Below are 144,179 nucleotides of genomic sequence, written 5' to 3' on the forward strand. Positions count from 1 at the left end.
CTTAGAGAATGTAGGCCTGCTGCACAAATCAAGCGCTGACTATAGGGGATGGCATGATACAAAAACAAACATTTCTGCGCGATTCCAAATATGTAGGCAAGAGAAATGATTGCAGTTGTATTTATTGTGTGATCCTTGGACAAACTAGTGTTTAGTAGGGATGCACTGAATCCAGGATTTGGTTTGGCATTCGGCCACGATTTAGCATTTTTCAGCAGGATTCGGCTGAATCCATGTTCCTGTCAAACAGAATCTGAATCCTTAAAATCACATGATTTTTTGTCACGTGGAAGATGAAAACTTTTTCACCGCATGCTCAAAGCGCTTCTCTCTTTGACTCAGATTCAGATTTGGTTCAGTATTCAGCCAAATCTTTCAAAAAGGGTTTGGCTGAATCCCAAAATAATGGATTTAGTGTTTCTTTAAATTCATTTTTATGAACAAGAGAGTGTTAGTAAGATAGTAGCAGGCTAGCCAGCCACGTTTTGATGTTTTTTCTTCAAAAGAGATTAAAATTGGGCTATACATTCTTATTTTTCGCAAAGGGGATTTACAATTTTTTTTTATAATTTTCCTTAGAAAGTCATGTCTTCCAGCCCTGAATGTATTAATTTGTGGAAACAAATACATTTATGTAGATATTTGGTTATTAGTGTTACAGAAATTGGTGGCATATGGGGAGGAGCATTATGGCAAAATTAGCACTTAGGTGCTTTTTTTTACACTATGTACCCCCTTTAGTAAGTGAGCTTTAGTAGGGTGGGGCAGCTCACCCCTTACTGCATGCCATGCATGTGGCACAAAAGAAGCCTGTGGGAACTGTAGCACAGCTGCTCAAGGCAGACATTATGTATAGGTTTGTACTTTACTGGTTATAACTGCACAATGAAGGTAGACTGGGGAATAGCACCACACTGTAGCCTACATCATGGAGCCTTACTAATCACCACGGTGTGTGTCCAGGAGACAAAACATCTCTCCTATTATATACAAGGTTTGCACTTGATTTGGTTTCTTGTCTGACCCTGGCTTTAGGCAGGATGAGTGGATAAGTACTAAAAATAACTGCCTCACTTGGTAACGCTGTAAAGAAGTAAAAGAGGGGAAAATGATGTGAATGTGGCTAATAAGAGAGAGCATGGGGAGTGCGTGATGTGATGAGGTCATTTTTTTTTTTTTCAAAGAGGGGTACCAATTAAGAAATAGAGTAAAGGATAGAGGAATCATATGGCATTGAACACTGATGTTGGCCCCAGGTGAACCATTGGATCATCCCAATTTGGCCAAGCATGTAGATGGCAGATTTGTGCAAAGAGACACTTGTTTGGTGCACAATTTCTCTCATAATTTTGATACAAATTCTGCTTAATTCTTTTATAAATAGAATAAAAATAAAATAGAAAAGCTGTAAATCTTCCTTTGGAATTACCTGCAGGTCTGTTTCCCTTTACATCCCATTCCATGTAAAACGTATCCACAATCTCAACTCTGGTTTAGTCAATGCCTTAACCCATCTATTCAGTCTTTCTCTCCCATTTAAAACATGCATTCATAACGCCTTTTGAAAAAAAACCCTCTCTTGATCTCTCCAACCTTGGCACCCTTCCATCTCTCTGCTTCTCTTTATATGTAAAGTACTTGAATACTCAGAGCCTATTTATCATACTGTGCAAAAAACAGCTACCAAATACACCACATATTACCAGGCTGCATAAAAATGGCAGATTTATCAGTGTGTATTTATTTTCAGTCACCATGTACCTAAATAGCTCTTTCAGGGTCTTCTACAATAAAGTATCTTATTCTCCCTTACCTGTCTCTGTTTGGCTTTCTCAAGACTCTTAATTTAGGTCTCTTCTTGCTTGCCAACTTGGATTTTATTTTGCCTATTGGATGTTTTCTTAAATTCAGCCTGTCTAAAACAGAAATGGTTCTCCCTCTCCCATCCAACACCCATAAAATCCCAGAAGTGTCTATTACAGTTAATTACTCCACTATCACCCCATCTCAGGGCCAGTGCCTTGGGGTTATTCTTAATTCTGCCCTGCCCTTCACTTCTTATATTGAATCAATAATTAATGATGTCACTTTATGTTTTCAGAATATAATCATTTATGACCCAAGATGACACCTAAATTCTTGTTACTCTCACCATATATCATGTATTTACTACTGTAACTTTCTGTTAATTGATTATTCCGTCTGTCCTTCATCATTCTAGGATCCCTTGCAGCAACAGCATTTCTCAACATTTTTTGGGTCTGTACTCTGACTTGACCTTTCCAAAAACACAAATTTTCAGTTGGTGATCTCCTTGTTGAATGACTGGTTGAATTTTTTTGTTATTATCTTTTTGAATCATCCAAACTCTGATAAGCTTTAGATGATGGACTGATTCCCTGATATCCTACTATAACGTTTCTTAAAACTTGAATTCATTGTAGCTGTATGATTGCAAACCAAATCAGGATTTCTCCACCATGCTTGATGAGTGGGATAAGATTTTGATGTGCACTGCTTTTTGTATTCCTACAATAGGATTCTACATTTCCATCTTCTAATCTATCCCCAGTACATTGTGAGACATCTAAGTGGTCTGTTGCATCCTTGAGATGTGCAGCACACCTTTAAACAAAGAAAGTTCATTCATTTTTACATGATATCCCCTTTTCTTTCTTTACCCATATAAAAAAACAACTTTTTTTCTTCAGTCAACCCTATGATTTTTACTTAATAGGATGATCACTAAATAGCCAAACATGTTTCAGGGTAATGCAAAACTGCTTTTTTGTTGAAAATTAAAGAGTAATCACTTTATAAAAAGCAGGTGGCAGATATTGAAAACTGTTGTTCATTATTAGCTTAAGAAACACAACATTAACATCATCTTTCAAAAATAGTTTTTACTCTTTGGCTTTGCTTTATAGTTGCATACCCATGGTGCGCCAAGATCCTTCTTAATTGTAATAAAGAATTCCAAGAAAAATTATTGTGGGTGTGTTTGCACTTTTAAATTGTCAGGCAGGTCTAATTGGCTTGTTACTTTCAGGTACAAACATGCCAGACTTATTGATGTACATGATTAAGGTTGCTGTAAACATCAACTTCTTTTATTTATTTACATATTTGAGTTTACAGTGGGGGATATTTCCATGTTAACCTAAGTTAAATAAACATTGAAAGCCAGTTCATTAAATAGGCGCTGTAAGATCATATAGTGAATTAAGTACCCCCTTTTGTAAAATATTAGAATATTATAAGTCACCAAGGCATTCATCAACCTTTTATACAGGTCATAGAACTCCGAGGTGACTTGTAATATCACATACATTCAACAGGAGGTGCTTCATTTATTATAATACACAAGTTTCAATGAGTCATGCGACATAAATTACATCACTAAGCACTAATTACAACTGATGGCATTGCTAAGCATAAACTTTAGGGGGTATCAATCCTATTATGGAACTTTATTGCACTTGTGGTACTTTTAGAACATTTCACTGCACTAGGCACTTTGCAGCATCGGCTGTTTTTTGTCTTTACTGCAGTAGTAACTTTACAGTATTTTTTCACTGATGTGTGCTTGCCTACTATGGATATAAATAGGTGATGGCCAATGGTAATTGGCATGGTTGCCTTGAGAAAGGCCATGTTGGGGACCGAAATGTAACAACTGGCTGTTCATGCTTTTTAAATACATTATTGATTTTTTTTGCAATAAACTTGGTGTTGCTGGTCTTTTCTCGGCTAGCAATCTAGCCTTAGAAACGTTAGTCCTATAAATGGACGCGAGTGCCGGCTCAACCAATTTCTTTGAGAAAGACTAGATTGCTAGCCAAAACGTTAGTCCATCTATAAATAAAATCATTTTTTTCCCCTCTATAAGACCTGAGTGCAGTTTCACTTGAATATATATAACAGTTCAGAAGTACCTGCACTCGAATTGTAGTTAGATGAAAAAAATCTTTCATTGTTCATCTATACATCCAACGTTATGTATGCACAAATGTTAGGCTGATGCCACAAGTGACGTTTTTCCGCTGCGTTTTTTCTCAGCCTAAAAACGCAGCACAAGCCACACAGCCTGAGACTATGGCGTTTTTCAGCCTAGTACTGGTGACGTAAGCAAATCCCCTTTCCATGGTGCTAATAGTGCGAAATAGCAAAAAAACGGCGCATATTTCTGCTAGGTCTGGCAGCTGCCTTTGCGTATACATAGGAATAGCTTCCTATGCGTATTTTGGCCAACGCTTGAAAAATCCGTGCTAAGGCGTTTTCTAGCGTATTTCCGCTTTGTGTGGTTTGCTTTGCGTCTTTTCAAGTTATTTCTATGGATGATAATATCAGGCGTTTTTCAGCCGCCGAGAGAATTAGAAAACACGCAGCCTTAAGTTTTGGTTGAAATGCACAGGGCTCCTTTGCTGAATTCTGGTGAGCTACCACTACCGGGTACAACTTGGGCAGCGACCATTAGCAGGAGCCACATTATTAAATAAGCCCAGTGTTTAGCATTGCATGTAGTTGTTTTTTTTTTTTTTCATCTTTAAGCCAAATAGCTGTTTATATGCAGCCAACACTGGTTTCTATTCAACCACTCGCCTCAGTAGATCACTAACTAGTTTAGGAAATCATATTGACAGGATGAGATTGCAAGCTGACAGCAATGAGCCCCAGCACTTTATTTTTGTCAGTTTGATCCACATTTGAGCTGCAGCTTGAGCATCAATATACACTTATTTTGCATTGTTTTAAATTTCCATGAAATACTATACCAAAGAGGAAACAGACAAAATAAATGGAACAGAAAAGGTTGAAAGAATCACTAAAACATTTCTGCTGAACTGTGTTCAGACATGCAGTGCCTTGCAAAACTATTTAGAGCCTCAAACAATTCTATCATTTTATTGAATTTCAATTAGTACAAAGACATTTTTTCCTCTGATATTTTATTTCAAATTGCTGAAACTTAAAGTTTGTTTTTATTATGACATTTTGCTGGGGAAAGAAGAAATATGTTGTTTGCATTACTGATACTCTCACTGAAATGACTATTTTGTCACTGTTTGTCTTATCGGATTATTCTTCTATTACTCCAAAATAAACCTAAACAGGGAAACTGAAGAGACTCCATGTTGGATCTTTGCAAGGTAGATAATAAGATTTCCAGTAGAAAATGCCCCTGCATAATGGACTCCTGTAAACCAAACAGCCACGTCAAAGGTTTAAGAGATAGTTTTATATACTGTCTATCTAAATATCAACCTCGCAAAGAGTAACCACAGAGTACTTTCAGTTTTCCTGTCTTGCTTAAGATCAAACAAAAACCCTTATTTTTTCCTGATTAAAAGGGAAAGAAATATGTTCAACACAATTCCTATTGCCATATGCATTACAATTACGATCTTTCCCACCCTCCACTAACGTTCAGGGGTGAATCGTCAGATATGGAGGTAGAAACGAAGATTCAGCCCTAAACGCAGACTTTGATCAAAATCTTTTGTCCTGCCTGATCAACGAGACAACCGATATCCAAGGCTTTTGCCATATCGGTCGCCTCGCCAAACCACCATACACGCACTAAATATAATATAAATTTATATATATATATCAATCCAAATGGTGTCCGCACTCCAAGGCTCAATATTCTGCGGGGTGCATAGCCAAAATTATGTCTGTATAGAAAATAATTATCTGTGGCCAGCACACCCTTCAATGTTTCATCAAAATTTTTTTTATTGTAGATATATTGTTAAAACCAACATTTCGGTCTCCTTGAGAAAGGTCCTAATAAGGACCGAAACGTTAGTTTTAACAATATATCTACAATAAAACATTTTTTTGATGAAACATTGAAGGGTGTGCTGGCCACAGCGATCTCACTGAAATCGCGCTGCCGCGTATGCTATCCCACCGGCGATTTACATTTTCGCCGGTGGGATGGCAATCCGGGGAGATTAGTCGCCCGAGACACGGGAGATTTGTCGCGGGCGACTAATCTCCCCGTGTGCCAGAGCCCTTAAGCAATTAAGCAAGTCAGAGGGGACAGAAGTTGCATTTAACAAATATAAACACTATAATAAGTGTCGTAAAACAGCAATCCAGAAGGCAAAGATAGAAAATGAGGAGCGCATTGCAGCACAGAGTAAGACTAAACCCAAAAAGTTTAAGTATATTAATATTAAAATGTTGCAGGTTGAAAGTGTGACTCCATTGAATTATGGGAACAATATGGTTATAATTGATACAAAAAAAGGAAAATGTGTTAAACAGTTCTTTTCTTCAGTGTATACAATAGAGGAGCTAGATTTCCAAGGACCACCCAATAGCTTCACTGTTGCCTCAGCTCACTCTAGTCAGTGGCTGACAGGATATGGTACATAAAGGGTTACTCAAAATTAATGTGAAAAAGCACCAAGAAAGACTGGCCAATTTGGGATTGTTTACACTGGAGAAGAGGTGCTTAGGGGGTGATATGCTAACTGTGTTTAAATATACAGTTATGTTATAATAGCAATGTGAATTAAGCTCAAAATCCTTATACAGGTATGGGATCAGTTATCCGGAAACCAGTTATCCAGAAAGTTCCAAAATACAGAATGGCCATCTCCCATAGACTACATTATAAGCAAATAATTCAAATTTTTAAAAATGATATATAAGGGCATTTCCTCTTCAGCGTAAGGCAACATGACCTCTTCAAGTTTTTTGATGTATTTAAACTGATACATGACCCTAGTATGCGATAAATAGGCCCAACGCTATAGTATGTGAGACATCCCCATGTCATGATGCTTGCACAACCATACTTCACAGCGTACTGTGGCTTCAATTCAAAGGGGGGGCGGGGGGGTTATCTAACAAATTGTCTGTGACCCAAAAAGAACAATCTTGCTTTCATTAGTCCACAAAATGTTGTGCCATTTCTCTTTAGGCCAGTCATTGTGTTCTTTGCAGGGGCTTCTTGCCGATAGCTTGGCTTCACATAGGTGTCTTCAAATTGTAGCAGCACTCACAGGTAACTATAGACCTTCTTTGATCTTCCTGGAGCTGATCCGTGGCGGAGTCTTTGCTGTTTTGGCTATCCTTCTTTCCATTCGAATGGTAGTTTTCAGTTTTCTTCCACATCTTTCAGGTTTTGGTTGCCATTTTTAAAACATCGGAGATAATTTTCTGCACTTCTTTAAATGTTTACCCCCTCTCCAATCAACTTTTTAAATAATGTATGCAGTTCTTCTTGTCTAAAACGACCCATTTTACTTTTTTCACAGAATAAATGACCTCACTAATTGAACTCTACACTGCTATTATTTTGAAGAATAATCTATTATGAACAAAAATCTGTGTTATTGGATCAATTAATGATTCAGTTACACAGAATCAGCAGCATGCACGTCATGACTGTTGAGTGTATTGGTTTTCTATTACTCTACTACACCTACTAGTAAATTATTTGCCATGTAGAAATGGCAAAAACAGTGACTGATCAGGTTAGTGATGTCGGACTGCTATTATTCTGAACTATGCGCCTGGCTAAACCAAAAATCCTTAAAATCATGTGACTTTTTTCACAAACACAGAAGTTGAAACACACGTTTTTGCTGCTTAAATTAGTGGCAACTGTAAACTTTACTGAACAACTACTGTCCACTGCTTGAAATGTGTAAACAGAGTACTCCATGAGCTATCTGGGTAAATATCACCATCTCCGCCTGCCTATGGACACATGGTGAATATTTGCTGGCTTCTTTACCCTCCCCCCGTCTCTCTTTTAGGGCTTGGGGCTTGCTCGTAAGGTTATATATTACCAGTGCCCCCTGAAATATGGAAGCAGAGTACCCCATTAGCATTGTGATGCTACAAATAAACACACATTCGCATGTATTTAAAATAGAGTTTATTATTTTTCCTTTTTAATAGAAACATGACAAAGCAAAACCAACTGAATATTTTCGCATTACTCTGTAAAAACAGAACTGTGGCTTCATTTGCAGCTGAGAGCTTGAAACCCAAAGTATCTTGCTTCCTTGTTACAAACAAGGTAGAATGTAAAGCTTTGCCGGCTACTAAATGTAAACCAAAAACATTCTTTTGTGATTATCTTTGCCATTTGTTTTCATTTTTGTTTTGCTTTGGAGGATATACACGGCAGTCTGCATTGATTCTTGGCCTTGGCAGTTTGGGTTTTTATACTATCTGCCAAAAGAAAACACTCTGAGGATCAATATATGGTCACCTTTCTTAGAGAAACTGCCTTCCCACTTACTGACAAAATGTCTGCTTTTGGAATGCCCAGCGTCTACACTGGATTATATAAGTAACAAAATACCTGCATTATCTGGGCCAATGTCTGTTTGCACCATTTTTGATCTGAATGAGAAATATAACAAATTGTACTTTGCATTTTCCTGTGTATTGCTTCTTTCCATATTGCCACAAAATCTATTTCTTTTAAAGGGAAAAGCTTATACAGTGTAATGTCTCCATTTATTTACCATTTGGCTGTACTTATGGGTTAGGAAGTTCTACTCTCTTACATGACAAATCTCTAGGCATCTGAAGATTCTAAAGGTGGCTATACACCGTAAAATCATCTCCCAATGTGTCCACCTATGGTAGGTGATTTCAGGCTAGGCCCAAACGATCGAATTACAACAGAGGCATAGGCGCTGTTTGATTGAGAACTGCATAAATGAATAGATGCGGTCCCTGATCTGACGTAAAATCAAACCAAATTCTAAGGCCAGATATTGATTAGGTAGAAGCCACGGCAGATAAGCTACTACTGAATCAGTCTGAAGGACCTGGATTGGCAGCTGCAAAAGCTAGATTATTTGCCCTTATATGAACAGGCTGCTGTTACTAAAATAAAGTCACACTTGCTAAAAAAACAGTGCAGAGAATTTCAGCAATTTAAAGTTAGGCTACAACGTTAAATCTATAACTTCCTATTAGAACTTTGAGGCTATACCATAGGGTATAAATGGAAATATTTGCATTGGGAATGCAATACATTTTTCAGTTACTTCTCCACAAAATATTTGGTTGGATTTCATACCCTAGTTTTAAATTCAAATCTAAGTAGAGACATCTATAAAACAGTCGGCTGTCACATAACATGTAAAGGATAACTTCACCTAGAATATAAGCAATATTTTAATTGGTCTTTATTCTCTTTTAAATCAGACCTTTCTGTTCTGTCTTTCTCTGCCTTGCAATTTAAAATGCTATCTGGGTTCTGAGGCCACTGGCTCTAGCAGCCAGAAAACCCATGCTGTAATATTCTGTTAATATTTTATAATCACTTTTGTACTGGGGCCCTCAGTAAAACCCATGGACTATGCAGGTCTGTATAACAGTCAATATTTAAATAAACCCTTTTTATGAAAAATATATTTTTCTTATAATACATGCAACTAGATTATTTCAGAATGAAAGATTACACTTGTGTTCCTGTGTGGTGGCTTTTTTTGTGCTTTCCACCGCGCTGAATTGCTAAATGCAGATGAAATGCTACATAATGCCTTTGGTGGTTAGCATTTCAGTACAGTCCCTTGGATACAGTTCCCATAGAGAATAATGGGGTCACTCGTGCAGCTCTGTGCGGGAACACACAAAAAAGCCACCACACGGTAAAAGTTCATGGTTAAGAGCCCTTAATTAGAACTCTTTTTCTTATTGCAAATGGCGGTTTGAATTAGAATATGTCATACTTAAAATGAATTGAATTCAGTAAGTTCTCCCAACCAGATTCAAGACCAAAGAACAAGTTAAATCATAAAAAACTACAAAAATAAAGACTAACTGAAAATTGTTAGAATAGCACTGCCCCCATTACAGTTCATTTTAAGATCATCGATTCAGTTCAGCTTAATTTAAGCAACAGTAACATCAAAAAAATTAAAAAGGAGACAAGGCACAAGTTACACAGCAGAAAAGTTCTGTAGAATACAATAGGAATCTACTCAGCTTATCTGTTATCTACTATGCAACCTGTGCCTTTTCTCCTTTTTTCAATTTGAATGGCTACCTCCATGGCTACACAGCAGCTTTGTTTATATAAACTATAGCAGAGTTTCTGAAGTAAAGACACAACATTTACCAGTGCAGGGCAATAGCACATTATATATTAATTACTTTGATACACTTGTTGTTTTGGTGTTACTGTATCTTTAAATGTTTTGGCTTAATGGAATCTTGCACAAAAGTGCTGCGATTCTGCTGAATAGAAAACCAAACTGCATTCAGTGCATCCCTACAAGAAATGAATTGCTAGACAACTAAAAGTTGTAGTGTTATGTTACGATATAAATACTAAAGATTTTGTTGCAATTTATTTTTGGTAAAACCTACTAAACAGCTGTGACATAAGTTGCAATAGAAGCTATTTGTAGCTGTTCAGTGTATACAACCCTTAGGCACTGTATGTGGACCAAGGATAGGCAAACTGCTGCTCTCTTTAGATGTTGAACTAGGCTATTAGTGTCCTACAGAGGGCTGATGGGTGCAGGGGCTTTTTAGTTTATCATCTGGGGCTGCAGATTGACTATCATCGATGTGAATCATATTGACCCATGCAAATGCACTGTACACAGAGAACTGTACAATCATTATACTTGTTTTACAATGTCACTCCAAGGGTTTCAATTTGACATGAGGTAGGGTAATCGTTTAACACTGTATTTTCCATAAAACTTTCATACAAGAGCATAGATTTCTATGTTTCTCAAATAACTTATGGAAGATAAACAGAAAGGGTATGAGAAAGTATCTCCCAGGTTTGCCATAGTTAACGCTGGTAACAGAGAGGCCAATGCTTGGACATTATCATTTCAACAACCATAATAGATAACAAATGCTCTTTAACAGATGAACAGTATTTTATGAACACAGTATCCTTTAATATAAAAACAATTGGAATCTCAGCCCTGCCCTATAATCATAGAATAGGATGCTTGTCTGCAGGACATTTTTGATGTTACTATTTATAAACTGGTCCAGCTGACATGGAACAAACACATCACAGCATTCTAGAACCACCTCTGCCTGTTTAAGGATCTTGGCAGTTGTGGCACCCACACATGTAGGGAAGCTGCACATAAGTAAATCTGGGAGGGGCCATATGTTTTCTCACCCAGCCATAAAGCTAATAATCACTGTGAGCTCCAAATCCTCTAAATCACTCCCCTGCTATTGCTCTTACAGCAGGACTAGTACTGTACCCAGTTGGTGAATGCTCCAAAAGACACATTTCTGACACCTGCAGCAGCAGCGGAGTTATTAGGATTTCATTAATCAAATTGTTAGAACACTCATGTCAATAGTCCAGGGTGTTTCAAAAATTTCAGGTTCCTTTTTCACAGTAATTTGTCTTTTTGCTGTAGCCAAAATGTAGTGTTAGACAGATAGCTAGAAATAAAGACATTTTACACAGAGAATTAGGAGAGATAAAACATATGCTATAGTTCTGCCACCTCTAGTAACCAGAATATAACTATAGACCTCTAGAGCAGAAACTTTGCAAACAAAACAAGAATCCATCTCAGCTTCCCATGCTATGTAGTGCACAGAACACACTGTTCAGCAAAATAACAGGGCAATACAAATCATATACAGTGCATTAAAGTGTTAAAATGCATATTTTAATTGGGAGCACCAATAATGACAGAGATACAGGCAGTTCCCAGTCATATTTAAAATAGAAAATAAAAAACACATTCCGTCACGGACAGACACCTTGTGCCATCAAAAAGTGGACTGGAGGCAGTTAAATCCCTCACTGTAGTGATTACAAGAGAATATTTCATTACTCCAGAACTTCTATAAAAACAAATCAGCTGGCTTGGACAAAGAGGACTTGTTTCTGCTTAATTACTTATAATGCAACCAATTTTGCTCCAACATGGCTATGCACTGCTCTAAAAGGTCAATGTTAACACTTGGGAGCACTTGCAGGAATAAAAAAAAAAAACAAGGGGAAGGATAAGAGAAGGCAATAAACTGTAATTATACTTACACGATTAGTGTTTTAAAGTTTCTAAAATGTTATACTACATAGTGTTAAAAAGTCTCAGTTCACAGCTATAGGCCTACACAGTAAGCAAACAAATGAAGGTGGTAGAGGGTGGTGGAAAGAAATGGTTTTCCCACACTGCTGATGCACCAGTGGTTACATATTTTTATAAGTAGGCTGTGCTGCTTAAATTAAAACAGAGCCTCCTTTATATTCCCATACTATGTGCTCCTTAATCCTGAGGAAGGCCATACTGCATTCATGCTTCCTTAAATTGGGTGCCATTTTCCTCCCACAGCCCTCATAGCTGGAAGACAGCATCACAGCTGGCTTGTGATAGAGTGTAGAAGAGTGTGTGGGAAATTGGTGGTATCTGAATATCCACACGGCACACCATTTGGATCTTAGCTGCGCCTGGATCCTGTTTATAGTGCCTCAGGAGATGATGGCATTAGAACGCCGAATGCCCACTAGGTTATCGGCACTGATTGACCTCCTCATGGCAGCCTTAGATAGGTCCTTGTATTTATCCTCACACAGTCTGGAGATAGCCTATGGAAAATAGTGCAAACAAAGGTTAACCATAAAAATGCAAACAAAGATTTGAAAGACAAACTTGAAATTCATGAATGGACATTAAAGGGAAAAATGCCAAGGTTTCCATTGTGACAAAATACTCTCATGCCAAAAAACTCTACACTTATAACTGAACTAATCAATGTAGAAAGTACATGAACTATGGATAAAGGTTAGTAAGTGGATCAGAGGGTTTGAAAATCTCATAAGTGGATGCAGGATACTATGGTAGATATGGTGCATTCACTTCACTGGCAGCCTTACAAGGAAAGTTCAGAAACTCTGACCAAACAACCTATGCTGTGAGGGTTCTGCAGTTCTTCAATGAGGTGCTACTATTTAGTTTGAACTGTGATTATTATGGAAACATATAGTATGCTTTTGGAGAGTTGTGCTGCTTCCATATCATGTCACTTCATGGGATCTCTTTTCATTGAAAAAATGGAATATACTTTGGTCTTTACAGTGATAGTTACGTAGAGGATAAATCAATCCTACTATAAACCACAAATATATTAATATGTCACCACAGTTGTAGTCACCATAGTTATATAAAAGCACGAAGATAGACGCATTTTTTGGACTCCTGTGTTACTTTTTTTGCTAATAAATTGGATAAAACTGACAAAAAAAAACAAACCTTTAACAGCCTGTGAATTCATGCAGTTCCAACTTCTTTTGCAAAAAGTGTTCTATTAAGGTCAGGAGGGGTCAGTGGAAGCTTTGAAATACTGTGTGTTTATCAGAGAGGAGGGAGCAAAGCTGCGCAATTTATAAAACTGCCAAGTGGGGTGCCCAGCTATAACACTGACCTGCACTGAGAATACTGTCCTGCAATTGGGACATGCATTTGGTATGTGAGTTAACCAATTTGTTACTGTAGAATTCAGTACCAGGTTTCAGCTAATGCCCAAACTTAGTGCTGGGCGGTATGACCAAAAATTTATATCACGGTATTTTTCAAAATTATATCGGTATCACGGTATTTGACGGTATTTTTTTTTCCCCATGCATGATTAGGTGACCACCCCAAACACCCGCCACCCGCACCCCCCCGCCACCCCAAACACCCCCCCATCCGCACGCACCCCCCCACCCCAAACACCCCCCCATCCGCACGCACCCCCCCCACCCCAAACACCCCCCCATCCGCACACCCCCCCCCACCCCAAACACCCCCCCATCCGCACACCCCCCCCCCACCCCAAACATCCCCCCATCCGCACACACCCCCCATCCGCACACACCCCCCCACCCCACCCCAAACACCCCCCCATCCCCTTCACATAAATATAACCCCCCACCCCACCCCCCCCAAACACAACCCCATCCCCTTCACATAAGTATAACCCACCCCCCCCACCCCCCCATCACCTTCACATAAATAACACCCCCCCATCCCCTTCACATAAAATATAATTACTGGCCAGGCACCCCCCGACAGCTCACATTGGTATCCGACTCTGAATGCGTCCTAGCGATGGCGCTTTTGTAGAGTGTGCGCGCTGACGTCGCGTGCGCACCCGGAAGTATTCACGCACACCGGTATGGAGGTATGTAGAAAATTCATATCGGTTTCAAAAAAAAAAAACGGTGATCGGTTTTTACCGGTATACCGCCCAGCACTACCCAAACTTTTTGTAAAAAGTATATCTGGGCCCTTTGTAGCTAGCCAAACTGAATAAAAAGTCATGGGGGAAACAACAGGTAGAACATGCACACTAAACTTGTGCTCTCTGATCTGAAAAAAGAACAGTGAGTTTACCTCTAGTTTCTGTGCCCTTTCCTTGCTGAGGGGTTCCAGTAGAAAACTAAGGTTGTTATCATCTGCTAGAGAGCGAAGGTCAAAATAATATTTGGCATACACACTAGCGGGAACATTGATGTTGAACTGCAGCAGCTCCAGGAAATGCCTCTCCATCTCATTCCTAAAATTATAAAAATATTTCAAGTTGACCAGATTCTTTTTATAACAGTGCTGCTGAAAATGAAGAGAAAATGTAATTCACTAGTTCACAAATACAACCCATTTATTTTAGAAACCAAGAAAATTAAAAGAACTGTAGGCTTTTTGAGGCACACATACACTTAGCCACTCACACAATAACACACAACACACACTCTTCTAAAATTAAACTGCCCCTTTTCTTTTTTTAATAATTCTTTCTTTATTGGTTTTTTTAGGAGGGATACAGAAAGGAAGAGGGACGGGGAAGGAGGGGAAAACAGAGAAATTTGCAGACTTTGTCATTCTGGTAAGTATAATAATCAGGTGTTAAACAGGTTTATGCATATTTTACAAAAGGGTTGTCAATTAACATATTCATAATGCAAATACAAACAGTACATCTTTCGGATGATCAGACCTGGTAGGGTATACCTGAGGAAAGGTATTAATGATAATGATAATTGTGGTCCTCTAGGCAGGTTAGCATAGTTGTTTTATCAAATCTCAATTGTTTTTGTACCAGGGTGCCCAGGTTTTCCTTAGGTTAGAGAAAGTGCCATGTCTCATGGCCTTAATCTCTTCGAATTTTTTGATTTCTTCCATAGTGGAGAACCATTCTGAGATGGTAGGGGGGGATTTCTGGAGCCATTTCTTAGGGATTAGGGATTTCGCTGCTTGGACCATGAAAAGCAATAATTGATTTGTAACCACTTGGTTTGTTGTAGAGTCATAGTGTAGTACTATTAAGGCAGCAAGGTTAACCTTCGGGTGGATTGGGACTGTTCTTTGTATTATTTCCATGACATTGGCCCAGAATGTTTTAATTTTTGGGCAGTCAAACCAGATATGTTTATATGTGCCATTTTGGTTAAGGCATCTCCAACATAATTTTGATACATTACTAAACATTTTGTTTAGTCTAATGGGAGTATAATACCATTGAGAAATTAATTTGTAATTTGCTTCTTGGGTTTTTGATGATATGGAGCTTTTGTGCATAGATCTATAGAAACTGCCCCTTTTCTATCCAACACATGACATAAGGTAAGGAGAGATGTAGGAAAAGCATTCATCAGCCATTCAACTTTTAGACTTTAGTATACAGCAGAAATGAGCTCCATTAACTGCTTTGGGCCAGCCAAAAGTTTGAGAACCACTGTTTTAAAGGGACATTAGTAATATAAAATGAAAATTACAAGAATTCAAACAATGTTCACTTAGTCTAATGTCACAGGAAGTGCTGTCAAAGGGAATACTGTCCTGATTTTTATGGTGTCGTTTTTAACGCTGTATTACAATGTGTACATTGTAAATAATAAATCCTACCATATAAAATGTTATTTTCAAACCAGTTGTTGTTTTTTTTGTTTCAATAAAGTGAGTAGATAGTAGTCATCTCAGTTTATTATGAGGCAGCTACTGCCTCAGCTATTCATTCTAATTTTCCTACAGTATAGAGCAGAACTTTTCCTCCTGCTGGGGTGCTGTTTTCACATCAACCACTATATGGCTAACACAGTTTTAGCAGTGCAGATGATTTCAATATGCAGCAATAGGATTTACTTACAGCAATATGTATTGCGGCAATCCAAAGCTTTTTTAAGGGGAAAGGCATATTCAGGTGATCAGTCACCTGCAGTAACACAGATTTACCATGGGCGACAATTTTCCTTTGCCCTAAGGCTAATCCCATGCTTGGGCAAAGATAAAAGCTATTGTCAGTGTTGTGGGATCACACAGAGTGTAAGGATTTACTCCTCTGAGGCCTGCCTTTTTCCTTTAGGCTGAGAGAAGCAGATCTGTTTCCTTACTCTGCTCCATGTGCCTGCACTGAAAACTACAGTATCTGCCTCAGTGCAGACAAACGCACGCTTTTGCAGTTTACAGGCAGATAGCCACTCCCCCTATTTATCACTGCTGAAGCCTTTAGGCAACTTTTTTTTTTTTTTTTTAACAAAAAGCCCGCTCAGGAAAAAAAAACTAATGTTGATAATCAGGTCCGAAATCTAGACTGAGTTAGCAGACTCACACAAGGATTCAAATATTGAAAATCTCAAACAATTATAATTAGCGCCCTAAGCCTTATTCGCTCAGGGAGGTACAAATAAATATATAGCAACCTCTCAGCATATGGATTTACACAGTCCTTTCGCATCACTTGATATTATCATGCTTGGGAAAGAATATAGTGCAATCTTGATTACTGTATTAGAAATCATTGTGCATGAATCAGTAGCCCAACTGGCAAACCATCTTTTATACACTACAATAAACCTGAACTATACTTTTTGTGCTAAGCAATACCTATTCTTTTCACTGATCAAATAAAAGGAAATCTTACCAATAGGGTATTATATCTTACAACCCAAAAAGTAATAATATCATCTGTTCTGTATTTGTATTTTCTTAAATTGCGCTATTTGGAAAAGGAAAAATAACCTTACCAAAGATTTTGTATATATGTCAAAATGGAAAAGATGTGGAAGTGGCCTCATCATAAAATAATTAGGATGCCAAAAACAGATATGTGATAGAGATCTAAAGCACTTTATTATTCTAACCAATCAACAAGATACAATCCATTTGTTGTTTGGGAGAAGCTCTATTAGTGCAGCTGTACAGACTTTCTCTCACAGTCATGAAGACTGCCCATAGTACAACAGATGAAAGGAATAATACTTGCAGTTTATTATCTCCAATGAACCCAGCAACATTTTCACAAGATTGATAACAGGAAAGGTTTTATTATTATTACTGAAGTACAGACCTACCAACAAAAGAGTGGGCACATCACCAAGGCAACAAATGGATCAGTGGAGAGCTGCAGCCATTATCTCAGTGAGAAAGGGCTCTTGAAGCAATATAGACTCAGCTCATGATAAAAAAAAAAAAAAAAAAAATGGCACAGTGTGCAAGAAGGAATTCCCCTGCCCCCTTCCACAGATATAGCAGACTTTACATTTAAACAGTTTTGACAAAGATGTGGCATGGTATCTATTCTGGATTAGTCACCAACAAATGTTGTTAAATATAACTCACTCTTTAATAAAAGGAACAAATAATAAAAGAAAAAAAAGAAAAAAGAAAAAAATTGCTTCCTGGAGTAGTCTCTTAAACCAAGTTTAATCCAAAACTAAAAATGCACTTACAAAATAGAAGTGATCAATTCGCTCAAACAATGTTGCAGTAATGCCCACAATGCAGCAAAAATGCCCAATGCGTTCCACTGACTTTCATGGGGCAGATTTAAAGCCATTTGTTGCTGTTTGTGGGTATGCAACCTTGAAATCTGCAACTAAGGAAGTCAGTCTCTGGCAAAAATCATTGGGCATTACTGCAACATTGATGAATGAATTGATCACCAATTTACACTGTAGATATAATTTTGTCTAACCTTTGAAGTGGCAGCAGCTACTGGCTTACAGCAGCTGGGAGTGAGACTGAGACAGCGTCCGCAAACGAAAATTGTTTTATGGAAAGTCTAATTTACTGTATAAACTATATACCTACAGACTTCAACATTGTTTGGGAATTACCTGGAAGCGCCCTCATTTATGTATAAAAAAAAATTATTATATATATATATATATATATATATATATATATATATATATATATATATATATATATATAATTTTTTGGTGCTGGTTGTGTTTGATTTGGTATCTATTTGGTATTTTTGCTACATTGCAGCAACTTTCGGAGTGTGGTGCTGTCGTGTGGACACTTATATATAAGTGTGTTTTATGATTTATGATTATTGCACTTTAACATTGTATTTTATGGCAAAGCACTTTTAATTATTTATGACATATGGTTATTACGCTATATATTAGGTTTTATGTGATATAAGGTTGTTTTATGACATGATCACTGATATAGGCCAAGCATTGGCTCGTTTGAATTTCTGCACACGTAACAGCATTGGCTAATTACATAATGGTTTGGAAATGGGGATTGGGCACCTTTTTCACTTGTTTGGATTACAAGGGTATTTATATGTGAGATGATACACCGTTGTTTTATCCTTGATAAAGGTCCTAATGAGGACCGAAACGTTGGTTTTTAAACAATGAGTTTTCAATAAAAAAATTTTTTTTGAATTTTAAGGGTGTGCCGGCCATGGATTATTTCATGCTAAATACCCAGATTTTGGCTGTGCACCCCACAGAATATTAAAGCCTTGGAGTGCACACACCATCAGGACTGATATATATATATATATATACATACAAATGAAAAAAGGGCTAGCACTCACAGGACTTGTCAGCAGAATAAAATAAAAATAAAAATTTTATTCTGCTGACAAGTCCTGTGAGTGCTAGCCCTTTTTTCATTTGTATATTACTATTGGATATGCATCAGCACCCAGGCAGTGACCCCTTGTTTGTTGGAGTGCTACCTCTATTGGAACTGTATATATATATATAAATATAGTAGAAAGAGTGCCGCACACACAGGGACTTGATACAAAAGAAAAAGTGGTTTTATTGAAAAAATTCCAACGTTTCGAGCACAATCTGTGCTCTTCCTCAGGGACAAACCAACGGTCTGTTGGTTTGTCCCTGAGGAAGAGCACAGATTGTGCTCGAAACGTTGGAATTTTTTCAATAAAACCACTTTTTCTTTTGTATCAAGTCCCTGTGTGTGCGGCACTCTTTCTACTATATTTTTGTTTTTTGACCTGCACCAAGGGCATTTGGACTTGTATAGGGTGTGCTCCTCCCTGTATAATAAATATATATATATATATATATATATATATATATATATATATATATATATATATATATATATAAAAAGCTTAGTTCATTATTTCTGGAACAAATACTGATCCACAGGAAGGGCATCATTAAATACTATGACCGTAAATGGAACAGGGCACCTGGCAACATTAGCAATTGTACCATGTATCATAGAAACTTGAATCCACAGATATAACAACAGCTTTTATAGCCACTGATACACTTTCTTCTTTCCTTCATCTCTAAGCCAGTTATTCTCTTGTCCTTACTTCCTAAACCCCTCTAATGCAGCAACCTAATCATACTGGGCCACATGTGGGCTTTCCACATCTATTTGTGACCCTCCACCATCATCTTCTTGCCTGCACCTAGGTTAGTGACACGCACTCTTTATACTAGCTCACACAAATGTTCATGATAACGCACTTATTTGGGGTGTTGGGCTTTTGCACACAACAGCATATATATAACTTGACAAGTACATACCAATTAACTGTACTGAGAATTTCTTGCACAAAAAAACACTTTATTGCCTGGCAAGTAATTTCTAAATTACTGGTAATATATTTTATTTTGATTATTCTTTTTTTTACATTTTCAGTTTGCATTGCTGTTTATTGCTTGTATAGCAGAATCCTGCCATTCCCATTTATAACATTTCAACTTTGAACCAAAGAACACTTGGACAAGAATCTGTAAATTTAACAGTTTAAATTGATTTTCAGGAAAAAAAAAAACAGTAAATGTATCAAAAATTTGCAATTGAGTACAGGTATGGGACCTGTTATCCAGAATGCTCAGGACCTGGGGTTTTCTGGATAAGGGATCTTTCTGTAATTTGATCTCCATTAACTTAAGTCTGCTAAACATCATTAGGCTTGTTTTGCCTCCAATAAGGATTAATTATATCTTGGTTCGGATTACAGAGAAAAATTTGAATTATTTGCTTATAATGGAGTCAATGGGCAATGGCCTTTTCGTATTTTGGAACTTTCTAAATAACGAGTTTCAAGATAAGGGATCCCATACCTGTACAAAGACATATTTACCTATTTTTTAATTTACCCAAATGTGAATTTTCCCAAAATATGGGGTTTTCTGGGGGGTCAACTTAGTGTTAGGGGCATTTTTTTTGTGCTCTGCTTTTTACTGCTCAAGTTCTTTAAAATGCATCATTGCACTGCTGTGAAAAAGTTTTTAGAAATATGAAATACATTTGATTAAAGTTACTTATGGATGTGTGCGAGTATAATTTCTCTAGGGGATGTGCACCTGCATTTTCAAAAAAATGAGGGCAGCACTAATGCTTTACTATTATATATACATATGAAGCAAGGAGCAATAGCGTTTTACTGAAATTAAGAGCCAGTTACAAGATGAGGTACAAGTCTATAGAAATGCAAATGAGCATGTGTTTTAATAATCAGCTGACCAGAACACTAATTAATGCACTCTGCTACTGCTTTTATGCTTGGTCTTCTAATACATTTTAAATGCAGAAGGAAAAATACTATAATTGCAGAATGATAACTTCTATTCATTTTGTTAGAGCAAATTGTACCTATTTTCATTTAGAGGCTGATGAATTGAAGTGTGGAAATTGTGTGGAACAGCAATTAAACGTAGGAAGGTCATGCAGAATTCTTCCTATAATCCTGCAAATGTTTCATACTGTCTGCTTGATTAAAGAAGCAAACTTCAAGTAACATTCAAGTAAGCGTTTACATATAAAATATATGACTTAAATAACCCAGTGTTGCTTATTTAGTGAAAATGCTGGCCTTCTTTAGGGTCATGTCATTCCTACATAACTGTTGATAGTACAAAGGCTTATTTTGTGACAACACTGTGTTCAATGGTGTGACTTTGGGCATCAGTTGCTGCTTTTGCACATGAAATGCAAATGATTTCTACACACACTGTTCACACAGACTGCAGCCAGATGTATGAATATGCCAGTATAAACATATAACTGATGTGTTTTAGAACAAACAAAAATTGCATTATCTTCTTTGTGGCTAGTTTGCACAAACTCATGACAGAATCTAAAGGGAAGGTTATTTAGCATGAATCAGCTTTCTGGTGCCATTGTTTTAAGGAGAGGAAAGAGCTGCAGAAGAGAATCTGTTCAATATGCCATTAGCCTAAAAGGGAATCTAAAGAGGCAATGTGAACAGTAACAACAAAACTAAAAATCTTGCAAAGCATTTCTATCTCTTGGAATCAACCAAACTACAGAGTACAACAAAAAATGGTTATCTACAGCAAAGCTTGACCTTTACACTGGTTTACACTTGTTGGCTGAGGATAATCAAATCTAGTGAGAAATCTTTAGGTCTGCTGAATATATTAGACAGATGATATTCCTATGTGTAAGTACAGTTAGAGAAACACTTACATGTCTTCAACTGTAATATCCTTCAAGATCTGGCAGTAATCAACATTCCACACAGCTTGATCATCCCAAACTTTGGAAGCTAGAAGGATGGCTCCCAGAACAATTCGTTTCCAGTTACTGGGGCAAATGTCAATTTCTGCGTAGGTTAGAAGCCTTTCCAGGTAAACCTATGGGACAGAGATGCTAGATTTAGTGAAGAACCTGCAAAACTTGTGCTAAACTCAGTTCTACACAGAAAATCTGTTTTTAACATACTGGTATTATTATTATCTACCTAATTCCCTGCCCCAGTGGAACGCACAGGTCCCTATCATGTGTCACAAAACCATGCAGGTACTGTATATGAAGAAAAGACAAATTTGAAGTATACAGTTCCCTGGCTGAAAATAAATTTAAAAAAAAGAAAAAAAGACGCAAAGCTGCATGGGTGCCATAAAATAAATAGTATAGACAAAACTGCTGACTTGCACGACAATTTAAACTGTATCTAGAAGCTGTCTAACATTTCAGTCTTCTTAGGAGGATGAGGACAAAAATGTTGGACATACCCAAGATGTGATACCATGCTTGACCTTGCACCTCTATGTTGTACAGGTATGAGACCTGTTATCCAGAATGCTTGGGACCTGGGGTTTTCCGGATAAGGTATCTTTCCTTAATTTGGATCTCCATAACCTAAGTCTGCTAAAATTTATTTAAATATTAATTAAACCCAATAGGCTTGTATTGCCCTTCCATAAGGATTAATTATATCTTAGTTGGGATCAAGTACAAGGTTCTGTTTTATAATTACTGAGAAAAAGGAAATAATTTTTAAAAATTAGAATTATTTGATTATAATGGAGTCTATGGGAGGTGGCCTTTCTGTAATTTGGAACTTTCTGGATAACAGGTTTCCAGATAAGGGATCCCTTACCTGTATTTGGAAGAAGTGCACTTATGGGCTTATTTATCAATTTTCGAGTTTGTGAGTTTGTTTTTCTAAATCCAACTCCCATTGACTTCTATTGAAACTTGCAAGCTTTTACATGGTGAGTTTTTGAACCTTAATTCAAATTCAAGTTTTTTTAAGCACAAAAAAACTCAAATCGACCATTGATAAATCACCCCCTTATTTGTTTTTTGTTTTTTACACAATAGTTTGCGAAGATATTGTCATCTAAATATGCAAGAAAGGTCAATATTTGACTGCATGTCTTATCTCTCTAACGGGTGCTACTAGTGAGCAGCTTGACTCTATGCCAGCTGTGGGTTTACCATTTGCTTAAATAGAACACATTTTTTTGTTCCCCAGACTGTGTACATAAGTTACAATCATCTCCTGTTGCACTTAGTACTAAACTGTTTAACCACTGGGCTCGGCTGGGCACGTATTACATATGTATATACACATACATACACACACACACACCATAGTAATGGCCCATATGTATGATGCCATATGAATAGTGTCGAAAGAATAAAAATGGTCATTGCTTGTGTCCTTGCTATTACAACAGATGTCAGATCAATCTTTGATAAACTGATTTGTAGAACCTTTAGTTGAAGATTCACAAGGCATTTCTTATCCAGCTGTGATCCAGAATATATGGATAAAACTAATATATGGTTTTATTTTTATTTCACCGGCATCAATCAACATATTATGAAAGGAATACATGTGGGTGAAGTCTAGGATTCAATTTTTACTGTGACAGTGGAAATAACTATAAAGATACTATATGTAAACAATTAGATTTAAGAAAAAAAAAAAAAAACTTACTAAAGTAACAATTGCACACTCAGCTGTTAGTTGTGCAGCACTGAAGAGAGTCCTCACAAATCGGTATATGTGCTTATGATCTGGATCATGCTTACAATAATCATCTGCTACCTCTTCACGCTGTAAAAAGAGAGATGTCATTTTAAACATTTTGAAAATTCCAGAAGAAAAAGCTTGCTCACAAATCCTACCAACACACACCAAGTCAGCAGCTTATTGGCTCATGTATAGTTCCACCCGACAGGCCTGCCCAGCAATACTGATTGGCCAGGTTTGATTTTGCCGTCGGATTGAAGACCACATCAATGCTCAGATGCAGTCCTTAATCCAAAGGCCTGCATACCTTCGTTGTAATCAGATCAGCCAATATTGCCCACCTCAAGGTGGGCACGTCATGATGTTGAAACAATAGAGCAATAGAGTGTAGCAATTTATTCTTAAAGAAGCAGGAAAGGTAAAAACGAAGTAAGCTTTATCAGAAAGCTCTATGTAAATACAGCCATTTTCTATATGCTTACATCATCACGTTCAGGCTTTGCCCTTACTTTCTTCCTGCTGGACCAATTCATTGGTTGCTTGTGCACTCTAACTAGTTGCATAATTGAAAGGTCATTGGTTAATTTCTCCCTTGCAATGGCATAGGCAAACAGACTTGCAGCACTTTTGTCACAGGCACAGGAAGCAGTGTCAGACTGACAGGAGACACAGGCAATAGGAATGAAGTCTGCTGCCAGTACTATGCATGACATCATATAAGGAAGAAAAAAAAAAGCGACTGCAGTATTTATAGGGGCACAGAACCCCCTCAGCAGTGGGTCTGGGTAGAAGTGAAGGATCAGCAGTGGGATGATTCTGAAGTGAATATCTCTTCAGCTGCACATTTTTTGTTAACTATGCATACGGCAAAGATTATTCTATTAATGTAAACTGTTATATTTGTGAATGTTGTACAAAGGTGAACAACCCATTTAAAGTGATACTGAAAAAACTAGTTTTTAAAATATGAATCTACATAAAAAGTTACCTGCAGGGCATTTTTCACTGATAGGGCTGCTTTTTTAAGTAACTGTTACTTGAAGTTCATAAACCTGTTTTGTCAACCTGACTGTCCCTTCGCAGCCTGTAAGTTATAGCTTCTAATTGGAACTGACTACTGCTGCACAAATATGGCAGCCCCCTCATAGAGATACATAGGGGATCAGATAGGTAATGTAAATGCATCTGACAAATACTTTTATGGCAAAATTATATATTATTTGTTTATGAAGTAAATGACCCAAAAAAGGGAGCGCTCCTCTCCCCCCAAAACAACTAGATAGCATTCTAAATGGCAAACTAGAAAGACAAAAAAGGAAAGTAGCACAAAAACACAGTTGTATTGTGATGTAAAGCTAAAACAGTCTTTTAAATAATTATTTTAGACTGCCATCTAATGGTCAAATACTAAACTGCACCGAAGGTTTGATTGTATATGATTTTTTTTTTTTAAACAATAATAGTTACTACTAATAAATGTAAAAAGCTTTTTTTATGCACTATTTTACAAAGCTGTTTATGCAAGTAATCAGAAAAAACTTTCTAACTTGCACTGTATTAATTTTAAAGCAATGTGTATTTTGGGGGTCAACTTTGAAGTACAGCCATCCTACTAAGTTAAGGGATTCTGATAGAATCCCTATAAACAATGAAGATTCCAATAAAAATGCATTATGCCTCAAGTCAGCCCATGCTTCAATTCTGATGTAATCTGATAGGTCTCCTACGGGACAGTCTTTTGTAGAGAACAGAGCAGAGAACAGGATCTGCCCAAGTTTCTTGAACAGCTGAAAAAAGCTGAAGAAAGAAGAGTTTATCTTTAAACTTAAAGAAAACATATAATGCATGTAAATTGTAAATGTATTGTTTTAAGGGATTCTAACAGATTTCCTTAACTTAATGGGATGACTATACATCCCCTTTTAAGAACTCAGTGCAGTAGAACCTGGTAAGTTTTACTAGCAATAGATAACATTAATAAAGGGTCAAATGTAATACAGGTATAGGATCTGTTATCCAGAATGCTTGGGACCGGGGATCTTTGTGGAATTTGGATCTCCATGCTTTAAGTTTACTAAAAAAAACATTTAAAACATTAAATAATCACAATAGGATTGTTTAGCCTCCAATAAGGCTTAATATATCTTTTTATATCTTAGTTTGGATCAAGTACAAGGTACTGTTTTATTATTACAGAGAAAAAGGAAATCATTTCTAAAAATTAGAATAATTTGTTTAAAATGGAGTTTATGTGAGATGGCCTTTCTGTAATTTGGAACTTTCTGGATTCAGATAACAGATCCCATACCTGTATAACACCTGAATTACATTATATTGATCCAAACCAATGTCAGAAATACTAGAAATCCCAGATCCCACTTACAGAAAGCTAACTTGCATGAATTCTATCATTTTACATGGTGAGGCAATGGTTAGACTTGCTGCCTTGCAGATCTGGGGTTCTACAGTGTAAGTTTGAAATGAGCCAGGGTACTATCTGCAAAGAATACACAAACATACTAAAAAAGACACAAATAATGTTAATGCTTGTGTATGTGGTCGGAACCTTAGTAAATGCCACCGGGGCAGGAACGTAATGACGTGCAGTCTCTGTAAAAGACTATAAAACATGTTAATGCTATATAAATAAAGGTTAAAGCTAATAATAAATTCTGGCTTATCTACAAACATATACAGGTATAGGAAACTCGATATCCAGAAAGTATATATTTAATGTTAAGGACGGCCATTCTATACTTACTGTTAACGGATGCAACTTTTCATCAAATATTTCCAAGGATCTATCAGAATCTCTGCAAAATTAAAAAAAAAAATCAGTTAACCAATTTACGAAATTGTTGCAAGGTATATGTTCATTTCAACAAACATTCAAGACTTAAAGGTACAAGGACAGAGTCTGTACCAGCCTCTTTGATTTCAGTAGTGTTTTACAAGAAACTGGGAAGTGACACAGAATGTATGACAGATAGGAACAAAACAAATGAAATTATCTTTAATTTAGTCAAGTAGGTTACCTAATTTTTGCTGGATTACTTAATTTGCATTAATTCCCCTAAATTATGAAGATAAAAAATATAAACTATACTGAAGTATATACTGTAAGAATGTGAAATGTATTTAAAATTCTGGCCACTGGAATGCAGTCAGAGAGAGATCATCTGCTTGAGTGAGATCATGAGTGAAATTTAGATCACCCCCCCACAATTATTCACTAATATTATGGCTGCGGTATGAAAAGGTAGTCGCCCGCAATAGCAGAAATCTATCCCGCATGACTGAACCGCTCCATGGGTTCTTACCCTGCCATAGACAATACTGAGAACTGTCTCTGCTAAAACACATGTAGAAACAGTTATCAGTAAATGATCAGCATTGTCTATTTCTGTAGCCACGACAAGTAGCTGGTACTAATAGCTCCAGTAGATCTATTGCGGGCAACTAACTGGCTCCGTCAGACATTAGCCTAAGGATGAAGTATAGTTATGACCCTGCCAAATAAAGTTGAAGGTATGAATAGGATTTAAAAATTATAGGGGGGGGGGGGGGGGGGGGGGGAGTACATTACATTTTTATTAGGTGGCTACAATGTAATCTAATAAAAGCAACCGGTCTCATACCTGTTTTTAATATGGTAGTATATTGCTAGGGTAACACTGCAAAGAAAAGAAAAAAAGTGAACATTGCATCATTATATATATATATATATATATATTATATATATTATATAATATTTCACATTGCTTTACAGTGTATTTTTGCATTTCCCCTAACTTTAGAAACAACATATCTTTACATATACCAGAAAAGAGCCCCAACTAATTAATATTTACAGTCTACAACAGTGGTTTTCAAACTGCGATGCTGACTCCCATAGAGGGTAGTAGTAGCTAAAGAATGCTAATTAGGGTCAGTTTTGCAGATAGTGCTTAGGTGTTTTCAGAAATACTCAAACTCAGTTAGGTTGAACAATACTCTTGATAAAAAAAATAAAAAATAAATAATATATAGAGGTATCGGACCCCTTATCCGGAAACCCGTTATCCAGAAAGCTCCAAATTACGGAATGCCCGTCTCCCATAGACTCCATTTTAATCAAATAATTCAGAATTTTAAAACTGATTTCCTTTTTCTATGTAGAAATAAAACAGTACCTTGTAATTGATTCCAACTAAGATATAATTAATCCTTATTGGATGCAAAACAATCCTATTGGGTTTAATTAATGTTTTATTGATTTTTTAGTAGACTTAAGGTATTGAGATCCAAATTACGGAAAGACCCCTTATCCGGAATACCCTTGGTCCCGAGCATTCTGGATAATGGGTCCTATACCTGTATATATATATATATATATATATATATATATATATATATATATATATATATATATATATATATATATATATATATATATATATATATATATATATATAATATATATATATATATATATATTATATATATAATATATATATTATATATATAACTATATATATATATAAATATAACTATATATATATATATAAATATAACTATATATATAAATATAACTATATATATATATAAATATAACTATATTTATATTTTTCCTCAGGTTTTTTCCCTGAGGAAGAGCACAGTTAGTGCTCGAAACGTTGGATCTCTTTGCTTAAATAAACTTACTATATTTTTGCCAAGTCCTGGTGAGTGCAGCTCTTTTTTCTTGCTATATATTATATATATATATATATTATATATATACAGCAGGTTTATAGAAAGCACTCACGGCATCAGATCCTGATGACGATCCTGTGAGGATCGAAACGCGTTGATTGAATAAACGAAAAAACTTTTTTACTTTACATTCTGATGCCGTGAGTGCTTTCTATAAACCTGCTGTCTATTTATTTGGTCAGCACCCGGCGAGTGCCTCTGGAGCGGTGAGTGCCGATTTCTGCTTGGATTATATATATACAGTGGAGGAAATAATTATTTGACCCCTCACTGATTTTGTAAGTTTGTCCAATGACAAAGAAATGAAAAGTCTCAGAGCAGTATCATTTCAATGGTAGGTTTATTTTAACAGTGGCAGATAGCACATCAAAAGGAAAATCGAAAAAATAACTTTAAATAAAAGATAGCAACTGATTTGCATTTCATTGAGTGAAATAAGTTTTTGAACCCTCTAACAAAAAAAGACATAATACTTAGGGGAAAAACCCTTGTTTGCAAGCACAGAGGTCAAACGTTTCTTGTAATTGATGACCAAGTTTGCGCACATTTTAGGAGGAATGTTGGTCCACTCCTCTTTGCAGATCATCTCTAAATCCCTAAGGTTTCGAGGCTGTCTCTGTGCAACTCTGAGCTTGAGCTCCCTCCATAGGTTTTCTATTGGATTAAGGTCCGGAGACTGACTAGTTCACTCCATGACCTTAATGTGCTTCTTCTTGAGCCACTCCTTTGTTGCCTTTGCTGTATGTTTTGGGTCATTGTCGTGCTGGAACACCCATCCACGACCCATTTTCAGTTTCCTGGCAGAGGGAAGGAGGTTGTCGTTCAGGATTTCACGATACATGGCTCCGTCCATTTTCCCGTTAATGCGAACAAGTTGTCCTGTGCCCTTAGCAGAAAAACACCCCCAAAGCAAAATGTTTCCACCCCCATGCTTGACGGTGGGGACGGTGTTTTGGGGGTCATAGGCAGCATTTTTCTTCCTCCAAACACAGCGAGTTGAGTTAATGCCAAAGAGCTCTATTTTGGTCTCATCAGACCACAGCACCTTCTCCCAGTCACTCACAGAATCATTCAGGTGTTCATTGGCAAACTTCAGACGGGCCTGCACATGTGCCTTCTTGAGCAGGGGGACCTTGCGAGCCCTGCAGGATTTTAATCCATTGCGGTGTAATGTGTTTCCAATGGTTTTCTTGGTGACTGTAGTCCCTGCTAATCTGAGGTCATTAACTAACTCCTCCCGTGTAGTTCTAGGATGCTTTTTCACCTTTCTCAGAATCATTGACACCCCACGAGGTGAGATCTTGCGTGGAGCCCCAGAGCGAGGTCGATTGATGGTCATTTTGTGCTCCTTCCATTTTCGAACAATCGCACCAACAGTTGTCACCTTCTCTCCCAGCTTCTTGCTAATGGTTTTGTAGCCCATTCCAGCCTTGTGCAGGTCTACAATTTTGTCTCTGACATCCTTGGACAGCTCTTTGGTCTTTCCCATGTTGGAGAGTTTGGAGTCTGCTTGATTGATTGATTCTGTGGACAGGTGTCTTTTATACAGGTGACTAGTTAAGACAGGTGTCCTTAATGAGGTTGACTAATTGAGTAGAAGTGTCTAACCACTCTGTGGGAGCCAGAACTCTTAATGGTTGGTAGGGGTTCAAAAACTTATTTCACTCAATGAAATGCAAATCAGTTGCTATCTTTTATTTAAAGTTATTTTTTCGATTTTCCTTTTGATGTGCTATCTGCCACTGTTAAAATAAACCTACCATTGAAATGATACTGTTCTGAGACTTTTCATTTCTTTGTCATTGGACAAACTTACAAAATCAGTGAGGGGTCAAATAATTATTTCCTCCACTGTATATATATATATATATATATATATATATATATATATATAAATTATACTTCAGTCCTGGAATTAACTTTCATAGCAAGCAGTCATGCACCATTTTGTGTACAATGTTATTAAGACAAGTTTTGTATCTCCCAAAATCTTGTTAATGCACCAAATTGGGGAATCTGATTCACATGCCTATATACAGGCAACACAATTACAATTACATTTTGGCATTTTACTGCCAATAGATTCGCAACATAAGTGCCACCTAGAATAATATATTTATTCTGCAGAAAGCATTGCTATACCTTAGCCTAAGTAAAGAGCCCTAGAAGCTTTCTCAGTTTGCTTAAAGGAACAGTAACACCAAAAAATAAAAGTGCTTTAAAGTAATAAAAATATAATGCACTGTTGCCCTGCACTGGTAAAACTGGTGTGTTTGCTACAGTAATACTACTATAATTTATATAATAAGCTGCTGTGTAGCCACGGGGGCAGCCATTCAAGCTGGAAAAAAGGAGAAAAGGCACAGGTTTGCTTAGCTATGTGCCTGTGCCTTTTCTCCTTCGAATGGCTGCCCCCATACTACACAGCATCTTATTTATATAAATTATAGTAGACTTTCTGAAGTAAACACACAACGTTTACCAGTGCAGGGCAGCAGCACATTATATTTTAGTTACTTTTATACACTTTAATTTTTTGGTGTTACTGTTCCTTTAAGACAGCAGCTGCCATTTTAAATAGCTTCCTGTTTGCAGTCTAGCCTTTATAGCACATTCTTAAGGGAGGGTGTTCTTAGCATTCTTATGGGAGGGGGTCACCGGAGAATGAAGAGAACTGGGAAGACTCTGTCCAGGGGAATTAAGGATTTTTCTGAGAGAGGAAGTCAGAAACAACAAAAAAAAAGAGACAAGAAATCCTGTGTTTCTTTTGATAGAGGACTCAGTGAGTGTTTATGGCCATATTTACAAAGACCTTTCTTATAAAGTTTACTTAGTTTTTACCTTTCCTTCTCCTTTAAAGACGGTGTGAATTGCTGAAAGAAAAGGGTATGAAAGGTTGGGGATCTCTGATGTTAGGGACTGCAGTTGCTTATCTTACACCCTGAGCTGGGTGCTATTGTTAGGAGAAAACCGCACTAGCCCGGGGTAGCCTCAAATGAGTGACCCTCGGAGAAGGAAGATTATAAGAAGGTATAAGGTAAGCGACTACAATCCCTAACATGTTGGCACCCTCCAGTTATTGTACCTTTCTTCCTTCTTTAAATGCTAAACATGAAAGATCACTAAAGATCAAAAATACTATGAGTGGCAAGTGACCATGCCAACAGTATTTTGAATAATTACTTCACTATATTTATACTTCCTTTTATCTTGTCATGAGCACTGGTGATCTTCTACTAGACTGGTCTCGGAGAAATACTTTTTACTGATTTATTGGGGCTAGCCTTAATGCCCAGACTAGCAATTTGTAGTTTCTGGCAAATGCCAGGGGGGCTGCAATAAGATCCCACAGACACTAGAAATTTAAACCCGGTGCCCAGAAAATGAAAATAGTCGATTGGCAAAATAAGTATAAACCAAGTGGGACTTAGCCCCTACGTGTTTATTGAAAGTGTAGCAATGTTTCAGGGGTGTACCTGATGAAGGGGTATGCCCTTGAAAAGCTGCACTTTCAATAAACACAGAGGGGATGAGCCCCGCTTGCATTATAATCATTGCGCCAGTCAACTCTTTGAGATCCCATAAACAGTCAATATTTATTGGGCCTGCGGGGGACTGCATGGGCCTCTGTGTACTTGAAATGCCAGGGCCTATTTTGAACCCCAGACCAGACCTGGTAGTCTGTGTATTTTGGATTTCTTTTCTTATAATGCCAGTGTCAAACAAAATCTGTCACTGTTTTGGGCTGAAATTAAGTGACTGTACAACTGTACTGAACACTCTATAGCATGTACATTGTCATAACACCTGTGGTAGAGTAACCAAAGGAATATATCAAGTTAGTTTGCCTTTACATTTTCCATAGCAGATAGGGATAGGTATTTCTAAACAGAGAACTTTTTCTCTTTTCAAAAACTGAGCAATCCTCCAAATAAATATTGGGTGACTCCCAACATAATTGGTTTGTTACTGGTAGTCCACAAGGGGCCCAGTTTAGTAAGGGCAGGAGTTCTTTTCAAGCTGAAATGGTCACCCCTTTGTATTAATTAACTGCCTTAAAGTGAAGAAGGAGATCTAGGACACAAAATAGTATAAAGAAATATGACCAATACTGCATAATAAAGAGATATATATTTTATTATAAATGCAAAAATACCACAGATGCAGAAAGCCCTGTCATCTGAACATGTCAATATTAAATATGTATAGTTTTAAGGAGATTCTTTACTTCAGCTCATATACACACAACAGCGCCCTACTACTACTACTGCCGTTTTCACTGCACCAAAATCAACATACTTAAGATCACAAGGTGCAAAATGTGCCAACATTGTTCCTTTAAATAAAAAGTGAATTATTTTTTTAAAGAAAGATGCAAGTGTATTATGCAATAGACAATGTAATCTTTTTCATTGCTTACGTGCTTGTTTAATATTAAAGAATGGAAGGCTCTTTTCTGTATACTTTTGATACACCAACTGCAAGTCTTCTGTTACTTACCATTTAATTGTGCTTCTGAGATTAGGCTGACTGACTGTGCTGTCATCTAGAAATATTGTAGAGCAGGAGCTGTATTTCTTGGTAAGCTGCCCAGGAGATACCTGAAGAACAGGGCGAGAGGGATATTTTAAGAAATAATCCAGATCCATTAAACATGATGTACATTCAGCTTATTCTCCATCCCGTTTGACCCAAGGTAATTTACTCAGCCCCCACTGGGTCCTCACCCCTGGCTGCTACCTGTCTGCCTCAGCATTGCCCTCAGCTCCAGCTAGTGACGCACTGGAACCGAGGACAACACTGAGGCAGACAGGTAGTAGCCAGGACTGCTGTGTAGTTTGAGGACTAACTATATTCCGGCCCCCCAACAGGACCCCTAATTTAACCTATGTTTTTATCAGCAGACATAACAAAATCAATGCATTGCACAGGCTATTCTAATAAAATGATATCTTTAACGTTTAACTGTAATAATGGTATTGTGACTCCTGGTGGCACCAAAGTACACATATCAGTTCAAGTCAACTGCATGTTTTTCAAAAGTAGGTATTTGTGCACTGAATGAACATGTCATAAGCACCAAGGATTTTTCCTTGGTCTTTCCTTGTCTCACAAAAAATGCTTCTTTTGTTGCAAACACAAATGCTGCATTCAAAGTGCAAAAAAGGCCACAATTGGCCATTTTTTTGCACTTTGCGCACATCTGAACAGAGCATGCAAACAGCTGCAGCTCCCTTTGATAATACAGTGTTGACTCTGTTAGCCAGAGGGCAGCATCTGAGGGGGAGGCACAAGTGCTTAGGAAGTGAGCAGTAAGGGGCTGTTGAATGACTATATAAAAAAAATAAAATTCTTAAAAATACATTTCAAAACTGGTTTTAAACATCTTTCTGTCTTTGCCTGGAGTGGGGGCATAACATAATTGTTACAATTTTCTAATAGGAGTGTTGGGAAGATTTGCCATCTACACTACAGGGTAACACACAACACTCTGACATGTGACCTGCCTGCTTTTTTTAATCTAAAGATGCATTTACCTGACCCAGATAAAATTCCAATGTACCAGAGACCAAGTGATGGCTTTGCTGGTATTTGTCGGTATTCAGCATATTAGTATTAAGAAATGATTGATTTCACATATGGCATACGCCGATTCAAAATAAATATAATAGGGACCAATCAGGATTCAACTGCTTTCAGCATTAATCATGAAATGTGTGGTTTTCGGATTGGGACACCAAGAGCCCACAGATGAAGGGCCCGCCAATCCTTAGTGACCCTTCTTGCAGGGTATACCCATGATTGAGCAGCTCACTGTCTAACCTTACCAGTAATACATGCAAATATATTAGGCACTTTTTTTTTTTTTTAATGATTTTATTCTTGACTGGAAGAAAGCACTTATACAGAGATATCAAAGCATTCAGGGTGGCAGCTTTTACAAATACAGATTTAGGATAAATGTTATGTGGGCAGCCAATACTTTAGCTCTTGCTCTCCTAGTTACTTTGTGCTATGCCTCCCTGAGACATTCATCCAGCCATTCTATATAATTAAACATCTCTTAATTCTCTTATTTTTTCTATTGCTGTTTTCTTTCCTATTTTTCACATGCACTCTTTTATGTTTTGGCTTTCCCCAGGCAATGTGTAACAAACATTTCTTTTTAAAGAAACATTTTTTTCACATACTTTGGGGTTACTGGTGGAAATAAAAACACAAAATAAGACATTAAAAACGTTTACAAACTTAATGACTTTTACTCTAGATCAGCTGCATGGGCTTCCCTTTTTCTTGCTGTTCCGATTCCTCTTTCCTTGTATACTTTATATGTCAACTTCCTTTTCCATTTCTGCCACTTTACACTATATTCTACCCCCCCCCCCCCCCCCCGACCTTTTGGGACTTAAAAAACTTGCAGAACATCTGATAGAGGATTGGCTTATCAGGTAGCAGCGCAAATGCAGAAAACTGTGCCCACAAAAGATGGGTCTGGGGCCCATTTGGATTTCCCTTGGTGTCATGGAGGGCCAGTCCAAGACTGCAGACATACCCCAAATGCCTGCCACTAATCAAGTGTGAACCTGACACTTGACATGAAACACAGTGGGCTCATGCAACTATTTTTAAACTACACTACTTCTAAATGTGCTTGGAATTGTATTGTTGTTCTTTTCTATTCTCTGCTACTTTTTGCTTCTTGCTTAATCTCCCTGTAGCCCAAACTCCTGCAGAGAGGTGTGTCTGACGTTGTGAAAACGTCTATGAATTTGACTGGCATTCTTTATGCTAATATCTTAAATCTTATACAGCAGAAGAACACCCAAAAAAAGTGGAAAGTAACATACTGAGTAGTGGTGCCATTAAAGATGGGTGTGTATATACTGGAGGGTTAAAAAAGAAAAAAAAATTACAATATATTGTAAAACTATAACACAGTACTGTTTCTCATGGACCCAGAAAGAATGGTGACAGAATTATTAAATTCATGGTAAACAAGAGTGACAAATTTATTATTACCTTGAAGTCATTAAGACTGATAAGGGACTGGGCTAGATGCACTTACATGATTTATGTGATTACTCTTCCTCTTTTCTCTCACTGTAAAATAAAACAGTAGAAATATGGTTACTGAAATGCAAATACATAGTTTCACACAAGGTTCCACTGCTCAAATGAAATACATTTATAATGATATGACCATAACTCACTTATGAGCCTTTTCCTAAGTTAAAAAGTTGATTTAAGCATAGGTTTTAAGCAAAACAAGAAAAAAAAAAAAATCAGAAATACCCTGCCATACACAATATTGAGAATTGCTTCTGCTAAAACACACGTAGAGACGATTATCAGTAAATGATCGGCAGAGTCTACTTTAGACCGTGCCGCTACTAGTAGTGTTGTGTGTAACCCTAAACCTGACTATACACGGACAGATTTCAGCTGCCAATTCGTGTCTTTCAGACCGATTCAGTAACTTGCCTGTGTATTGGCACCCTCAACAGGCCTACCCGACAGATACCTGGCCTAAAATTGGCCAGATCTTGATTGGCCAAAGATCCATCGAATCCAGGACTGCATCGGCTCATTGCTGCAGTCCTTTGGTATGATGGCGCCTATGCTCACCACTGTAATTCGAACATTTTGCCCTAAGGCCAAACGATTAAATTAGCCACATATCGGCCACCTTTAGGTGTATAGCCAAGTTAATAGCCAAGTCCTATCTTTCTCAGGTGTGCCATACCATGGCCACCTTAACCACTGGAAATTTTATTGTCAGACAGTTTTTGAACATTTTGTGCTCTTTCACTTTAGTAATTACAGTTATGAAACAAGATACAGGCTTCTAAATGTCTAAGAAACAAAATTATTTTATGCACGAAAATACAACTTATTTGAAAAGACCCATGTCTCCTCAATGTGCCAATACCAAATATATTTAGTTTTATGGAGATTTCTCACTTGTATAGGTCAAAATTTTTGAAAAATCGCTTCAAAGCTAGTCTAAAGCATCTTCTCTCCTACAGGTCATAAGGTAAAATATCTTAAATATAACACCAGGGGTCCACTGAACAGTTTGCTGCCCAATGTGCATAGGTTTGCCTAAGTATGTGGAATGTAGAGGCCCCAAAATTAAAATTCCCCAATTTTATCTATACTTTCTTTTAGTTCCAGCAAAATCAACACATTTACATCATTTTATGTGGCATAAAGCTACAAAAAATTATGTTTACCCCAGAAAGCCACATATTTTTGGAAAGTACACATCCCCCTGAAGTTAAAATGGGTACACAATGGTCTTTCTACTCCAAAGTACCAAGCCGCAAAGCTTTCCTATAGCTGGAGATTTTAATGACATTTTGAAAAATCAACTCAAAGCTTCCACTCTGCAGTATCTTATCTCCCACATATTATTAGGTACCAAGATAAAATGCCAGGGGTCCACTGAACAGTTTGATGCCCAATGTATATAAGTTTACCTAAGTATGTGGTATTTAGGGGTCTCAAGATGAACGTACCCCATATGAGCTATCATTTCAGCTCCACAAAATCAACACATTCACATCATTTTATGTGGAGTAAAGCTACAAAAAAGCATGCTCACCCCAGAAAGCCATATATTTTTGGAAAGTACACATTACTCCGAATTTAAAAATGGGTACATATCTTTCTATGCTAAAACATCAAGCCGCAAAGCTTTCATGAATTTGCAGATTTTTATAACATTTCCAAAAATCACCTCAAAACGTCAACTTTGCAACATCTTACTTTCTGCAGGACATTAGGTAACCATATAAAACACCCTATATATGAACCCCAGAGGTCTACTGATGCCCACAGTACAAAGGTTTATGAAAGCACATGGCACATGGCCCCAAAATATACACTGCTCAAAAAAATAAAGGGAACACAAAAATAAGACATCCTAGATCTGAATGAATGAAATATTCTTATAAAATACTTCGTTCTTTACATAGTTGAATGTGCTGACAACAAAATCACAAAAATTATCAATGAAAATCAAATTTATCAATCCATGGAGGTCTGGATTTGGAGTCACACTCAAAATTAAAGTGGAAAAAACACTACAGGCTCCAACTTTGATGTAATGTCCTTAAAACAAGTAAAAATGAGACTCAGTAGTGTGTGGGGGCTCCACATGCCTGTATGACCTCCCTACAACGCCTGGGCATGCTCCTGATGAGGTGGAGGATGGTCTCCTGAGGGATCTCCTTCCAGACCTGGACTAAAGCATCCACCAACTCCTGGACAGTCTGTGGTGCAACGTGGCGTTGGTGGATGGAGTGAGACATGATGTCCCAGATGTGCTCAATTGTATTCAGGTCTGGGGAACGGGCAGGCCAGTCCATAGCATCAATGCTTTGTCTTGCAGGAACTGCTGACACACTCCAGCCACATGAGGTCTAGCAACGTCTTGCATTAGGAGGAACCCAGGGCCAACCGCACCAGCATATGGTCTCACAAGGGGTCTGAGGATCTCATCTCGGTACCTGATAACAGTCAGACTACCTCTGGCGAGCACATGGAGGGCTGTGCGGCCCCCCACAGAAATGCCACCCTACACCATTACTGACCCACTGCCAAACCGGTCATGGTGGTGGATGTTGCAGGCAGCAGAACGTTCTCCGCGGCTTCTCCAGACTCTGATGCATGTGCTCAGTGTGAACCTGCTTTCATTTGTGAAGAGCACAGGGCGCCAGTGGCGAATTTGCCAATCTTGGTGTTCCCTGGCAAATGCCAAACGTCCTGCACGGTGTTGGGCTCTAAGCACATCCCCCACCTGTGGACGTTGGGCCCCCATACCACTCTCATGGAGTCTGTTTCTGACCGTTTGAGCAGACACATGCACATTTGTGGCCCGCTGGAGGTCATTTTGCAGGGCTCTGGCAGTGCTCCTCCTGTTCCTCCTTGCACAAAGCCGGAGGTAGCGGTCCTGCTGCTGCGTTGTTGCCCTCCTATAGCCTCCTACATGTCTCCTGATGTACTGGCCTGTCTCCTGGCAGCGCCTCTATGCTCTGGACACTACGCTGACAGACACAGCAAACCTTGCCACAGCTCGCACTGATGTGCCATCCTGGATGAGCTGCGTTACCTGAGCCATTTGTGTGGGTTGTAGACTCCATCACATGCTACCACTAGAGTAAAAGCACCGCCAACATTAAAAAGTCACCAAAACATCAGCCAGAAAGCATAGGAACTGAGAAATTGTCTGTGGTCACCACCTGCAGAACCACTCCTTTATTGGGGATGTCTTGCTAATTGCCTATAATTTCCAGCTGTTGTCTATTCCATTTGCACAGCAGCATGTGAAATTGATTGTCAATCAGTGTTGCTACCTAAGTGGACAGTTTGATTTCACAGAAGTGTGACTGACTTAGAGTTATATTGTGTTGTTTAAGGCTGATGCCACACGAGGTGTAGGGCTGAAATTTTCGGCAAGCGGAAAAACGCTTGCCGAAAATTCAGCCCTACGCCTGCTACTTGTGCCTGCACCCGAACGAATGGAATACGCTCGGGTGCAGGCACATGTAGCCGATACACGCATGAAAACGCGAGACTTTGAATTCTCTCGCGTTTTCGTGCGTATATCGGCTACATGTGCCTGCACCCGAGCGTATCTCATTCATTCGGGTGCAGGCACAAGTAGCAGGCGTAGGGCTGAATTTTCAGCAAGCGTTTTTCCGCTTGCCGAAAAAATCAGCCCTACGCCTGGTGTGGCATCAGTGTTCCCTTTATTTTTTTGAGCAGTGTACATTGTGCATGCTAATTTCATGGCTTACATTCCCCTAAATCATAAACACACTGCAATTTTATGTGGGGTAAAAGCTGCAAAAACGTAGCGTAACCCCTGAAAACCATACATTTTTGAAAAGTACACATTCAGAGAAATCCAAAATGGCTGAATATTTCTTTCTACCCCAAACAGCAAAGCTTTCCTTAAGTTAGCAGTTTGGACAGCATTTCTGAAAAATATTGCTTATATTTATCTCACACAAATTCTAACAAGCAAAGGCACATCACCCCAAATATATGTATTATATATATCAAAGTATGCGGTATGTACAGACCCCAAAATGAAAATAGCGCATATCGATTTCCTCGGCTGCTAACTGAGCAACTGCAAATAAGACCCCCTGTTGTATATTGTATTTCCGAAGACAGGGGGTACAGGGACCCCCAGAAAACCATATATTTTTGGAAAGCACACATTCTGATGAATTCAAAATAGGTTAAGGCATCTTTCTACACCAAAGTACCAAACAGCAAAGCTATGCAAAAAAACAGACCAGGAACACTAATGCAGGGATAAAAATGCAATAATTGTGCAAATCAATGAAATAACAAAATAAGTCATGAAATGCATGAAAATGCAAAGTCTCGTGTTTTTATGCAGATATTGGCTACATGTGCCTGCACCAGAGCATATTCAATTCATTCGGTTGCAGGCACAGCTAGGGGGAGTTTTAAGCATATGGATTGTATTCTCAGCAAGCGTTTTTCGCTTTGCCGAAAAATATGCGCCATATGTTTCGTGTGACATTAGCCTTAAGGCTAAGATACTCCGCTCAGCGCAATACATGATTAGTCACAGCAACTTCTGTAATAACCTATGGCAGAAGCGTTTCTGTGATTAGTCACTGCGATCGTCTTTTTTTTTAGCAAAACTGTAACACCACAAAACTGGACCCCAAAACCCCCAGAAATGAGTTCAAACTTTAAATAACCTGCCACATTTTGTAAAATGGGAGTGGTATTTAGGGGGTGCAGTGACAAAAATAGACACTGTAAGGGGGCAGGAAGAAGCAGGAGTAGCTGCAGACTCAATGCAATCGTGTTTGCTGCTTGGAGATCAGTCCTGAGATGATGGCATTGCAGGACCAACATGACAGCCCCTCTGTCTAGTTGCCTCAGTCTGCCATCACTCCTGACTCTCACTGCCAAGCACGTTAGCATACATTATTGGGCAGATAGTGGGTTAAGCCCTTTCCTTTTCCAGGTGTGCTATGCCATAAAAGAACAACTACAGCAATAGCAACAGAAAAGAGTGGGGTTTTGCACTGCCCATAAAAATAAACAAAAATGAAGGAACAGTGTATGTGTGTGTCAAGAAGCAGATATTTTTTATGGATATCAATAACAAAGGTTTTTCCATATTTGCTCCTCTGCATTGGCAGCTACAAAAAAATTAGCAGAATCACTGTTCTAGCAAATGTCATATAAGCAGTATAAATGTTATCAACAGCGATAACATACGGGATTCCGTTTTTGATAAAACAGTGCAAGACTGTACCTTCACAAAGAGAAAAACATTCCATGTTTAGCATACGGCAAAACCAAGAAGTGATTTAACTCCTTTTAGTACCACCAAAGTTTTGCCCTTTATTTGACTTACATGCAAGCCATTTTGAACAGCATGATTTTTTTAGAGGTATTTCCTGGGAGGAACAAGAAGTTTGAAGAAAAAAAAAAAATTATATATATTATATACGGAACCATGTTATCTAGAAAACTCTAGAAGAATTATGGGATGGCCATCTCCCACAGACTCCATTATAAGCTAATAATTCATCCATATTAGTAGCAAAACAATTCTGTTTTTTTTAATGATTAAATGTCTTTCAGCAGACCTAAGGTATAATTATCCATATTACAGAAAATGATAGATTCTATGGGGCTGATTTACTAACCCACGAATCCGACCCGAATTGGAAAAGTTCCGACTTGAAAACGAACATTTTGCGACTTTTTCGTATGTTTTGCGATTTTTTCGGATTCTGTACAAATTTTTCGTTACCAATACGATTTTTGCGTAAAAACGCGAGTTTTTCGTATCCATTACGAAAGTTGCGTAAAAAGTTGCGCATTTTTCGTAGCGTTAAAACTTACGCGAAAAGTTGCGCATTTTTCGTAGCGTTAAAACTTAACGCTACGAAAAATGCGCAACTTTTCGCGTAAGTTTTAACGCTACGCAAAATGCGCAACTTTTTACGCAACTTTCGTAATGGATAGGAAAACTCGCGTTTTTACGCAAAAATCGTATTGGATCCGAAAAATTCGTTAAGAATCCGAAAAAATCGCAAAACATACGAAAAAATCGCAAAGTACCGATCATTACGAAAAAAACGCAATCGGACTCCATTCGACCCGTTCGTGGGTAAGTAAATCAGCCCCTATATCTGTGTATAATAAATAATTAATTCTATGTCTCCATACACACACACACACACACACACATTGGATAAAAAACGTCTACACACCCATGGTAATATGTCAGGTTGCTGTGCTGTACAAAAATGAGACAAAGATAAATCATTTCAGAACTTTTTCCACCTTTAATGTGACCTATAAACTATACCACTCAATTGACAAAAGAAACTGAAATCTTTTAGGTGGAGGGAAGAAAACCAAAAAACTAAAATAATGTGGTTGCATAAGTGTGCACACCCTCTTCTAACTGGGGATGTAGCTGTGTTCAGAATTAAGCAATCACATTCAAAATCATGTTAAATAGGAGTCAGCATACACCTGCCATCATTTAAAGTGCCTTTGATTAAAGGACAAGGAAAGTCAAAATCAATTAAAAGCACACTATTCAATAATACTACTATCGCTATGTAGAAACGCTATATTTCTGGCTTGCCTAGAGAAAGATTTACTGAGATACACTTACTACATACTACAGACTCTTTTCAGTGAACAGCGCCGCCATCTTTAATAGGGATGCCCACTTCCTTTACCTCACTACTCTTTACTGCACATGCGTCCCCAGCCAGGCTGTGTCTGGCACTCCCCCCCCCCCCCCCCCCAAAGCACTTGCAGGCTGTGTCTTTGTGATCCCACGCCGCCCGGCCCCCACACCCCTCTCCTCGCTCCTGCACAGATACCAACCACCCCCACACCTGCTTGCTGCATCCCCGCTACTGCACAGACTGAAGAAACTCCCCTTCAGCACAAGCAGGCGCACTCCGGTTGCCATGGCGACACGCTGCCTGCTTGTGCTGAAGGGGAGTGCGCGCGGGGAGACAGAGTTTCTTCAGTCTGTGCGGTGGCGGGGATGCAGCAAGCAGGTGCGGGGCTGTGCTGGTTGGTATCTGTGCAGGAGCGAGGAGCGGGGGCTGAAGGGGGGCGCCTGCTTAGGGTTGTTTACGCATGCACTGCCTACAGTCCTGGTAGTAGAGTTGTTGAAGGAGCGATGCATTATGGGAATCCTGAAGGGAGGCGCCTGCATAGGGTCGTTTGCGCATGAACCGCCTACAGTCCTGGTCGTAGAGTCGTTGCAGGAGCGATGCATTATGGGAATCCTCTTTACCCAGCTCAGCGTTTTTTTTCCTGTTTGGCTTCTGATCATCTGAACTATTGCAATTTGGGGAGACTTAAGTGCACTATTGAGACAACTGAAGGTAAGCCTGCAGCTTGAGATTAACTTTTTGGTAGCCTTTCCTTCTCCTTTAACCCCAAATAAAGTTCAGCTGCTCTAGTTGGTCTTTCCTGACATCTTTTTAGTCGCATCCCACAGCAAAAGCCATGGTCCCCAGAGAGCTTCCAAAGCATCAGAGGGATCTCATTGTTAAAAGATATCAGTCAGGAGAAGGGTACAAAAGAATTTCCAAGGCATTAGATATACCATGGAACACAGTGAAGACAGTCATCATCAAGTGGAGAAAATATGGCACAACAGTGACATTACCAAGAACTGGACGTCCCTCCAAAATTGATGAAAAGACGAGAAGAAAACTGGTCAGGGAGGCTACCAAGAGGCCTACAGCAACATTAAAGAAGCTGCAGGAATATCTGGCAAGTGCTGGCTGTGTGGTACATGTGACAACAATCTCCTGTATTCTTCATATGTCTGGGCTATGGGGTAGAGTGGCAAGACGAAAGCCTTTTCGTACGAAGAAAAACATCCAAGCCAGGCTACATTTTGCAAAAACACATCTGAAGTCTCCCAAAAGCATGTGGGAAAAGGTGTTATGGTCTGATGAAACCAAGGTTGAACTTTTTGACCGTAATTCCAAAAAATATGTTTGGCGCAAAAACAATACTGCACATCACAAAAGAACACCATACCCACAGTGAAGCATGGTGGTGGCAGCATCATGCTTTGGGGCTGTTTTCCTTCAGCTGGAACTGGGGCCTTAGTTAAGATAGAGGGAATTATGAACAGTTCCAAATACCAGTCAATACTGGCACAAAACCTTCAGGCTTCTGCTAAAAAGCTTCACCGGAAGAAGATTAAAGTTTTGGAATGGCCCAGTCAGAGCCCAGACCTGAATCCGATTGAAAATCTGTGGGGTGATCTGAAGAGGGCTGTGCACAGGAGATGCCCTCGCAATCTGACAGATTTGAGGAAGAGTGGGCAAAATTTGCCATGCTCATACCCAAAAAGACTGAGTGCTGTAATCAAATCAAAAGGTGCTTCAAAAAGTATTAGTTTAAGGGTGTACATATACAGTGGTGTGAAAAACTATTTGCCCCCTTCCGGATTTCTTATTCTTTTGCATGTTTGTGACACAAAATGTTTCTGATCATCAAACACATTTAACTATTAGTTAAAGATAACACAAGTAAACACAAAATGCAGTTTTTAAATGAGGGTTTTTATTATTTAGGGAGAAAAAAAATCCAAACCTACATGGCCCTGTGTGAAAAAGTAATTGCCCCTTGAACCTAATAACTGGTTGGGCCAACCTTAGCAGCAATAACTGCAATCAAGCGTTTGCGATAACTTGCAATGAGTCTTTTACAGTGCTCTGGAGGAATTTTGGCCCACTCATCTTTGCAGAATTGTTGTAATTCAGCTTTATTTGAGGGTTTTCTAGCATGAACCGCCACAACATCTCAATAGGATTCAGGTCAGGACTTTGACTAGGCCACTCCAAAGTCTTCATTTTGTTTTTCTTCAGCCATTCAGAGGTGGATTTGCTGGTGTGTTTTGGGTCATTGTCCTGCTGCAGCACCCAAGATCGGCCATCTGTTTGTCAACTCAAACTGAAGCGGACATTCTCCTTCAGGATTTTTTGGTAGACAGTAGAATTCATGGTTCCATCTATCACAGCAAGCCTTCCAGGTCCTGAAGCAGCAAAACAACCCCAGATCATCACACTACCACCACCATATTTTACTGTTGGTATGATGTTCTTTTTCTGAAATGCTGTGTTACTTTTACGCCAGATGTAACGGGACACGCACCTTCCAAAAAGTTCAACTTTTGTCTCGTCGGTCCACAGGGTATTTTCTCAAAAGTTTTGGCAATCATTGAGATGTTTTTTAGCAAAATTGAGACGAGCCATAATGTTCTTTTTGCTTAAAAGTGGTTTGCCCAGTCTCTTTCTTATGGTGGAGTCGTGAACACTGACCTTAATTGAGGCAAGTGAGGCCTGCAGTTCTTTAGATGTTGTCCTGGGGTCTCTTGTGGACTCTCGGATGAGTTGTCTCTGCGCTCTTGGGGTAATTTTGGTCGGCCGGCCGCTCCTGGGAAGGTTCACCACTGTTCCATGTTTTTGCCATTTGTGGATAATGGCTCTCACTGTGGTTCGCTGGAGTCCTAAAGCTTTAGAAATGCCTTTATAACCTTTACCAGACTGATAGATCTCGATTACTTTTGTTCTCATTTGTTCCTGAATTTCTTTGGATCTTGGCATGATGTCTAGCTTTTGAGGTGCTTTTGGTCTACTTCTCTGTGTCAGGTAGCTCCTATTTAAGTGATTTCTTGATTGAAACAGGTGTGGCAGTAATCAGGCCTGGGGGTGACTACAGAAATTGATATTGAAATTGAAAATTGAAATTGATAAACCACAGTTAAGTTATTTTTTAACAAGGGGGGCAATCACTTTTTCACACAGGGCCATGTAGATTTGGAGTTTTTTTTCTCCCTTAATAACGTAAACCTTCATTTAAAAACTGCATTTTGTGTTCAATTATGTTATCTTTGACTAATAGTTAACGGTTTTTGATGAGCAGAAACATTTAAGTGTGACAAACATGCAAAAGAATAAGAAATCAGGAAGGGGGCAAATAGTTTTTCACACCACTGTATATGCAACCACATTATTTTATTTTTTTTGGTTTTCTTCCCTACACCTAAAAGATTTCATCTTGTGGTACGGTTTATAGGTCACATTAAAGGTGGAAAAAGTTCTGAAATGATTTATCTTTGTCTCATTTCTCATCTAAACATTTAATAAGAACTAATTATGTCTTAGTTACAAGTACAGGTATGGGATCCATTATCTGAAAACTTTCCTTTTTTTTCTGTAATAATACAACAGTACCTTACACTTGATCCCAAGTAAGATATAATTAATCCTTATTGGAGGCAAAACAATCCTACTGGGTTTAATGATTTTTTTTAAGTAGAATTAAAGTATGGAGATTTAAATTACAGATCACTTATCTGGAAAACCCCAGGTCCCAAGCATTGTGGAAAATAGGTCCCATACCTGTACCATTTTATTATTAGAGTAAAAATGTGAATTATTTGATTAATATGGAGTCTATGGGAGATGGCTTCCTGCAATTCAGAATGTTTTGGATAACAGGTTTCTGGATAACAAAACCTATTCCTAATTACTAATTTGGAAAGCACCATGATTCACAGGCATGACAATATGAAACATTGAGATTGAGCCAAAGAAAAGCCCCTAACAGGAAAGAGATCCCAGGTATTTTTATTCTAATAAATTCAATATTAAAAATAAGTCTTTCTTGTGGGCATGTCCTGGCATGCACTGGAAAGATGTGCTTTTCTGTGCTCCTGGGGTTCCCAGGTTCCCCAAAATACACGCTGACCCCTGTAATAAGGACTGAAGAGACTCCCCAGTTATTCCGCATCCCACTACAGCAGTGTTACTTTGAGTCAACTGGAAAATGGGGAAGCACTCACAAAAGCATAAGCAGTCGTGGTATTGGAGTGCTTTGCACGTACAGAGTGACAGGAATTCCAACCCGCCACAAATGGTGACTCACCCCCACCCTCACTCCCTCGCCAGGAATAGGAGCGAAGGCATCACAACCCATGCCAAGTGAACACCTTTCGGCGATACTAGAAAGCCACACTGCTACAACAACACAACTATAGAGAACTGAAGTAGATAGCTCTCTCCTGCATCATGATCTGCAAAATATAAGAACGCACTACAGAGGTGGAGGGGCTAGAATCTCCTCATTAGAGGACATGGTATCTCCTCTTCCAAACACAGCTTCAACAGGCACTTGACAAAATGGAAGCCTTGGAAAACAGACTTCGTAGAAACAGTGTGCGCATTGTGGGCCTACCTGAAAAGTCAGAAGGCCAACATGCGAGGCCTTCATAGAAAACTGTCTCAAAGAGACTCTTGGGAATGATGTATTCTGCAATGAATCGGTGGTTGAGAAAGCCTAGGATTCCCACCAAGACCATTTCTTTTGTGCATGCTGAATTAGAGAGACTACAATGCGGCCCTCAGAGCCTCTTCTGCAATATTGTGGGATGCCTCAAAAGCATATATGAGAGGGCAACTTATTAGTGTAATTAAGAAAGCTAGTATAAAAACCAAAGCCTGGGTGGTGGAGGCGGAGAAAGACCAAGAGGCCACAGCCAATCCTAATCCAATAAACTACAGTAAACTGGTAGACTCTCATCACTCCCTAGCAAGAGAACAAATAAAGCCCCAGTTGTACTCATACCAACATGTATTTGAATCTGGGGACAGAAGCAGCAGAACACTAGCCTACCTAGCCAAATTACAAGCTCCCTCAACCGCAATCCCAACTATAATAACTTCAAATAGCACCCCCTGCTCTAAATAACAGGAAATAGCAAAAGTTTTTGCAACCTATTTTAGAGCTTTGTACACCACTCATGCTAAATATACTGAGACAGATACACAGCAACACCTCATTCGCATTTCCACACTAACAGCAGCTAAGAGGGACAGTCTTCACTCTCCTATTACTAAAGAGTTGCAGCAAGCTATTAACGCCTTAGCCTTTGGTAAGGCTCCGGGACCAGACAGTATACCGGCAGACCTATATAAAAAAGTCTTTCTGATGAGTTAGTCCCCCACATATTGAATACACATACAATGGTAACTCGGAACCTTTCCTTACCACCTTCTTTTATGAAGGCCATCATTGATTGGATACTGAAACCCCAAGAAGATTTGCAGTCCTGTAATACTTATAGACCGATATCCATCCTTAACTAAGTTACTGGCAAGTAGGCTAGCCTAAGTCATGCCAGATCTCATCCACCTGGACCAAACTTCAGTTAATCGCCGGTAAAACTATTACATCAACTTAAGGACATTATTTTTAATTTGCGCATGATAATTCAGGCTCGCGGGTAGTACCATGACTGAATTCCACTAAGGCATCTGAATCTGTGAAGTTGACTTATCTGTGGCCCTTGCTTTCCAAATTTGGCTTTGGGTCCAACTTGAGTTGTGTGTTGGATCTGTATGCTGTACTTGGCTCCCACAGCAAGGGTTAGGGCAAATAGAGTATCATCGGAATCTTTACCACTTGCAAGGGGCAACAAGCAGGGGTGTCAACTTTCACTCCTGTTGTTTGCCCTAGCCATTGAGCCTCTCGCCATTGTCTGGGACCAATGAAGAAAAAAAAAAAAAAAAAAAAGTCTCCCTTTACGCAGATGACTTATTAGTCCACTTAGCAGATGCAGGCCCCTCATAATTAGGCAATACGATAACGCACTTTGGAAAACTTTGTGTATTGCAAATCAGTGGGAATAAATCTACTTTATAACGTCTGAATCCAACACCCCTTCCTGCCTTACCGCAGGAAACCCCCTTAATGGCAGCAGAGGCATTCAAACACCTTATAATTCAAATCCACTTTGATCAAGCTACTTAAGCTACTTTTCGATCACGTAATCTTGAACCTGTTCTATACCCTCTGAACAATACTCTTCCCTACCCTGTGGTCTAACCTCCCTCTAACACTCTGGGGAAAAATTAACATTTTTAAGATCTGTACATATTTCACAATTTTCCTGTCCATATTCCCAATTCGGATTCGAATTTGTGTCTTAGTAAATGTGCCCCTTAGAATTGCCTGGCGTAAACTAACCCCCTTCACTAAAGATGGGGGACTGGGTCTAAAAGATTTATATCTCTAGTAGTGCACTACATTAAATGGTGGTTCGACCCTGACACTTATAACCCGAACTGGCAGTCATTCGAAGGCCTTTAGACACCTTTCTATACGGAATAATAAACTATAAGAAATTCCCAGCTGTAATGACAACCAAGAGGAAGGCCTGAAACTTAGCTCTACCCATAGCACTCCCCAATCTTAACACCTAATGTACCTCTAAGGGCAAATTCTCATGTTCCCCACTTCTTATATTGGCCCTGCAAGCAGGTTAGGCATCTGCAGGATGTGCTTGATGGTTCCAGGCTGTGTACATGAGTTCTTTAAAGAGAAACTTGCCAAGCTCACTCATTCCTAATTCCAATATTTTCAAATCAGGCAGGTTTTCCAAGCAAAATTTGGTGGAGTCGATATACAAAATTCTCAACCACAATTCAAATCTGCCAAGATGCTAATTTAAGATAGCAATGCACAGACAGAAACAGCTTTCACTTGCAATTAAGGGTGATTCACCTCTCCACAGCAACTGTCACGGTTTACATCTGCATGTATTCAAAAGTCACATATCAAAAGGGAAAATCTGGGTAATAATGCAGAAACTCACCATCAGTCTGGGATTTGCTAAGGAATATTGTGCTTGCTTGTGGATGGTCGGATGGGTTAGGCTCATCGTGAAAATCTGCAATGAAAGGTACAAAAAAAAAAAAGAATTAACATAAAATATAATTGTAATTTGCCAAACATCCAATATGCCAGAGACCCTATTCCCTATTAAATTATTTTTTATTTCCATTAGTATGAATCTAATACAAAAATTAAAAGGGCATTTTACTGCCAACAGATTCACTACATTAGTGCCACCTAGAATACTATATTTATTCTGCAGAAAGCATTACCATATCTGAGTAAACAGCCCTAGAAACTTACTCTGTTTGTTTATGATTGCAGTTGCCATTTTAGCTTGGTCTTCATAGCTTCCTGCTTGCAGTCTAAGTCTAGCGTTATAGCTCAGATCACACATTCCAAAGGGTGGGGAGAGTGAGTTTTATGAATTCTTATGGGAAGAGGAGGGGGAGCGGGGGAGAACTGCACATATTCTGTGGAATGAAGGATTTTTCTGAGAGAGGAAGTCACATACCCTAAGAACATGTTTACAAAAAAGGAGACAAGAAATCATTTGTTTCTTTAGATAGAGGACTATCTTACTACCTTACATTACTGTAAGGGCTTATGGCTGTATTTACATAGACCTTTCTGATAGAGCTTACAAAACAGAACAGAATCAGTGCAACGGTTACAAACTTTGAAGTTGAAGAATTTAAACCACCCCAACTAATAATGTTTACACACATTAGTCTGACTAAGTTTTGGAGTTAAAAAACAGACACAAACTTTTGCTCAAGTATCAGCTTTTAGATGATACAAAAGAAAAGCAAAAAACACCAACTGAGGCAGTCTTAAAGGAGAAGAAAAGGTAAAAACTAAGTACACTTTGCCAGAAAGGTCCATGTAAATACAGCCATAAGGACTCACAGAAACGCTGCACTATCCTCTATCAAAAGAAACACAGGATTTCTTGTCTCCTTTTTTGTAAACATGTTGTTTGGATGTCTCAGAAACATCCTTAATGCCGGTGGCCAGAGTCTGGCAGCTCTCTCCTCTCTCCGGCTCCCCCCTCCCATAAGAATGCTAAGAACTCCCTCCCCCCTCGCTTAGGAATGTGTTATCTGAGCTATAAAGCCTAGACTGCAAACAGGAAGCTGCTTAATACAGCAGCTGCCATTTTAAATAAACTGAGAAAGCTTCTAGGGCTCTTTACTCAGGTATGGCAATGCTTTCTGCATAATAAATAAATTGTTCTAGGTGGCACTAATGTGGCAAAAATATTGGCAGTAAAATGCCAAAATGACTTTCCTTCTCCTTTAAACCGGGCCAACCTTGCCCATAAGCATGTTACAGTTGTACAACAGATTTATGGCTTCTGACAGACCAAATGCTGCATAACTACTTTTGTCTGTTTCCCTTTTTTTTTTACTACAATCCGGAACAGAGTATAAATGAATACGATTATCCCAAATTCCATTTTGAACTAATTCTACTTATTAGAAACTCAAAAATAATGCTTGAGAGAACTACTGCATTGAGAAAGTAGTATAGGACACAAGCATTTGCTAACATATGCCAATGTGAGCGCAAGTCAATGTTCAACAGCATTGAAAATTGGGCACAATTAACCTTTTTTTCAGATTATTGAGGGATGTGGTATTCTAAAACAATGATGCTCTAATCTAGGTAAATAAAAATTCTACCCATAACACTAACAATACATTGTTTCCAGGCATTAAAGGAGACATATTGTGTGAAAAACAAGAAAGTGCCAGTGCATTATTCTACTCTAACAATAGCAGATAATGTGTAAAGTTTTTTTTGGACCGATTTATTGAGAAATTTCTGCAAAACCCTCCCAGTCCCAACAATCTGTCTCTCTTCTGCTGGCTCCTTTCTCAGGCTATGCAGGGGTGGCACTCCCCACAATACACTATAGGATAGGAACCAATCTGCAGCTAGACTGACCTGACAGGGAACAGTGTTGTATGACTGCAGGTTAATTAACTATCCCTTAGGACAATGATCCCCAACCCATGGCTTGCGAGCAACATGTTGCTCACCAACCCCTTGGATGATGCTCCCAGTGGCCTCAAAGCAGGTACTTATTTTTGAATTCCTGACTTTTTTATGCTTGTGGTGCTCCCCAACTCTTTTTACATTTGAGTGTGGCTCAAGGGTAAAAAAGGTTGGGGACCCCTGCCTTAGGACATGCCCACCCCTCATTTGCCACATGGACAGAGATCAGAGAGGATCTATAGGAAGCTGTATATAAAGGGACTATTTTTCAGATAGTATTAATTTTTAGCTTAGTAAGTAAAACCAGCACCATATATTATTTATAATTGCCTACAATATTTTTTATGTCTCTTTCAACTTTACCTTATAATAATACCTTCATAACATGTGCCACTTACTTAAAGATAGAGCTGGTAGATTGTACTGTATGTGTATGAGAACTATCATCTGGAATATGTGGCAGCTGTGGCTCCCATTAGAGTTCTGTACTGTTAAGAGGAACATCATGTCTTATGGCTACTAAAAACCTTAAAGGAGATAGAAAACCAAGTAAGCTTCATCAGAAAGGTCTATTTATTGCTGTAAATACAGCAATAAGCACTCACAGAAATGCTGCACTGAGTCCTCTATCAAAAGAAAAAGGATTTCTTGTCTCCTTAATTCCTGTGCCAGAGTCTCTGCAGCTCTCTCCTCTCTCCTGCTCCCCCCTCCCTCAAGAATGCCAAGAACTCCCTCCCCCCACTTAAGAATGTGTGATCTGAGCCATTCAGCAGGAAGCTTCCTCATAGTCTTACAAACTGCACATGTACAGGAGTCTTGGTGCAGGAGCGTGGCATTATAGGAATTTTGTTTACAGAGCTCAGTGTTTTTTCCCCTATGAGTCTTCTGATCATCTGAACAGGAGAAATATGGGGAGACTTAAGGGCACTATTGAGAGAATTGAATGATTAACACTTTATTAAGCTTTCCTTCTCCTTTAAACATTTTTTTTATATAATGTAAGTAGTAGTGAAAAGCAAAACTGTAACAAAAAAAAAAAAACCCGGCTTTTTCACAATGCACATGCTCTGGCCCAGGATTTCGAGGATCACTAATTTGCAGCTACCCTGAGCTGGTGCGGTCTTCTCCTAACAGGAGCACCAATCTGTGCTGTCCAACTGGTGGCTGCAGCCTCCCCACCTGTCTGGCTGCTGTGACTGCTTACCTTTTTATGTGCCATACTCTGCCTGCCCTATGCTGCCTGTGAGAGGTGAACCTGGCAGGGGTTTGTTCTGGGAGTTTGTTAGCATTTGGAAATAGCCATTATATGGCCCCTAACATGTGTATTTAAGGGTATGTCTTAATATGACATAAAATTCACATATGAATGAAGGGTGATATTCTGCAGTGAACAAAAACCATTTGGGTTTTTGTTGCGCTTTCACCATTAATGTGGGTATGGCTAAATAATCTTCTGATAACATGGGTGTGGTTTGATTTGGGTGTGGTATAAAAAAGGGGAGTGGTCAAAACGGCTTTCCTTATCAGCCCTCCACCATGTAGACCAGGTAAATTTCAGCCCTTCGTACCACAGAAGTTGGACAGCACTGAGGTAAGCAATTACAATAATTGGGGGGTGCCTAACATTTTTGCACCCCCCAGTGATTTTACCTTTCCTTCTTCTTTAATGACTGATTTAGATAATCTTGCTCCCCAATTACTATTTTAATTTCAATACACAATAAAAGACTTCAATAAATTCAGTTGAGTTACTACAACTGATTTATATCTTTGGTTAAATATAGTGTTTCTGGATTGCACCTATCAATGTCCTCTCAATAAAGTGATGAGCTTCATGCTATAAAATGCCTGCTCCAACATTAGAAGGATTATATTCAGACAGCCAGGTCAGTTCAAGCTTCTGATGTGTCCGTTTCCCAATCTACACATTATATTTATTATACTCAGTGCTCCTGGTAATATGTACTAACAAGCACTGGAAACACAATAAACAATAAGAAAAAAATCCTCTGTCATCCTAACTTCATATGCATGAGAAACCATCTCCTTCTGCATAAAGAATTGCAGATTTTTCAACTTTTACTGGAGGAGAGACTTTATTTTTCATTGTTGCACCATTTAACCTTACAAGCCATTGTTGTGCAGAAATCACAGCAAATTAAAAATATAATTCATACAAAATAACAATCCCCAATCCTGGTGGCTAATCTACAAATGTTTACTAGTTTATATAGTTATAGAGATAGATATATTTTTTAAAGAAAGAATGGATAAACCAGGCATCAGTCCCCCAATAAAAGTTACCGAATTCTAAATTCAAAATATGATGCCCAAATTAAACATGCTTATAATTTAAAACTATTTAGTTATAAAACTAAATATGCAGAAACTGCCTTCCTGAGAAAGTTTGCAATTTTTTTTTATTAATTCATCCTGTGAGGAAAAAGAAGAGTGCAATACATTAAAAATTCCTAGAATATAGGTAAACAATGGCCCCATTATTGAGAATAAGGGATTTTTAAGACTGTTGAGTACCCATTACGTTTTGATAAGGTCAGCTTTTGTGCTTGTAAGTGCATGAGGAGGACACTAAGGTGTGCAGTATGGTTAACCGTGCTGTTTGCTAGATTTTTGTAGTTTGACCCTTATCTTTTATTTGATGGATTGCCCATTAAGTAAATAAACTTACGAAATGCTCCAAACAGTGATATAAAAAAAAAAAAAATCATACATTATTTAAAATAAAAGAGAGCCCTATAGGTGGCCATACATGCATCAATATTCGGTGCATCAACAAACAGTTCTTGTAAGGCCCCACATATAAGTGCATGCTGACAATCGGCCCATACACTTAAAAAATCTTCTAATTGTTCCTGCACCCAGAAGCACTTAATCCGCCCGGGTTCAGGCAATTACAGCCAATATTCACCAGCAAACACCAAGCCTGCACCTGGGCGGATTCAATGCTTCTGGGTGCAGGAACAACAAGAAGATTTTTTAAAGGGGACCTGTGACTCTAAGAAATAATTCCAATTTCTTTTCTATTGTGTTTGTTAAGCAAAATAAACTTCACATACTATATAAATGATATAAATCTTGTTTCCTTCAGTCTTGGGAATATACAATCACAGCTAGCAGGCAGCTGCCATTTTGTGGGCACTGTTATTAAGGCAAGCTTTGTATCACCCCAAAATCTTGTGTATGTGCCAGAATGGGGGACCTGATGCCCATGCCCATGCCCATGCACTGGCTACACAATTATAGTTACATAGTTACATAGGGTTGAAAAAAGACCAGTGTCCATCAAGTTCAACCCATCCAAGTAAACCCAGCACACCTAACCCACACCTACCGATCTATACACTCACATACATAAACTATAAATACAACCACTAGTACTAACTGTAGATATTAGTATCACAATAGCCTTGGATATTCTGATTGATCAAGAACTCATCCAGGCCCCTCTTAAAGGCATTAACAGAATCTGCCATTACCACATCACTAGGAAGGGCATTCCACAACCTCACTGCCCTCACTGTGAAAAACCACCTACGCTGCTTCAAATGGAAGTTCCGTTCCTCTAATCTAAAGGGGTGACCTCTGGTGCGTTGATTGTTTTTATGGGAAAAAAGAACATCCCCCAACTGCCTATAATTCCCTCTAATGTACTTGTACAGAGTAATCATGTCCCCTCGCAAGCGCCTCTTTTCCAGAGAAAACAACCCCAACCTTGACAGTCTCACCTCATAGTTTAAATCTTCCATCCCCTTTACCAGTTTAGTTGCACGTCTCTGCACTTTCTCCAGCTCATTAATATCCCTCTTAAGGACTGGAGCCCAAAACTGCACCACATACTCAAGGTGAGGCCTTACCAGGGACCTATTAAGGGGCAAAATTATGTTCTCATCCCTTGAGTCAATGCCCTTTTTTATACAAGACAGCACTTTATTTGCTTTAGTAGCCACAGAATGACACTGCCTGGAATTAGACAACTTGTTATCAACAAAAACCCCTAGATCCTTCTCCATTAAGGATACCCCCAACACACTACCATTCAGTAGATAGTTTGCGTTTATATTATTTCTACCAAAGTGCATAACTTTGCACTTATCAACATTGAACCTCATTTTCCAGTTTGCTGCCCAGTTATCTAATTTTGTCAAATCGCTCTGCAAAGCGGCAGCATCCTGCATGGAACTTACAGTTTTGCACAATTTAGTGTCATCAGCAAAAATAGAAACAGTACTCTCTATGCCCACCTCCAGGTCATTAATAAACAAGTTAAAAAGCAAAGGCCCAAGGACTGACCCCTGCGGTACTCCACTAACCACACTGGTCCAATTAGAAAATGTTCCATTTACAACCACTCTTTGTACTCTATCCTTCAGCCAGTTCTCTATCCAATTACAAATATTATGTTCTAGGCCAATATTCCTTAATTTGATCATTAACCTTCTGTGCGGTACTGTATCAAACGCTTTAGCAAAATCTAAGTAGATGACATCAACTGCCATTCCAGCATCAAGGTTCCTGCTCACCTCCTCATAAAAGGCAACTAAATTAGTCTGGCAAGATCTGTTACGCATAAAACCATGCTGGCACAATCTAATAGTATTGTGAACTGCAATGTATTCAAGTACCCTATCCCTTATTACCCCTTCCAAAAGTTTTCCTACTACTGATGTCAGACTAACAGGCCTATAGTTTTCAGGCTGAGAACGGGATCCCTTTTTAAATAACGGCACCACATTAGCAATCCGCCAGTCTCTCGGCACCATGCCAGACCTCAATGAATCCCGAAAAATTAAGTGAAGAGGTTTGGCAATCACAGCGCTCAGCTCATTTAATACCCTGAGATGAATCCCATCTGGCCCTGGACCTTTGTTTACCTTTACATGTTCAAGTCTCTTTTGAATTTTCTCCCGAGTGACCCATGCGCCAGTAGCTAAATTACTAGAACTGGGTATATTAAAAGGGAAGCCTTCATTATCTGGCTCCTCAGATGTATAGACAGATGAAAAATAAGAGTTCAAAATTTCAGCTTTTTCCCCATTCTCATCAACCAACTTACCCCCCCCGTGATAATAAAGTTCCCACCCCTTCTTGCTTCATTTTTTTTACTATTCACATAATTAAAAAATAATTTAGGATTCTTTTTACTCCTAGCTGCAATATCCCTTTCCATTTCTATTTGAGCTTGCTTGATAGCTTTTTTGCATGCTTTATTTGCTTCCTTGTACCTGATGAAAGTTTCTGCTGTCCCAGCTAACTTGAATGCCCTAAAAGCACGTTTTTTCTTACCAACCTCTACAATAACACTTTTATTCGGCCATAAAGGTTTTGCTTTGCGATGCCTCTCCTTGCTTACAAGGGGGATATACTGTTGTGTATACCTACAAAGCAATGTTTTAAAGATGTTACATTTTCCTTCTGTGTCTAACCCCATGAAAAGCCTTTCCCAGTTGACACATTGCACAGATGCCCTTATACTGGCAAAGTCTGCACGTCTAAAATTGAGCGTTTTAGTTACTCCCTTATAGCGCTGTCTCTGCAGCATTATCTCAAAGGAGACCATGTTGTGATCACTGTTCCCCAAATGCTCACCCACACAAATGTTAGAGATGAGTTCATTATTATTAGAAATCACCAGGTCCAAAATAGAGTCATTCCTAGTGGGTTCTTGAACCGCCTGAAATAAAAAGTTGTCATTTAGCATATTTACAAACCTACTAGCTTTTTCTGACTTAGCCACCCCATTACTCCAGTCAATGTCCGGATAATTAAAGTCCCCCATAATAACAACTTGACCCAGTTTTGAAGCCTCCTCCATTTGCAACAATAGCTGGGCCTCATCCCCCTCATCTATACGGGGTGGTTTATAGCATACACCAATGATCATTTTCTTTGTGACCTTCAGCCCTACTGAAATTTCTACCCAAAGAGATTCAACGTTTTCATTGGTAATGTCTTTATTACATGGCTTTAAATCTGACTTTACGTAAAGACAAACCCCTCCCCCCTTTTTAATCTCTCTGTCCCTCCTAAAAAGTGTATAGCCATTTAAATTTGCAGCCCAGTCGCATTTATCATCCCACCAGGTCTCAGTGATACCTATTAAATCATAATTTTCAATTCATGCAATAGCTTGCAGCTCCCCTAATTTACCCGACAAGCTACGCGCATTAGCCAGCATGCAGCGGAGATTATTACTTCTCCCTCTGATGTTTACATTAGCTAAGGGAGAATTAGAGCTAAGGCAAATACTAGACTGTTTTCCTTGTAACGGAAGCTCCTTATCTGATAAACTATATGCCCCCCTCACTCCTCCCCCACAACCCTTTGCTAGTCCCCCTACCCCATCTACACTAATTTTCCCATAGAATTCTAGCTCACCCCCCCCCCTTGTCTAGTTTAAACACTCCTCCAACCTCTTAACCATTCTCTCCCCTAGCACAGCAGACCCCCTTCCATTGAGGTGCAATCCGTCACGGCTGTATAGATTGTACCCCAAGGAAAAGTCAGCCCAGTGCTCTAGGAACCCAAATCCTTCCTTCCTACACCAAGACTTTAGCCACGCATTTAGCTCCCTAAGCGCTCGCTGTCTCCCTAAACTTGCACGTGGCACCGGCAAAATTTCCGAAAAAATGACATTGGAGGACCTTTGCCTAATCTTAGAGCCTAGATCCCTGAACTCACTCTTTAAAGTCCCCCACCTACCGTTCATTTTGTCGTTAGTACCGATATGTACCAAGACAGCCGGGTCATGCCCAGCCCCTCCCAATAATGTGTCAACCCGATCAACCACATGCCGAACCCTGGCACCAGGAAGACAGCAAACTGTCCGGTTGAAGCGATCCGCTTGACAGATTACCCTGTCCACTTTCCTAATGATCGAATCCCCTATAACCACCATCTGTTTAGGCCTAGCTCTGCTCTCCTCCCCACCACTACTAGAGAAACTGGTCTCCCGGCTGTTAGAGAGATCAGCCTCACCTAGAACCGCCAATCCAGAGTTCACACTCCCATCTTCACACAATCTGGCAAATCTGTTGGGATGCGCAAACCCTGGAGCAGCCTCCCTTTTCCTTTTCCCCACACTAGATTTTCTAACTGTCACCCAGCTTACTGCTCTATCATCCTTTTGCTGCTCCCCTCCCCCCCCTACTATCTGACCCCACTAGTTCTTGTTCAGTTAGCAAGAGACCCCTCTCAAGATTGTTGATTGAACGCAGTGTTGCAACGTGTTCCTCTAGTGCTCTAACGCGAGCCTCTAAAGTGGCAACGCGAGCCTCTAAAGTGGCAAATTAGATGGTGAGGAGGTAGGGGGGATTTAAGTGCTGAATGGAAAGTTTAAGTAATTGTCTGCCCTGCCTCTATGCCTAAGGTATAGAGGAGGGGCAGGCAGTATATGATTGACAGCTGGGATTTTTAAATGCACTTATAATGGGTTTGAATGTGTTAATATAAAAATGAATTTTGGTTTCATGTTTAATTTAAAAGGGACTTTTATTATACAGATTTTTATGTCTGGGTAACAGGTCCACTTTAAGTGTACAGGCAAATTGTCAGCCTGCTCTTATACGCAGATGATAATCCACCTTGTGGGCCCTACCCTTGGTGCTAAATCATCAGATTGGATAGAATTCTTTTTTTTCTACCTATATATCGGACGATTCTACTGCATTCACTTAGTGGAGTGTACAAAAGATCTTCCTGCAATCACTGGTTGTAAGGAAGATCATAACGGTAATATGTATGGCCACCATAAGGCTTGTGGGCTTACCATTGCAGCTGTTGTAGAAAATGAGTAGCAGATGAGGTCAGTAAGTCAGTGTTTATTGCGCAATCCCTTTAGAATTATCTTCCAGGTTTATCATCATTATGGGAAAATCCATTAAAGGGTGTTTAGTTACTAGATGTGCTTGCTACAGCACAGAGCAAGCTCAGCGTGTGCATTTTTTGCTCTTTTGCAGAATCATTTAAAGTTTGCTTTTCAGCTCTGAAGGACAAATGAATGCTGCTATATTGATAAAGCAGCACTACGAAAAGTCAAGTCACAAGGGTCTGTTCAGATTACCTCTTTTATAATGATGTCCTCTAAAGGATTTGAATGTGAGCCTGCTGCCTTTATGTTAAACCACTTACACAGTGTAAAATACATTCTATTTTAAAAGCCATGTACACTGTTAAGAATCAGTGCCCTAATGGTTAAGTTAACATACATTTTTTTTCAAAGGCTATAATTAGGCTCTTCAACTACCTACCAAGGCTAGTTGCTCACTATAGTGCTTTACCACTGGTACAAGAGCAAGTGTTTGATGCTTGCACTCCTTAGTGTATTATTCCATGTGAACGGGCCCTAAGTGCCAGAAAGGTACAGAAAGCAGCTCACAGGGGTATGCAAGTGAGCCCTGTTTTTAATGGCGATAAATGAAGCACACAAAAATTAAGCAAATAGTGTACCATGTCTAAAAACACCAAAACACACCCTTGTGTTTCATATCTGCAATTAACTGTTAAAATACAAATCAACCACATGTGAACTCACCATTTATAATGCTCAATGCATACGAATGTAAATTTCCCTCACTGCTTAAACAGCGACTCCAACTCATCTGAAGGTAAAGACTGATCAGAAGGTAAAGCCAAACATATTATTTGGAACTTGATACAAAAAAAATTGCATATAGTGCAGTAAATTTATTGCAAATTGATTGTCCCGCTTAACACATGCTACTTACAGAAATCCAGTAAAATTTGTGCATGGAAATGATAAACAAGCAGCATTAAGTGTTGTGTGGCATCGACAATGCTTTCTCAGAAGCAATTAAGATTTCATACTATTGGGGTGCTTACCAATAAAAGAACTTAGTTGTGACGCTGTGCAAGAGAATTACTGGATTTCTGTACGTATCCTGTATTGAGCAGGGGCATGAACTGCAATGGGCAACTTGCACTTTTCCCCTCAGTGAGTTGTGTCAAACCACTTTCAATATAAGTATCTGGGTCCAAATGCACTCTAGCACAACTAAATGGAAGTGCACAATCAGTCCTTTCTGCCTTCTGGTCCAAACTAAGCACATTTGCAGCTACTGACACATAGGGGCCCATTTACTTACTCACGAACGGGCCGAATGCGTCCGATTGCGTTTTTTTCGTAATGATCGGTATTTTGCGATTTTTTTCGGAAAATTATCGCGACTTTTTCGTTACCAATACGATTTTTGCGGAAAAACGCAAGTTTTTCGTAGCCATTCCGAAAGCTGCGATTTTTTCGTAGCGTTAAAACTTGCGCAAAAAGTTGCAATTTTTTCGTAGTGTTAAAACTTGCGCAAAACGTCGCGCCTTTTAAGTTTTAACGCTACGAAAAAATCGCAACTTTCGGAATGGCTACGAAAAACTCGCGTTTTTTCGCGCAAATCGTATTGGTAACGAAAAAGTCGCGATAATTTCCGAAAAGTCGTAAAGGCGCCGAAAAAATCGCAAAAAATACGAAAAAGTCGCAAAATGTTCGTTTTCCAATCGGAATTTTTCCAATTCGGATTCGAATTCGTGGGTTAGTAAATCAGCCCCATAGTGTTGTGTGAACTCTGGAGCTAGTTACCTCTTGGTAGCTCCAGGGTTCCCTCAGCACCCAGTGTCAATAGCTTCAAGCAGACTTATGGCTGAAGAATCGGGCACAGACATTCACACAGAAAACACTGGAAATGATGCAATGCAAAAATATTCAGCACAACTGTCTAATTTGTGATGAAGCACATGCTTGAGCATGCACAGTTGAAGCTGACTAGCCCCCAACTGTGCATGCTCAAGCAGGGTCCATATCAGCAGTAAGACCCGAAGCACTTTCAACTGAACAGAAGATGATGCCCAGGTACGCTGCTTTGCCCTTTTTGGTTGGGTTTTTCTATAGCGCCAGTTTTGGGGTCGATGCAGCCAAGTTAGGAGGGCTTAAAATAGGGGAACTAAGATGTACTCCATAATTGGTGCTGCACAAGTTTTATTTAGGGCAAAGACACACGGAGCTACTTGTCACAGCTACTAAATGCAAGAAAATACTGATCCTCTGGATCAACTAGTAGTTAGGCAGGTTATATATAGGCATTATGGTTGAACTTAATGGACGTATGTCTTTTTCCAACCCAACTTACTATCTTACTATCTAATTTCCTCTGCTAAAACACACCTAGAGACAATTATCAGTAAATGATCAACACTGTCTATTTTTGTAGCCGTGACAAGTAGCTGCTACTAGTAGCTCTTTGTGTCTTCACTCTTAAGGTGGCCACACACGTGGCGATCTGACGATGTTTTGTGCGATCCGCCACACACCGTTCAGGGCTGAAACAGCAGATAAGGAGGTAGAAACAATAGGATTTCTACCTCCTTCTGCCGATTCAGCCCTGACGGCAGATTTTGGTCAGGTGCCTTCTATGGCGCCCGATCAAAATTTTCTAACCTGGCCGATCGGCGAGTCGACCAATTTTGGCAGCTTCCTGCGATATCGGTCGACTCGCCAACATGCCATACACGCACCGAATATTGTACGAAACGAGGTTTCGTACGATATTATTGGTGCGTGTATGGCCAGCTTTAGGCTAATTTCCGACGGAGCATGGGTAACTACCCATGATAGAGGTGATAGAAACAGGACTTAAACAAAAACTATTCCCCCAAACAATGTAGGTCTCTATAAAAAATGTACATTGCATAAACAAGCTCATATGAAAAACCCTGCTCCATGTAAATAAACCATTTTCATAAAAATATACTTTAGTAGTGTGTGCTAGTGGGTACAGGTATGGGATCCCTTATACGGAAACCTGATATCCAGAAAGCTCCGAATTACGGAACGGCTGTCTCCCATAGACTCCATTTTAATAAAATAATTCAGATTTTTTAAATTGATTTCCTTTTTCTCTGTAAAAATAAAACTGTACCTTGTATTTGATCCCAACTAAGATATAATTATTCCTTACTAAATGCAAAATAATCCTAATGGGTTTATTTAATGTTTTATTGATTTTTTAGTAGACAAGGTTTGAAGATCCAAATTTTGGAAAGACCCCTTATCCAGAATACCCTTGGTCCCGAGCATTCTGGATAACGGGTCCTATACCTGTACCATAGAAAATTGCCATGTTAAGAATTAAGGGCCGCCTTCTGGGATCATAGGATTCATAGTGTACACAAACAAGCCAAGGCACACATACATGCTAGGCCACAACAGCCACTTAATGAACAGAGTTCTGCCTTTTGCATCCACACAAAGCTGCATTATTTCTGGTCATGTGATCTCTGAGGGAGCACACAGCCCATCGCTAAATGGTGGATCAAGGGAAAGAACGTAAAAGGGCAATATTTACTGATATATTTATTCCAGTTTGGTATAATTCTAAAAGGTCAGTTAACATAATATAAACTATCTGTTGGTTAAGTATTCATTCTGAGGGTATAGTTTTGCTTTAAGTTCTGCTTGGCTCACAAAAAAAAAAAAAAAAAGCTCAACAGATTTCATGGACAATTCATAAGATTCTTTGATCAACTATAAGGCATCTTGATTGCTTCTGTGTTCACATGGAAAACAAATGAAGGTCAAAACTACTAAAGTCACCTCTTGCCATAGTAAAGCAAATGATCTGCTTAAGCACATGCTGGCAGTAACCGTCATATGTATGATTACAGCTCCTAGATATGTGTAAGTTGGAATTGTTTAAATATTTGCTCTACCTTTAGGGCTCTGGCACACGGGGAGATTAGTCGCCCGCCACAAAACTCCCTGTTCGTGGGCGACTAATCTCCCCGGTTTGCCATCCAACCGGCGAAAATGTAAATTGCCGGTGGGATGGCATACGCGGCGGCGCGATTGCGGTGAAATCGTGCAAGTTGCCTCGAGAGGAAACTTGCGCTATTTCACTGAAATCGTGTTGCGGCATATGCCATCCCACCGGTGATTTACATTTTCGCCGGTGGGATGGCATTTCGGGGAGATTAGTCACCCGAGACACGGGAGATTTGTCGCGGGCGACTAATCTCCCCGTGTGCCAGAGCCCTTACTGTGTACATAATTTACATGAGAATTTTGCTTCTTTTAAATAACTACAGCAGCAATATAATTTTCATACTCTTACATATGTTCTATTTTTGACACAAAATTGTAAACCTGTCCATTTGCTGGAGAGCATTATAAACTGATAACTATACAGCACATCTTGTAATATCAGACAGATTAGCCTTTTTGTAACTTTAGCATTATCTGGGCAATGACTGTGGCGCTCTGTGCACTTGATGCTATCTGTGGACCAACATTCCAAATTATTCTCATTTTTCACAGATTCTACATTTTTTGAGCCCATATACTTTAATATACTATCCTAGTTAAGCAATAACGACTGTATTGTGTGAATAGTTTTCTTAAAATAGCTTTACTTATTGTGGTGACCTCAATCTCCCCCTCATACAGAGAACTCAATTGTTGGGAGATATTCTCTGCGGTACAAGGCACCATTGTATTTGTTTGTTAAACAGAAGAAGACACAGACCCTAACCCTAACTGTAATTAATACCACTTCAGTACTGAATTTATACATGGCATTTTTTTTAAAAGCTATGTTAAACTAATGTTAAACTACTGGTAATAGATTCAAATGTGTGCAGTACAGGATTATATACTTAAAAAATGTAGCACTAATGATTTTGTTAATAGTGGGGAATAGCAGATGTAATTAAATTGAAAATAACACAATCATGTCAATGATCCACGCTGATTTACAAGCAGACATATTTACTGCATTACATGAATACAAGGGGCTCTAACTTTTTTTTTTTTCTTTTCATTTCATCAGAATTATAATTGCTGTTAGAGCCATGCCATTTAATCAAGCAGAATGACTGTCCCACAGAGGTATGGGATAGACAGTTAACAGAGGCACCATAAATCCAGCCTTGGAACAGTGCAGTATATGGACATATAAAGAACAAGTCAACCACAAAAATAATTTTTTGCCTAATAAAAGAAAACTTAATTCTAAGTAACTTTGTAATATCCATTCATGACATATTTGTAATGGTTGTTGAGTTATTTGTATATATAGCTGCTAATAGAAGCAGTGTCTATCTGTCCTTTCTATTCTCTTCCCTGGTGGCTCTGGCATTTGAAACAATGTAACACAAGTAGCAGATTTTACAGACCTGACTTGCTGGAGGAGCCTGGCACTTGCAACATTGTTTAAAAAGTAACAATTAGGAGTTCAGCAAATGCTGATTTCTATAGCAATTACATTTACAAATAACTTAAAAAAGTAAACATAATTTTTTAATAAATTGATATTGGAAAGTTGCTTTGAATTAGGTTTTCTTTTATTAGGCAAAAAATATTTTTGGGGTTGACATGTCCTTTAAGCAGGACTACTTCAGGCCAGCTGAAAGTTGTCTGGTCCACAAATACTCTTCTGCAGAGTGGCTATTCTGAAATATTCAGCAGTATTCAAGTATTCAAGTCCACCAACACCTCCTTATGAACCGCCACCTCACATTTCTGGGTTATACACATTTAGTCCCCTTTAAGAACCACTGTCCTTGATACATGTTATACTGAAGTACAGAGTTTAGGGAGCTATCTCTAGGAGCTTGTCAGAAATTATAAGAAAGCATGCTTAAATCTGTCACAGTAGCTAAAAATATGTGGTGCACGTTATGTTTTGGGGTTCTGTACCAGCCCAAGTCCACCACAGACCTTTAGCAGTAAAGATCTGCCCCTCTGAATATGCCCTAATTGGCTTCCATCTTCTTTTTTGCTTATTTACACCACTTGCTCTGTGCTGCTGTCAGTTACCTGAGCTTAGCGACCAATTGTCAATATAATGTATTCATAGAAAATAAATTTCACAATACAAGGCCAACTATTAAATTTGAATAGATGACTAATCAGCGATTTGTCAAACAGGAAAATCTTATTTTCTGCTTGATAATTTGCAACAACCACCAAGCTTAGCTTCTCCACAGCTGACTAGAGCACACTAAGTAGGATGATGAGCTCCTGGTTCATTACACTTACTGCTTAACATTTAGGATGGTACATTAAGCTCAGTATATAAAAAACATTTCTAGCCATGCTTGTTTTTAGGCAGGCCTGAACTGGCAATATGTAGACTCTGGCAAATGCCGGGGATGCTGGTATAAGATGCCGTAGACAGTTACTATTTATTGGCCTGGTGGGGGGTTGCTTAGGCCTCTGTGTACTTGAAATGCCAAGGCCTATTTTGAATCTCAATCCAGACCTGTTTTTAGGGTTTAGTTTTCCTTTTAGGGTCAGGTTGTTATTTCATGTCAAAGACACTTAAAAAACCCTTAGGGGGACATTTATTAATGTACGAACGCTCCAAGTGTATTTTCTGCAACAATTTTGTACCTTGCAACAAAATCATTGTCGCACCGAGTACGAAAGTCTCGGATTCATTCAAGCTTCGTTATCGTGACTTTCCTTGAGCCAGGTTGGAGCTGCAGAGTGCCATTGATTCCTATGGAAGGCTTCCAAAATCATGCACAGAAGGATCAAAGTCGGAAAGGTTTTCCCGCTGTTTACAATCGTTCGGTACGAAAATTTTGTGACTTTTGGAACACCAATACGAAGTTATCATAACTATTACGATTTTTTCGTAAGCATCTTCGTGATATTTGCGATCATCAGAAATTAAATCCAATCCGAATTTTACCCATTTCGGAATTCGAACTCGTGATTTGATGAATGTGCCCCTTAGAGTTACACTATCGCCAAGTTTTATAGAAAATACAGAGGTTAAGCATATCACTGGGCTAACCATTATGGGAATGTATAAGTGCATTTTGCAGAGTGCACAGGTAGATCCCTTGACCACTTTACAGTAATTGGTACTGAAAGGGTTCTACAACAAAAGAGGAGGTTATATCCTCAACAGACAACTCTAAGGGCTCTAGCACATGAGGAGATTTGTCGCCTGCGTTTTTTCCTCCTGGCGCTTTGGCGACAAGTCGCCACAACAATACCCACAAAGAGATTTCATGCTAGTTGAGCTCCAGTCGATCTGCTACCCATGGTACACTCAACAGTTAACCCCCCCTCATGTTTACTCAAGTCGCTCAGAAAAGGGTCTGTGTGCGATTTGAAACAGCAGGCGATTTGAAGTAGCCTCGTATGTTTTGACGCTGGCGATTTCCATTGATTTAGCATTGGCGTCTTGTCACCAAATCGCTCTTTTAAAAATCGCCGGCGACAAATCTCCTCGTGTGCCAGAGCCCTAAGATCCACTCGTTTGGAAAAGCGAGTAGATCTTTTCATGATATGCCCACCTACAAGTGGGTGATATCAGACTAATTTGATCCTAGGGCCAAACAATCAAATTAGAACGGTGGGAATAGGCACCATCAGATTGGGGACCGCATCAAAGAGCCCATGCGGTCCCCAATCAGATGGAAAAAATCAAACCTGCCCAATAGAGAGTTGGCCAATTTCAGGCCAGATGTCGGTAAGGAAGGCCCATCGGTGATGCCCACACAGGGGAAGATAAGCTGCCGAATTGGCCCAAAGGACCGATATCAGCAGCTGAAATTGGCCTGTGTATGGCCACCTTTAGAAAAAAGGTTAAGTGGATCTTTTATCTAGTGACTAGAATTCTGAATAAATTTTGAATACAATATCTCATGCTTTGTGGGAAATACTGACTACATTGTATTGCGCACAATAGTATTCCTTCTACAATGTGTGAAATTATCTAAAATATTATGTTTTTGTAAATAATGTTTGTCTTTATAAATACTATTCAATACAGTCAGAGAAGTACTTGGTTATCTGAAAACAGTTTTTGATTGACTTTTTAGATTTAAATACTGTGACATTTCTCTGTACCTCGTCAGCCTTTTAATTAATAAGAGGACTCTAAACCCCAGAATATCATAACTTTCTCCCTCTATTCATTCTCATTCATTTCTAAATCATAAGCAGATCAACTGCAGCTCTTTTAGATAATTAATTGTCAAACACCACCCCCCCCCCCCATCCTTTTTGTTTCTGAGCTTGAAAGCCACCCCCAGTGATCTCAGTTGCTAATTTCCACCTTCTTCTTGCTGTGCTTCTGCGCTGGCCCTTTCTTACCCAGCCACCATTTTAAGGCACATGTATTTATATATATATATAGCCTTTAGCATATGGCATATTTGCAGCATGCAAACTGACAAAGTGACACCTCATAGCAGTTTTAAGCTTTCTTGTTTAAATATAGCATCCCTTTAATACTTATGGCCTGCTGAAAAGCGGCCTAAATTTTATCTTAAAGAAATAGTTCAGTGTAAAAATGAAAATTGGTAAAATAGACTGCGCAAAATAAAAAATGTTTTCAAATCTATAAAGGCTGAAGTGGGCAGATGTTTAACATTATGTCCAGAACGCTACTTTCTCCTTTACAGCTCCCTAAGCTGTTAGCAGTCAGTAACCAATCAGTGACTTGAGGGGGGGTCCTATGGGACATACCGGTTCAGTTAGTTTGCTTTGGAATCTGACCTGCATGCTCACAAACTAACTGAATAATTATGTCCCATGTGCCCCCAAAAGTCAATGACTAGGTAAGAGGTTAGAGAGCAGAAAGCAGGAAGTAGTGTTTTTGCTATAATGCTAGATATCTGCTCACTCCAGCCTTTATAGATTACATTTTTGCCTAACTATGTTACACATATTTTTTATTTTGCTCAGTCTATTTTTTCCAGTTTCATTTTTATGCTGAACTGTTCCTTTAAGCCTAGTATTGTCTATAACGGGAAAAAACAAGATAGCATTTCCAATTTAAGTCAATGTGAACTGCAGGAAACAATTTCAGACACTACAAAGTGCCATAGCCCTAAGGTTGTCAATGTACCTTATAACCACCACAACTACATATCAGCAGGTCAGAGATCTTTACTGTATAAACAATGTAATGCAATGTGATGCAAAATGTCAGGGCAGTTAACTTGTTGCAACTGTACTATACTTTATCTATTACCTTAATAACCCCCTGTTTATATTAATGTATTCTACTGTACAGTGCTGCGTACATAAGTAGTGCTTTATAAATAAAGATATACATACATACATACTATAGACAATTCCCAGTATTTTGCTTTTTTCTCTTGATTAAAAAAATACCTATTTTTTTTAGTATAGCCACTGACAGCATAAACAAGAAAAAAGGGAAACAAAGAACTTATTGTGTAAAAAGAATTAGTTACTGCCACTACCAGCAACAGTGGTATCTACACAAGTGCAGAATTGAACTAATTTTGGAACCAATGAAACAAGCCACAACAACCCACAGCTAAGGTGCTTATGGGCTTCTATAAATGATTGCAGACAAAACAATACACATATAGTAGTAAAGTACTTCTGTTATGAACTTGTGTCAGAATGAGTGTCTCTGGATCTTTTAAAGTGGCCAGTTGCAAAGTAGCATTTTTTGCTTCTAAATATTATTTCTAGTGTGAGCAGGGACACTACAAATTCCAGATAATGAAATAAGAAATTGATAGAACCATGGTATTAGTATGGTGAGCAGGGCATGCTGCACTACGCTCCCACTTGCAAGGAGTTTCATGTGCCACTGCACAATGTCAGCAAAGTGTGCAAAATAATTCCAGATCATTTTAGCTGCTGTAAATGGCACCATGTGGGGTGTACTCACCAACAGGGAACTCCCGGTCGCTTATGTGCTGTAAATGAGGTCCTGGGTCGGTTTCCTGCAGCTCAACTTGCGCCTGGTAGGGCTCCCCTCTCTCTGTCACTGCACGGTCCCGCCCCGCTTTCGGGCTGGCGTCCGGGGACACGCAACAGGTCACGGTGTTCCCCATGGTACCGAGCTCGGGAGCTGGGAACTAGAGATAGCCTGAGCAGCTTTCCTGTTCACAACGGAGGCATGGAGGCGCTCCAAAGCTGGGATACGGCTGTAGAGCAAAGCGAAAAGCTGCTATGATGGCCAGGATATGCCCCGCATCCTCTCCTCGTTTCCTAAGGCGGCCGGTCCTACGGGAGCTCAAGGGAGGGCTCGAACACGTGACGCAATCCACACCTCCCGAAATGACGTCCCTTACGAGCACCCACCCTCTGTGTGTTTGCGGTTATACCAATCAAGGTCTCACTGGATAACTCCCTCTTTGTCTGATTGGACTTCCCACGGCCTAATCAAAACGAGCCAGCCTGAGAGGGCGTAAAGAGTAATTCACAAGCCGCAAATTAAAACCCTAGAAGTGACGTATAGCCCGTAGCGGTACTGCGATTCCCAGCATGCTCTGGAAATCTTTGGCTTCCTGTGAAGTTTTTAGAGGAGCAGCATGCGTTCTTCTGCGGTGTAGAGTTGCCTGTACTGGTGATTAGTTCTTTAATAACCTAAGCTTCAAGAGTTACGTATTCCCTAGTTTCTGGTTTACTCAGTTTGCTGAACAACCTTTATTATTTCTGAGCTGGAAGGGCGCATTGTTTTATTTCCGGATAGGTATTTGATTTTTTTTCAAAACGAGGTAAGAGCCGCAGACATGTTGCAGGAGACGATTTTTTTTAATCAAGCTTTATTGAAAACGCATCATTATTGGCAGCAATTTTGCAGAATGGAATTCACGTTTTTTAGGGTTCACGAAGTTGTTAACATTTGGCTTACGATGTCAGTTTCCAGATTTGAGATAACTTTTAGTATGATGTAGAGATTTAATATTCTGAGATAATTTGCAATTGGTCTTCATTTTTTAATTGTAGTTTTTTAATTATTTTAGTTTTTGTTCTGCAGCTTGGAGTTTCAGCATCTATTTGGTTGCTAGGATCCAAATTACCTTAGCAACCAGGGTGTGGTTTGAATTAAAGAATGATGTATGTTTCTGCTGCCAAAGAGTTTGCATGGAAAAAAATTGAACGAGTTATTAAAAAAATAACTAAAATAAATGTGATTCTGATGTTACAGAATCCACTTGGGCACTAAAAGAACTTACACTGCATATAGTGTTTAACTCTTATTCGTTTGTCTTAAACAGGTCTAAGAGATTTCATGCGACTCAAGTGACATGGCACTGGTGCCCTACACTGACAGCGGAGTTCAAAGTCTGAAGAGATTTCATGATTCCAGTGCATCATTTAAATTTGTGAACCACAATATAGAGATAAAGCAAGACTGGAAACAGCTGGGAGTTGCAGCAGTTGTCTGGGATGCAGTATGTATTTCTCTGAATTGTGTTAAATGCTTTAGGCAGAAACTGTTAATCAAGTTATCTCAGCATAATCAAATCCATGTTGCACTGAGTTTACCCAGTTACCTGCTGTTACTTTAGTCTTATTGGTAATGTTCGTCAGCTTGGCATATCAAGTGCAGAGACTGTGAAATCCTTATAGCTAAAAATAATTTGAGACAGAGAGTGCCTCTAAATGAGGCAGTGCTGATAGAATTAAGTATGTTGGAAAGTTTTAACCCCAGTAAAAATACATGAAAAGCCTCCATTCCAGCTCCAATTGTTTTGTTACTGTTTATGTAACTAATGATGTGGTTATCTTTAAAATATTATATGTGTATTCACTCTACCTATTAGTGAGGATCACTGGTAACTGCATAGTAAAAATTGTCAATAAAAATCTATTGAAACGGAAAGGTCTCCATTCTCCTAACATGATTTCTACTAGTCAAGAATATTTTCACTTTTAAATTTCCTGCTTTACTTAAGGGACCTAATTTAGACTTTAACATTACAGTATTTTGAAGCTACATCTAAAAAGTTCTGCACTAGCAGCCAGATAATCATGTATGCGACCCAAACTGGACTTTTCATGTGATTGAAGCAATCTATGAACAGAAAGATAAGTGACAAAAAGTAACAATAACATTGTAGCCTCTAGTTTTGTGCGGGTCAAGAAAAACCCGAGATGCACCCGACCCTAAAGGTGGCCCCACACGTGGCGATCTGCGATCTTTTGTGCAACCATCGGTCGCACAAAAGATTGTCAGACCCGCCACTAACCTTCAGGGCTGAAACGGCAGATAAGGAGGTAGAAACAATAGGATTTCTACCTCCTTCTGCCGATTCAGCCCCGACGGCAGATTTTGCTCAGGCGCCTTCTATGGCGCCCGATCAAAATCTTTTGACCTGGCCGATCGGCGAGTCGACCGATATCAGCAGCCTCCTGCGATACCGGTCGACTCGCCGACTTGCCATACACGCACCGAATATCGTACGAAACAAGGTTTCGTACGATATTATCGGTGCGTGTATGGCCAGCTTAACGCGTGGGCTCCCAGCCCAAACCATACCTGACCCAGCTTCTGGCCTGCATTTATAAATGGCACATACAGTGGCTTGCAAAAGTATTCGGCCCCCTTGAACTTTTCCACATTTTGTCACATTACAGCCACAAACATGAATCAATTTTATTGGAATTCCACGTGAAAGACCAATACAAAGTGGTGTACACGTGAGAAGTGGAACGAAAATCATACATGATTCCAAACATTTTTTACAAATAAATAACTGCAAAGTGGGGTGTGCGTAATTATTCGGCCCCCTTTGGTCTGAGTGCAGTCAGTTGCCCATAGGCATTGCCTGATGAGTGCTAATGACTAAATAGAGTGCACCTGTGTGTAATCTAATGTCAGTACAAATACAGCTGCTCTGTGACGGCCTCAGAGGTTGTCTAAGAGAATATTGGGAGCAACAACACCATGAAGTCCAAAGAACACACCAGACAGGTCAGGGATAAAGTTACTGAGAAATTTAAAGCAGGCTTAGGCTACAAAAAGATTTCCAAAGCCTTGAACATCCCACGGAGCACTGTTCAAGCGATCATTCAGAAATGGAAGGCGTATGGCACAACTGTAAACCTACCAAGACAAGGCCGTCCACCTAAACTCACAGGCCGAACAAGGAGAGCGCTGATCAGAAATGCAGCCAAGAGGCCCATGGTGACTCTGGACGAGCTGCAGAGATCTACAGCTCAGGTGGGGGAATCTGTCCATAGGACAACTATTAGTCGTGCACTGCACAAAGTTGGCCTTTATGGAAGAGTGGCAAGAAGAAAGCCATTGTTAACAGAAAACCATAAGAAGTCCCGTTTGCAGTTTGCCACAAGCCATGTGGGGGACACAGCAAACATGTGGAAGAAGGTGCTCTGGTCAGATGAGACCAAAATGGAACTTTTTGGCCAAAATGCAAAACGCTATGTGTGGCGGAAAACTAACACTGCACATCACTCTGAACACACCATCCCCACTGTCAAATATGGTGGTGGCAGCTTCATGGTCTGGGGGTGCTTCTCTTCAGCAGGGACAGGGAAGCTGGTCAGAGTTGATGGGAAGATGGATGGAGCCAAATACAGGGCAATCTTGGAAGAAAACCTCTTGGAGTCTGCAGAAGACTTGAGACTGGGGCGGAGGTTCACCTTCCAGGAGGACAATGACCCTAAACATAAAGCCAGGGCAACAATCGAATGGTTTAAAACAAAACATATCCATGTGTTAGAATGGGCCAGTCAAAGTCCAGATCTAAATCCAATCGAGAATCTGTGGCAAGATCTGAAAACTGCTGTTCACAAACGCTGTCCATCTAATCTGACTGAGCTGGAGCTGTTTTGCAAAGAAGAATGGGCAAGGATTTCAGTCTCTAGATGTGCAAAGCTGGTAGAGACGTACCCTAAAAGACTGGCAGCTCTAATTGCACCAAAAGGTGGTTCTACAAAGTATTGACTCAGGGGGCTGAATAATTACGCACACCCCACTTTGCAGTTATTTATTTGTAAAAAATGTTTGGAATCATGTATGATTTTCGTTCCACTTCTCACGTGTACACCACTTTGTATTGGTCTTTCACGTGGAATTCCAATAAAATTGATTCATGTTTGTGGCTGTAATGTGACAAAATGTGTAAAAGTTCAAGGGGGCCGAATACTTTTGCAAACCACTGTATATAAAGTTATACATACATACATACATAGCCTTAAAGGGACTGTATGCACTGCTTTTCAACTTGTGTTTAATGAATAGGGCTTGTGCTGAACTTACCTTTTGCCTAGTCTAATTAGAAAATATCTATAATTTTTATTTCTGGCACTGAACAAGGATATAATCAGCTGCTCAAAGGCTGCTGCTTAGAGAAGGGAGGGGTTTGTTTGTTTGTTCAAAGTAAGGGCGCTGGCACACGGGGAGATTAGTCGCCTGCGACAAAACTCCCTGTTCGCGGGCGACTAATCTCCCCGAGTTGCCTTCCCCTGCCATCCCACCGGCGAAAATGTAAGTCGCCGGTGGGATGGCACATGCGGCGGCGCGATTTCGCGCAAATCGCCGAAGTTGCCTCGCGAGGCTTTTTCGGCGATTTGTGCGAAATCGCGCCGCCGCGTGTGCCATCCCACCGCCGGTGGGATGGCAGGTGAAGGCAATTAGGGGAGATTAGTCGCCCACGAACAGGGAGTTTTGTAGCGGGCGACTAATCTCCCCGTGTGCCAGAGCCCTAAGGGAGCTCTCAACAAATGTCTTTGTTTATAAAGGAAGAGAGGGGGGTAAAATATGAAAAAAAGGTGAAAATAGCACAACTTTCAAATTAGTGCTTTTTCATGGCAAAAATAGGAAAATATGGAGTTTTTTAGGTGCATATTGCTCAGTTATCAGCCTGCAGCACCTTTTAACATTTAAAGGCTTGCTTAGGTGTATCAAGAAGACATTTAAAAGCTCATATTCCACCATTGCTATGTGATGCAAAAGCAGCTTTTGTTTTTATTATGCACTAAACCAAACAAAGAACAAACAAACAAACAAAAGAGAAGATATACAGTATGTAAAACACACTTCAAAGTCATGTTTGGCAACAACACACTGAAATATGTGCCATATAACTTGGAGCAGGAAACTGCATTTCTGCCTGCTTGACATATACAAGGTTATTAATCAATTCAAATTGTCTATTATTGGAGTTGTAAAGACAAAGTTAGCTTATATTTAGAGCAGGTCATGAAATTTTAGGGTTGTATTTTATGCAGTGTGTACTCCAGTCAAACCATAGAGAACATATAATTTGTTTTCGATCAGTCTCATCCTGGGAGCATGAGATCCACCATTGTAGAATGATTTTTCTACAAGCACTGGCATGATTTACACCATTTAAAAATCAGTGTAAAAAAATAGCACATTTATAATAGGTATTTTTTTTTGTCCTGCCAATTGTTGCTTTTAATGACAATTTTATGCCATTATTTTAAGGGTGTAAAGGTCCCCATACACGGGCCGACTATAGCTGCCGATATCGGTCCCTTGGACCGATTCGGCAGCTAATCGGCCCGTGTATGGGGAGAGCAGAGCGGCCTGGCCGGATCTCAATCGGCCAGGTTAGAAAATCTGGTCGGATCGGGGACCGCATCGGCTCGTTGATGCGGTCCCCGATCCGACTGCCCCATTGCCGCCCACATAATCCGATCGTTTGGCCCCAGGGCCAAACGATCGGATTATTTTTATTTTTACCTAAATGCTCCCCGATATCGCCCACCCGTAGGTGGGGATATCGGGGGAAGATCCGCTCGCTTGGCGACATCGCCAAGCTAGCGGATCTGCTCGTGTATGGCCACCTTAACCCATTCAAGTGAGCGTGGTAAATTCAGGCAGGATGTAAATTCCAACTGTAAAAAGATAAGAGGATTGGCAATTTTACACAGCAGTTACAGGTGCCTGCTGCGTTTTACACCAGAATCTTTCTCCAAAGTTAATACACAGCTTGTTAAACATCATGGCAATGTTTGCTGATCGGATGGAGAATTGCGGTACAGGTATTGGACCTGTTATCCAGAATGCTCGGGACCTAGGTTTTTTCGGATAAGGGTAGTGTTTTATCATTACAGAGAAAGAGAACATTGTTTTTAAAAATTTGAATTATTTGTTTAAAATAAGAGTCTATAAGAGATGGCTTTTACATAATTCGGAGCTTGGATAACAGGTTTCCCTTACTTGTATATTTGATTGTTGTTTGTACCCCTTGTATTTGGCCTCACTTTTTATTTAGAGCACTCCTTCAGGAAAATGTTTCTTGCTTTTTCTGTTTTATTTTTTCATGTTGTCTTGGTGTCTTTATTGCAGGCTTTGGTCCTTTGCATGTATCTGGAATCTGAAGGTATCCATTTGCAAAACAGCTCTGTGATAGAGCTTGGTGCTGGCACAGGCCTTGTGGGGATTGTGGCTGCATTGTTAGGTAAGTTAAACTGGTTGAAACCCAGTTAGTTTTGAAGGCTGGACATATTTTGTGGGACTCTATAATCTATCAATATGCTTTTTCATGAATCCTAGATGTATCTATGCCACAAGCATAGGAATCCTGGACTTCACTTTAAAGTTCTTACTCTACCTTTGATCATCTATAGTGTGTCAATTTCTGTCCAAGACAATTCAGTAACATTTAAAGGGACAGTAGTGTACCCTAAATAAATTGCCAATGCACACTGCCCCATAACTATGGCACTCGGATGCCTAGCTTCTTTCCCCAGACACTATGAGCTAAAAGGGGACCAAAGCACCCAACTTAAATGCAGGCTAGCCTCTGGGTTTTGGGGCCTTCTCTTTCATAGTTGAAGAAAAGATCACTAGAGAATACAGGTATTGGACTTCTTATCAGGAAACACATTATCCAGAAAGTTCCGAATTATGGAACAGCCATCTCCTATAGACTCCATTTTAATCAAATAATTCACATTTTGAAAAATGGTTTCCTTTTTTCTCTGTAATAATAAAACAGTACCTTGTATTTGATCCCAACTAAGATATTAATCCTTATTGGAGCCAAAACAATAATATTGGATTTAATTACTGTTTAAATCATATTTTTATTAGGTAGATCCAAATTACAGAAAGACCCCTTAATCTGGAAAACCCCAGGTCCTGAGCATTCTGGATAAGTTCATGGGCAAAAGTATGTATAGTAAATAAAAGTGCAAAATTATACACAACCCATGCTATTATATTGTAAGTTCTTTGGGGCAGGACCCTTCACCTCTTGTGTTGGTTGTTGGTTTCTTTGTATGTAAAGCCATATGTTATGTTCAGTATATACACACAATTATTGTACACCATTGCAGAATATGTTGTTGCTTTATAAATAATGTTAATAATAAAAAATAAAATAAAAAAAAAAAAAAAAGAGAATTTACCATCTCTACGTGCAAGCCAAATACTGACAATAAACCGGAAGGACAAAAATTTGCATTGGTGGAATTGGTGTGTAGGGCACTGACTTTATCATTTTGTATATACATTTACATGGTTTTGTGAGGTAATGGTCCTGGCTTATCCGAAAGCCAGATTTGGTTGCAAAGTTCTGTAGGCAGTAGTGCCATAAACTTTTTCAATGTCTGTGCTCACTAATAATCTTTATCTTTAAATTTCAAGATGGATGGACCATGCCATGCCTTAAACACCTCAGGCAGATCTTTTGTAAAAGGCCAATTTGTTTCCCATTAGTTTTCATAGCATAACATTTTAGTCTTTGCTTTTTTTGGAGACAATTCAATGTTTCCTGTTTTTGTCCCTTAAATAAAAGAGTGTTTTTAATACATTTAAAGCAAATGTCCTGGTTTTTTTTTTTATATGTCATTCTATGCACTTTCTTTACCTTTTCTGCAGGTGCTCAAGTTACTATCACAGACAGAGACCTTGCAATGGAATTTCTTAGGATGAACGTGAGAGATAACATTCCTAAAGACAGTCTGCACAGAGTGTCTGTTAGAGCTCTGAACTGGGGAAAGTCTTTGGAAGAATTTTCCACCTATGATTTCATTTTGGGAGCTGATATTATTTATTTGGAAGAAACATTTCCAGACCTGTTGCAAACATTCCTTCACTTGAGCTCACAGCAATCAGTGATTCTGTTATCGAGTCGACTTCGTTATCAGCGAGACCATGACTTCCTGGAAATGATGAAGCTACACTTTACTATAGCAGATGTTTATTATGACAAAAATACTGATGTGCATATATTTAGAGCTCAGCTTAGGCAAAGAAAAGAGCTTTAAATAAACCAAAGCATAATTTATTCCACTTACAACAGAAGCTATGAGTGATGGTGTGTGTATAATATATATATATTTAAATTTTTGTATGTAGCTGTAGAAGGAACATTTTTTTAAAGGCATATGTTATAAACAAATATATAACAACCCCCACCTCCCCCCTTGGCCTCACAGATAAGTATGGTGTTACAATACAATTAATGAAATCGGGGTTAAGAAGTAGGATCACAGTTGGGATTTGCAGTATCTGTCTTTGGTTCAGATATCCCTTATTTTGTGAATTTTGGAGTAGAACCTCTGGCTCTATATATTAATGTAATCATAGGAAGTGTTCTGTCTCAGTTATGGAGCAGGATAAAGAAAAAGCAAAAAAAGAAAAGTTGTGCTCACCGTTAAAGAATTTGAAACCATTGGGAGGGGGTGCAATGATGGTGTGCACAGAAAATTCATACAATGACAAAAGGTCCTATGCACTCAACCATTATTAATATATTAAGGACATTAGGATATTTTACGCATTAAGCTACTAAAAAAATGCCCTCAACTTTAGATGACAAGCTTGAAATATTGCAAAATATGGACAATCCCTGTTTTGTTTAAATGGAAGGGAGGGCATTTTGGTGGCTTAATATATTATAATGTCCTTAATCTATTAATGGGTGAGTGCAGAGGACCTACTGTCCTTGTCAGCTATGAATGACTTGTGGTGGAAGGTTCAGCTCAGGTTCCTTGCAAAAAAAAAATCACATATCAGGATCAGTACCCTGGAATATATCTTGGCAAATTCTTGATAAATTTGTCTCAGTGGTGCCATTTTAGGTCCCAATATGAGGAAAAGGGAGAATTGTATCATAGTTACCATGGTTTTCCTTTCCTGGACATTCCATGTCACCAGGATAGCCCCTCCCCACTACTCCCATCAAAAGGACGCTCCCCAAAGCTTTAAAACACAAGCCCAACCCTAACCCCAATCCAGTGTCTAGTAATAAGCATCTAGACACTACCGAAAAAGGGTGGGAAACTGCTGACATGGAGTTGTCCAGGAAAGGAAAATCACCTTAAGTATTTTTCATTTTCCATTTTCCATGGCCACCTCCATGTCAACACTCATCGGGACATAGCAAGCTAATGTCTCCAATTGGGAGGGTAATGGTTCCACAAAGAAAGTAAATCTGGATCCCAGGATGTAACTCTATTCCAGATTCATCACAAAACAAGTGAAACCCCCACGGGGTTCCTAGAAATAAACACCTGGTATAAACATGTGAACTCTATTTCTCCCCAAGAATCTGGGCTGAAACAAAAGAATGAGCTGTGTGAATAGCCAAAGTAAGGACTAGATCTCTATAGAGGCAAATCCCACACAACAGTAATGATAAATGATACGGAGTGTGCAACCCATCTGGCACTCTCATGTGTAGGAAGAGGACTAATAACTTCACCGATAGAGAATAGTACAACACTATTTCTGACACCCACTACTCTACTTACCAGCAGGTCCCCGCTACCTAACCCCTGACACTGTATACTGTAGATAAATCTGTCTCTCCAACCCTGAAGTCTACAGAATGCATAAGGGCTTGCACATATCCTACACCCTAAGGCTAATGCCACACCATGCGTAAGGCGTATGCACCATTTGTTTCTACCTGTGCCTGCACCCGAACAAATGGAATACGCTCGGGTGCAGGCACATGTAGCCGAAATCCACATAAAAATGTGAGAGAATGCAAAGTCTCGTGTTTTTATGCGGATTTCAGCTACATGTGCCTGCACCCAAGCGTATTCAATTCATTCAGGCGCAGGCACTGGTAGGAGCGTATGGCGCGTATTTTTGCCAAATGTCTGAACACGATAAACCTCCGGTACAAAATTCAAAAATACGATTGGACCTCCGGTACAATATTCAAAAAATACGATTGGACCGATCGAACAAATGCTCGGAGCGTTTGTGGGTAAGTAAATGTGCCCCTAAAAGTATATCTCCAATAGAGCCAATTTTGTAAAGCACTCTGTCCTTAAAGTGACCTATAGCCTGCCCAAACATCAACCAGAAGGACAGTCCTCTGACCAACTGGAAGTCCAACACCACTGCAAGTGGCCTAGATTGCCTGTCAATATTATAACAAGAAAACTTGAGAACATGACCTGAATGAAGACAAAGCTTTGTCAGTCTCTAAATGGGTCTGTTCAATAAGCTACAGTAACCTTGGTCTACTGTAGGTAAATGCACCTTCCTAGAATGCTATATGCAACAAAATATAATATGGCCCCTGAGCATATACTCAATCAGCTAACTGTCCCCATATTGTATCTGACCAAGGAAACTAGACAGGCCTACACTATAGTCTAAAACAACAGCAAGTCCCTAAAATGATGCACTAGTCATGGCCATAGTTGCCTATACAGATAACTACTTCTGCATTCACACATGAAAGAAGTTCTTTAAACCAATGTGCCCACTAAATACTGGACAAAGTAAAAAATGGTGAACCCTCATTGTCCAGAGCCAGAGAATGTTTATCATAATCGACTATAGAGAACTCTATTGTTCAGGCTTCTAATATAATGTCCTGCCATTTGAAAAACCATGGCTATCTACCAGGCATTGTGAGCTGATTTTCCTCTGAACTACTACTTCTTCATAGAGAAAGGTATCTGCCTGGCAATTAAAAAAAAAAAATAATAAATACACATTCATAAAATTTAACCCAAGAAGTACAGGAATCCCCCTACAGCTAGTCTTGAAAACAAACAGGCACAAATCAGGTCCGAAAACCATAAATGTAACTGTAGAATAACATTTAGCTGACTACTGCATCTCAGTAAGGCTACTTTTTAGAATCTAGACATATTATACACATACATATATATTTTGAAGACCGTTGCATGCCAGTGGTGCAATGCCATATGTAGTGTATAATATCTGTCTGCAACTTGAGTGTTTCTCTTAGCACCTACACAATATAGCAGTGCATATAAGGCCAAATTGGCTGCTGGCCTCAGACCTGTGTATCCTAACTATACACAATTTGGCTGTTTGTATTCGTCTCTGTATTAAAAGAAGAGAAAAATGCACATATATATACAGTGTTTCTGCCACCTTCAGTGATTACCTTTATACATGTATATTGTATGTACATGCAGCACACCTGCCACATTTAACTCATATGCAACCCTAATTCTGCTTGGCTGTGCCATTAAGCTAGTTGACTACTGCCCTAATACAAATATAATGCAGCATACCTACTGCATTAACGTGTAGAATACATCTATCTAACCAGGCTGTTGCATTTAAATAAGCCACAGCTGCTGCATTAACCAAGTTAACAATACCCAAACAGCATGTTCCAATAGAGGTATATTAGCCAGCATTCAGAACCACTGAAATGTTTTAACAGTTTAGTTGGTATATTAGCCAGCATGAGAACTGCTGAAGTGCTATGACCTGCACATTCAGTTTAGCTGTTCCAGTAGGCCAGCCCAGGAACACTCTGCTAAAGAGCCAATTGCTATGATGTCTATTCCAAGCTAGCACATATCCCAATGTACACACTGGCTTAACTAGGTTATATAGACACATTGCAAGATACCAGTTCCCTAACTCTAAGGGCTCTGGCACACAGAGAGACTAGTCGTCCGTGACAAATCTCCCTTGTCGCGGGTGACTAATCTCCCCGAAATACCATCCCACCGGCGAAAAAGTAAATCGCCGGTGGGATGGCATACGCGGCGCTGTGATTTCCCCGAAATCGCAGAAGTTGCCTTGAGAGGAAACTTCCGCGATTTTGTGCCAGAGTCCTTAAGGGTGAAGACACACAGAGCTAATATTAGCAGCTACTTATCATGGCTACTGAAATAGACAGTGCTGATCATTTACTGATAATTGTCTCTACTTGTGTTTTTGCAGAGTCTATGGCAAGGTATTTGGCAGCTGTAAAAAAGTAGCTGCTACTGTGTCTTCACCATAAGGGCTCTGGCACACGGGGAGATTAGTCGCCCGCGGCATCGCCGGTGGGATGGCAGGGGTAGGCAACTCGGGGAGATTAGTCGCCCGCGAACAGGGAGTTTTGCCGCGGGCGACTAATCTCCCCGTGTGCCAGAGCCCTAAAACTAGCCTCTGGATTAGAAAAGGCAGTATGAGGCTAACAGGATGTAAATATAACACAGATGGGGTTATGTAATAAAAGGCACTAAGTTTGCCCAGGAGCAGTAACCCATAGAAACCAATTAGCAGGTAGTATTTACTAGTCACCTGTTCAAAAACAAACATCTTATTGGTTCCTAGGGGTTACTGCTCCTGGGCAAACTTAGTGCTTTATTATATATATTGGGAGGAGAACCTTACCTGATACCCCTAGAGCAGCGGTTCTCAACCTGTGGGTCGGGACCCCTTTGGGGGTCGAATAACCCTTTCACAGGGGTCGCCTAAGGCCATCGGAAAACACATATTTCCAATGGTCTTAGGAATAATTTGAATGGTTGGGGGTCACCGCAACATGAGGGACTGTATTAAAGGGTCGCGCCATTAGGGAGGTTGAGAACCACTGCCCTAGAGCATATATGTCAAACACAAGGCCCGAGGGCCAAATCCGGCCCACCTGGCTGTTTTATGTGGCCCTTGGTGAGTTTGTCTGACCATCCAGCCTGATCAATTTCCATTTTCCTCACATAGTAACTAAGACGGCAATCCATCAAATTAAACCAGTGGGCATAGGCACCAACAGACAGAGGAACAATGCTGTCCCAAACCTGTCCAATTTTAGGTCATTTAGGGAAGGGAACCTAAATGCCCCATTACCTACAGCTGAATGCTGCCATAAAGAGTATTTACCTAATTACCAACAACTGATGTCTGCATAGACAGGCATTGCACTCGCACTGCTCACAGGATAGACAAGCTTGCCAACCCACAGATTCACTTCAAGCGTTAAGAGACTCTGGACTTGCATCCTGAGTATTACGTTTATGTGCTTGCTTAAAAGACTTGTTAGAAAAGCAGCTAGCTCTGAAACCTAAACTCCTCCATTTAAAAAATGATGCCCAGTATATGGGAAACAAAGCCTGCCTCTCTCTGAGATATCTGCTAACCCAGTGCCACCAGGGCAAACCCCGGACTCCCCAGCCTGGAGTAAGTTAACCCCATGGGCTATATTGGCTGAAACCCCTGATGCGTAGCTAACTGCCACCTCCCTTTCTGATCTGTAAAAAATGATAAACGGTGTAGGGGCCACACACACCACTGCTGCCGGACACTTTGTAAGCAAGGCTGGTACGGCATACAGATGGGGGGACAAGCACTTGCCACCAAACCTGCTAACCGCAGCCTGGGAGGGTACATGAAACAAGGGCAAACAGTGATATCTGCCATAACCCCAATGTCCTACCTGATCCTGGACATGAGACATCAAGGACCCAGGCTGACAAAAAGGCTACTGTTGCAGGCACATCAATAACATTTTTGGAGCGTAAGGGTGAATTTTGATCTTTATCTACAGGCCCAGAATCTGCCCCATGTGGCAGGGAACTTAGATCTGACTTTATACCAGTTATCCTCATCAAGATATGGCAGAGGGGACTTCACATAGGCTGAATGAAATGGGGCCTTCTGGTTAATTTTAATCATTGTGTAAACCACCTTAAGGCAGTGCTGTCCAACTTCTATGGTACCGAGGACCGGAATTTTTCTGGCCTACATGGTGGAGGGCAGATAATTGAAGCCCTTTTTAAACTGCACCCACTTCTAACCACATCCATGTTATCACAAATGCGTTTCAGACCATACCCACATTAATGGTGGTAGTACAGCAAAAACCCAAATTGTTGGTGCTCACTGTAGGGCTATCACCCTTCATTCATATGTGAAAGAATTAAATTATGCCATATTAGGACACACCCTTAAATCCATATGCCTCCTCCTTCCCTGTGGATAGGACAGCAACCTCCAGCATATAATTACACACCTTAGGGACCATATAATGACTATTTTCAAATACTAGCAAATCCCTGCCAGGTTCACCTCCCACAGGCAGCATAGGGCAGGCACAGTATGGCACATAGGCAGCATAGGGCAGGAAGAATATGGCATGCACAGGCAGTATAGGGCAGGCAGAGTATGGCACATAGGCAGCATAGGGCAGGAAGAATATGGCATGCACAGGCAGTATAGGGCAGGCAGAGTATGGCACATAGGCAGCATAGGGCAGGAAGAATATGGCATGCACAGGCAGTATAGGGCAGGCAGAGTATGGCACATAGGCAGCATAGGGCAGGAAGAGTATGGCATGCACAGGCAATATAGGGCAGGCAGAGTATGGCACACACAGGCAGCCCTGTGCTGGCCATGTGTGCTACTCTGCCTTTTGAAGTGTGAACAATGTGGGTTTATAGTCTCAGCCTGAGGTGTGAACAATGCAGGGGGGGTGAACAATGCCGGGATTAAAAGGTCTGACCAGTACAGGGGATTTCATGTGTAACCAGGGTCGGACTGGGCCGCCGGGACACCAGGAAAAATCCCGGTGGGCCCCGGCCCTAGGGGGCCCCAGCGGCCCAGTCCGACCTTTGCCGGCGCTCCCCCCTACTGACTGTTCCTCCCCTGACGCGTTCAATTTATACGCGCTCGGGGAGGACGTTAGGGGGGCCCCTGGGGGGGTTAGGGGACACGGCTGGGGCACCTGCAGGGCCCCTGGGGCGGGAGCCACGGTGGGCCCTGCACCCCCCAGTCCGACCCTGTGTGTAACAATATAGGGGGTTTACAGCCTGAATCTGAGGTGTGAACCATGCAAGGGTCCAATTAATCTCAGTACTAATACCATTTAAATCTTAAACAAAAGTAAGCAGTCACAGCAGCCAGACAGGCGAGGGGTGGGGCTATGGGCCACCAGTTGGATAGCACTGCCTTACAGGATTCAGGGATACAGAGCCTAACATGCGGTTGCTCATCAAAGCAACATCAACCCCCTAAACCAAATGAAAAGCATGGTGTAGTTGCTTGCACTTGAAATCGATTTTGTTACATGCATATTTCTCCTAGAAGGCAGCAAATGAAGGAGGTGAATTTAACTGCCTAAAAATATATCTTACTGAACTTAGCAACTTTCCAATATACAGTACTCTTATTGTATTTACAAAAGTTGGATGGTTCACTCTTCAATTTATCCAACTTCAGTTTGCATGATACCTTCCCCTCTTAACATGAGTCAGAGGAGGAGCAGCCAGCAGAAAACTGGTTTTATTGAAAAGCATGCATTGCTTTTGCCTAAAATGTATTCATTCTGATATAATTGGGAAGATCTATGTTCTGTATGGTTTTACTGGAGCTGCATGACCACTACTGAATGTAATGAAAGTTGTGATTTCAACTAAAGTAAATGTAACACCCGTGTTACTGTTTATAGTAACAGTTTATAGTAAGGGGTCCTTGGGTCACAGAGAGCTGTCAATGAATCTAATGAAAAGTGCTTATAGAAACTGATTGTCACTGCTAGAATTGCTACAGCATTTTGCTTTTTCTTGCATGGTCAATTAAAGAAGGATTTGCCTCCCCTCCACTGCATACTCCATTCTGCCCCTGTAGCTTGGTGGGGGGTTGGGACAAGAAGACCTAAGCTACAGCTGTCTGTACCTAAGTGAGTTAAAAACTTGCAAAAAAAAAATCGCAAAAAAGCTGATTTGGTGCTGTTGAGATAGAAAGAAGGGCCTACAGGGTAATGCCGAAATAGAGAAGAAAATCTTCCTGAAAAAATTTGTTTAGCTGAATCCGGCATTTAGGAAAGAGCACCTTGGAATTATTTTTTTAGGGTGACAGGTCTCCTTTTAATGACTTTAGTGCCTACTTTATTGCTAAACAATGATACTACACCTTTTTTTTCTAGGGAATAGTGTGCGCCTTATTTAGAGCACAGAGTGCTCTTCTTCATCAATTTCTTGGCTCAGTACAGCACATAAACCATTATCGGATGAATCAGTTTGTACGATGAACTTATGCTTCAAATTAAAACTTATCTAGCATGTTGTTAAGCTTCTGAAAAGCTTCTTCACATTTTGGACTCCATATAACCTAGTCTTTGCAATTCTTTTTTAGTAAGATTGGTTAACAGAGCAGCGGTTTTAGAGAAGTTTGGCAGGAATTTCTGATAAATGCCAAATAATAATAGCCAACCAAACCTAGGAAAGAATATACCTCTTTCTTTGTTTTTGGTGGAAGAATTTCAGCAATAGCACTAAGTTTGGTTTTGTCAGGCTTTACCTCTCACTTTGGTAGAACATAACCGAAATATCTAGTTTCTGTAAAAGCTAGAGCACACTCTTTTGCGTTGATTGTAGGACCAGCAGAATTTATGATAGACAGTACAGTATCTAGATGCTGAAGATGACTTTTCCATTCTGGGCTAAATATCACATCATCTAAGCAGGCTGCTCAGTAGGAATCATACCCTCAGGATGCGATCCATAAGACACTGAAATGTAGCAGGCGCCCCATGGAGACCAAATGGCATGGTTACAACCTGAAAGAAACAAGACATCTTCAGCACCGCTGGCTAAGTGATAGAAACAGCAGAAAAAATAAATAAATAAATATATATATATATATATATATATATATAGTAGTATTTTCTCTTAATAATATACCCTTTGTGATTCAATATATAATTATACAAGTGATTAGTATAAAAGAGATCAAATCTTTGAAAGCAAAAAACTCCAAAATCAATGTACTTGAAATAAATCCCTTATCTGGGGTGGTTTTATAAAGGAGATGAATGAGACCCAGTGCAAAAGAAAACTATTACTTAAATTAGAAAGAGAAGTGTTCTTGTTTAACTATAACTCTCCCACTATAGTGCACAGATGTAGGTGGGTACTCACAACACCCGATTTGGTGTAGGCTTATCACATTAGAATAACAGTTGATAATCTTCCTTGATATTCTGAATCAACATAATAGTTCTTAAGGATCAGAAACAATCTTTGGCACTCCAAAGACTTTAAAACTGCAGCGTCCTGATCCCCATCTCCTAACAGTCTTCAAGCTGCTGCAAAGTGCCTCCGCCTAACGTGTTTCACCTGGAGGGCTTCCTCTTCCTTTTCTACTGATCACTTGTATAATTATATATTGGATCACAAAGTGTGTATTGTTAACAGAAAATACTACACTGTATATATATATATATTTCTGCTGTTTCTATCCCTTAGCCAAAGGTGTTGAAGATTTTCTTGTTTATTTTGAGCTAAAAGGATGTGTGGGAAGTCCATGAACTTCGGCAGGGATCGGCTTTGAACTTTTCACACAGACTTAATTTTCTTACAAACTGAAAGAGTCCCTGGCTTGTTGCAAAAGCTGTTTTCTCCCTTGACTCTGCATCTAAGGGTATTTGCCAGTAACTGTTTGACAGGTCAATGGTGAAGATAAATTCAGCTCCACCCAATTGCTCAATTAACTCATCAATGCTTGGCATTGGGTATGAGTGAAATTTAGATATTAGATTTATTTACCTGAAATCAACACAAAAACGCATAAAACCATATTTTTTTCAGAACACCAGTTACTCAGTTACTAAGGTTCAATTACATCAAGTTCTGACATTTGCACCACTTCTTGTTTTCCATTTTATTTGTATTTTTTAGGGATCCTATAGGGTTGCTGACAAATAGGTTTTGCATCACCTGTATTAATGACATGTTCGATAAGATTAGTTCTGTGTTTTTAAAAAAAAAATATCACTGTACTTGTCTAGTAAAAATTCTTTCTGTCCATCTAAATATAACTCAGAAGATATATTGATCTTACAGGCTTCAGTCTTTGATATCCTTCCTCAGCCATATCAGCTGAACATTCCTGAAAAAGCTTCCTCTTTCTACTGTCTATGGAGATTTACATGATTTTGTTCCTTCTACCAATATATATTTCATAATCTACAGGACCCACTTGTCTTAAGATCTAAACTGGACCCTGCCACCTAGCCATTAGCCAAAAACCTAGTTTTCATGAATTACAACAAGAATACCTCTAGGTTGTCTTCCATAAAGTAGTTAAAAATTTGAATACCCTGTAGCAGCTTGGGGGACCTCTCTATAGGCAAAAAGAAGGTGGGGTTACCACCTATCCCAATGTTTAGGGGCACATTTACTAAGAAATTTTGAGAAAAAGTCGATTTTTTAAAAACTTTTTAATATATTTTTGAGATTTACGAATGGGTTTTTGCCAGTACTTGATTATTCTGGTATTATTTCTCAAAAATTGTTCGAGTTTTTCTAAAACAACTCCCATAATTTGAGATTTATTAATGTTTAGTTGTCTTAATTAATGTTTAGAAGTCTTCTTGTAAAAAAAAAAAAAAAAATTATCAGGTTTGATCTGTCGAGTACCATTGAGTACTATGGAGGCTTAGAATAGTAGAGTAATAGAATAGTCAGTGTCCTTGACACATTTTCAAGGAGGAGTTAATCCCCTCATTGTTTTCTGTTTCACCCAGTTTCAATTAGAATTTAATCCTATTTAAATAATGACAACAGACTACTGTCTTTTCTCAGAGCCATTTTTAATGTCAATGTCCCAACAGACTGTAGCAAGAAAGCCTTTTTAGGCTCACTGTGTTTAGTTTCCCCTGTGCCTTTAAAAGTCTCTTTTCCCTTTTAGTCTTGCCTTGACCTTCAAACAAATGTATAAAAAAAAAAAAAAAAAGTTTTACCCAGGTTTCTGCACTAGCAATAGCTTTTTTTGCTTGTTCCCACGTAGTTACAGGGGGCTCTGTTTTCTGTCATGGCAACAATCGTAGAAGTTAGGAAAGTCTCTCCCAATAACCAATAGATAAGGAAAATTAGGAACCAGTCCTGTAATCAGTCTGTGGACAGTCTTTCTAACTTGAACTTGTATTTTGGCCAAGGCATGATTTTTCTTGTCTCCATGGACATTTTATAGTGATTTTTCCTAAAATATAAAGACTTCTCAGCAGTCCAGCTTTAAAGGAGACATATCATATAAGAATGTACCAGTGAATTATACTTCTCTAAATATAGAAGGATTGTGCTTAAAAAAAGTTGTGCGTCCGACTGATTTATTGAGAAATTTCCCCAAAATCCTACTATAGTCTGGCCCATCTGTTCCACTTCCTGCTGGCAGAATTCTCGGCATGTGCCACCGGCACTCAGTACACTGTACTGTAGGTAGGATAGGAACCAATCAGCAACTAGGCTGATCTAATAGAGAACTGCAGCCTGTCTTTGCTTGTGTGGCTGCAGGGCTGTGATTGGCTACTCCCCTTCTATTGTGCTTTTGCTAGGGACAGTTAGGACTTCATTTGAATCACTCACAGAGACCTGATAGGATCTATAGGAAACCCCAATAAAGGGGCCATTTTTACAGACACTATTAATTTTTAGAGCAAAATAATACCAGTACTATATATATTATTCATAATTGCCTGCAAATTTAGGGTATTCTTCATTAATCCAATATATCTCCTTTAAGAAGTGTCTTGGGTGTTGTGGAATTTTAGATGTCCACGGTCTTGAGGATTTACTCTGGGCTGTGGCCCTTTTGCAGAAGGGGGTTTGTATCGCACAGTATTTCTTTACTTAGCTTCCCTTCTGGCTATCAAAAAGCCCTCTGCTAGAGAAAAGGCCTTTGCACTAGTTTCAAGAAGATGCTCCTGTACCCATAACTTTACTTTTTCAGGTAGGATTTCAATAAATTGCTTCAGTGCAATCATTTTAAGGAGTTCCTTTCGCTCCAGTTTTCCTTTCTGGCTGAATCAATTTTAATAGCAGTTGATGCAGCTGGGCATATGCCTCACGAGGATCATCAGAGGTACTGTACTTGTAGACTCTGAATCTCTGAGACATATCCTATAAAAATTAAGACTGTACCAGTGAATTATACTCCTCTAAATATAGAAGGATTGTGTTTAAAAAAAGTTGTGTTTCAGGCTGATTTATTGAGAAATTCCACCAAAACTCCACTAGCCCCGCCCATCTGCTGAATTCTCTGGATGAGCTGGGGAGCCGCCGGCTCTCAGTACACTGCACTGCAGGAGAGGAACCAATCATCAGCTAGGCTGACCTGATAGGGAACTGAAGCCTGTCTGTGCTTGTGTGACTGCAGGGCTGTGATTGGCTCTCCCCCTTCTACTGTGCTTCTAGCAGGGACCGTTAGGACACGCCCACTCTTTAGTTCAAATTTTTTTTTTTAATCTTGATTTATAACTTTTTAATAAGGGGGGGTACAGAAAAAGAAAGGGAGAGGGGGGGTATCCAGTTTTTTATATCATAGAAATATAATTTCACAGTAAATTGCATCTTGATTAATACTATAAAGCTTACTCTTAAAGAAAGAGCTGTATGGTTTCCCTGTCTAGAAATATTCATTTTGTATAAAGATCCACAATAGTGTTTTTTGTCTATTTTTGGAGTCTAAGGAAGTTTATCTATGGGGACCATGTCTTCTAGTATTTTTTACTTTTCCCATGTATAATCGCTGTTATTTCTTCCATTTGTCTTGTTTCTTCAAGAAGAGAAATCCATTCCTGTTTGGTAGGTGAAGTTTTGTCCTTCCATTTTTTTGGTATGATGGCTTTTGCACCTTGCAGCATAAATAGGAGCAATTGGTTTTTACTAGTAGTTGAGGTTTGTAAATCCTAGTATGTATGAGTTTGGGTAAGAAATCGGTAGCTAAGTTTTCTTTTGTGACCTTTTCAGTTATTGTAGTAACTTCCTTCCAGTACTCTTTTAATGCATTGCAGTGGTACCAAATGTGGCTATAAGTACCTTGGTGGTGGAGGCATCTCCAGCAGCTGTCATGGGCTGTGGGGAACATTTGTTTCAGTCTGGTTGGGGTATAGTACCATCGAGTGATGTTGTGTTTTAGATGCTGTAAAAGATTTGTGGATTGAACTATAGATATTTTCCATTGTTCTGTTGGTATTTTTATGTTTAGTTCTTTCTCCCAGCTGGTTTGATGTAATTTCTTTATATCGTAGTGGGTGCTAAGGAGATGCTTGTATAGTTCCGACAATGGTCTTTTAAATTCAGTTCGGGCTGCGATTAAGTTTTCCCACCACGTATTTTGTTTGTTTGTGTCTTTTAGTTTTGTGGTTTCTATGTAGTGGTGAAGTTGATTGTAGTTCCATTGGTCCCTCGGGTGGTTGCCCCATCGTTTTTGAACTTTGGATAGTGGTATAATTCTATGATTCTTGATAAAATCCTTTATCAAGGTGGGTCTGTTTTTATATACGTTCCATCTGTCAAACATTTTCTTTTCCAGGCTTGGCGGTAAGTCTATGTTGGATACGAGGGGCTGGAGGTTGAAAGGAGAACTAGCTAAGTTGTATTTCTCGTAGATATTATACCACGTGTTCAATGTTGCGGCGATAGTGGGGTGGTTCTTGATTTCTTTCGGTAAGTTTGTTGATCGTGTCCAAAGTAGGTTTGTTAGTGGGATTTTAGTTTCAGCTTGTTCTACTTCTAACCATAATTTTGTGCTTTCTTTCAGGTTCCAGTGGAGGATTCGTGAGAGATGTATCACTTTATAATAGAGGTATGTATCTGGAAGCGAAAGGCCCCCTTTGGGCTTGGGTAACGTGAGAAGTGAGTGTGTGATTCTTGGGTTATTAGACCAGATAAAATTCGGGAAAATTGTTTTTAATTTTTTAAAGAAAGTTGTTGGTATGTCGATCGGTTGGGTTTGTAAAGCATATAGTACTTTTGGGATTGCTATCATCTTGATTGCTTGAATTTTTCCAAGCCAGCACAGACATAGTTTATTCCACTTATTTAGTAAAGCTGGGATGCTTGTCAGTAGAGGTTCTATATTGTCTTTGTATAACTTTGATAGGTCATTGGATATGAGGACTCCTAGGTATTTGATTGGCTTGTCTGTCCATTGGAATGGGAAGGATGATGATAGTTGTTGTTTCATTGATTGAGGGAGGTTTATGTTTAAAGCCTCGGATTTGCTAAAGTTTATTTTAAAGTTAGAAAAATTACTGAATGCGTTAAAGATTTTCATCAAGTTTGGTAGGGATACAGTGGATCCTGTTATATGTAACAGATCGTCTGCAAAGGCAGCTGCTTTGTGCTCTGTTTTTCCTATCGTTAGGCCAGAGATGTTTTGATTCAGTCTGATAGTATTTAAGAGGGTTTCCATCACCAGAATAAATAGTATCGGTGAAAGTGGGCAACCTTGTCTGGTGCCGTTACGGATTTTTATTTGTGGAGAAAGAATTCCATTCATTTTTACTCTAGCTGTCGGTGAATCATACAGCGCCATTATTTTTGCAATGATTGTCTCTTGGAGCCCGAATCCTGTCAGGTTGGATTTTAGGTAGTCCCAGGAGACCCGGTCAAATGCCTTTTCTGCATCGGTGGTTAAAATAAGCGATGGTATTTTTTTAGATTTTGCATGGTGTATTAAGGCTATTTACTTTTGTCGTGTTATCTTTCCCTTCTCTGTTGGGTACAAATCCACATTGTTCTGGGTGAATTAATTTGGGTATCAGTCTTCTCATTCTGTTGGCTATTATTTTGGCATATATCTTGAGGTCTACATTTATCAGCTAAATAGGTCTGTAACTGCTGTATTGTTGTGGGTCTTTGTTAGGTTTAGGGATAATGGTTATGTGGGCTTCTTGTGCCTGGTGTGGTATTTTTCAGGTTTGCCCGATTGAGTTGAGGTATTCTAATAACGGAGTAGAAAGTACGTGTTTGAAAGTTTTATAAAAGCAAGCTCCGTATCCGTCTGGACCTGGGCTTTTGTTGTTTGAGAATGAGTTTATTGTGGTCAGTAGTTCCTGGTCGGTGAAGGGAGAGTCTAACCAGTCTGCTTCTTCGCTTGTTATTTTTGTTAGGTTGGCTTTAGTAATAAATTCGTTAATTTTTTCTAGCGTTGCATGAGAGGTTGGTTGTGGTTGAAGATGATATAATTCTTGGTAAAACTCCTGGAAACTTTTGGCTATGTTGGGGGATGAGCGGTGTATTTCTTGCATTTTATCTTTGATTGCATTGACATAAGTGTTACTTTGTATCTTTTTGAATTTTTTTGCAAAGAACCTGTTGCATTTGTCCCCTAATTCGTAAGTCTGTTGTTGGCAGTTAAGGTAAGCTTTCTGCGTTTTACCGTCGAGTAGTGTTTTCACTTGAACTCACTTTTTTTTCTAGTTCAGACAGGGTAGAAGTGGCTAGAGTTTCTTTGTGTGTAGCTTCTAGTTTTTGTATTTCCTCGAGTAGAGTAGAAAGTTCTTTTTGATTTTTTTTCTTTTAAGTCTAGCTCCTAATGGAATTAAGTGTCCTCTCAATACACATTTGGCTGTTTCCCAAAGCGTACCCAGGTCAATTCCAGGTGTAGTATTTTGGGATAGTATTTGTTGAATGTGTTTTTCTACAAGAGATCTGGTTTCCTTGGTGTGAATTAGGGAGTTGTTCAATTTCCAGTTGTATTCAGGTTTAGTCAAGTTTGGTATGGTAAATTCTGTAATCACTGGAGCGTGGTCTGAAAAAAGCGGTGTACCTATCTTTGCTTTGTTGATCAGATGTAGCCATTCTTGGTTAATAAAGGTGTAGTCAATTCTATTATAGCAGTTGAAAGGTTTAGAGTGGTAGGTGTAGTCTCTTATTTTGGGATTCATGTATCTCCATGCGTCTATAACAGGGGTGGGCAAACTTTTTGGCTCACGGGCCACATTTACTTACCCCCCGGGCCAGGACGGGCAGGGCCAGGCCAGCGTTATGCCCCCTTAGTCTAATTCTGGCCCGCCAATGACACCAAGTCTCGCGTGATGAGACTTGGCATAGTCGGTGGGCCGGATTAAAAAGGCCAAGGGGCCGGACGTGGCCCGCGGGCCGTAGTTTGCCCACCCCTGGTCTATAAGGTGTAGTTTATGTAGGTGCATCTTGGCTTGTTTTAGACGTTTGTAGGAGATGTTGAATTTCTTTTTAGAAGAATCAACTAGAGGATTTAATGCTAGATTAAAGTCACCTCCTATGAGTATTATACCTTCTACGAAGGAGTCGAGGTCTTTAATGAATTTGGAGAGAAAGGTTATTTGGCTCGTGTTTGGGGAATAGACACTGGCAATAGTAATTTTCGAATTACTGAGGTTGCCTTTGATCAGGATGTATCTACCGTCTGTGTCTTTTCTGCTGCTGGGTAGGTTTTTGTGTAGGAGGATCAAAGCTCCCGTAGCCTTTTTTTCAGGGTTGCATTGTATGTGTGGTCCGGAATTTTAGGAACTTTTGACTCTTTAAAATGAGTTTCTTGTAGAAGGACTATTTTAGCGCCTGTTTTTGCGCAGTCTCTTAGTATTTAGGATTGTTTTATTGGTTTGTTTAGTCCGTTTGTGTTTAGTGAGTACACTGGTAAATTTGTCTAGTACCATGTTGGTTTAGATAGTATGTAGAAACTTGCAATACTGTATTAGTTTACAATGGGTGTTCGTGGAAACCATAAGCTCTCGAGTAGAACGGGGAAGAGAGAGGGTAGTAGGGGAAGAGGGTTTAGTGGGGGGATGGAAAGAAAAAGATGGGGGAGAGGTGAGGGTGTTAGTTTTAATGTGGTAGTGAAAATTTGCCGCACCAGTGGTTAGCCAGGCCTTATAATGCCTGGGGCAATTGGGTTCCTTGACGGCAGTTGGTATCTCTGTGGGGGGTTAGTGATTGCGGTGATAGTGTCTGGCCCTTGAGGGATTTATAAGTTTAATTTAGTATGTACATAGGTGTGACGTCCCGGGACTCTTCATTTCAAATTTGGTCAGAGAAGAGATAGGATCTATAGGGAGCTCCAACAAAGGGACCATTTTTACAGATAGGATTAATTTTAAGCACAAAGGGAAACCAGCACCGTATATTATTCATAATTGCCTACAATATTAGGGTTTTTCCCCATTTATCCAATATGTCTCCTTTAAGTTTCAATGTTTAGCTCATACTAGTGAAATATGGCATCTTTAGGCCAATGACATGTCCTGGCAATTCTTTCATACACAGTGCTATAGGATTCAATATCATCCTCAGCTGGAGATCTTTAGTGTCTTGAGGCTTAGGACTTTCCATGCTTAAAGTGGTTCTGCAAGCTGCTTGTCCTACATCTGTTTTAGCCTGAGCATTTCCTCACGGTGCTCCCGTGCCTCTTGTTGAAATATCCTTTGCTCCTCCTCGCTGTTTTTAGCTTCATCTTGCTGTATTCTTTGCTCCTCTACCTTATGCTTCTGGTCTAATTTTATTTGCTTCAGAACCATTCATTTCAGAAGTTCACCTATACCTGAAGATGCAGAAGTCTCTGGCATTATTAGCTGATCTTCCCCTATTCTGCTGAAGAAGCCTGTGCCTTTGGTTTCATGGCAGGCTTAGCAGTAGTCATCCCTGTGGCACCAGACAGAAGTTCTGCTTCACTTGTTATCTCCTCCTTTTTTCAGGGAAACCATGTGAAGGGCCTCTGAAAGAAGGATAGTTTTCCTGCTTGGACATTCTGGCTTTCCTTGCAGGTCTCTTCCACTCGCCTAGCTTTTTTCACATCTATCACCCTGGTATTGCTTTTGCAGCACTTTATCATTTCACTGCTGCATTCATATGTCACTAAGTGCTTGCATGTTCAGTAGTCAGACAGAACTTGAGTGGAAATGTGGTGCTTTATATATATATATATATATATATATATATATATATATATATATAATTTATTACACCGCTAGGTCCGCACTCCCATACAAAGTTTACTTTCACAGTTCATAAACGGGTGCTGCACATAGTTGAAGCTTGTATCCATCTCAGTGATTATGCGCACTCCTGTCTCATTCATCGGCTTTTCAAGTGAATTTCTTAGCTGGTCCGCTTCCTCTATAGAGTCTGAGCTCTCTGAAGGAGCCAGCGCTACACATTAGAACTGCTTTCAGGTAACCTATTGTTTCTCCTACTCCCAAGCCAGACTTGGATTTCTTACTATTGAGTGCTATTCTGATATCTACTGGGAGCTGCTGATCAGTTGCTGGGAGGGAGGTGATATCACTCCAACTTGCAGCTCAGCAGTAAAGTGTGGCACCCTGGGAAATGAAGAATATGGCTAGCACCATGCAAAATTTCAAAATTAAGTATTAAAAAAAAAAAAAAAAATCTGTTTGCATTTTTGCAAGTAGAAAGGTATTGAGGGAAGTTGATTTTTTTATACAGCAAATATGATTCAAAACAAATAAAATTAATCATATGATTAATTTCAGTATGTAATTAGACAAAATCTAAATTATAGTTACCACATTAGTCATATTATTGCCTCCAGCTAAACTGGACAATGCAATGGATAACTGCTAACTCCAGTCCTCTGGGAAACTGCTCCTGGAAACAATCACAACCAAACTTCTGAAAAAGATTAGAACAACCTATATTTTCAAGAGCTTTTTCCCTTTATTTTTTTCCAGTACAATTTCAAATCATTTGACGATATGGTAAAAAAATGCATATACCAGAAAACCACTGAAATACTGTATGTAAACTAGTTGTATAGCATAGAAAGCCTATTTGAATTATGTATTTAAGAAGTTAGAAGCCTAACAGCATTTAATCTCTTTGCTAACATTTGCTAAATGTGGTGAGAATTGGCTTGTGTAAAATGGATCCCATACCTGTACAATTTCTGCTGCAGTAAAGCGGTACATCATCACGCCAGAAGATTCGCTTAAGATCCAAAAGATTTATTTCCAACACCCACATATAAGTGTTAAGAAAAGAAGGTGTATACCCTTAGAAGCTACAGGTATAGGACATGTTATCCAGAATGCTCGGGACCTGGGGGTTTCCGGATAAAGGATCTTTCCCTTCCCTTAAAGGGGACCTATCACCCTAAGAAATCATTCCAAATGATCTCCTATTATGTTTATCAACCGATAGTAACTTCACATGTTTTGTGGACAATACACTAATATTAAGTCAAGTTTTGAATCATGGCAAAATCTTATGTGCCAGAATGGGTGACCTGATGCACATGCACTGGATACACAGTAATTGTCTGCCCCTCTTCTATGCCTAAGGCATGCTGGGCAGGCAGGCAATATGATTGACAGCTGAGATTTTTAAGTACTTTTATAATGGGTATGTTAAATTTGACATTTTTATTATACAGCTCAATCTTTAGATTGGGTGACATGTCCCCTTTAAGTCTACTAAAAAATCCTTTAAACATTAAATAAACCCAATAGAATAGTTTTGCCTCCAATAAGGATTCATTCATATCTTAATTAAGATTAAGTACAAGATACTGCTTTATTACTACAGGGAAAAAGGAAATATTTGTAAACAATTTTAAGAATTTGATTAAAATGTAGTCTCTGGGAGATATTCTTTCCAGAATATGGAACTTTCTGGGTGATGGGTTTCCAGATAACCAAATTACTTGTACCCAGAACTGCAGACTCTTAATAAAGGAAGTCCTGGCAATTAAACATGACAACTTTGTTAACTTAAGGGCTCTGGCACACGGGGAGATTTTTCGCGCAAATCGCTGAAAAAGCCTCGCGAGGCAACTTCGGCGATTTGCGCAAAATTGCGCCGCCGCGTGTGCCATCCCACCGGCAGCTGGGATGGCAGGTGAAGGCAACTCGGGGAGATTAGTCGCCCGCGAACAGGGAGTTTTGTCGCGGGCGACTAATCTCCCCGTGTGCCAGAGCCCTAAAACAGTGTCTGTTTTTTAAGATGTTTTGATTATCTATGTTGCGATAATCTAATCTGTTATGACAAAAGTTAAATAAACAAAACAGCCTATGACCATGCTTGACATGTCCTGCCTTTTAAATGCATTTACTGGAATACAAGCAAAATTTTAATGCTCAGGTGTCCTGTGTAACACAACCAACTCATAACATTGTTCTTAAGAAATTCTATAAATCTTTTACAAATTGCCATTGCTTTATGCCATTAAAGATAAAATAATGATTCCATATTTGAACTATATGCAGTATTCATCCATCCATACAGACACAAATTTATTACAAATGTGTAAATATACACAATTCTTTCTTGTGTGTATTCACCAGGCAGATATTTGTTTCTTTATGGTTATGGGCAAAAATAGTTTCTGGCACAAAAATACTTTAGAATATTTTTCATAAATATTGTAAAATACACATTCACTTTGAGGATTTATGAGTGCAAATTGAGATTGCCGTTTTTTACCTTGGGTCACCGATTCTTTTTATATGCCCCTATAATCATAAATTCCACATATCGTCGACTTTTCTGAAAGAACGCTCACTGCACAGTTTAAGAAAAGATTATTCATACAAAAGTTGTAGAGCTGAACAATCACGATGTGATGCAATACATCAGTATATGTCACATTTCTGATGTCAGATACCACACAAAGCTACTTACATTTGATATTCACAAGAACTCCTAATTAAATCTGTTTAACAACTCTGCAAAACAACAAGCTTTATCTACAAAGCTAAAAAAAACAAAAAACCTAAACGCAGTGTAAGTATAGTTTTCCAATATAATTAAGTTACATGGGAATTTTGCCATGAACCGGTCACAGTTTGCAGATTATGGTTCTTGCACAAGATAAAACAAGCTAGTGCAAATTGTGCCTTCATACTTCTGACACTTGTTACTTACAGTTACAGCAATATAATAAGATAATATAACCAACAAACTGCTTGGGACTTGGGGTTTTAGGAATGTTTCTATAATTTCTGTACATTGTTAAATAAAGGTTTCAGTCCTGGTGTTAGTATCACTTTATATCTGTTACGTTCTTTTAAACATTAAATAAACCCAACTGGACTGTTTCGCCACCAATATGAATTCTTGCAGCTTAGTTACCATCAAGTACAAGGTATTCTTTTATTATTACAAGTACAGGTGTGGGACCTGTTATCCAGAATGCTCGGGACTTGGGGTTTTTCAGATAAGGGATCTTTCCGTAATTTGGATTTCCATAACTTAAGTCTGCTAAAAATCATTCAAATATTAAATAAACCCAATAGGCTTGTTTTGCTTCCAATGAGGATTAATTATATCTTAGTTGGGATCAAGTATAAGGTTCTGTTTTATAATTACAGAGAAAAAGGAGATCATTTTTAAAAATTAGAATTATTTGCTTATAATGGGAGTCTATGGGAAATGGCCTTTCCGTAATTCGGAACTTTCTGGATAATGGGTTTCCGGATAAGGGATCTCACACCTGCAATAATAAAAGTCTATTTAATATGGAGTCTATGAAAGATGGGAGATGGCCTCCCCAAAATTTAGAGCTTTCTAGGTTTACAAATAAGGGATCCCATTCCCATGTCTCTATCAAAAAATAGATATTCCATAAAAAGGGTTTCATTTGTATGAAAATGTTTTACATATGGGCTGTTTTAGGAGTTCAGAGTTATAGTTTCCCTTTACAAAAAGGTTTTCTGTTAGTTTCCTAATAGCATACCAAAAATAATGGATTGGGGTTTTAAAGGGGACTTTCATTTTCTGTTAGACAGCAGACTTTCTAAGCTGCTAAACTGTGATACATTAGTGAATATATTTCTCAGCACATTCTGAGAAATCCTGAAATCCTAAAAAAAAAAAAAAATGTAACAATTGCTCAGTAACAGACCTGAATAATAGGTTTGTAACTCCAAGGTCATGCCCATTATTATCTGAAGCTCCAGCTGCTGCAGAGAAATGCATTACTAATATCTTAAACTTTAATAATCTGATTTATTGAGATATGTATAATGTATTAAGTACCCTGTCCTCAAAGGAAACAAAACAGGAGCTGCCAAATGCCCCTTTGGCATGTTTAACAGTAGCCCTAACAAAAATCACCAGCATATATGCATTTAAACCTAATGAAGTACAGTAAGGCCAATATGATTTGTGTATACTTTTATAATGTGTATAGCTTGTTCCAAAGAAACTGGAAAGTGTTTAGGCAAAGACAATCTGTTTATTGCTGTACGTTAACCCTTTAAGTGCTGGCTGCAATAAATTAGTTTTTTCTCCCAGAGTACAATGTAACCTGGAAACAATAAGGGGACTTCTGTTTAAATATTGTAGATTCTACAATCTGTGGTACATAAAGGGGTTATCTTTCTAACAATATCTTGCGACGCAAAGTCATTTTTTAACCATTCAGTCGTATACCAAACTGGGGAAAATATTATTGCTTGTACTTTTCCCTGACAAAAAATGTGATTCGTTAAGAGCATTATTTTACCTTCAGCTTTCAAAAGCAGATTAAAATAATCATGCAGTTTTTAAGAACATTTACCTAAAGAATATACAGTAATACAATAAAAAAAGACAATTAGCAATGAGTGCAAGTTATAATGTAATTTTAAAATAAGTATTACAAACACTGTTGCTTTAACTATAATTATACAACTGGAAATAAATCCAACATTATGTCCTGCATATTGCAGACATGTTTCCCCATTATCTTGCACTGCATAGTAGGTGAAATTATAATAAAACATATGCATGGGTAGCTTCACTGCTTCACTCATCATTCCTTACACATTCATTCTCTAATACACAGAAGGATGGAATAAGGTACTAAAACAGATGTTGTGTCAAGTTTCTTCATTTCTGAAAGTACTTGAATGATACCCTGGTTTCCAACTTCTGATTGATAATATACAATTGCACACAAACACATTTATCTTGCGCTCACCCCCCCCCCCCCCCCCCAAAAATAATTTGATGCACACAGTACATCATAGTTTTAAAATACAAAATGTATTTCAAATTGTACATGATCATTCTATTAAACATAAAATATTATACATGACTGACAAATCCCAAACACAAAGAAGCATCAATTAAAAAAAAAAATAATGCAGAGAGCAGGACCTGGAGGAAATGGATGCTATTGGTTTTAGAGCAGATATCAAAATGACAATTCTGATAATATTAATAATTCCACATTATATTACTTTTCTTTTTCACCATTTCATATTTGAAGAATATATGTTTCTTTTTACACAGTGGGATAATTGATAATTATGCATGTTGAAGTCACCCAAAAAAATCTCCACCATGGGCTGCTGGTGACAGAGAACCTACAGAGGTACAGTACGTTTAGAAATCATTTTGAATTCATTATAGGACAATTTCAGAGCTACCCATAGGAAACAGATTTGTAGACTTTTTGAAGGGTGCTTTTGACATGCATATATCATATATGCAGATATTCATATTAGAAAAAAAAAATGCAAACTTTAACATTTTACTTGTGTAAAAGCTATATTTATAGTACCTCAGGTGTGCTTGAAAAGGCTCTCCCAATGGAGTTCTGCAAAAATGCTGGAAATAGAAGAGCTATCTATAAAATGATCATGATTATATCCCTTGGCTAGCAATTGACAGATGATACAGAGCTCAATATTATAATCCAGGGTTAAAGAAGACTTCCGCTAGAGCAAATAGTTGTGCCTTCTTAAAGCAAAAAAGGCTTAAAAAGCATGTATCTTTCATGTTTTGATCCTACAGACCAGTTCCTTACCAAATAGCCAAATTTCAACATAAACAGTGTGTAATGCTGAAGACAAAGACTGGAGCAAAGAATGTTTGTACTCGGCCAGTTGAAAAATGTTCTTATGAATATAACAGTCCCCAAACTACAGTATGAAGATGACTCTTGAGATGTAGCACTGGCAGGGGCCCAACAAGCATTCTTTCATTACTACAGACTTTTAGCCGATGGATGATGAGGGTAACAAATAAACGCATTAAAAAATAATTTTCCTCTTCTTGACCATGTACAATGAAGGTGTCATTTACTTCCTTGGGCTTGGAGACAGGAAACATTCATGGCCTAATAGCACACATGAATTAAATCCTGAAGTTGCAAACAGGCAGTTTAGCGCATAAGAGAAAGTTGTAGAAAATAACATTTTACTGTCTGTCCTGCTGAAGTCAAACCAGTCTTTTTATTAGAAAGGTGAAAAATAAAAATCTTAATACCCTCCTAGTCAGATTTGTGGCAGTAAAGGTCTTTAAGTGCTTTCAGTTCCTCTATCAGTGTCTTGTTTTGGTTTTCAAGGACCGCTACTCTGTTCTCTAGGCATTTGACATACTCTTTTTTCTTTCTGCGGCATTCCCGTGCTGCTTCCCTGCAGGCAAAAAAAAAAAAAAAAGTGTACAACATAGGCTTCCTTTGCCATATGCCTCAAATATAACAAATATGTATTGTCTAGATCAGTGCTGTCCAACTGGCGGCCCGCGGGCCGCATGCGGCCCGCGACCCCCCTCTGTGTGGCCCCCCACCTGTCTGGCTGCTTTGATGGCTTACTCTTGTGTAAGCTTTAAATGGTATCAGTACTGTGATTAACTGCCCCCCCTGCATGGTTCTCACCTCAGATTCAGGCTGTAATCCCCCTGTATTGTTTAAAAATGTAATCTCCTGTGTTGTTCACACCTTTTAGTTTCTGCACTGTTCACCCCCTGCAGTGTTCACACCTCAGGCTCAGGCTGTAATCACCCCCATTGTTCCCCTGTTCACACCTCAGGAGCAGTAGAAACCCACAAATAATCCCTGCACACTACAAAAAGAACATATACTGAGGTGGTACTGCAATTATAAAGTTTTTTAATATATAGTTATTGTGCAGACTGTAGGAGCAGTGCCAGCATTGTGTCACTGTAGGCTGCCTGTGTGTGCCATACACACAGGCATCATAGGGCAAGCAGAGTATGGCACACAGAGGCAGGGTAGGGAAGGCAGAGTATGGCACACACAGGCAGAGTATGGCACACACAGGCAGAGTATGGCACACACAGGCCAAGTATGGCACAAACCAGCCAAGAATGGCACACACAGTGAAAGTATGGCACACGCAGGCAGGGTAGGGAAGGCAGAGTATGGAACACACAGGCAGGGTAGGGCAGGCAGAGTATGGCACACACAGGCCAAGTATGGCACAAACCAGCCAAGAATGGCAAACACAGTGAAAGTATGGCACACGCAGGCAGGGTAGGGAAGGCAGAGTATGGAACACACAGGCAGGGTAGGGCAGGCAGAGTATGGCACACACAGGCCAAGTATGGCGCAAACCAGCCAAGTATGGCACACAGGCAGGCAGAGTATGGCAGGTTTTTGCTGTACTACAACCATTAATATGGGTATGGTCATGTGATAACATGGGTGTGGTTTCAAGTGGGTGCGGTTTCAAAAAGGGGAGTGGTAAAAACTGGCTTCCATTATCGGCCCTCCACCATGCAGGTCAGAAAAATTCCGGCCCTCGGTACAACAGAAGTTGGACAGCACTGGTCTAGATGGTACAAGTTTGGTCAGCAACACTTTGAATAAAATATAAATTGATTCTACATCTTTTGCATAACTCTATTTTAACACACCTGTAAGAAAGATGTCTGTGTGTGTGTGTGTGTGTGTGTGTGTGTGTGTGTGTGTGTGTGTATGTATGTATGTATGTGTATATATATATATATATATATATATATATGTATGTATGTGTATATATTACATACATACACACACATACAGTGAAAGAAAGAGAGAGAGAGAGAGAGAGAGGGGGGAGATAATATGTTATATCTGAGCACCATATTTAATAAGGCAGTAATGAATGTAAATGCTGTCTTCCAAGTTGCATGTTATTCTATGGTATAATAAGTCCAATCTAACATTGTATAGGATTACGTTTTCTCTGCTACACTGGCTATATTTACCATAGCCATTAAAGGAACAGTAACACCAAAAAATAAAAGAGCTTTAAAGTAATAAAAATATAATGCACTGTTGCCCTGCACTGGTAAAACTGGTGTGTTTGCTACAGTAACACTAATATAATTTATATAATAAAATGCTGTGTAGCCACGGGGGCAGCCATTCAAGCTGAAAAAAAGGAGAAAAGGCACAGGTTACATAGCAGATAACAGATAAGTTCTGTAGAATACAATAGTGTTTTATCTGTTAACTGCTATGTGCCTGTGCCTTTTCTCCTTTGAATGGCTGCCTCCATGGCTACATAGCAGCTTATTTATATAAATTATAGTAGACTTTCTGAAGTAAACACACAACTTTTACCAGTGCAGGGCAGCAGCACATTATATTTTAGTTACTTTTATACACTTTCATTTTTTGGTGTTACTGTTCCTTTAAGGCCTTAGGTGACTTATGGAGAATTAATGTCTGCTAATTTACTCTGATACGAGAGTGAGTGAGTGTGTGTGTGATATATAGACAATATTAACCAAACAAGATCATCTCATGTCACTGTGTCATTCTTTTTTCCTAGGGAATGTTGTTCATACACCAAAATATACAGTTTTCACTCTAATTCCATTAGAATTACCATCCTCTCTCTTGATCCAGGGGCCCCAGATTAATAATATACAATTTCTATTAATTTTAGTTAATTTAGGAAGAGCTGTGCCCTCGATTATAAGTCTCAATAAATTCATGATTCAAGTAGGTGGAGAACATAATCAGTATTAAAAACAGTTCATTTATTTACCCTGCACATCCACTTGCAGCATATAATTGCACTCTTCCATGATTGGGCTCAGATATATTTAGCAAACATTTTTATGCCACGCTCAGTTATACTTAGGGCACAGAATGCCCTGATGACGCTGCAGAGGTGAAACGCATGTATGAAGTGAGCAGTGGGAAAGCACTGCGGTTCCGGTGGAGCGCGGAACTGCTTTGGGGGATGTCTACAATGGAAAAGGTGGTATGGGCTCAGATGGAGGAATAAACGAGCGGACGAGCGCTGGACTTAAAAAGATGGTAATATATAATGGAAGACGTGCATGATGTGCAAAGGGGCCACAGTGAGCAGGAGGCCGTGACTGTTTAGATACGGCATAATTATAAGATGTTGCAAAGTGTCTGGAATAGATGCATAATATAAGCAACAGTATATGGAATTTAATCATAATTAAGGTCAATTGTAATTAATAGCGCACAGTGAACTACAACTCACAACCACTTGTACAGCTTGCGCAGGAATATCGTTTGTTAAATATATCTGAGCCCAATCATGGAAACGTGCAATTATATGCTGCAGGTGTCTGGAATGGATGCATATATTAAATTGTATTTGCAGCGCACGGTGAACGATAACTCACATACAGCATGCGCATGAGTATTGTTTGCTAAACAACTTGAGCCCAATCGCCTTAAGTATAATGGAGCGTGGCATAAAAACATTTAAGTAATTGCATTGGACACTACATGGACTAAGAGCAGGCAATTCTTTTGCAGACAACAGACATTACTCAATTGAAATCTGAATCAGGACTTAATGATACAAGGGACCCAATCAAGTGCACTTTAAGATCTACTACCTGGGCAAATAACCGCTGACTAAATCCTGCTGCTATTAATATATGACATTTTTCTTTTTTATGAAATGTTGATTATTAATATGAATTCTATTCAATGAAATACTTTTGATTAATTTTAAGGTATATAAATAAATGTACTGTTTTTAATACTGATTATGTTCTCCACCTACTTCAATCGTGAATTCAATGAGACTTAAAATCGAGGGCGCTGATCTTCTTAAATTAACCAATTTGGTAGGTACCAATGCCCTAACCCTCCAATGCAGTTTACTTTATAACACACATGATTAACAGTTTTCTTCTGTAAAAAAAAAAAATCTGCGGGTGACTGCTTTTCCTATGGTTTCCTTGCAGATGTCTAGTACAAGCAAACACCATTTAATTAAACCAGCAAGAGCACCAGAACTAAATGTTAAAACTTCAACTTAACTTAGTTCATGCAAACTTTAAAAACTAATGGACATTCAGAAAACCTGGCTGCCAAAATGTTGTTGGAGAGAAATCTAGCAGGTTTTAAAGGAGGGTTGAGAATAAAAATTGCGTACTATGACATGACTGAATTTCCTTATTATATTTTATATTGCAATTTAAAGGGATACAATATTAATACTTTACTAGTGTAAAATTTATTTTTCTGCACTGTAGAAGTTTCTTTGCTTGCCTTCCACCTTAATGCAATCTCCTAAAAATGTTTAATTGATAGAGTGCTGTTCATGCAAAAGACAGACATGGTCACAGAGTGAAAAAAAAAATAAATCCTATGACTAGTGTGGCACATAGAAAAATTGAATACTGGCACACACCACAGAAAACGAAATGAATGGTTGGATAGGAATATAGGGGCATTTAAAGCTAAGGCTGAAAATTACAGAGCACCTTCCTTTGTCGCTTGTGACATTTAGGTTTTGAAAGAGAACTTGCTACTAACTTGCAACTAAAAGCTGAAAAAACAAAAAATTGTTTTTGCTAATAAAAAATGCTTGGTATTTTTAAAGGAAAAGTAACGTTGAAAATTTTTAACTAAAAAATCTATTCTACCCTCCCCCAATAATTGCCCTATCCTGAAAACTATTTGTTATTTATAATGCTTTAGAAGAAAATACCTGTAAAAAACTTGGCTTCCAGTCATTTCAACAAAGGCAATATGGCGACGCAGGGAAAGATCAGGGGATATGGCCATGCAGGAGAAAGTATCCGGTGAAGTTTAACTATGCGGCGATCGACTGATCGAGTCTAGCCTTCCTTCTGTATAGGAAGGAGTCAGGCTAGACTCGATCAATAAATCACCGCATAGTTAAACTTCACCCGATACTTTCTCCTGCATGGCCATATCCCCTGAAACTTTCTCTGCGTTGCCATATCGCCTTTGTTGAAATGACCGGAAGCCAAGTTTTTTTACAGGTATTTTCTTCAAAAGCATTATAAATAACAAATAGTTTTCAGGATAGGGCAATTATTGGGGGATGGTAGAATAGATTTTTTAGTTAAAATTTTTAAGCGTCACTTTTCCTTTAATGTGCTATAAAATCTATTAGGGTGGATCATAAGCACTAAATATACATACTTTTTTTTTTAGTGATAATCCCTCTTTAATCTTTGTTTCCAATATAAATAATTGTACGCACCTGTTTTTCATAAGCCTCACTTCTCGTTTTCGTGCAGCCTCTTCAGCAGGCTGGGCAGGAAGTGCAGGAGAAGAAGCCATTACCACTCCTGGTGCAATAGTGCTGGTAGGTGCTGTACGGATCTGGTATGTCTGTACATCTCCTGAGGCAGCTGAGAAGCAATGCATTACAAAATATATTGTATGTATTTAATATAGATCTATTTATGTATTTAGTACAATTTGTACAAGAATGGTACCGTATCTGCCAAATAATCTAGACTTTACATGTGTTAAAGTGGAAACAACTTGATTCAGTCTTTCTGAAGTCACATCTATCTTGATTGCAAAACAAAGGAAGTGACTTTGTGTGCCTATAAGCGCTCATATTTTCATACCAACTGTTATCCCAGTTGGGTCAATGATTGGATAAGCCCGATTCGGCTCGCCAAATAAGAGGATGCAGTAACTAACCCTGCACCAATACAACAGTTACTGCATCTAAAATAGAATAATGTTAGGAATGTAATCTTTATGAAGAGATTAACAACATAATTCTCCAAAAACAAAGTTTACAATATCAATTATAGATAACAAGGTTTTGGGGATTATTGTGTTTCTGGATTTCCATAGGTTGGATAATGGCACTACGTGGCTAACTCTTCTCTGTTCAAGGAGGCAGGACGCTATCAGCTAGAAATCTATTCCTGCCTATTTATACGAGGACAAATACAATATAGCTAGTATTAAAGCTTAAGAAAAGTAGAGCAAAATCCACAAGAAGTCACTGTGCACTGGAAAAGGGTTTTTGGCAGATTTCAGATTCTAGCCATCATTATCATGTAAATCTCCTCATATAGATCAACCACCCTCTATAGGTTTTGCGTTCAGTATCATTGCTAATAATAAAAGGTTTTGATAATGCTGGATATTGCACTCTTCTAAATTTAGGTTTCACCCTAAGTATGGCAAAACTGAAATTATTATGTGGAAATGTGCTTTGGCCAAGCCAATGTATGGCCCCTATATAAGAGGATCACCCAAACAGGGAGTTATTGAATGTAATAATGAGCAGCCATCACTTTAATTACTTTTAAAACGGTAGCTGCATCACAGCTCAAACAAAGCCCAAACTGATGACTGTAGCAGTATACACGAATATAAAAACCCAGTTTTAGGGGCTAAAAATGTCATTGATACTTAATGAGAGAGAAAAATATAATATTCAGAATCTGTGAAAAACAAAGTATCTTGATCTTTATCTTACCTTGGACAACAACTTGATTGCTAGGAACAAGTATCTGCTGTCCATCTGTGGTCTGTGCATATTGTAAAATGGTGGTTCCTGGTTGGGATGCTGTTGTATTAGCCATGGTTAATGTCTGAAGTCCTTGCACTCCATCTGTACCATTGTTAGCAAGCTGTATTGCTCCTCCTTGGGTAATAGCAACTTTAAAATTATAAAAAAAAAAAATCAAGATCAACGCAATTTCAAGAAGATATGCTCAACTGTACATTTTATATATTTAAAGGACTGTCAGTTAATAGAACTTCTCCAGCAGGATAGCAGCTTCCAGTAAATATCAGAATAGCACTCAGTAAGAAATTCAAGTCCAGCTTGGGACTCCTCTGGTTGCGTGGGAGTAGGCAAAACAATAGGTTATCTAAAAACAGTTCTAACGAGTAGCACTGGCTTTACAAAGAGCATTCCAAAAGCTCAGACTTGGGCATAATGCACCAAGATGGCTGCCTACACACCAGTATTACAACTAAAAGAATCCATTCCTTGGTTCAAGAATAAAATTTTAAATAGTAGAGTGAATTATTTGCTATGTAAACAGTGTAATTTAGAAATAAAAAGTACACAATAAAAATCATGACAGAATCCATTTGAGTAAAAAATAGCTTGGACTCTTTAATTTGCCAAAAACAAGGGCCTTAATTGCAATTTCAACCCATATTTGGGTCTTTTGTGGCTACGTGTCCTTTCTTTACTGCCTAAAAAACAAAATATATTCAGCTAATGTAATTAACATCTGATAAATCTTCAGATTTAATCAATGTACAAAAGTAAATTAGGGGGTTTGTATCCTATGACACAAATAGTACTTACTATACTGTCCACTGCTGGTTTGATAGATAGGAGTTGGAACAGTAACTGTTGTGATAGCAGGAGCCGAAGTTTCTTCTTCTGATTTTTCCTCCTCAATTCTTGGTACTCCTGGAGCATCTGAAGACAAGTCATTTAAAATTTTTCTGGAGAAACAAAGGTACAAGTACATTTTATTTAACAAATAATATCTCAGGACTAATGCAACTAAAAAAAGGGTAATAAATTATGGTCTCTCACTAGTTTTTTACAAAATAAATAGCTGCTTGTAATACAAAATGGTCAAAGACAAATATGAAATAAAAGCTTATGGAGTATCAGTTTTTTAACATGTATGTTTTTCTTAAACTTTTCAGTACGATTTTGGAAATCCAACATGTCACCCTTGTGTTGTACTATGAATAAACATGTGCAGTAAGAGAAAAAAGAGCAAACAATTAGAGAATAACACATGAATTTAAAGGACGCTGCCAGTGAGAGATTATATATCTATAATGAAAACCAAAGAAGCCTAAGAACAATAAAATACTGGCACTGCAAAGGTGAAGACACACGGAGTGATTCGTCGCTGCAATGACTAATCGGGAAGCTGCAAATAGTGCATGACTGGTCACAGCAACTCATATTAACCTATGGCAGCTAAATCGCTATGATTCGTTGCCACGTCAGAATTATTAAAACTTGCGCCAACTAATCGCCCCATGTGCCCTTGCCCTTAATATTCCAAAGAAAGGCAATGATAAAAGTGTTGTCTGACAGGGGATATAGATATTAGCAAAAAGAAAAGGAATCACCTGACCCCTGAATGATGCACTCCTTACAGTGTAAAACACTTGCACATGACTTACTAAAAAAGACACAAAGGGTAGGGAATAGACTTCAAAGATAAATTGGGGCCCCTGTTCCAAATAAAATGCAATAATAAATATATTAAGTACCCAGGTACAAAGATCATAGCATTGTCAGTGCAGAATAGTTGGCATTCAAATTTATTATTAAACGCGCAGTGTTGGAGTCATGTTCCTGCCTGACATGAATGTAAGTATGTGCAATTTGTAATTACTATGGAATAATCAGCCAAACATCCTTTAGTTATATAATGCAATCCAGCATTTTAAGTATTAGGCAGATGCTGGTCAAGCAGGACAGGGATGTGCAAATGATTCCCTGAAACAAAAACATACAATGTAAACCCTCAGCTCAAGCAACTAAATGTTAAATTAATAACCAAGTATTTGTTATATATCAACTTAGAAGTTACCTGTATGATGGTCTCCTGGACAAAATTTCTCTGCGTTTTTGAGAGTCAGTAACACTGTCTACTGATTCTTGAGAATCTTCGCTTTCAGCAATAGTGGAAATCTGTTCATGCAACAAATACTCCAGTTAAATAGTTAATAAAGATTTGTGCCTTAGAATATATACTGAATACATTTTTTGTGTGTATTCTAAATTTGCAGGTTAAAGGAAAACTATACCGCCAGAAAGAATACTTAACAAACAGATAGGTCACTTAACATAATATAACCTATTAAAGAATCTTGCCAAACTGGAATATATATATCAGTAAATATTGCTTTTTTACATCCTTTCCCTTGAGCCACCATTTAGTGAGGGTCTGTGTGCTCCCTCAGAGATCACATGACCAGAAATAATGCAGCTCTAACTGTAACAAGAAGTGTGGAAGCAAAAGGTAGAACTCTGTCCATTAATTGGCTGATGTGGCCTTGCATGTATGTGTGCACTGTAAATTCTATTATCTCAGGAGGCGGCCCTTGATTCTTAAAATCAGGGCTGTGGAGTCGGAGGCAATTTTGGGTATCTGGAACCGACTCTGACTCCTACTAAATTTAAACGGGAATAAAAAAAAAAATAAAGCAAGTTTAAATGTCCCAATTCACAAACAGTCAAAATTAATTACTTCTCTGCTATAAGAATAAAGCCCAATGCACACAGTGCATAAACGAACACGCTGAGTGACCATGAAGCATGCTTTTCATTGACTGTATGAATGTATAAAATACATTAGCATATTAAAAACAGAGGAGTCGGAGTCGTGGAGTCGGAAGTATCAGAAACTGAGGAGTCGGGAGTCAGAGAATTTATCTACCGACTCCACAGCCCTGCTTAAAATGTAAATTTTCTATTTAGGAGTACCTAATAACACATACTACTATAATTTTTATATAGACCTACATTGCTTGGGGGTATAGTTTTCCTTTAATGTAGGGTTTCACGTGACTTTTCCCTGGAATCTTTTTTAGGAAAGTCAGATACCCCAACAACATCTTTACAAAAAAAACAGACAAGACATCATGTGTTTCTATTGATAGAGGACTCAGTGCAGCATTACTGTAAGTGCTTATGGCTGTATTTTCATAGACTTTCTGATAAAGCTTACTTAGTTTTTACCTTTCCTTCTCCATTAAAGTACCTAAATTTTTATTGTTCGTACTAAATTAGGGTGGTGCATTTCAAAACTGGATACGCTATCAAACACATTCTTTAGAATTACAGTTTAATACAGCCTTTCCTTGCTTTTCTAAGGCAACACTTGAAACTCATTCATTAGACACACAAAATGATAAAATTAATATTTAGGGTTACAAGTTTATGGGTATTTTTATTTGCATTGTCCCCATAAGGGCTCTGGCACACGGGGAGATTAGTCGCCCGCGACAAATCTCCCTTGTCACAGGCAACTAATCTCCCCAAACTGCCATCCCAGCGCCGAAAATGTAAGTCGCCCGCGAACAGGGAGATTTGTCACGTGCGACTAATCTCCCCGTGTGCCAGAGCCCTAAAAAGAAGCTGAAGTGGGTGCAACATTTTGACAAACTTCACTAAAGCACACCTTTCAAGTGAGACTAGATTCATAGTTGAAAACTTGAAGAGCTAAAGTTTCCCATTTTGCACTACTGTAATGTATTGTACTGCTTTTATATAGTTTTGTCCAGAACTACCATGATGAGGTGGGGCTATAAAACAACAACTGATTCAATGCCTTACTTTGCCAGTAATCAGTTTCTGCAAAGTACTGACTGCTTTGTGGTCACTATCTTATCTGTTGATGTCATACACATGACTGAACATCTGTAAATGCATGCTTCTAACTCCTCTACATCAGAAAGCTTTAAATTTTAAATGCACAAGCAAACTTCTCAGATTGTTTCTATGCATACATTTAGTCTAAGCCCCAGGGATCAAGTAATAGGCAGTAGTGATGTCACCCAAGTACTTGAAAACCATGCGCTGATTATGAGCTGCACTAGAAACTGTGTACTATAGGGCACAATAGTAAGGGCCTATGAATTTCTATTTAAGAGCCCTACCTGTTGGAAATGTATTAAAATTAGGCTTTTCATATCCTTTGATGAAATCAAGTTTTATCATTACTCTTTGAGCATCTTTCTAGTTAGGCCTGCCCTATTCATTTTCTAGTCTCTCATTCAAACTAATGCCTGGTTACTAGGGTAAACTGCATCCTACCAAATAAGTCAACCTCATTAAAAACATTTTACTAAATCATCTTTATTATTTAAAATAAATTATTTTTAATATAAGAGTTGTGATGTGCACTCGAGTTGCACATCACAGACTTAACCTGGGATTGCTAAAACCCCTGCCTGTATTATGTGCAGAATGCCAAAGAAGGAAGTTAAGGACTGAAGCTCTACTACACTTTTCTTCCCCCTCCGGCTTAATTTTCATATAATTGATCTGACTGGCTAAATCTTGCTAGCTGAGGGCAGTGACACACAGGGACAAATCTACATTACCGCAGGCGACTAATCTCCCCACAATGCTATCCCACCGGCAAAAATGTAAATCACCGGAGGGATGGCACACGCATTGCTTTGTTTTCCCAAAATCGCATCTCAAGAAAACGAAGCAACGTGTATGCCATTCCACCAGCAATTTACATTCTTGCAGGTGGGACGGCATTGAAGGGAGATTAGTAGGGGTGACTAATCTCCCCGTGTGTCACTAACCTACTTAAGTTGAGTGAATAATTTTAACCAAACCAACATTATTGCATTTTTATATGATCCCGACAGATTCACAAAATCAACAATTAGTCTGGACCTTCACTTCAAATTCACTCAAAACAATCTGTATGGCTTTTAGTTTGAATAACATTATTAAATCAGAGCTCAGCTAAGGTTATGATATTTGTGCATGGTACAAAGTGTAAAAAGCAATCCAGAACCTGTACATATAAGAAGTTGCTCACCAAGGGTGTCCCCCTTATATCTTTGGCTTCAAGAATCTCGGTTTTGGAACCTATAATCTATAAGATCTAAGCTGCAACTATTTTAAATGAGCAATTAAAGTTAATAGGCAACACATAATAAGTGATGTTTATTTAGTGCAAAGACAATGTTCTTTATAGAATTTAAACTCACAAAAACTACTTACTTGCACTGTTTGTACTTGTGGGGACTGTATGACAGAAGGCTGTGCAGCTTGGATAACTCCATGAACTTGAACTGTCTGTCCATTGGGTAACTGAACTAATGTTACTGTAGGAGCAGATGAGGTTGCATGTGCAGCCGCCATGGATACCTATTTTATAGAGAAAAAGCAAAACAGAATTAGTGTTCTAAATATTTTAATAAAGGAACATTGTCAGCTTCCACAAAGCGGTGTTTAAGGGAAAAAAGCCATAATGGCAGGAGAATTAAGCAGATAGTGGTACCAGTAATGCATGGCAAACAAAAAAAAGCTGCATTTTATGATGAATTTGAATGTTTGAGCCTTAATTAGTTGCATGGCGTCAATAAGAAAGCAATTAACCACTCTATACCTGTGCTAATGTTGCAATCTGTGGTTGGGTCTGTATTGTCATCTGTTGGGCTTCTGCCTCTGTGACAGCGGCATCTCCACTCTGCTGTGTCTCTGCACCAGATTCCATGGTCATTTAGTTACCTGGAAATTGTAGTGAATAAAGTCTTTTACCCTTACCTGGAATTACCACAGAACTAAACATGGACCACACATACCCAGCCATGTCATTTTCCCCTAAATTTAGATATTAGAAGACACATTTACTAATATACAGAAGTACTAAAGTGTACTAGTAGTGCAGTTGTCAAACTTGTAAACTGATTATAATTACTCTGATTGGCAACTAGACTGGTGTTATTTAACACCTATTATTAAACACCTGTTATTAAATCAGCCTTTAAAGAGCACCTACAGGGTATATAAAAAGTTTTCAAACCCCTATAAAAAAAAAAAAAAAAAAAAAAAAAAAACAAGATAAATCAATCCTGTCAAAGTATTTCACCTGTATTGCAAAAATTGCCATCTATACAAGTAGCAAAAATGTATACAAAAAAACTAGTTGCATTACAATGCACACTATTTAATAATCAAGTCAGTTTGACAAATTTAGAAAAATTTTGGCCAAAAATTGCCAAACTAACAGACTCAAGTCTGAGCTCTGTAATAATATCAAAAGGTTCTTCAACCACGTATTAGTTTGGAGGGTGTGCAACCAGGTTTTTGTATGGATTATTTCTTTTCTCTTTTCACTAAACTGTTTCTGATTAGCTTGCAACTTCTTTGTATAAATTGCAATAAATGTGGAATAAGTTCCGGCAAGATTTATCTTAGTTACTTTTTTTATTAAACAAAAACCTGCCATTTTGCAGGGGTGTGTTAAGTTTTTATATCCACTGTATTGGGGGGAGGGCTAGTAGAGAACATAATTGTCAAAAAGTTATGCTGGGATGCTGGACATGTTTCGCCACAAGGAAGTGCTTAATGAAAGGGCTACTTGGATTTCTCATTATGCGCATGCTTGTGATGTCACGCACATGCGCATAGAAAACAAGTTTGGACACAACCACATTTACATGCTTTTAGTGGCTGATCTCCCCCCCAGTTGGGGCACAGAACTCACTATCAGCATTTTTTTCAACAATTTTCCTTTGATAAGTGCTCTTTAATTTCTCCGATCTATGAAAAGGTTTCTAAAGATAATTAAAGAATGACAGAACATTTACAACCATCCCTAGCCCATGCATTTATAAGCTTATTCCATGGAAACCTGCAGTGCACAGCTTTTTTCCTGGCCCAGCTCAATACAAAAGCTCAGTAATATATAAAATTAAACTGTCACAGAGTATGTAGTCATGGAGGCGCAAAATGATTAATGCAGGATTTAACAGGATTCAAACAAGACTGCAATATTCCATGATCTGAGAAAAAACAAACAAACAAAAAAACGCAACAATAAATGTATTTAAAAAACCTGAATATATGCAAGAATACTTTTTGAAAACTCAAATAGTTAAGATTTGTTTAAAAAAAAAAAAGTTTGCATGGAAAAACTTAATGGGAACTGCAATGTGAATGAATTCCAATTGTCTTGAATTCCTATTATTAAAGATTTCAAGAAACCAATTTTTTCTCCAATTCATTAAAATTATTGAAAATGAATGAAACTGTGTTTTTTGTTTGCCTGCAAATTATTTTTCTGTGACAAAACAATACTGTCACTATTTTGCCAGAGTTTTTTTCTTAAACATACCAGTGTTTATGCCGCTGATTTTCTCCAAAACCTGATCCACTCAGCTACAGGAATACCACATTTATTAAGAAAGACAATTACGCTTAACTTAGCTTATAACAGCATCAAAAACACTAGTTATATTAAGCCCAAAAGCATTCACAGACGCTCAGCATTTTGAAAATAATAAATCGCTTCCAGAAAGTATATTTAAGTTTAAAAAAATGAACAAAAACCGTTTTCTGTAGTGTTTTGGTAGTATGGAATGACCTCGTATTATCTAAAGCTCTACTGCAAAATGGATCAGGTAGAGGCTTTTATTAAAAAATCATAAAGAAGAGCGCATGGCATGCATACTACCATTAACACTGATTTTTACTTTACTTGAAACATTTAACGGGCAGGACTAAAAAAAAAAAATGTAATGAATTAAATTTATCTTAAAGGTCCTTTAATTTACTGTATAAATTCCAATTTTAATCTCAGCTAAAAATACTAACGAACAAGCTCCCTAAAATAGGAGAGAAAATATTAAAAGGCTGCAAGCCATAGAGAAGTGCCATGCTGCACTATGGAAAATAGAGCCAAACAATCACTTTTGACATTGCTGCTCTCAATTTTTGAGATTTTTATTTACCCATAAAACCAAAAATAGTAACATTAATTACCTCTTGTGACATGACAACAGTTGGCTTGTGCAGTACCTTCAATAAAGTAGATTAAAGTGCAAAGGTACCAGTATCTCCTGAGGAAGTGTGGTGAACCATGTGAAATGTGTAGAGGATCTCAGAAGTTTCCAGGATTTTAGAGACTTTTCATTCAATGCTTATATGAATCTCTGTTTGTGAGCATGCCATTTGGGTTTCTATTGGTCTCTTATTAAAACTTTAATACACTATTTTGGCACACTTTGTTTTTAGTGGGTATCCACAGAGAAGGTCCCTGAAAGAAAGATTGATGTTTGACTTGGCTATATATGCATCTGTAGATTGTAAGCTCTTTTGGGCAGGGCCCTCTTCACCTCTTGTATCGGTTATTGATTGCTTTATATGTTACTCTGTATGTCCAATGTATGTAACCCACTTATTGTACAGCGCTGCGGAATATGTTGGCGCTTTATAAATAAATGTTAATGTAATCTGGTGCGTAGATGATTCAACCAGAGTTTAATATTTAGATCACCTAAATGGGTTTGCATGGAAAAGATTTCAGCTTTCAGAAGAAAGAAAGTCATTTTTTGCATTTTACTACCACATTAGTGCCACCTAGAACACTATATTTATTCTGCAGAAAGCATTACCATACCTGAGCAAAGAGCCCTAGAAGCTTTCTCCATTTGTTTAAGACAGCAGCTGCCATTTTAAAGGAACAGTAACATCAAAATATGAAAGCATATTAAAGTAATTACAATATAATGCACTGTTACCCTGCACTGGTATAACTGGTGTGTTTGCCTCAGAAAGACTATTATAGTTTATATAAGCAAAGCTGCTGTGTAGCCATAGGGGCAGCCATTCGAATGAGAAAAGGCACAGGTTACTTAGCAGATAACAGATAAAATGCCATTGTATTCTAGAGTTTATTTGTTATCTGCTATGTAGCCTGTGCCTTTTCTCCTTTTTTCCAGCTTGAATGGCTGCCCCCATGGCTACACAGCAGCTTATTTATATAAACTATAGGAGTGTTCTGTAGCAAACACACCAGTTTTACCAGTGCAGGGCAACAGTAAATTAAATTTTAATTACTTTAAAACACTTTCATATTCTGGTGTTACTGTTCCTTTAAGTAGCTTTCTGCTACAGCTCTAGCCGTGGTAGCTCAGATCACACATTCCTAAGGAAGCGGGGAGGGAGTTCTTAGCATTCTTGTGGGAAGGGGCAACAGGAGAGGGGAGAGAGTTGAGCAGACTCTGGCCCCTGGAATGAAGGATTTTTCTAAGAGAGGAAGTCAGATACCCAAGAAAATGTTTACAAAAATGGAGACAAGAAATCCTGCGTTTCTTCTGGTAGAGGACTCAGTACAGCGTTTTTGTGAGTTCTTATGGCTGTATTTACATAGACCTTTCTGATAAAGCTTTCTTACTTTTTACCTTTCCTTCTCCTTTAAGGGAGCAAAGCAATAATATTGACACATTTACACTTTAATCTACTTTACTGATGGTACTGCACCAGTGGTTTGTTTTCTGCACTTCCCTACAGAACCACTGGCTTTACTTGGAGGATCTGGCAGAGTGGATCAATTTGGGGAGCTGCAATCAAGTTATTACACCACAATTTACTGCTGAATGAACTTTCTTTTGCCTGGCTTGTGATTGATGTCAAGAGACATAGCCGATTGGAAGTCATGGTAGCAAATGACCATGAAGAAGCAGAAACCTTGCTGCAGCTGTCCTGGTGTCTCCCTAAAACTGGCCACTTGATATAAGTGGCCTTATAAGCTCACATAATATGGCAGTTTATGCAAATTTAGTCAATGCAACCTTACTATCTGTGCACGTATAGCATGCTTGGGGGTAGTTTTATTCAGATCTGTGTCTGGCCCACTGCCCTAAACAAATGAGTCAATGTTTTTTTGTTTTACTAATGTGTTGAAAACAACATGTTAGTGCTGGGCCAAGCTGTATTAGAGCCCAGACACCCTGCTCCCACCTTTAGGTGTGCTAAGCTCCTAACCTGCCGGTTTGCTCACTGGCACCCATATTTCATTTCCTAGCAAAAGGTCCTTAAAGGAAAAGTAACACTAAAAATTTTTAAGTAAAAAATCTATTCTACGCTGCTCCAATAATTGCCCTATCCTGCAAACCATTTGTTATTTTGAATGCTTTATTAGAAAATACCTGTTAAAACTTGGCTTCCGGTCATTTGAAAAAAGGCGATACGGTGATGCAGGGGAAATATCAGGGGAAGCATCCACTTTGCGGCGATTAGCTTGTTTTGTGGGTTGTTACCCCGAAGGGTGAAGACACATGGAGCTACTACTAGCAGCTACTTGTCACGCCTGCTAAAACAGACAATGCTGATCATTTACTGATAATTGTCTTTGTGTTTTAGCAGAGGCAATTCTCAGTATTGTCTACGGTAGGATACTTTCTGGTGTTTAGTAGCTGTGACAATTAGCTGCTACTAGGTAGCTCCATATGTCTTTGCCCTAATGGCACACAAGGAGATTTGCTGCTTGTGGTTAAGGGCAGTGGCACATGGGGAGATTAGTCGCCCCTGCGACAAATCTTTGTTACAGCGGGCAACCAATCTCCCCACAATGGCATCCTACCAGCAAATATGGAAATCGCCGGTGAAATGGCATACGCGTCACTTTGGTTTGCCGAAATCGCCTCTCAAGGAAGCTTTGGGGTGACTTTGGGAAAATGAAGCGACGGGTAATCCATCCCACTGGCGATTTATATTCCTGCTGGTGGGATGGCACAGCAGGGAGATTAGTCACCTCCGGTAACAAAGATTTGTCACAAGGCGACTAATCTCCCCATGTGCCACTGCACTAAATCCCTGCTACCGCAGACAACAAATTTACCCAAAATGCTTTCCCATCTGCAATAAAGAGAATTGCCAGAGGGAAAGCACATATGGTGCTACATTTTCTGAACTCTAATGAAGTTTCCTGCGCAATGAAGGGAATATGTTAAACATTTAAACATTATTTCAAACTATCGCATTAGAAAGGTATGTCCTCTTAAGGTGGGTGATATCAGGGGGGGCAGATCCACTTGTTTGGCAACCTCGCCAAGGGATTGGATTTAATAGTGTATGGCCACCTTTGTTTTGCATATGTCTTGGGGGGTGGGAGGCATAAATTAATTACCATTTTTGTAAAATGTAAGTTTTAAAAATGAGACAACTGTAGGCAAATAAGAGCCTTTGTTTTTAGTGTACTATTTGTGAAGATTCCCCTATTCAGTTTTTTTTTTTTTATAGCTGTTACATGCTACAAATAAGAGATTCCCTAAGGCTGATGCCATCAAGGGGTTGATTTTCAGCCTTCAGAAAAAAAAAAAAAAAAAAAACATGCTGAGAATCAGCATCATCGATATGTGAATTCTCACTTTTTTCCCCCGAAGGCACACATGGTGCAGTGAAGTAGGAGGCTGATTCTTGGCAAGCTTTTTCCACGGGTTGAAAATCAGCCCTGTGTGGCATCAGTTTAATTGCTATCCAAACAGATAACCTTTCAGTAAAGGGCAGATATTTTTACAGTCTGACGACATACTATGAAAGGGTGGGCCCTTGCACCTCTGGGTCACAGTTACCTTATACACATGAGTATCACATCAGTTGGTTTGGTTTTATCCCTTTTGATGACAATGACTTTCATCTAGTACTAGTAGATAGATTTTCAAACATAACTATTTTTATCATACAGCTTCCAATTAAGCACTTCTCTTAGTACATTCATCTTTAGTGTTCAGCTCTGCAATGCCCAAAGAAGCATATGCCTCCTCCATGCATGTAGTTCAACAAGCAACCACTGCAAGATGTTCCAATAGAAGTACTGGTGTTGGGTAAACACTTAAATCTGAGCTGCTGGCACTAGTTGATAGGCCCCAAGCAGGCAGCATTGCATGCACCTTAACAAAGACAGTAATGCTTATGTTTACCCACATACAGCCAACAAACAACTAAAGATGGACATACAGAGGCCGACATCGGTCGTTTAGACTGCTTCGGCAGCTTATCTTCCCATGTCGGGCACCAGAAACGGGCCTCCCTGACAGACATCGGGCAGGTTTGATTTTTCTGTTGGATTTGGGGACCGTGTCGGCTCATTGATGCGATCCCTGATCAGACAGCACCTATACCTGCATTTTACATTAGATCGTTTAAGATTTAACCCCAAATGACAAACCTCCCTGTGTGCCATCACCCTAAGAAAGGTGGTAGGTGGGAAGATTAGTTGCCCTCGATAAATCTTCGCTACCATGGGTGACGCAACTTCGGAAAACCGAAGTGACGCTTATGCCATCCCACGGCGATTTACATTCTTGTCGGCGGGATGGCTTTTTGGGGAGATTAGTCTCCCGTGGTAGCGCAGATTTAGCGCTGACAAATCTCCCTTGTGGCGTCGACTAATCTCCCCGATGTGCCATCCCACCGGCTTGAATGTAAATCGCTGATGGGATGGCATATGTGGTGCGAGATTTCCCAAAATCGTGGAAGTTGCCTTGAGAGGAAATGTCCCTTATGAAGCACCACCCACTATGAAAAACAGAGAGACTTTAAGTCCCAGAATTCCTCACTTAATGAGTTCTGATGTTTATACAACTTTTCTGCTTATGCTTAACTGAATGAGCTCATGCCAAACAAACAATTACTAATTACTCTTTAAAATACAAAAGGGCAAACTGGCTGCCAACTTGGCCACTCCAGACTACATCTAATTGGCCTTTGAATGGGGCCTGCTCAACTGATACACTTTATCATCATGTAGGTTTAAATGTAATGGAGGGTAAGAAATAAATCATGCTGTGGAGGTACAAGAAGTTTCAACATGATTGCATTCTGTGACACATACTATGCAGGTCTCACACATATTACTTTATAGTATACCTACGAGTCACCCATCATGAAATTATCAATTTGGTCAGTTCGAAGTCAGATGCCACTGTTTTTAAAAGTACTGGATTTCACATTACATACATTTCTGAAATAATAAAGAGTAATTACATATTGGGGCTGCTAGCAAAAAATGCCTGCCACTGCTCAGGCTGCCTGCCATCTACAGGTGGCTTACAGTTGATTTAATTTAATTAGGCTGACCATAATGGTAGTTAAAATGCCACTATCGATGCTTTCAATAGATATCTATGGATCAATCTGCCTAAAAGAGACATAGGAGAGATGCTATCAATGCTCTTTTCTGAGACATAGAGCTCTGTGCAAAGCTGGCCATACATGCACCGATATCGCACGAAACCTCTTTCGTAAATATTCGGTGCGTGTATGGCGACTCGATGAGACAACCGATATCGCAAAAGGCTGCGGATATTGGTCGACTCGCCGATCGGCCAGGTTAAAAGATCTACGTTCAGGGCTGAATCGGCAGAAGGAGGTAGAATTTCTATTGTTTCTACCTCCATATCGGACGATTCAGCCCAAAATGTCAGTGGAGGGTGGGAACAATCTTTTGTGTGACCAATGGTCGCACGAAAAATCAAAAATTGCTGCCTTAAAGCATGAAATAGGGGCAATCTGACCAATGCTGTTTTCAGACATATAGTCACAATCAAAATACCCATGTGCCACAGCCCCAGATAGGGAACCTTCGTATTTCATCAAATGTGGCCTTAATTTAACACCTACCAGAGAAATCACTGACCTGAAGTATAAGTGCTTTGCATTAGGTCTGTTCTGTACCTTGAAGTTTCCCATAACACTAAAGTGAACATCCTGCCAGCTGCTGTTTTTGACTAGTGTCACTTTCACATATCTGGCTGTAGCATTTCTGCACCCATTGGAAATATATACGGACAACTTTGATATATTAATGCACTAATATAATGTAAAAAAAGTGGCTTCACTTAGACTCAAAGTAATCTCTAAGCATGACTACAAATACTGATGTAAAAGTTGGAACCCATATATAGGTAAGGAAGCCTTTTAACATATTTTGAATGCAATAAATGATGAAAGCTTTAAAATCATTACCCTACAAAGCCATTTTCCCCACACATTTTTCTGTGTTCCAAACTTTCCCAAAGTCGTAACAGTATGGATGGTGTACTGCAATAGAATGTACAAGTCACTATAATTCCTCCAGTTTTTTTAAATTCTAGCCAGGCCAAAGCAAATAATCAACCAAAAATCAATAGCCTACATCATTACGGCTGCAGACAGCAAACTGTGGGGCTGGGCCCCTTAGGGATCCAAAAGCTATAGAAACGGGCAGTCTGAAGGCTACATAGGGAGACATAGGGGAAAAATGTCAATTTGTTGTTAGACTACAGCATATTTTAGTAAGATTTTGGAATGCTTGAGAAATTGGGTTTTCCGGATCAGAGATCATTCTGTAATTTGTACCACCATACCTTAAATCTGCTAAAAACATTAACAATGAAACTCAATACGATTTTTTTTTGCTACCAATATGGATCCATGCAGCTTAGTAAGGACATGGTACAGGTATGTTTTCCGGATAAAGGCTCTCTCCATAATTTGCTATCGCCATACCTTAAGTTTGATGGAGACACTTTTGTCAGTATAGGTATGGGACCTGTTATCCAGAATGCTCAGGACCTGGGGTTTTCTGGATAAAGGGTCTTTTTGTAATTTGGATCTCCCTATATTTTTAAAATTTAGATTTGCTTAAAATGAACTATATGTCAAGTTGCTGCTATGAAAACTTTTAAGATGAAAACAAGCACTGTAAAAAGAGCATTTTGACTATAGCTACAACTTGGACATATTAAATGTTTGTATATTTAAACTTACACTTATAAAGTATAAAATTAAGGTGTGCAAGATAGAAGTTGAAATGTCTGTTTGCTTCACCTTTTGGTATAAAAAGACTTATTAAAAATACATAACAAAATGATTCACTTTGAGAACCTTGGCACAGCCCACTTATGTACAGTCTGGGACCTGTTACTAAGAATGCTCGGGACCCAGGGCTTTCTGGATAAGGGATCTTTCCGTAATTTGGATCTCCATACCTTAAGTCTACTAAATAATCATTCAAACATCATTTAGCCTCCAATAACGATTAAGTATCTTAGTTGGGATCAGGTACAAGGTACTGTTTTATTAGTACAGAGAAAAAGGAAATAAAATTTAAAAATTGGAATTTTTTTTTTTTTATAATGTCTATAATGTCTATAAAAGACGGCCTTTCTGTAATTCTGAACTTTCTGGATAATGGGTTTCCGAATAATGGATCCCATACATGTATCTGGAAAAAGTTGACTCAAAACTAAAACCTGCACAGGAGGTGTTAATACAATTGCTGAAGAACATATAAATCTCAGAGACATATACTATATGCACTGTTTTCTGTTCTATTTATGCAGATTTGCAGACCGTCCACAGCAAAATAAATACGCTTTACTTCTATACGGCAATGTGCTGTGTGAAAAGCAGCTCAACATTTCTGTGCTACTTTTGCACACTTATATATATGACATATCACAGGCCTTAAGACAGGGAAGCGTCTCATTATACAATATTTATTTCCTGCTATTTAGATTTATTTTATCTTATGGACAGACTGGGATTCACTCAGCAAAATATGCCAAAGGTATATACTAGAATTTGCCATACAAGACATTTCTCTATTATTATGTACTATAATAAAAGGCCACAGCTACAGGTTTTTAACAGCATTATTATACTAGGATGGGAGAGGTATGTGTCACCCTCATAGTGTTTCTATCAGTTTTGTTTTCCTTTTAGTAATCAAAATGAAAACCTGCAAAGCCCTTGCATAAAAAGAAAGTTTTCATCTAATGTATTATTAAAATGAAAACAACTTTGAAATATACCTCAGAGCTTAAGTGTATGATGATCTCTGCCTATTTATGAAAGTGTTCAATAACTAGAGTATAACGAAAAAAAAAAAAAAAATACGCATGCAGCTTATTTGGGGTTTCTGGAAAGGGGCTTTGAAAAGGCAGACTTACAGGAGAATGTTCAAAGTGTTGGGAAAAAAAAACAACCTATCCCGCCTAACAGGAAGTGACTGAATAAGCAAAACACAAATACAAAAAATAAAATGCAAGCATTTTTGTTTTTAACTTTATTGCATTTCAAGGGAAAAACAGCATTCTTATGGGGGGGAACCCTTTGAAATCCATCTATATGCACTGTAAAGTTTACTTGGTGTTTAAAAACATCTCTAAAGAAGTCTATAACTGTTTGCCATTAACCAAGAATATAAAACAGTATTCTAATTACTGAAATATTTAAGCCTTAAATTAAAATATCACAAATAAAGCCAAACTATGTTTGTCTGCATTCAAATTAAATCAATTAATATTTAAGCGATATCAGGTCACTTATAAATGTTAGAATTAACGAGCACACTAATATGTACCAACCCCCCTGAAGCCATGTTATAGGGTACCAGCAATGAAGTTTTAGCAAGTTTAATTGTGTGTAAATGAGTGCTTTGGGTATTCACATATTAGCCCCAAACGGACAAGCTAGAACTTGGGTCTCTAAATTGACCAATACAAATTACAGCTTTCTAGAACCTGGGGTCCTTAGCCCTCTACTTGGCAGAATGTTTGAGTACCACAAAAGTTGTGCTTTAATGCTTCCCTGCAATTACTAAGGTGATGTAGATTTCATACTTTTGAAGTCTAATCATACCTGACATACTTTAAATGCAGATCTGCATTAAGTAGACAATACTAAATAAAACAAAATGTAAAGATCTATTATAAACAAATTTTATTCTCACTGTCCAGATGTTTTCATCAAACAAAAAGTAATGAGCAAGCATGAGGGAAATAATGTGGAAGTTCAATAAGGGATTGCAGTGCAACAAAATATATGGACAAGAAAACCGTACCAGTCTTGGATGAAACATGGAAATCTCTGAAATGTTACAATCTTCATTTCTTCATGAAAAATGTGTCAAAATACATACACAGACTGCCAGAGAGACATTGGGGCCAATTCTGTTTTTAGAGCTTCAAACATTCAACACAGGATAAAAAAAACTGCAGAACAAGGGTCACATAAATATGAAGCTTTAAAAGCAGGATTAGTGGAACCTCCCTCTGGTAATCTTGGTCAAAGAGCTCACCCTCACCAGTCTACACTGACCCTTGATGCTGCTGTTACCCAACCAGTGGACAACTATTAAACCATGACTAGAAGGATGCCCGGGAGCTGGGGTAAGAATATACAGTAAAAAAATAAAAATATCTACCCATTGCTGCCAGAAGAGCAGACAGTTGGTGAACCCTGACGATCAGATATTTCAGGAACCCACTAACAATTCGAAATGAAGTCATGCTCAGCAAAAAGACCTGCCTGCTTTCCCTCTGTACCAACTAGCGAGCCACTCAAGTCCAACCTGCGGCCCTTCAGCTACTAATATGCAGCCCTCAGCTCATCCTGACAGGACCTTTAGTTCGACCCCGGCTGGAGTGCCGCAGGTAGGAGCATTGTTTATAAATAATAACCTAAGAGTCACGTTAAACTTTAAAAAGAAATTTAACTTTAAAAAGTAGTGTTAAAAAATATGGGAGGAAAAGAAGAATTCGTTCATCGCATCATGAATATTCCCCTTTGAATGAAGACTATATTGCGGGAAAACATGAACGATACTAGTCGCATGTATCTAACAAGCCACAAAAAAAAATATATATATACATACACACATATATAATATATATATATATATATATGTGTCGTGATAAGCACCGTTGACTGTCGCGACAGTGAAAGATTGCGGAGGTCTCCCCACCGGTGACCCCCTGTGGCTGTATCGCACACCCCAGCTCTTGCCGCCGCCGGCTGCCTCCTCCCGGCCGCCATTATCCTTTGTTTCGCGGCTCTTTATTTCACCCCCTCCGCACGGTCTCCATTTTTACTATGGCGGGGTAAACATTCTGTATTATCTAAGGGGGTAAAAAGGGGAACCATGACAGGCGGGAAAGCAAGCTCGAAGGAAAAGCCGGCGCGCTGTTCTTGGCAGCCCCCAGAAATCCCTCCCTACAATCAGTTGCCGCCTGGGTATTTGTGAAAGCAGCCGGCGGTGAGGCCTGCTCCATCTCTTTTCCTCCATGCCTCTCCCTCTCCTCCTCCTTCCTCTTACCGGGTTACACTGCCTCTCCTCCGTCACTGCTTTCGTTCGCGGCTGGGATCTCGCTGGGCTTTTTTTTATTCTCTTCCCCACCACGTAACACACCGCGTCAAACTACACCTCCGCCGCGTCACTGCTGCTCTTGCTCTCTCTTCTTCCTCTTGTGGTGGCGCTAGTTTTTTTTTTTCTTAAGCTCAGGCCCGGGCGCGGCGTCAGGGCGGCGGGCTCTTTTCCGACAGGACACTGAGGAAGGCCTCGACAGACTAGGCAGCCAACAGCAGAGGGCGGGGCGGAGCTAGCGCAGGGTGGAATCTGGGCAGGCGCAGAAGTTAGGCCTTAGTAAAACCTTTCTGCTGCAGTTGTACTACAGTTCCCAATACCCCTTTCCGACACTGTAAGCGGAAACCCGTGTATCTACTGATGCGACAACTTGCACAGGCTGCAGTAAAGCTACAGAGCTAACAGGCAGTTAAGGTTGGTGAGTGTGGGAATTATGAGAAACGGGCTTTGGTTACCCGCGGCGACCTTACCTGTGCTTTGGCTGCTTTGGCTGAATGAACAGTGCCGTTGTTGTGATTAAAGCTATCAGTTTAGTTTTCATGTTTTACAGGTTAGTCTGATAGTTTTATTACGATTCTAGAACAGATAACGTTACCCTGTCGCCCTTCTTCTTTTTAAATCGGAGCTGTTTCATGAAGTGCTTATGACGCTATAGTGTACTTGCCACCTTGAGTATTAGGTGGCCTGATGAAGGGGTTCGCCCCCGAAACGTTGCCTTGAATAAACACGCAGGGGTTATACCCCACTTGCACTTTACTTGTTGTGCCGGCTGAAATCATTTTTACTGGACTTTGCGGAGAGTGCGGACTCTCTGGGCCGTGCACCAAGTAGCTAACCTGTTGGAGGAGGTAAGGGTGTGCTGGTGTAACTATTTTTCCATTGCAACTTAAGGTTGCCATACGGGGCCAGATTTCAGATGCTAATTCTGTTCCTTAAGACCGACTCTGCAGCTTATTTGCCCCTGCATGGGACCCTCCGACAGAACCCCCCCAACAGATATCTGGCCAAAAATGATCCAGATGTTGATTGTACGTGCTTGATTTTTTGCAGGATCGGGGACTGCATTGGCTTATTGATGTGGTCCTTGATCTGGCTTTTCCTATCCCCTTCATTGCAATGTGATGGGGCACGATATCACCCACCCAAGGTAGGCATATCGGGTGAAAGATTTGCCCGTTTAGTGACCTTGCCATGTATGGCCAACTTTAAAGGAACAGTAACATCAAAATATGAAAGCATATTAAAGTAATTACAATATAATGCACTGTTGCCCTGCACTGGTATAACTGGTGTGTTTGCCTCAGAAAGACTATTATAGTTTATATAAGCAAAGCTGCTGTGTAGCCATGGGGGCAGCCATTCGAATGAGAAAAGGCACAGGTTACTTAGCAGATAACAGATAAAATGTGATTGTATTCTATAGAGTTTATTTGTTATCTGCTATGTAACCTGTGCCTTTTCTCCTTTTTTCCAGCTTGAATGGCTGCCCCCATGGCTACACAGCAGCTTATTTATATATAGACTATAGGAGCGTTCTGTAGCAAATACACCAGTTTTACCAGTGCAGGGCAACAGTACATTACATTTTAATTACTTTAAAACACTTTCATATTCTGGTGTTACTGTTCCTTTAAGTATTAAGAATGGATTGAGATCCAAAAATATCTTCCCACTTGTGATCCCCTTTAGTACAGAGTAATAGGCGTTAGAGTGGTGCATGATTGATTCTAAACAAAAATTTTGGTCTTAAAGCTGACTTCCAGTGCTACCTTAAAGTCCCTTGGACCGATTCGGCAGCTAATCGGCCCGTGTATGGATACTCCCAACGGGCCTGCCCTACCGATATCTGGCCTGAAATCGGGCAGATCTCGATTGGGCAGGTTAGAAAATCTAGTCGGCTCGTTGATGCGGTCCCTGGACCGACTTTTCCTATACCCTCCATTATAATCGAATTACCCTGGATTCTCCCGATTTTGCCCACCCGTAGGTGCCCACCAGGTTGCATTTATATGACCATAAACGCTGCATCATGTAAAAGCATGTGTTGCTGAGTACAACTCTGTTCTATGCCAAAAAATAATCATGAAATGGATGAGGCCCCAAACTTTCCCCCCAATTGTCTGATTGGGTGGCTCTCTTTAATTAAAGGGTTCCACTTATAAAACTGGCATAGCTTGCCAGAGGCTCTCCACTAAAATTTGAATCCATTTGGATCTCCCTGTTGGATTCCAATCCAGCACTAGACTTACTAGATGATCCACCTCACAGGAGGGACCCCCACCTGGATTCGCTTCACTTACCTTAAGGTCTCTAATGTTACAGGTGCAACAGTTACAATATGACTGATATATTTACCTGACTGTCTCTCTTACTTGCTTACTTACCTTGTGATGGAAGATACACTTCAACGTGCTTCAGTACCACCTGGAATGCCTTTGAATAATTCTGTGTGTTATGTTATTGTTTGTTTGTAACATGAAAAATAAATAACTTGAAAAAAAAATCTGTTGCTATAAATGATCTTTTTTATACTCTTCTATTGCCTAGGCTTTTATTTGTTGCTTTGTTCTGTTATTATGTATATTGTTGCAATCAGCAACACTATTTGCTTCACTAGTTTTCCTCTCTGCCTGCTTCTGACCTTGGCCTTGATTTAAACATCTTATTGCCTTACCCTTCAGTTATGGTCCAAGTTTACCTGCTTTTCTTTAATTGGCATGTTTCCAGTATGTTTTTGCCTGCAATTTAATATAAAAGGTCATGCATAATTTGAAATAAATATTGGGTTACAAAGATGACTACCACATCTTCTGCCAACATCTTCTGCCATCAACATCGCCTGGCAGGGCATTCCACAACCTCACTGCCTCATCACAAAGAACCATGTACATTGCTTCAAATGAAAGTTCTGTTCCTCTAATCTAAGGGGGGTGGCCTCTGGTGCATTGATAGTGGGGGATCATTTTACCCATAAAAACTGTTTATAATGATCCTCTGGATGTACTTGTACAGAGTAACCATGTCCCCTTGCAAGCGCCTATTTTTCAGAGCAAGACAGTCTAACCTCATAGTTTAAATCCATCATCCTTCTTACCAGTTTAGTTGCACATCTATGCATCCTCTCCAGTTTATAATATCCTTAAAGAACAAGGAAAGCCTCCAAAGTTGCTTGTGCACATGCGCCACCTAGTGGTGAAATTGCAGATCTTGTTGGTTGTAGCGTGTTCCTGTGTGCTGAAAGACTGAAATGTTCTGAGCATGCATCCCAGTCTTGGTCTTAAGTTGGCCACACACGGCGATTTTAGATCGCACGAAAGATCGTATCATCTGCCACTAACCGTTCAGGACTGAAACGGCAGATAAGGAGGTAGAAACAATAGGATTTCTACCTCCTTCTGCCGATTCAGCCCTGAAGACAGATTTTGCTCAAGCGCCTTCTATGGTGCCAGATCAAAATCTTTTAACCGGCCCGATCGGTGAGTCGACTGATATCAGCAGCATCCTGCGATATCGGTCGACTCCCCGACTTGCCATACACACCCCCGAATATCGTACGAAATGAGGTATCGTACGATATTATCGGTGCGTGTATGGGCAGCTTTAGTCCCACACTACTCGCTGTATGTGACATCCTTCTATACTCTTAAAGTGCCCAGTGCCTTTGAGCTTCAGGAGATATTATGCAGAATAAAGATGTTGGGTGAGCAATTTCAGTATGCTTTTTATGTAATCTGTCAGATAGGCAACATTTATGCTGACACTTTCCTTGTCCTGTCCTTTAAGGACTGGAGCCCAAAACTGCATACTCCAGGTAAGGCCTTACCAGGGGTCTATAAAGAGGCAAAATTATGTTTTCATACCTCCAGTTAATGTCCTTTTTAATGCAAGACAGCACTTTATTTACTGTAGTAGCCACGGAATTACACTGCCTGGATTTAGACGGCTTGTTATCTACAAAAATCCAAAGGTATACCCCCAACACACTACCATTTACCATTTATAACTCGCATTTATATTATTTCTAAGTGCAACTTTGAACCTCATTTTCCAGTTTGCTGCCTAGTTTTCTAATTTTGTCAAATCGCTCTGCAAAGTGGTAGCGTCCCGCATGGAGCTTGTAGTTTTTTACAGTTTATAATTTATTGGGATCCATTCTAAAACCACAGTCAGACAGAGCGATTGCGCCAAAAGAATCACCAAAAATTATGTCAATTGGAATTTTAGAAATTATGAGCAGAACTGAAGTGCAAGCACAACTGACTGTTTTGATGCAAGTATCACAATTATGTCAGATGCATACTCCAAGCAGAGTGCCATTGACAACCTCCCTGTCTACATGATCATTTAGCCAGTTTTTTTTTTTTTTGATTCAATACTTTATTGAGTTTACAAATAAAAGCAACATAAACTGGGTTGACATCTGAGTTTGTTCTGTTTATACAATGTAAAAATTGTTCGTATTTTCAAGGCACATTGCTATGTTTTTTGTATTTGCACAAAGTTTTATACATGTTTCATAAAAAGGGTCACGTAATGTAACATAGGTTGGTAATGCAAGACACCGTGGTCGTTCGGAGAGGTTTGGCTTCTATATAGTGGGTGTTTGTGCATGGTAGTTCTCAGTGTGTTGTTGTTCGGGGATTTTCGAGCCATGGGCCCCAGACTTTGTCGTATTTGTCTGGGTGTCCTCTATTTTTATAGGTAATTTCTCTATAGGGGAGTGCTTGGTTTACGAGTGTCCTCCAGCCGTTTAGGGTTGGGGATTCAGTTGATAGCCATTTACTCGTTATGTGTTTGCGGGCTATGTGGAGGAGTTCAGTTATTGCTGTTCTTTTGTATGTGTTTGGATATAGGTGTTCAAGGATGGCCAGTAGGCACACCTTAGGGTCCAGTGGTACTGGGGATCCCATCACGTCATGAATGAATTGTGTTATTTGTTTCCAGTAGTCTATGAGGATTGGGCAAGACCATATTAAATGGTAGAAGTGGGGGTCATTTGAGTGACATCTGGGGCATGTTGCATTTGTGTTTTGGCGAAAGTGTTTGAGAGTTAGAGGTGTCAGATATGCTCTATGTAGTATATAGGTCTGGATTGTTCGTTCCCTTGTATATGGGGAGACATATTTAGGGGATTCTAGGGCTTCTTCCCATTCTTCCTGGTCTATCCGCCCAGTGTTGTCTTGCCAAGCTGTTCTGGAGCGGTTTGTGTGTACAATAGTATTAGGGCTAAGGAGTATGTTATATAGTTTGGATATCATGCCTTTGGTGTATCCTGCTTGTATAGCAGTAAGATAGGGCTGGATTTCAAGGGTTGGGTATCCTGTAGGATATTGTGTTGAGAGAGCATGTCGTAGTTGTAGGTACCGAAATAAGTAGTGGTTGGGGAGGTTGTATTCTTGTTTTAGTTGTTCAAATGACTTGATGGTGTTGTGATCTAGAACTTGACCCAAGCACCAGATACCCTTCTCTTTCCAGAGCACAGTGTCTTGCATTGTACAGCATTCAGGTAAAGTACGATTTTCCCAGATTGGAGTGTAGTGCTCTATCACTCCTGTTTTGTGAGGCACAAGTTTGTTAGCTTTGTCCCATATTCGAAGTGCCTGTAACATGAGTGTATTAGTTTGCCTAGGGGTGGGGCAGCCCGAGTATCCTTTGAGCAAGTGGTATATCCTATCCCTTGTAGGTTCTGGGCCAGTGAATCCCATTCGTTTGGCGCTATGCTGGCTCTGTGTGTGGAACCAGTGGGAGATTTGCGTTAGTTGGGAGGAGATGTAGTATAAATGGAAGTGGGGGAGAGCTAGGCCTCCTGCTGTAGTGGGGTTCCGTAGTAGTGCTAATTTGAGTCTGGGTCTAGTTCCCTTCCAGATTAGCGTGAGGGTATGAGATGTGATTATTTGGAATAGTTTTTGTGCCAAAAATATGGGCGAATGCATGATTATGTACAGTATTTTGGGGAGTAGTGACATTTTCACTAGGTTCTATCTGGTTGTCTGCCCGAATTTTTATTGCCAAGGGTTCGATAGCCAAGGCATATAGGAGGGGCGAGAGTGGGCATCCTTGTCTTGTTCCTCTGCTTAGCAGAAAGGGTTCAGATGTCCACCCACTAGTGGCTATTCTGGCTTTAGGGGAGCAGTATAACAGTTTAACCCATTGCACGAATTCTGAGCCACTGCCTATTTGTTCCAGTACCGCCCATAGGAATTTCCACTCCACAGAATCAAAGGCCTTGGCCGCGTCCAGCGAAACCAAGGCTTCGTCTTTTGCATTTACCTGGTGTGCCTGGATTATTTCATAGACCCTTCTTATATTGAGTGCCGTGGATTTTCCAGGCATAAAGCCTGTTTGATCGGGATGGATGATCCTGTGTATTACTAAGGACAGTCTTTTGGCTAGGATTTTTGCCAGGACTTTAACATCCGTGTTTAATAAAGAAATAGGTCGGTAGGAACTGCAGTCTAGTATGTCTTTTCCTGGTTTTGGTATCAGTATGATTAGTGCCTCTGCCATAGAGGGTGGTAAAATGCCTTGCATTTTGGCTGTGTTGTATGTCTCTAGGAGTTTTGGGGCCAAGTAATCTACATGTCGTTTGTATATTTCAGATGGTAGTCCATCTAGACCTGGGGTTTTCCGATTGGGCAGTAGGGATATAGCTGTCTTGACCTCTTCCAAAGTAATAGGGGCATTAAGTGTTGCCCTGTGTGCTGAGGTAAATTTCGGGATGTGTATTTCGGATAGAAAGGCCTGGGTTTCCGTTTGTGAGAAGGGGGAGTTGGTACTGTATAATTGTTGGTAGTACCGTTGAAACCGTGCATTTATATGCTGTGGATTTGTTAGTATTTGTCCTGTCTCATCCTGTATCTGAGTAATTACTGGGGGTGTACCATTTGCTTTGGCTATCTTTGCTAGCAGGGTTCCTGTGCGATCACCATGTTCTAGAAAGTTTTGTTTTACAAAAAATAATTTGCGCTTGGCTTTTACTTGTAAATAGTTATTGTATTCTCTTTCTCGTAGCTTGAGCTGCTCGTAGTTGTGAGGGGTAGGGGTCTGAGTATGAGTCGCCTCAGCTTGGGTCACCTGGGAGCTTATATGGAGCTCTGTAGCTGTGGTAGTACGCTTAAGAGCGGTTACTTGGGAGATTAGGGAGCCTCTCAAGTGCGCTTTAAAGGTTTCCCATAGCAATAGGGGATCCGTATCTGGGGTTTGGGCATCTAGAAAGGTGGACCATTCATTTTCTTGTGTTTCTATCTGTGGGAATAGGTTTAACCAATAAGCATTGAATTTCCAAAAGGGTAGCGGTTTGTTTTCGTACCAAGTGAGAGTTATAAGGATGGGGGAATGGTCGGATACTCCCCTAGGCAAATGTTCCGCTTGGGGTGCGAGTGCCAATGCTAAGTGATTTGCTAAAGCATAGTCCAATCTGCATAGAGTCTTGTGTGTAGCCGAGTGGCACGTATATTGGCATTGGCCTGGGTTATGGAGACGCCATATGTCATGGAGTCCTATTTCAGATGCCAATTTAGCGAAGGATGTGTGGTGCGGAGCTACGCCCTGTGGCGGCATTTGTTGAGGTAGCTTATCTAGGTTGGTATCCCAGGTATTATTGAAATCGCCCAGCCATAGAGCAGGGGTATTTGGGTATTGTAACATAAATACTGCACCTTTGCGGATTATGTCAGGATGGTATGGGGGCGGTATATACACATTCAACAATAGTAGTGGATGTGAGTTTATTATACAGTTAAGAAAAATATATCTACCTTGCGGGTCGTGCTGTATAGCCAGCATTTGAAATTGCACTGATTTCCTAATGAGGATCGTAACTCCCCTGGAGTATTGTGAGTAGGTGGCATGGTACGCCCATCCCACCCATGGGCGTCTGAGAGCTAGGGTTTTGCTGCCTGTGATGTGAGTTTCTTGGAAGCATATCACATCGGGGGTATAGCGTTTGAGGAAGTTAAACACTGTGGCTCTCTTAATTTTATCATTTAGACCCCGAACATTCCATCCCAGTATCCGCAAAGCCTGCACAGCTTCTTTATTATTACCTTGTGGCATAGGTTTTTTGGGTAGGCTGTATTGTGCCTCGCTGGGAGCACAATTGTGTCACAAGCTCAGTATGTCGCTTGGGGAGTTTGGAACATAGAGGGGAAAACATTTCTGGTGCAACAAGCAGCCAGTAACTTGCCCAACAGTATTCCCATTGCCTCTTACCCTCCCTGCTGTGAATTAAACGCATCACAGCCTTATACCCAAAACAAAGTTATTAGCCAACCGGGTATGTCAGTTGGGGGGGTATTGCCTGGAAGGTCACCCAGGGATGTAGCAGTGAGTTAACGGTTTCTTAAGATTAGAGTCTGTCACTTTCTGGGTACTGGTGTTTATGTCTATGAGAACAGAACCTAGTTGGGGTCTTATATGCTGCGTTTATTACTCACGGCCTCTTGGCGATGTTGGGGCTCTGTTGCTGGTCTCCAGCCAGGTGTGGACGTCCTCAGGAGAGGTGAAGAACATGGCTTTCCCGTTGTGGTTGATGCGGAGCTTTGCTGGGTACAGCATTGCATATGGTACCTTGAGCTCTTGTAGCCTTTTCTTGGTTGGTGCAAATTTAGCTCTGCGCTTCTGTAGCTCAATGGAGAAGTCTTGGTAGAAGGATATGCTGGTATTTTCAAATGTAATGGGTCCCTTTTCTCTGGCGAGGCGTAGAATTGTGTCGCGGTCGCGGTAGTTGAGCATCTTGGCGATGAACGTCCTCGGCGGCGCTCCAGGAGTCGTTCCAGGAATGCCTCTGGTTGGGGTCCCTCCGCGCGTTCTGGTAGGCCTACGAGCCTGATGTTGCTGCGTCGCATGCGGTTTTCTTGGTCGTCGGCGTGAGCTTGTATAGTAATTAACTTGGCGTTGAGCTGTTGTACCGTTGTTTGCATAGGGGTAATGATGTCCTCCGCTGTACTAAGTCTGGTCTCTGTTTGGGTCACTCGGGCCCGGATATTTTGCATGTCCTGGCGGAGTAAAGAGATGTCTATTTTAACCTCGTCTATTTTTGCCGTAAAGGTGGTTGTGAGTGCAGCCGTGACTGTAGTTTGACAGTTTGCTATCGCTTCAAGTATAGTGCTTAACTCAGTTGTTTGAGTCAGGGAGATGGCGTCTTGATTGCCTGCTTCTGGAGCAGCAGAGGTTCCGGGGCTTTTGTTTCCCCCGCCATCTTGGTCTAGCCGCCGAACTTTTTCGAGTTTGTCTCTGATGTCCTGCTGGCGTTTAGGAGGTGCCATTCTTAAGGTATTGTGGTCTGTGGACTTTGTTTGTCTGGCCTCAGGATAAGTGGGTCGGAGAAGTCTCAGAGAGGAGCTCTGCGTTGGTGCGTCTTAGTACATCGCTGGCTAAGCCACGCCCCCCATTTAGCCAGTTTTAATTAAAAACTTTCAGTTAACGTGCCAACTACAAATATAAAATTTAAGTTGTCCTTTTACACACACAAAGTCCTCTTTCAATCTTTTATATATTTATATTGGGAAGGTTGTTAAGATCTTATAAATTATTTTTAAATGTGCTGTTCTTATGTTTAATTGATAAATTCACATGTGGTTGATTATTGATGGATTGCTAAGTGATAGAAGTAAGTGGAAAGCTTTATTTTTACTATAAGAAACCTGGATGATGCCAATAGGCAAATCAGGTAAACTCAATATGACTCCTTTCTGAAATTGGGTTTGCCGAAGCCTGTTCCTTTGGTTTGGTAAAAAGTTGAAACGGAGTACAAAATTCGTTTTTTAAGTTTTTTTTATTTTTAATATTGCTGAACATACAGGTAGTAATTATAAAGTCTATATGCCACCTGTAAATACAAACCGGATTCCAAAAAAGTTGGGACACTAAACAAATTGTGAATAAAAACTGAACGCAATGATGTGGAGTTGCCAACTTCTAATATTTTATTCAGAATAGAACATAAATCACGGAACAAAAGTTTAAACTGAGAAAATGTACCATTTTAAGGGAAAAATATGTTGATTCAGAATTTCATGGTGTCAACAAATCCCAAAAAAGTTGGGACAAGTAGCAATAAGACGCTGGAAAAAGTAAATTTGAGCATAACGAAGAGCTGGAAATAACACTAATTAGGTCAATTGGCAACATGATTGGGTATAAAAAGAGCTTCTCAGAGTGGCAGTGTCTCTCAGAAGCCAAGATGGGTAGAGGATCACCAATTCCCACAATGTTGCGCAGAAAGATAGTGGAGCAATATCAGAAAGGTGTTACCCAGCGAAAAATTGCAAAGATTTTGCATCTATCATCATCAACTGTGCATAACATCATCCGAAGATTCAGAGAATCTGGAACAATCTCTGTGCGTAAGGGTCAAGGCCGTAAAACCATACTGGATGCCTGTGATCTCCGGGCCCTTAAATGACACTGCACCACAAACAGGAATACTACTGTAAAGGAAATCACAGAATGGGCTCAGGAATACTTCCAGAAACCATTGTCAGTGAACACAATCCACTGTGCCATCCGCCGTTGCCAGCTGAAACTCTACAGTGCAAAGAAGAAGCCATTTCTAAGCAAGATTCACAAGCTCAGGCGTTTTCACTGGGCCAGGGATAATTTAAAATGGAGTGTGGCAAAATGGAAGACTGTTCTGTGGTCAGACGAGTCATGATTCAAAGTTCTTTTTGGAAATCTGGGACGCCATGTCATCCGGACCAAAGAGGACAAGGACAACCCAAGTTGTTATCAACGCTCAGTTCAGAAGCCTGCATCTCTGATGGTATGGGGTTGCATGAGTGCGTGTGGCATGGGCAGCTTGCATGTCTGGAAAGGCAGCATCAATGCAGAAAAATATATTCAGGTTCTAGAACAACATATGCTCCCATCCAGACGTCATCTCTTTCAGGGAAGACCCTGCATTTTTCAACAAGATAATGCCAGACCACATTCTGCATCAATCACAACATCATGGCTGCGTAGGAGAAGGATCCGGGTACTGAAATGGCCAGTCTGCAGTCCAGATCTTTCACCTATAGAGAACATTTGGCGCATCATAAAGAGGAAGGTGCGACAAAGAAGGCCCAAGATGATTGAACAGTTAGAGGCCTGTATTAGACAAGAATGGGAGAGCATTCCTATTCCTAAACTTGAGAAACTGGTCTCCTCGGTCCCCAGACGTCTGTTGAGTGTTGTAAGAAGAAGGGGAGATGCCACACAGTGGTGAAAATGGCCTTGTCCCAACTTTTTTGGGATTTGTTGACACCATGAAATTCTGAATCAACATATTTTTCCCTTAAAATGGTACATTTTCTCAGTTTAAACTTTTGTTCCGTGATTTATGTTCTATTCTGAATAAAATATTAGAAGTTGGCACCTCCACATCATTGCATTCAGTTTTTATTCACAATTTGTTTAGTGTCCCAACTTTTTTGGAATCCAGTTTGTATATAAATATATTAAGAAATTCACCTATACTGTGTGCAAACTTTTTTTGGAAAGTAAAACTTGTTTTAAAAGTTAAAGTGCTGTAGGGTCTATAGCACTGAAGGAAATACACAGATATATAATATTATACTGTTGTTTCATATTAAAATCACTGTGCTATGCCTACAGATATGCAAAGAGTTCATTGTGTGTTTGTGGGTCCTCAACACCTACAAATATGAACAACTAATATATACACATCACTTTCCAGTATAACTGTATAGCAAAAAAGATATATAAAAAGCACATATCCTGGATATTAGAAACACCATACTATACAGTGGCTTGCAAAAGTATTCGGCCCCCTTGAACTTTTCCACATTTTGTCACATTACAGCAACAAACATGAATCAATTTTTTTGGAATTCCAGGTGAAAGACCAATACAAAGTGGTGTACACGTGAGAAGTGGAACGAAAATCATACATGATTCCAAACCTTTTTTTACAAATAAATAACTGCAAAGTGGGGTGTGCGTAATTATTCAGCCCCCTGAGTCAATACTTTGCAGAACCACCTTTTGCTGCAATTCCAGCTGCCAGTCTTTTAGGGTATGTCTCTACCAGCTTTGCACATCTAGAGACTGAAATCCTTGCCCATTCTTCTTTGCAAAACAGCTCCAGCTCAGTCAGATTAGATGGACAGCGTTTGTGAACAGCAGTTTTCAGATCTTGCCACAAATTCTCGATTGGATTTAGATCTAGACTTTGACTGGGCCATTCTAACACATGGATATGTTTTGTTTTAAACCATTCCATTGTTGCCCTGGCTTTATGTTTAGGGTCGTTGTCCTCCTGGAAGGTGAACCTCCGCCCCAGTCTCAAGTCTTTTGCAGACTCCAAGAGGTTTTCTTCCAAGATTGCCCTGTATTTGGCTCCATCCATTTTCCCATCAACTCTGACCAGCTTCCCTGTCCCTCCTGAAGAGAAGCACCCCCAGAGCATGATGCTGCCACCACCATATTTGACAGTAGGGATGGTGTGTTCAGAGTAATGTGCAGTGTTAGTTTTCCACCACACATAGCGTTTTGCATTTTGGCCAAAAAGTTCCATTTTGGTCTCATCTGACCAGAGCACCTTCTTCCACATGTTTGCTGTGTCCTCCACATGGCTTGTGGCAAACTGCAGACGGGATGGATTTTTTATATATATATAATAGTTGTCCTATGGACAGATTCCCCCACCTGAGCTGTAGATCTCTGCAGCTCGTCCAGAGTCACCATGGGCCTCTTGGCTGCATTTCTGATCAGCGCTCTCCTTGTTCGGCCTGTGAGTTTAGGTTGACGGCCTTGTCTTGGTAGGTTTACAGTTGTGCCATACGCCTTCCATTTCTGAATGATCGCTTGAACAGTGCTCCGTGGGATATTCAAGGCTTTAAAAATCTTTTTGTAGCCTAAGCCTGCTTTAAATTTCTCAATAACTTTATCCCTGACCTGTCTGGTGTGTTCTTTGGACTTCATGGTGTTGTTGCTCCCAATATTCTCTTAGACAACCTCTGAGGCCGTCACAGAGCAGCTGTATTTGTACTGACATTAGATTACACACAGGTGCACTCTATTTAGTCATTAGCACTCATCAGGCAATGTCTATGGGCAACTGACTGCACTCAGACCAAAGGGGGCTGAATAATTACGCACACCCCACTTTGCAGTTATTTATTTGTAAAAAATGTTTGGAATCATGTATGATTTTCGTTCCACTTCTCACGTGTACACCACTTTGTGTTGGTCTTTCACGTGGAATTCCAATAAAATTGATTCATGTTTGCAGCTGTAATGTGACAAAATGTGGAAAAATTCAAGGGGGCCGAATACTTTTGCAAGCCACTGTATATCTGTCTGTCTTGAAAGGGTTTACCATTGACAGCCTAGAAATGACAGCCTTAATCGCTTTCCAGTTGCCTGTGTGCTTCAGGCTTACATTTAACTAAAATGTTGCAGGAATTTTATGTCCAATAACATAGGACTGCCCCTAAAAACTCAAAAGTATTTATATTAGTACTCAAAATGTACTCTTTGACCCAAGGGACTACAAAGAATGACCCCAATACCACACTTCTTCCCAGTCTACAGCAATCCTAACTACAATTCAAAACTTCCACTGATGCAAATGCTTGCAGTTGCAAAGAAAAGTTTCACCTATTTAAAAGTAAATTTGGCAAAACTTGTTGTACCCTACTTCTAGTAAATTGACAATGTCATGGGAAATTTCTATTTTTGGTAAAAATGCTCAAAATTTCAACTTTCACCCTTTAGTAAAATACGCAGCTTAGTAAACCCCAAGACCATTGATGGCCAGTTACAAACAGTCAAATTTTTTTTTGCAGAAAAAAAGTCTAGGATATTTCAGGATTTACTATGTGTCAAAGCGACTAAGAATCCAAATCCAACATTTCACCAGCAAAAACCTGCCAAGATCATGTAGAAGTTAATGGCAGATTTCCTTTCCCTGGAGGACCCTTCCTTTGCTTTGAAACTTTAGAGGTTTTAGAATATTGATGATGGAGTTTCATGACTTTCTGCAACTTTTTCCTGCACTGTTCAGATTTTTACATAAATGTCATTCGTGCAAAAGAGTTGATCCAATTTAAAAAAAAAAAAAAATGTTCATTTTAGTAAATGTGCCCCTTAGTCACAGGACAAACACATCTCAAAGGAATAGTATTTTCTTCCCATAAGGCCTGATGTTGCTTGCAGATTACGACACAAATTAAGTGCAATTCTACAGTTATTACTAAAACTTAAATTTACATTGTTTTATTGTTTTTAAACCACAAATAAACTCATTTCAATAAATGACATTTATCGAAAAAGTGAAAAAGCATGTGCGGAAAAAAAGTCACAAAAGCTTCAACTTGTCAAAAATATTCAAAAATAATAAAAACTTTTATTTATTTTTTTCCGGGGGCAGGACATCTGCCATTGACTTTTACATGACCTCGACAGGTTTTACTGTAGGTGGAGAGTTTTCTGACTCGGAATTATTGCAGAAAAAACGCATAATAAATCTTGAAAAATTTGCAACTTTTTTTTCCCGAAACTTAGTAAATGTTCCCCCAAGTCACAGGACAAACACATCTCACTGGTATAGTATTTTCTTCCCAAATGGCCCAATTTTGCTTACAGATTACAGCACAAATTAAGCGCAATTCCAAAGTTACATAAAATATTGTACAAGCCTCTCAAAAAAATAAAGGCAGAAAGTACATAAAAAGGCTTTTTTAGTAGGATATGTGGCACTTACTCATAGGGGCATATTTACTAACCCACGAACGGGCCGAATGCGTCCGATTGCGTTTTTTTCGTAATGATCGGTATTTTGCGATTTTTTCGGAAAATTGTCGCGACTTTTTCGTTACCAATACGATTTGCGTGAAAAAACGCAAGTTTTTCATAGCCATTCCGAAAGTTGCGCAAAATCGTGATTTTTTACGAAAAAAAGGCGCGACTTTTCACGCAAGTTTTAACGCTACGAAAAATCACCAGATTTTGCGCAACTTTCGGAATGGCTACGAAAAACTCGCGTTTTTTCTCACAAATCGTATTGGTAACGAAAAAGTCGCGATAATTTCCGAAAAGTCGTAAAGTTGCCGAAAAAATCGCAAAAAATACGAAAAAGTCGAAAAATGTTTGTTTTCCAATCGGAATTTTTCCAATTCGGATTCGAATTTGTGTCTTAGTAAAGCAGCCCCATAGGGTAAGAGACACAGCCCGGTACATTTCCTTTTAAAAGGGCTGTGGCCAATAAAACATTAGATTGAGAGTAACTTGTTGCTGTCATCATGTCCTAATAAAAAGACTTAATTGAGAGACTCTTGGGAGATATATATATATATATATATATATATATATATACACTACAACAAAGGTGTGTTATGCTGACACTATACTTGTATAAACAGGCCTGGACCAATATGGATCACTTTGCAACCCCAGCTCACACCACTGTTACTAAAAGACTTGAGGGCAAAGGAGTTGCAAACACCTCTGTCTGCGGAGAGGTTGTCAGCTCTTATAATAATATCAACAATTATGACAGCAGACCAAAATGAAAAAATAAGAACAACGTGCACAATCTGTTGTCATACAAATTAATTTTTTTTTCTCTAATGACCAATTTCAGTGCTATCCAACAAATCTGTCAAATTATCGTAAGGTTAGTGGGCACCAAACAATCGCACATCTGGTGATTTTTTATCCAACATCTGTCAGATTGGGTAGGTTTGAAAATTTTCGTTGTTAACAATGAAATTTATCCATTGTCCAACTGATTGCAGGGCCAAGCTGGTAGTTTTCATAGCTTCAATTAATCAATATCGCTTGAAATGATAATTTTGTTGAAGGACAAATCGTACTTTTAAGCTATCATTTCATAATAAGCTTGGTCCTAAGATAACGTAAAGATCTTTTAAAAATCTAAATGTGTATGGCCAGTTTTAGGCACCTCCCAGCAGATATACTGATTAAACTTTGGACCCCTGCTGGTATATTGGCCTTGGGTAGGTGCCAGTAAGTACTATGCCACCATCTTTATTGAGCTCCTAGAAAATCCTGGCAGCTGTATGGGACTATTGCACATCCACAGCAGAGTAACAGTGGTAATTGGCACATGTTTTCTAAAACATAATTTCTAGTCACTTTTAATGGTAACATGAAATAAGGTCTCAAAAGTGCCCAGAGTCGATCATTATTTCCCTATTGACATGTGGTCTGTTTTGTTTAAGGGGTCAACAGCCAAAGCTCCTAAACATTTTTCTTTCCTTGTTTCTGACACTAGAGGGCAGGCTATGCATTGTGTAAAAAGGATACTGTCAGGCTTTTTATGGTGTACTTTTTATTTCTAAATTACACTGTTTACTTAGCAAATATTTTACCATTTTGCCATTTAAAATTTTATTCATGAACCAACAAATGTATTTTTATTTAGGTGTAACATTGGTGTGTAGGCAGCCATCTTAGTGCATTGCGCCCGAATCTGAGCTTTCATTAAGAGTCAGCGCTACACATTAGAACTGCTTTCAGATAACCTATTGTTTCTCCTATTGGATTTCTTACAATTGAGTGCTAATCTGATATCTACTGGCAGCTGCTATCTTTCTACCTTCGTGTTGTTCTGCTGATCGGCTGCTGGAAGGGGGATGATATCACTCCAACTTGCAGCTTAGCAGTAAAGTGTGACTGAAGTTTATTTCAAAATTAAATATAAAACAATCTGTGTTTTTAGAAAACTGATTTCAATGCAGGATTCTGCTGGAGAAGCTCTTATTAATTGTTGCGTTTGGAAAAAAACATGTTTTCCCCTGACAGTGTTCCTTTTGCCAGCTTGTGTATATTATGAGCAAATGCAACATGGTAAAAAAGAAATCTGTTATCAACATAATAGTAATTTCATTTACTCAATAACAGAAGCCATCCTTTCTTCAAGGGGGGTTATTTACTAGCACATAATATATATGTTTCCCCTCTTTATTTTTTGGTGCAGAAAAAAGTTCTTTATTCACACTTAAGGGCCACATCAGACCATGGGGCATATTTATTATGCTGTGTAAAAAAACGGCGAGAAAATTCGCCACACTTTGCCAGGCTTCGCTGTGTAAAAATGGTGTAAAATCGGTGTAATTGTTTTACGGGTTTTTTTTCTTCCACCGGAACTTGGAAAATAACGGCGTAATATTCGGTATTCAGATGGCGATCTTTTCCATTTATTTTACACAGCTTTTTACTCAGTTTTTTCGGCGAATTAGTTTTACACAGCATAATAAATACGCCCCCAAGTGTTTTTTTCCATTGGTGTATCTATGCCAGGGGAGAAAACTCATAATTGCTTCCTGATGCACTGACAGGCACAACTTAGGCCTGTTGATGCAGAGACGCGCAGATTTCAACTGATGATAATCCAGTTTTTGGCTATTAGCGTATTTACAGGCAGTTTAACATGGAAATGTAGGTGGTACATCTTTGGTTGTCACGTTCCTTGCTGCCCTCACCTGCCTATATGAGTGAACTGCCTCTATTTTATTACTGTGTATGAAGTCTCCTGCAGTTGTACCTGCTGTATACCTGTACAAACCTCTACCACATTATAGTTAGGACAGTCTTAGGGTGTCCACCCATCAATGACACCTCTACACAACTATTTGTGTTCACAAGTAAAAGCATTTGCTTGATTGTGGAAAATTGTTAGTGTCGTGCAAAAATCATGATGTTTAGAATTTCTGTGCATTGCTTGTAACATTTCATTCACAAATGCCACCACTGATGTTCAAACCCAGATTGGTAACTGCCTCCTGGCTATCTCCTCCTGGATGAAGCAACGCCACCTCAATCTTAACCTAGCTAAAACAGAGCTCATGGTCTTCCCACCCAAACCTAGCCCTTCTCCTCTTCCTCCTTTCATCAATACTATTGATGGCATGACCATCAACCCTATTAATTCTGCACGACGCCTTGGGGTTATCTTTGACCAGTCACTCTCCTTCTCTAACCATAATAATAACACTGCCAAAACCTGCCGCTTTTTCCTCCGCAATATTGCCAAGATACGCCCCTTTCTTTCACAAGTAACAGCTAAAACAGTAATCCATGCCCTTATCCTTTCCCGCTAAGATTACTGCAATCTCCTACTAACTGGCCTCCCAGACTCCCACCTCTCTCCCCTGCAATCAATCTTAAACTCTGCTGCCAGGATCCTCCTGCTCTCTTCGAAGAGGGAACCTGTTCTCAATTAAGCTCTCTTGCATGGCTGCCTGTTAAGCAAAGGATAGCATACAGAATCCTTCTGCTAACATTCAAAGCCTTTCACTCCTCTGCTCCTCACTACATTTCTTCACTGGTCTCCCTGCACGTTCCTGGTCATCTCCTCCGCTCCTCTCAGAGCCTCCATCTTTTTACACCATCCACACCCACTGCGCTCTCTCAGATTAAACCTTTCTATCTCGCTGCTCCTTACCTCTGGAACTCTATCCCGGAATCCCTCCGTTCGGAACACTCACTAACTCTCTTTAAGAAAAAGCTCAGCTGTTACCTTCTGGAGCACTAAAACACTATTTTGCCTAGTCCTGCTCTTAATGGCAAATGCCCATACCTGGTGCACTCTTACCTTCCAATTTGTGCCTGTATGTTACCCAACCACTTAGACTGTAAGCTCTATGGGGCAGGGACCTCTTTCCTACTCTGTCTCATACCACATGGCACTTACTCCCTTTGTATTTATATATATATATATATATATATATATATTCATAAATGTATGCATTGGGACAGTTAAGTCTTATAGTGAAACAACAAATGAAAGACGTAAAATAATGTCTCATATTTTATGAAAAATGCAAAAAATGTAATCTGAACTTTTTTTTTTAATCTGAATTTTTTTTATTTTTTTTTAGAGCAAATTGGTTGGTGGATCTGAACAGTTGTATATGGGTATGTGCAAACA

The 144,179-nt window shown here is 39.3% G+C and overlaps 3 protein-coding genes across 4 annotated transcripts; 1 reads left to right on the plus strand and 2 right to left on the minus strand.

Moving 5' to 3' along the window:
* Nucleotides 1–10,879: 10,879 nt before the first annotated feature.
* On the minus strand, nucleotides 10,880–68,851 carry ccnyl1 (cyclin Y like 1). Its single transcript, NM_001016919.2, is given in 10 exon segments — nucleotides 10,880–12,565; nucleotides 14,355–14,517; nucleotides 21,681–21,847; nucleotides 23,443–23,562; nucleotides 26,240–26,291; nucleotides 27,117–27,152; nucleotides 32,713–32,813; nucleotides 35,279–35,313; nucleotides 48,929–49,003; nucleotides 68,640–68,851. Coding segments are annotated over 10 exon segments (1,032 nt in total). The 5' UTR covers nucleotides 68,806–68,851; the 3' UTR covers nucleotides 10,880–12,448.
* Nucleotides 68,852–69,286: 435 nt separating this feature from the next.
* Nucleotides 69,287–76,991, plus strand: mettl21a (methyltransferase like 21A). The gene is made up of 4 exons (NM_001097392.1): nucleotides 69,287–69,471; nucleotides 69,976–70,152; nucleotides 75,042–75,153; nucleotides 76,578–76,991. Exons 2-4 carry the CDS (start codon nucleotides 70,006–70,008, stop codon nucleotides 76,964–76,966), a joined length of 648 nt encoding a protein of 215 aa, NP_001090861.1. The 5' UTR covers nucleotides 69,287–69,471; nucleotides 69,976–70,005; the 3' UTR covers nucleotides 76,967–76,991.
* Nucleotides 76,992–99,238: 22,247 nt separating this feature from the next.
* Nucleotides 99,239–125,511, minus strand: creb1 (cAMP responsive element binding protein 1). Of its 2 annotated transcripts, NM_213686.2 has the most exon segments (8): nucleotides 99,640–101,034; nucleotides 105,859–106,009; nucleotides 107,104–107,286; nucleotides 107,950–108,092; nucleotides 109,208–109,308; nucleotides 112,366–112,512; nucleotides 112,754–112,875; nucleotides 125,234–125,367. In NM_213686.2, coding segments are annotated over 7 exon segments (984 nt in total). In that variant the 5' UTR covers nucleotides 112,868–112,875; nucleotides 125,234–125,367; the 3' UTR covers nucleotides 99,640–100,889.
* Between the last annotated feature and the right edge of the window lie 18,668 nt (nucleotides 125,512–144,179).

This window comes from Xenopus tropicalis, chromosome 9 (genome assembly GCF_000004195.4).
Source record: "Xenopus tropicalis strain Nigerian chromosome 9, UCB_Xtro_10.0, whole genome shotgun sequence".
Classification (NCBI taxonomy): domain Eukaryota; kingdom Metazoa; phylum Chordata; class Amphibia; order Anura; family Pipidae; genus Xenopus; species Xenopus tropicalis.

Excerpts from the sequence above, each read along its gene's own strand:
- mettl21a (NM_001097392.1), top strand. The coding sequence starts at position 70,006 with ATGGCACTGGTGCCCTACACTGACAGCGGAGTTCAAAGTCTGAAGAGA. Across the intron at positions 70,153-75,041 it reads CAGCAGTTGTCTGGGATGCA|GCTTTGGTCCTTTGCATGTA; the intron begins GTATGTATTTCT and ends TCTTTATTGCAG. Across the intron at positions 75,154-76,577 it reads GATTGTGGCTGCATTGTTAG|GTGCTCAAGTTACTATCACA; the intron begins GTAAGTTAAACT and ends CCTTTTCTGCAG.
- creb1 (XM_012970275.3), bottom strand. The coding sequence starts at position 112,506 with ATGGCGGCTGCACATGCAACCTCATCTGCTCCTACAGTAACATTAGTT. Across the intron at positions 109,309-112,365 it reads CACAAGTACAAACAGTGCAA|ATTTCCACTATTGCTGAAAG; the intron begins GTAAGTAGTTTT and ends TTGCATGAACAG. Across the intron at positions 108,093-109,207 it reads TCCAGGAGACCATCATACAG|AAAAATTTTAAATGACTTGT; the intron begins GTAACTTCTAAG and ends TTGTTTCTCCAG.